We start from the raw sequence: 113713 nt of genomic DNA, 5'->3' as shown, positions 1-113713 counted from the left end.
CAAGGACAAAAAACCAAACACCGCATGTTCTCACTCATAGGTGGGAATTGAACAATGAGAACTCATGGACACAGGAAGGGGAACATCACACTCCGGGGACTGTTGTGGGGTGGGGGGAGGGGGGAGGGACAGCATTAGGAGATACACCTAATGCTAAATGACGAGTTAATGGGTGCAGGAAATCAACATGGCACATGGATACATATGTAACAAACCTGCACATTGTGCACATGTACCCTAAAACCCTAAAGTATAATAAAAACAAAGACAAAAACAAAAACAAAAACAAAATAAAAAAATAAAAAACAAACAAAAAAAAAAATTAGCTGGACGTGGTTGCATGCGCTTGTGGTCCCAGCTCCAGAGGCAAAGGTGGGAGGATCACTTGAGCCTGGGAGGCAGAGGTTGCAGTGAGCCAAGATCATGCCACTGAACCCCAGCCTTGATGACAAAATGAGACCCTGTCTCAAAAAAAGTTAAAAAGAAAAATACATCTTTTTAAAGGAGAGGTTTTAGATTCTAATCTAGTAGCGATGAGAAATTGTGTCAATGTATGTAAGATATCAATAGACCATTAGGAGACTCAGAAAAGTTATTTCTCTCTCTCCAACGCACACATACACACACACACACACACAGCCCTCCCACTCATCCTGGACTTTTTATGTCCGGGAAATTTATATTTAAATATCCGCAATATAACATTAAAAGTGATCAATTAAGTACCTTGTGAGGCATAGATTTAATGCAAAGGGATTTCAGAGAAGGGAGAAAGAATGGAATGAGAGAGGATTCAGGAAGACAGTAGTACGTGAGTTGGGTGTTAAAGAATCTGGATATAGGGAGATGGAGCAAACAACATTTAGGTAAAAGGAATAAACAGAACAAGCAACAGCCAAAAAGAAGAGAATAATACATCAACCTGAAGGAACTGTGAAGGGGGGTGGGTATGTAATTTAAAAGTACAGAAGCACTCAGATCATGGAGGGTCTCAAAAGGCAAACGAAGGGGCTGCACCTGTAACCACAGAAGCAGGGTAAAAATCTAGCATAGGGGCAAATGAAAATTCCCAGGGGGCCAGGCACAGTGGCTCATGCCTGTAATCCCTGCACTTTGGGAGGCTGAGGCAGACTGATCACCTGAGGTCAGGAGTTCAAGACCAGCCTGGCCAACATGGTGAAACCCCATCTCTACTAAAAATACAAAAATTAGCCAGGAGTGGTGACACATACCTGTAATCCCAGCTACTTGGGAGGCTGAGGGACAAGAAACATTTGAACCCGGGAGGCAGAGGTTGCAGTGAGCCAAGATGATGCCACTGCACTCCAGCCTGGGCGACAGAGTGAGACTCATGTCTCAAAAAAAAAAGAAAAAGAAAAAGAAAATGCCCAGAACTAAGCTAGTACAGAAATCAGAGAAGTGGGCAGGTACAGACAGAGGTGGGGGCTGTGGGAAACAGCAGTGCAAGCCTCCAGCTCCAGCTGATTCTTGCCACACAGAAGTGCAGGGTCAATATTGCCAGCTCTTACAATTTTCCAAGAAAAACAAAAGACTGTTTGTATGTGAAATAACATGATTGATTCAATTTTTTTATACAGTGACAGTCAAACAAAATTTGTACACAGGTGCAGGGTAACCTGTGGGACCCAATTTGTGCCTCTACAAAACTGACATGATATGTAAATGGCAACGTCACAATCTTTCTACTTCTACATTTTGGTGTCTATTTCTTAGAAGCCTGCTTTCCCAATCATGCTTCTTATCCACCCTTTTCCAGAGAGTCGCTTGTGTTATCTCTAAAGGGTGCTTTATTTGTGCACTTCCTGTAAATAAACTTGATTTCACATATCCTGATCCTCCTGATGGTAGCGCACAGTTTTTTTTTGTACATTGGGGCATGTTCAATGGTGTAACAAACCCAGTGCAGTGGCGTAACACAATAGAGGTTGACTTCTTTTGCATATATTAGTCAGTTTGGCTGTCCTAGTTGGTTGGCTTTCCTGACAGCCTTTTTACAGATTCCTCCCATCTCATGTCTCTGCCTTCTCTGGGTCCTGGAGTCCTTTTGTTTAGCTGTAAACAAAGAATGGAGGTCTCATATGGGAGAGTTTTATGAGCCAGACCTGCAGTGGGTATGGGTTACTTCAACCCACATTCCACTGGCCATAATTCCACCATGAATAAACCAACCTTCAAGAGAGGCTGCAAATTCAAGACCAGCAAAAAATGTATTCTTCCTCGCTGCTCTCCTTTCCTTCTGAAACATGTGAGAAATCCCTCCTCCAAAATTCAACAATGCAAACTTGTTTTTATTTATTTATTTTTTTTTTTTTTGAGACAGAGTCTCACTCTGTCACCCAGGCTGGAGTGCAGTGGCACCATCTTGGCTCACTGCAACCTCCACCTCCCCGGTTCAAGCAATTCTCCTGCCTCAGCCTCCCAAGTGGCTAGGACTACAGGTGTGAGCCACCATGCTCGGCTAATTTTTGTACTTTTTAATAGAGACAGGGTTTTGCCACGTTGGCCAGGCTGGTCTCAAACTCCTGACCTCAGGTGATTTCCACTCAACTCAGCCTCCTAAAGTGATGGGATTACAGGCATGAGCCACCGCTCCCAGCCAATACAAACTTGTAATTCCCCTTTTATTCCAGGAGTGGTTCTATCCACTCTTATAATGACATATTTCATTTAAAGAGCACTCAATATTCTGCACTTGTATCATTTAAAAGGGTGAAAAACATGCTTGAATGTCATTAGGATTGTATTTCATACCAGACTCATCAAATATTCTTATGGGGTAACACCTTTGATCAAGACAAAGTTTAATTAAACAAATGACTAGCACTGGCACTTGATCAAAACATAAATGTTACAGCAATGATTATTCTTCCCTCTTCTATATATTGAGTGAATTAGACCACTGTATGATCTCATCTGATTCTAACATTCCATCCATTCCAAAGAGCAAGTCCAAGAGCCTTGTCAGTGACACAGCCAGGACCAGCATGAAGGTCCTCAACTCCTACTCCACTTTGACTCTCTAAACATAAATATGATACTCAGTAACATGGTTCAGAACATCACAACCAGTGTATTATGGACCACTTGTTTGCTCTGAGAGACTGATAGTTGAAAATCATGTATAGAGATAAAAAAATCAAATCATTATTTTTATTGATCCAAAAGTTCACAAGAGTTGAAATAATATTTAAGTAGTATTTGGATGGCTGTCTCAGAAAGATTCCTAAATTCAGTAATTATGTATTTTGGCTCAAAATATTTTGAATATAAAAGGCACTGATAGCCAGGCAAGATGGCTCACGCCTGTAATCCCAGAACTTTTTGGGAGGCTGAAGCAGGAGGATCACTTAAGCCCAGAAGTTTGAGACCAGCCTGGGCAACATAGTGAGACCCTTTCTCTACAATAGTTTTTTTTTTTTTAAATTAGCCAAGTGTGGTGGCACACACCTGTAGCCCCAGCTACTCAGGAGGTTGAGGTGAGACGATTGCTTGAGCCCAGGAGATCCAGGTTGCAGTGTGCTGCTATCGTGCTACTGCACTCCAGCCTGGGTGACAGAGTGAGACCCCATCCCATTTCAAGAAAAAAAAAAAAAAAAGCACTGGCAGAAAGCAGAGAGGACTTGAATAAAAGTCTCTGCACATGAAGCACTTTCTAAAATTATCAGCTGGTTTAATTTTATTAATACTCCATGATTTATTATTCTTGAGGGTATCTCTTTGTAAATGATTTAAATTTTCTTCCAAATTAATTTGCTCTATGCTCTTATATTTTTAATAAATGTTCAACTAATAAAGTATGTACAAATTGTTTTATTATTGCTATTATCATGAGATTAGGTGTTTCAAGTAGAACCAGTAATTGATTTTATTCATTGTTTTCTATTAACGTGCCTTGTTTTATTCATTTATTTATCCATCGTTTTGGTATTGGCTTTGAATATTATAATTAGTCATAGTCTAATGCTTGATAAAATCTCATTAAAAAGTTCTTTCCAGAAATAAAAAGATGCTCATTTCTAAAAACAGAAAAACATAATTAAACCAATTCATTATAGAGGACAGATTATCAGAAATATATTTAATCCTACATAAGTAAAGATACTTATATTTTCATACTTTTTTGAAATTTATTTTATTAAATAATTAATATTTCAATGTTTTCAATTTTACTGCATTCATTTTCAAAATTATATTTTTATTGCACTTTAATTTTTCCATTTATTTTGCATACTAAAAAATGCAAATGACCTAAATTATTTTCTGAACTTAATTTCTGACTACAAATGTGTGTAATTCCCTTAGTTCTTTATTCTTTGCATTTCTACAGTCCTAAGTTTTACAGATATTTTCCACCATAATAAAAAAATTTTATTAAAACTGGAGGCTTCCCAAATTCAACAGATCCCTCCACAAAAAAAAATAGTTTTAAAAAAGTTTAAGTCACTACTGATGCAGTATGAGGACTATCTCACATGTGGAACCAAGTTCTTCATAATTCTTTTTTTTTTTTTTTGATACGGAGTTTTGCTCTTGTTGCCCAGGCTGGAGTGCAATGGCACGATCTCGGCTCACTGCAATCTCTGCCTCCCAGGCTCAAGCAATTCTCCTGCCTCAGCCTCCCAAGTAGCTGGGATTATAGGTGCCCGCTGCCACATCTGGCTAATTTCTGTATTTTTTTTTTTTTTTTTTTTAGTACAGACAGGGTTTTACCATGTTAGCCAGGCTGGTCTCGAACTGCTGACCTTGTGATCCACCTGCCTCGGCCTCCCAAAATGCTGGGATTATAGGTGTGAGCCACCGCGCCCAGCCCATAATTTTCCCTTTTCTTCAGCCTAAATGTCTTCTTCTTTTCAAAATGTTATCAAGTAAAGCAATAGTATCAAGTAAATTATACTGGCATCTTTCTACTAAGCAGGCATTTTACACACAAGATTAAATAAAAATTTAAACAAGGGCAAGTATAATATAAGAAACAAAGTTTCCTAGAAGTTACAGCAGGCTGGGTGTGGTGGCTGACGCCTATAATCCCAACAATTTGGGAGGCTCAGGTAGGGGGATTACTTGAGCCCAGGAGTTCAAGACCAGCCTGGGCAACATAGTAATAACTCATCTCTAATTTTTAATGTTTTAAAAAATGTTGTAACAATATCAAGTATATCTCATAAAGCTGGTTATGAAGTCAGCTAACAATAGCAAAAGCTCATGTAACTCACACAATTGCAGAACTGCTCATTTTACCAATCTGTGTGGAAATTCTCAACATTTTCCAAAGGAAAGAGAAAAAGTGCCACTTTTGAATAATATTATCACTGGATAGAGAACATGCAAAGACACGAAAATAATTCTAATCCAGAATGGTTACGTTGTAAATAGATCATCTCAGGTTAATTGATCCTTGTTAGTTAGTAACTGTGAAACCCTGAAGAGAAATGCTTAAAACATTATTTATTCTGTAAAGCTGCAAAACAAACTAGTAAGCAAAATAGTAAACGAACACTTTAAATAAGTTAAATATAATGGAAACACTGCATAAGTTATGTGATAGCACAGATGCAAGGAAAAAAATGCTGAGATTCAGTTAATACGTGAGCTTATTCATGAAGAATTTATCGAAAGTTCTTGCGTAGGGCTGAATTCCACATTAAATGGTTCTATCAGAAGGTAAGTCTAATAAAGCCTGAGAAGGTCAGGCACGGTGGCTCATGCCTGTAATCCCAATACTTTGGGAGGCCAAGGTGGGAGGATTGCTTGAGCCCAGGAGTTGGAGATCAGCCTGGGAACTCAGGGAGAACGCCCCTCTCTCCCCGCTTCTCTAAAGAAAGTTTAAAAATTAGCCAGGCATGGCAGTGCATGCCTGTAGTCTCAGCTATTTGGGAGGCTGTGGTGAGAGGATCCCTTAAGCCCAGGAGTTCAAGGTTGAAGTGAGCCATGATCATGCCACTGCTCGCCAGCCTGGTCAACAGAGCCAGACCTTGACTCAAAAAAAAAAAAAAAAAAAAAAAAAAAGGGCGGCCCTAGATGTTACAGACCTTTCTGTTTTTAGCAATATGTGACAAAATAGATTATTTCTGCTTAATACCAAAGTACATGGTCTACTGGTAAACTTTTATCAAGAGTTTGTCAAGAGTTAAAATAAGAATTGAAAAAAAAAATTAATGGTCTTCCTTGCAGATTATTGGAGAATATTTATTGGCTTGCTTTAGTCATATTCCCCAGCATCTGAATGAACTTAATCAAAAATTTTCAGGGACCATTGTGAATAAGTACATTATCAGGTAAAATTTACCAATAAAATGTATTGATTATAACTTAGAAAGGTGAAATTAAACAGTTCACCAATGATGTTTCATAGGTATTATAATATGAATTCTAAAGAAGATGCTGGCTGGGCACAGTGGCTCATGCCTGTAATCCCAGCATTTTGGGAGGTTGAGGTGGGCAGATCATTTGAGGTCAGGAGTTCAAGACCAGTCTGGCCAACATGGTGAAACCCCGGTTCTACTAAAAATACAAAAATTAGCCAGGCATGTGGTGCACACCTGTAATCCCAGCAACTCAGGAGACTGAGACACAAGAATCTCTTGAACCCAGGGGCGGAGGTTGCAGTGAGCCGAGATCGCGCCACTGTACTCCAGCGTGGGCAACAGAGTGAGACTCTGTCTCAAAAAAGATTAGAACAATACATTTGACCAAAGCTTTATCATTATTTTAGGAGGTTTGATATGGAAAAAAACAGTTTGAATCAAAAATCCATTTGCTTTATCACAAGAACTGTCAACTTTACATTTGTTAATGAAAGAAAAGGAGCTGTCACTAGGTTTAAAAAATGATCACATCATTAATTACATGTAAAGAGATCAGATTACCAAAATGTAGGTGAATGATGAGAAAAGTTAGTAGGAGCCAAAGCGATAAATACTCTTCTCCCATTTGCTAACACTTACTTTTGAAGTTGCTTCTTGAAGCGGTGGCCTGCCCCTCCACACCTGTGGGTATTTCTAGTCGGGTGGGATGAGAGACTGAGAAAAGAAATAAGACACAGAGACAAAGTACAGAGAAACAACAGTGGGCCCAGGGGACCAGCACTCAGCACACCAAGGACCTGCACCGGCACCGGTCTCTGAGTTCCCTCAGTTTTTATTGATTATTATTTTCATTATTTCAGCAAAAAGGAATGTAGTAGGAGAGCAGGGTGATAATAAGGAGAAGGTCAGCAAAAAACATGTGAGCAAAAGAATCTATGTCATAATTAAGTTCAAGGGAAAGTACTATGACTGGACGTGCACGTAGGCCAGATTTATGTTTCTCTCCACCCAAACATCTCAGCAGAGTAAAGAATAACAAGGCAGCATTGCTGCAAACATGTCTCGCCTCCCACCATAGGGCGGTTTTTCTCCTATCTCAGAATTGAACAAATGTACAATCGGGTTTTATACCGAGACATTCGGCTCCCAGGGGCAGGCAGGAGACAGTGGCCTTCCTCTATCTCAAGTGCAAGAGGCTTTCCTCTTTTGCTAATCCACCTCAGCACAGACCCTTTACGGGTGTCAGGCTGGGGGATGGTCAGGTCTTTCTCATCCCACGAGGCCATATTTCAGACTATCACATGGGGAGAAACCTTGGACAATACCCCGCTTTCAAGGGCAGAGGTCCCTGCGGCTTTCCACAGTGCATTGTTCCCCTGGTTTATTGAGACTAGAGAATGGCGATGACTTTTACCAGGTATACTGCTTGTAAACATTTTGTTAACAAGGCACGTCCTGCACAGCCCTAGATCCCTTAAACCTTGATTTTATACAACACATGTTTTTATGAGCTCCAGGTTGGGTCAAAGTGGTTGGGTCAAAGTGGCTGGGGCAAAGCTACAAATTAACAACATCTCAGCAAAGCAATTGTTTAAAGTACAGGTCTTTTTCAAAATGGAGTCTCTTATGTCTTCCCTTTCTACATAGACACAGTAACAGTCTGATCTGTCTTTCTTTTCCCTACACTTCTTGTTGGTAGGTACCAAGAAATTAAAGAGGTCATATTAAAGAGACATCACCAGGAATTATGAGTAGCAATTTCAAACATAAAATCTGACTTAAAAAAAGTGTATTCATGAAAACACACCAAGTTCCTCATTAAAAAATGTTAAAACATTTTATTTTGAAAGTTTTATAGAAATTTAACATTTATTGTCTTTCCTTTCCCTTGGTAGTTTGATGGTAATTACATAATATAAAGAAAACACAGTGACTATTTTAGCCTAGGCCCATGTGAGATGTCCCTAAAATCCTTCAAATTTACCCTTTATCCCACTGCGCCATATAGATATGTTTACTTTCTTTCGTTCTTTTTTTTTTTTAGACAGTCTCACTCTGTCACCCAGGCTGGAGTGCAGTGGCGCGACCTCAGCTCACTGCAACCTCTGCCTCCCAGGTTCAAGCGATTCTCCTGCCTCAGCCTCCTAAGTAGCTGGCACTACAAGCATGCGCCACAACACTTGGCTAATTTTTGAATTTTTAGTAGAGACAGGGTTTCACCTTGTTGGCCAGGCTGGTCTCGAACTCCTGACCTCAGGTGATCTGCTGCCTTGACCTCCCAAAGTGCTGGGATTACAGGCGTGAGCCACCTCGCCTGAATGAGATATATTTACTTTCTATGTGTGACATTGATATGAAGTCTGAGAAGCCCTGTCCATAGCTAGAGTGTCTAATATGGAATTATCCAGAACATGTGTAGTATATTTGAATGAGGTTCAAGAGATATCTTTATCCAAATATGGTGACAAATTTCAAAAGAACTGGAAAAACTGTGATGGATTTACATGAGGTCCATCTTTACAAAATTGTATTGAAAAAATAAAGAATTCGGCCAGATGCAGTGGCTCATGCCTGTAATCCCAGCACTTCAGAAGGCCAAGGCGGGCAGATCACCTGTGGTTGGGAGTCCAAGACCAGCCTGACCAACATGGAGAAATCCCAACTCTACTAAAAATACAAAATTAGCCAGGCGTAGTGGCGCATGCCTATAATCCCAGCTACTCGGGAGGCTGAGGCAGGAGAATCGTTGGAACCCAGGAGACAGAGGCTGCAGTGACCTGAGATGACATCATTGCACTCTGGCCTGGGTGACAAGAAGCGAGGAAAGAAAGAAAGAAAAGAAAAGAAAGAAAGAGAGAGAGAGAGGAAAGAAAGAAAGAAAAAGAAAGAAAGAAAGAGAAAGAAAGAGAAAGAGAGAGAGAGAAAGAGAGAAAGAGAGAGAGAGAAAGAAAGAGGGAAGGAAGGAAGGAGGGAAGGAAGGAAAAATTCTACCACATTAAAAAGTTAAACCACAAAACTGAAGATTAGCTAAACACAGTGATCAATCATACATGACAAACTTCAAGCTGATGCCATAACTGTAATTACATGGTAACTTGAAGAAATATTGGATAGTAAAACGCTAATGATTATTTTATATGCTAATCTGAGTTATTTCCTTTGAATAATGGTTATATTGAGGAATTGGTGAATTTTTCCCTTTGTTCTTCTGCTTGCTTTGCTGTTTTCCCTAAATATATCTTGAGATGAACTAAAGAGAATATTTTTCCATCGGGTTTTCTAAAAATCTACCAGATGGGATTTCCTGAAGAATCCAACAGGAAACGCAATCTTCTAGGAAATCACTGGAGGTCCCAAACCACTCTAATATGAATGATACCAGACCTCAAAGCTGACATTGAAAATGCACAGGTAAAACATCAAATAGCAGGCAGCAAGACAGAATACTACAAGCTTTTACTTTTTCTTTCTTTTTTTTTTTTCTTGAGACGGAGTCTTGCTCTGTCGCCCGCCTGGAGTGCACTGGTGTGATCTTGGCTCACTGCAACCTCTGCCTCCTGGGTTCAAGCCATTCTCCTGCCTCATCCCCCTGAGTAGCTGGGATTACAGGCACCTGCCACCAAGCCTGGCTAATTTTTTTGTTTGTTTGAGAAGTCTCGCTCTGTCGCCCAGGCTGGAGGGCAGTGGCATAATCTCGGCTCACTCCAACTTCTGCCTCCCAGGTTCAAGCGATTCTCCTGCCTCAGCCTTTGAAGTAGCTGGGACTACAGGCATGCACCACCACACCAGGCTAATTTTTGTATTTTTAGTAGAGATGGGGTTTCACCCTGTTGGCCAGGATGGTCTCGATCTCTTGACCTTGTGATCCGCCCACCTCTGCCTTCCAAAGTGCTGGGATTACAGGCATGAGCCACCGCGCCAGCCTAATTTTTGTATTTTTAGTAGAGATGGGGTTATATCATATTGGCCAGGCTGCTCTCGAACTCCTGACCTCAAGTGATCCGCCTGCCTCGGCCTCCCAAAGTGCTGGGATTACAGGTATGAGCCACCGCACCCGGCCTACAGACTATTTCCCTGTAATAATGTATGATCACTGTTAGGATCTGGTTATACAGAATTTTCATTCCAGGAAGCACAAATGTGATATATTTACAGTAATAATGGTCAGCAGCAAATCTTTTCTTTGGGGAGGAAAGGGCGAGAAAAGAAAAAAGGAGGAAAGGAATCTACCATATAGGCTGTGATAATCTTAAATGCTCTAAGTAAGCCATGTAATAAGTCTTCAAATGCATTAGAGATACATTAAAACATATTTGAAATGAAATTTCCAGCATCTAAGAGTGCTTGGAACATGAATTTAAAAAAATAGTAGCAATAATTATTATTGCTATTGTTATTAATTCTTATCATACTGTTTTAGAATAATAAAGGAAGTCATAGATGCTGTATCTCTAGGTATCTATAAACCTTAATAAATATATAGTTTGTAGAAAACCTTATTGGAATGTCCCTTATATTCAATTAAAAGATAAATTAAAATCTCAGTCAAGATAGCAGCTTCTAAGGCATCAAAAACACGTATTAAGTTCTATACTCTTTGGTTATTTTCTTAATCTCAATTCTGAAAAAAAAAATGAATTCAGCACATAAAAATCAGACACTTTGTATGTGAATTGCAGTTACAGTACTATTAAGTGTATGAAAAATGTCTAGCATTACATATAAACTCTGCACTATTAACATAATTTTGAATTATTATACAATTTAAAAAACTAAACATTTAGAAAAAGTATTAATGACATCATATATACTTTACATTCATAATCATGGATTATTACAATATTGTGTCAAATGCAAAAAAAATTGCAGCTAATTTATCTAAACTAGCTTAAAAACATAACATGGAGTTAATACATTACAAATATTGTCTGTTGGGTTAGGTGGTAGTTACTTTAAACATTTAGAGCTACAAGTACCCTGTACAGTATAATACAGACACATAGTTTTTTTTCTTTGTTTTTTTAAATAATACAGACACATAGTAATTATAAATATGTTAAACAACTTTAACTTTGTTAGTTAACAAAGAATCCCTTTAAATTATTTTTGGCATGGTGCCTGAGGCTCCATCAAAAAACCGGATGGGAGGCGTTGCTTATTTACAGCTTCATAACATGTAGTGCTGGAGTCTTCAAGTAGATTTCCACTTAAAATGTAGGCTTGTTCATGTATTCTTCCATTGTCTGAAAGCGAACAATAAATTAGAACAATTTTCCCTTTAAGTCACATCCTTCCGCAGACTGTGAAATCTTCTGCATTCTTTTATTTATTTGCCATTGTTGAAAACAAGTTGTCAAAAGGATACATGGATATAAAATCTTTGCATTCTAATCAAAGTTTGAGTATAATTTGTATACACATCCATATGGGGCTGGAATTAAGTAACTTTCAACTGAGAAAAAGTTAAGCTTGATCATAAAGTGAATGTCTGATAAGAGAAATGCTTGGCCAGTGTGGTGCTCACGCCTGTAATACCAGCACTTTGGGAGGCTGAGGTGGGCAGATCACCTGAGGTCAGCCTGGCCAACGTGACAAAACCCTATCTCTATGAAAAATACAAAAATTAGCCGAGTGTGGTAGCATGCATCTGTATTCCCAGCTACTCGGGAAGCTGAGGCAGGAGAATTGCTTGAACCGGGAGGCGGAGGTTGAAGTGAGCCAAGATTGCACCACTGCACTCCAGCCTGGGTGACAGAGTGAGACTCCTCTCAAAAAAAAAAAAGAGAGAGAGAAATGCTAAAGCAAAGTTGCCAAGATATCACTGTTGACTTAAGATAAACACATTTGCTAAAATGATCAGGAGGACCACATCTAGGTACATGTATTAGAGAATGCTGAATTATGTCTGTATAACATATGTATCGTTACCTATATTGTGCAGAGCATCTTTATTATACATGTTGTCAAGACAAAAAAAATAAACAGACCAAAATTCTTAAGAATTTCTTTACTTCTCTACCAAGTTCACAGGAAAAAAGGTATCGTTTCTGCCATATGTTTTCAAAGGTTTCCTCCCAAAGTATACAAATTATGTTTTTTAACTTTTAAGTTCAGAGGTACATGTGCAGGTTCGTTATATAGGTAAATGTGTGTCATGGGGATTTGTTATACAAATGATTTAGTCATCCAAGTATTAAGCCTAGGACCCATTAGTTATTTTTCCTGATCCTCTCCCTCCACCCTCTGAAAGGCTCCAGTGTGTGTTCCCTTCTATGTGTCCATGTGTTCTCATCATTTAGCTCCCACTTTTAAGTGAGAACATGCAGCACTTGGTTTTCTGTCCCTGCACTACTTTGCTCAGAATAATGGCCTCCAGCTCCATCCATGTCCCTGCAAAGGACATGATCTCATTCTTCTCATACTGCCCATCAGTTACTAAGTTTGCTAACGTGCCCCAAAGCCATATATTTTTTTTCAGCATTTAAAAAAAAAAATGTTTGAACAGACTCACAATTACAGGTAGAGTTCAAAGTTAACAGTGATGTTGCAGGTTCTATACCATGCAAGAAAGATGGGCTTTCTCTTGCACGCTCTCCTACTTTAAACATATATATTTGTGTCACACCAGGGCCCCAAGTTGAATCAATAAGAAAGCTCGAGAAGACAAAAAGTCAACCTGCCTCTTTCATTTGAGTCACTATCTGCTCATTTAGCAATCCAAATTCAACTTGTTCTTAAGTTTAAACCCCAGGGTATATGATTCACATGAACCTGCCGGGAAATACGCTGACATGGGCTGAAGAGATCAAGGCCTACTGGCCGAGCAAGATTGCTCAGGAGATACCAGGGCTAGAAATCTGCCCTTACCTTCAAAAGAGGTTTTCTAACTGGTTTTCACCAACTCTGTCTAGAATTCCATAGTTCCTCTGCCGAAAATCATTCGTGTTCAGTCATCCACATTTACTCAACAAAGCTCTCACCTCCTAAATGGGCACTGGCCGAGACAGCCGCGTACCCCTCTACCCCTCTACAGATGCTGCCCATGGGGTCTTTTAACTTAGCAGAGGGATCATACAGGACATTGGGCCATGCTGGTTTTGTGGAATCTAGAGTTTATACCATTTAAATGGGAATACAAAGTTACAAATACAAAATCAGGTACAAAGTGTAGTTGGAATAAGAAAAGAAATGACCTCAGATTATGAACTTTGAAGATGACAAATATCACAAAATAAAAAATGGTTGCATGTTATTTTCATTAATTAATTGCTTGACACTCCTCTATCATATATTATATTGTATGGCTATGTACTTTTTGCAGTTAAAATATCTTATTTTTGCAAAGTGCACAAAAACCCATGACCGGATGAGGGCATTGCTAGGCCCTGCCTGTAGCCTCGAGAGGGGCCTGGAGTTGACACTTTCCTATCTTTGTGGTTCAGTGGCCACTAGTCATTGGCACTGCTCACATCACCAGATGACTCAGTCTGCTAAACACCACACCGGCTGCCCTGTCTGAGGCGAGCCAGGCTGTTACTCAAGCTATGTAAACCAATAAAGTAAAGGTTGGTATTTTCTTGAGATTGCCACTTTAAAGGTTTGGGGCAGACTTTTAGAGCTGGCAGAACCTTAGTTGCCCTTACCTTCACAAGACAGGAGCTGGAGTGTATCTTGGGGTGTCCTCTGGATACATCTAGCTCTGTGGTGTTTCTTATGCATATAGCACAGTGTATGTTACGACTTCCTACTGCATTGTGGTTTGGCTTAGCTGTTAACATGGTTTACGCTTTTAAGGGTGACAGTGTTGGGGTGCACCTAGCAGTTTCGCCTGCATCCACACGAGGGCACATAGTATCCTATTGCTCATGAGATACAATCTGACCCTCCCCTTCTTTTTTTCGAGACAGGGTCTCACTCTGTCATCCAGGCTGGAGTGCAGTGGTGCGATTACCGCTCACTGCAGCGCGACCTCTCAGGCTCAAGTGATCTTTTCACCTTAGCCTTCCAAGTAGCTGGAATGACAGGTGCACACCACCACACCTGGCTAATTTTATCATTTTTTTTGTAGAGACAAGGTTCTCACTATGTTGCCTAGGCTGATCTCAAACTCTTGACTTAAGCAGTCTTCCTGCCTGGGACTCCCAAGGTGCTGGGAATACAGGCATGAGCCATCGCACCTGGCCTTGAGCCTCCTGTTAGTCGGCGTAAAATATCTACTGTTTGTCGCTCCCATGTATTGCAAGTCCTGTGGTTAATGACCAACTATTGCCTTTGAGAGTTTCATTTTCTTTTCTTTCTTTTTTTTTTTTTAAAGACAGAGTCTCACTCTGTTGCCCAGGCTTGAGTGCAGTGGCATGATCTTGGCTCACTGCAACCTCTGCCCCCTGGGTTCAAGCGATTCTCCTGCCTCAGCCTCCTGAGTAGCTGGGATTACAGGCGCCCACCACCACGCCTGGCTAATTTTTGTATTTTTAGTAGAGATGGGGTTTCATCATCTTGGCCAGGCTGGTCTTGAACTCCTGACCTTGTGATCCACCCGCCTCGGCCCAAAGTGCTGCGATTACAGGCATGAGCCACTATGCCCAGCATTTTTTTTTTTTTTTTTTTTTTTTTTTGAGATGGAGTCTTGCTCTGTCATCCAGACTGGAGTACAGGGGCAGAATCTTGGCTCACTGCAACCTCTGCCTTCTGGGTTGAAGCGATTCTCCTGCCTCAGCCTCCCAAGTAGCCGAGGTTACAAATGTGCACCACGACGCCTGGCTAATTTTTGTATTTTTAGTAGGGACAGGGTTTTGCCATGTTGGCTAGGCTGGCCTCGAACTCCTGACCTCAAGTGATCTGCCCGCCTCGGCCTCCCAAAGTGTTGGGCTTACAGACGTGAGCCACCACGCCCGGACAGAGGGTTTAATTTTCCTTCTAATAACTTTGTGCCATTGCCAACATTGTTGTTACCCCCAAATAAGTATCCCCAACCAAGTAAACAGTTCCTTTCTTTTCCTCTTATCAACATCTAGCCACCACACACTCAGAATAAGCTTTGAGCATTTGGAGATTTGAGACGATGTGTCTTCTTACTAAATCTGCAGGCAGGTGTAGCTTTTTAAAAGTTATTATTCTAAGTAGGAGTTAAAGAAAAGTCTTAGGGCTACTCAAGATTGACAGCTGTTCTCACAGCTAAAGCAATGTCACAAAGGCCTCCCTTAATCTTCAGTAACTACAAATACATGACTGGGTCCAAAGGACAGGAAAAAAAAAAGCAGTAATTGTTTTCCTTTATGCAAGTATATTACTGGCTCCTATCCAGTTTAAACTTCTTAAGAAGGCAAGATATACAAAGTCAATTTTTCAACAAGCTCCCCAAAATATTCACTGACTTCACTGAATACCAGAGCCCAAGAGAACGCTAATAACACTCTCTGTACTTGGCAAGTGTTGTTAGTGCAACAGGAGAGACTGAGAGGGTGGCCATGACATTGCCTGCTCACAATAGGGACACCAGGGCTAAATGCAAGGTCCCCTGAGACCTACCCATCAAGCCCCTCCACTCAATCACCAGGAACGTGAACTACCAATTAGCATTTAATTGTGAAAGAGCTCACTCTTGAAATACCTACTTCCTAGATTTAAATGGAACTAGCCACACTAGATTTATGACAACCTTTTTAAAACTGTTTCCTAATTTGAGAGGATTTCAAATTAACCCAGTAGTGTGTCTTGGCCCCCAATTCAGCTTTAATTACTGAAGTGCCAAAGACTCCGTTAGAAAGTCTGTTTCTCCTGTAAGGAGATTCCACAGTCAGGACCCTGAGGTCCTGAAGTTAAAAAAAAACTCCACCCCCTCTGCCTGCCCCCAACTCCCAGCGTATTTTATGAAACACTGTTTTGTGAAATTTCCAAACCACTGATTTCTCAAATACCTTGTAAAGTTTTCCTCTCTGTGGCATTTGGAGACAGTCAAATCAACATCAGACAGTTTAGATGCACTTTTTGAGGTGAGACACCTCTGGTAATGAATGCATTGGCCTTCTAATAGGCACACGCAGCTGCTTACAGCACCCACTCAAATAGATGTTTTCCTCCACATCCATTCACCAGAGGACTGATTCTCTGGCTGGGCGGGAGCAAGTAATCAGCCTAAAGATGCACCAAAATAGTTGCTGGGAATACACACCTAATGGTGTTTTGTTAATTTAATCACCCTCTTCAAAACAGCAGAAAAAAGTAGCTTTAATACCAGTTTTACTTATTTATTTATTTTGAGATGGAGTCTCGCTCTATCACCCAGGTGGTGCAGCGGTGCTATCTCAGCTCGCTGCAACCACCGCCTCCCGGGTTCCAGTGGTTCTACTGCCTCACCCTCCCAAGTAGCTGGGATTACAGGCACACATCACCATGCCCGGCTAATTTTTGTGTTGTTAGTAGAGATGGGGTTTCACCATGTTGGCCAGGCTGGTCTTGAACTCCTAGCCTCAAGTCATCTGCCTGCCTCGGCCTCCCAAAGTGCTGGGATTACAGGAGTGAGCCACCGCATCAGGCCAAATGCCAATTTTAAAAAGGTGCTTTACAATGCTCTGGATCCTCTTGACCTACTTATTTGAAAATAGGAAGATGGGAAGACCCACTGAGGCTGTGGGAAGAAGAATCTAGAGGTGGCAGGGATGGGATGGAACCCAGCCCCTCAGAGCATCTCATTTGGGAGGGCAGAGGTCAGTGGGGTGAAGTGCTCTTCCTCACTGCGTCCTGGGAGGAATGGAGGGGCTGATGTAGGTAAGTTCCCTGAGGAGGTATGATGCAAATCTGTGCTGCCTCTAAAAGAACATTCCCACTTTATTTCATATAGAAATCCCAGAGTCCAGGGCAGTACCAAATGGATGCTTCCGGGCCCATTTATACTTTGGCAAGCAAACCACAGTGTTCCCAATTTCTTTATGCAAACAGGAGCACACATACAGCCTTCCCAAAAGGTGTAAGAAATTTTAATTAAAATGATAAATGCCATGCTCAATAATAGAGCTTTAATATCCCTGGCAAACAAAATAACAAGGTACTGCTATTCTCCTTTCCCAGGGCAGCATAGGTATTTTAATGAAAGTCTTTTTATACATCTCATAAAATTATTCTTGAAAAGAATATCACTAAGTATTTGATACCTTTTTGGCAGTGAAGGACTCTTGCACTCCAAAGCTCAGCCAAATGTGAAGAGCAAAGACTCTAAAGCCCAATTGCCTGGGTTCAAATCTCTATTCCACACTTCCTAGTTGTGTGAAATTGAGCAGGTCATTTAACCTCTTGGTGTCTCAGTTTACTCATCTGTAAAGTGGGAGTAACAGTATCACCTACCTTTTTGAGTTGATGTGAGGATTAAATAAGCTAATACATATAAATAGTTTAGCAACTGTACCCAGCACAGAGTAAGTACTCAGTAAGTCTTGGCTAATATTATATTAACACTATCATCATCATCATCATCATCATCATCATCATCTTTCTCCCATGGTTTGGGAAACCGTACTGACCTCCTGTAACATATCAGAGTCTTCAATGGCTTTGACAGCAATTTTCTTGGATGTTTCCTGAATTTCTCCACCTATTATAAACTCGTCCAGGATGAAATAAGCCTTTTCAAAATTGAAGATAATATCCAGCTCGCAGACCTGGTGGGACAAAAACAAATGTTTTGATCAACTTGCAGTTGTATCAGGGGAAACATCTGCCCGAATCTCGAGCTTTTTCAGTTTGCACTCATGTGGCGTACCAAAAATAAAAATATCAGATGCCATTTTAAGGACAGAAAAAAAGAACAGGGAATGCCAGGCCTTTAATAAATGGAATGCTACATTCTATTAAAGCAAAGCACGTCCTTAGATAATAATGTTTTGTGTTGCAACAGGAAACTGGAGGCTCAGTAAGGGAATGAGGCCACTCGGCTCCTCTTTCTAACTGCACCAAGAAAACTGAGCCCCAGCTGCATTGCAGGCAGGAGGGCAGAGCTTTATTTCTCCTGCTCTCTGCTCTGTGAATCTTGGCTTCTAGCTTTAGAACTCTCTCAGAAACTAACTCTTCAGAGGAAAATCAGCTCAACTGTGTTAATTTTTCTCAAAATTATGTCACAGCCAGTGGTTCTCAAACTCATTCCACAGGCTCATTAAAACACACTGGTGCTACGGCCCACCCCCAGAGTTTATGACTCAGGAGGTCTAGATAAGAACTGACAATCTGCACTTTTCACAGGTTCCCAGGTGACGCTGAGGCCGCTGGACTGGGGGATTTCACATCCAGAACCCCTGGCACGGACCAAAGCAGAGTCTGATAGATTTTGGTGTTTATTTAAGTGTAGCAAGTATGGCAAGATCGCTCCCATTATCCAAATAAGACTCATTTCCCGTACGCACACACCATCCTTGCTGTCTTACTCCCCACTTATTCCTCTACTCACTGACACCTTCTCTTTCCGTACCATACCCCACCCATCCAACTGAAGCTATTCTCTTGAAACTCTGCTCATTGAGTCTCCAGACTGCATAAATGTCTTCTTTTGAGAAGTGTCTGTTCATATCCTTCACCCACTTTTTGATGGGGCTGTTTTTTCTCTTGTACATTTGTTTAAGTTCTTTGTAGATTCTGGACATTAGCCCTTTGTCAGATGGATAGATTGCAAAAGTTTTCTCCCATTCTGTAGGTTGCCTGTTCACTCTGATGATAGTTTCTTTTGCTGTGTAGAAGCTCTTTAATTGGATCCCATTTGTCTATTTTAGCTTTTGTCACTAGTCATTAGAAAAATGCAAATCAAAACTACAATGAGATACTATCTCACGCCAGTTAGAATGGCGATAATTAAAAAGTCAGGAAACAACAGATGCTAGAGAGGATGTGGAAAATGGGAATGCTTTTACACTGTTGGCAGGAGTGTAAATTAGTTCAACCATTGTGGAAGACAGTGTGGCAATTCCTCAAGGATCTAGAACCAGAAATACCATTTGACTCAGCAATCCCATTACTGGGTATATACCCAAAGGATTATAAATCATTCTACTATAAAGACACATGCACACGTATGTTTATTGCAGCACTGTTCACAATAGCAAAGACTTGGAACCAACCCAAATGCCCATCAATGATAGACTGGATAAAGAAAATGTGGCACATATACACCATGGAATACTATGCAGCCATAAAAAAGGATGAGTTCATGTCCTTTGCAAGGACGTAGATGAAGCTGGAAACCATCATTCTCGCAAACTAACAGAAGAACAGAAAACCAAACACTGCATGTTCTCACTCATAAGTGGGAGTTGAACAATGAGAACACATGGACACAGGGAGGGAAACATCACACACCAGAGCCTGCCCCGGGGTTGGGGGCTAGGGGAGAGATAGCATTAGGAGAAATACCTAATGTAGATGACAGGTTGATGGGTGCAGCAAACCACCATGGCACATATATATCTATGTAACAAACCTGCACGTTCTGTGCATGTATCCCAGAACTTAAAGTGTAATTTTTTTTAAAAAGGGAGGAGAAAAAAAAAGAAAGGAAGTCTCCAGACCTCCCCAACATTTACCTCTCAGCTGCATGTGGTACTCTTCACCAATCTCTGTTCCTTGAAAATCTCTTCTCCTTTGCTCCCCTGATTTTGGCAATACCGCTTAATGCCTGTTTTTCTTGTCTATCTCTGATAATTCCTTCTCAGACTAATTGGATAATTTATCTCCCTCCTACCCTGCATTTGTTTAAGAAGTATTTAAGGTGTGCCTAGCACATATCAGTCAACAGAACAGACAAACATCTCTGCTGCATGTTGCTTATATTCTAGCCATCCATCTTCTGCTTGAATATTCATATTCCTCAAGGGAGCCTCTTCTCTTTGCAAAATGCATATTCTCTTGGACAATCTTGCTGACTCTCTACAGCTGTGTCTAGCATGCAGGTAGCTCAACAAACCTAGAAGACTAGCCCTGATCTCCCTCTGGGCCACTAGTCCAATATTTTCACCCACTAACTAGACATCTTTACCTGCCTATTCCTCAATCCATGTCACCATGTCCCAAACTGATATCAAGATTATTCTTTTTCCTTTATTCCCTATTTTGCTTAGTAGTTGCAACCTCTTTCTAATTGCTCCATCTAATTCATTCTAGAGTTCAACCAACATACTTCCCCTTCCCCACTCATTCCTCTCCCTCCCTTGATCTCATCTCTCTGGATTTGGTCATCAGTTTCTACTGATTCTATTGTCTAAATAAGTCCCTACCCTTCCTCTCTTCTCTGCCTTCACAGCTGCTGCTCAGGCCTACAGCACTTCTCCATCAGGCCACTGCGATGACCTTCCAGGTGGCAGTTGTGCCTGCTCAAGGCCATTGACCACGAATGCTTTGCTAAAATGCTGATCTTGTGCCTCTCCTGTGCAAGGTCTTCAGGACAAAGGCATATAGGAATCTTTACCAGCCTGGGCCCTGCTGTCTGATTTCCTGTGCCAGTGCTCATCCATGCATCTGACATGCATGCCACAAACTCACAATGTCACGGTGCTTTTTTGTGCCTTTGCCTTCTGCACATTCCAACAATTCTTGGATTGTGTCCCCAAATGTCCTTTTCTTTATTCTCCTGCTGGCAAAACCAAGCTCATTTTTTCAAGGCCAAATTCAAAAGTCAGGCACATGGCGATTCCCCACATCCCCTTTTCCCCATTCAGATTTCACATCACTTCCTGTGGGTTCTCACCTACATCTTCTGTGCACTAGTTTACGCTTATTGATTACTAATCACTCCCCTGTACTGTGAGTTCAGGGCAGAAACTTTGTCTTCATCATCTTTATATCCCTGGTTTCTGGCACATTGTTAGACACAAAAAATGCTTGTAAGATAAATGAATGAGCAAGTTTAAGTAGAGGCCTTGTCTGGGCATGGTGGCTCATGCCTGTAATCCCAGCACTTTGGGAGGCTGAGGCAGGCAGATCACTTGAGGTCAAGAGTTCAAGACCAGCCTGGCCAACATGGTGAAACCTTGTCTTTACTAAAAATATAAAAATTAGCCAGGCATGGTGGTGCTCGACTGTAATCCCAGCTACTCAGGAGGCTGAGGCAGAAGAATCACTTGAACCCAGGAGGCAGAGGTTGCAGTGAGCCAAGATCATGCCACTGCACTCCAGCCTGGGTGACAGAGCAAGACTCCTTCTCAAAAAATAAAAATAAATAAATACAGGCCTTGTTTCTAATATGCTAGAGACTAATGGCATCCCTGATACAATTCTATGGTTGTACTGAATGCTATAACTTTGCATGAAATAGATGTCAATATTTTAGCAAATTCCTCCATATATTTACAAGTTAGGTCAATAAACTAGCAAACTCCACAAGGAACATGGTTTAAGTTGACAGATCCAAATGAATCCAACTTCTATACAGAATTACCATGGCATACTGGGGATATAGCATAGTTTATTTAAGCAGTTCCTTTATGGATATGGGCAGACTTTGGGCTGTTTCCAGTTTTTATTCTAAATGATGCTGCCACAATTTTTGTTGTGTATTGTACGCTAATTTGAGTATAGCGTAGGAATAAATTCCTTGGGAAATTGTTCGGTCAAAGGATTTGTTTACTTAAAATTGATAAATACTAAAATGTGCTCCTCCAAAGTAGTCTATAAAACTTAAAAGTTTCACTAACAGTAGGAGTGATTACCTATTTATGCCATCTCCAGCAATGGATAGTCTCTAAATTTTCAGATGAACATTAATTAAATTTGCATTTCCCTGCTTATTAGTGAGACTGTACATCTTATTAGATATGCACTGGCCCTTTCCATTTCTTGCTTTGTCTACAAATTACTTCTTAAAGACTTTTTTTCTATTGCAATATTTGTCTTAGAAATTTGAATGATTCGGTGTCACAGACACTGTCTCCTTTCCCTGCTGTTGTATATGTTGCAAGCATTTTCTATGTCGAAGCTGAAAAGAATAAGGTAGATTTACATGCACAAATACAGCAAGAGCTCTAAGATAGACTTGTAAGGGGAAAAAAAAGAAAGTTGTAGAATAATATGCAGAATGCAATCCCATTTTTAAAAACCGTACATGTTTAAAGGGATATGTAAAAATATGCATCATTTTTGCAGTTTTAAACAATAGAAAGAAACAAAAAGAAATCACAATAGATTAGACATCCATGTACATGAAAGAAGGTATGAGAAGGAAGCAGTTACCAGAGGTCAGAAAAGGCAGAAGTCAGGAGTTCTAGTAGCAAGCTGAGGAACCTCGGAGTTCAAGGCAGGCGTAGACCAGGAATCCAAGACAGACAGGAGCCTCATTAGGAGAAACCAGCAATTAAAATCCTGCAAAGTGAACCTGACAGATACTAATGAAAATTCTCTAGGAACTTTTTATACCCCACTTTGACGCGTCCCCAGGTCTGGGTCCTCCAGCAGCCATGGGGCAATTAATTTACTGTACTAGTTTCAAGGGATAAGGGTAAGGTAAGGTGGTATGCAGAGTTAGAGAGACAATACACACACACACACACACACACACACACACACACACACCTTGATATACAGTTACTATCTTTAGCTCTGAAGAGAAATGAATATGCAAGTTCCATAGGCATTATAGAGAATGTTACAACTGAGCAACTATTTCACATACAGCAACTCAAAAGTGCTACCCTATAGTTATTATTTGAGTCTACTGCCATCTGAGAATGAAAGAAAATATCCAGGAAGACCCTTAGACAAGCTCATTTTTTTTTTTTTTTTGGAGACAGTCTTACTCCATCACCCAGGCTGGAGTGCAGTGGAGTCATCTCAGCTTGCTGCAACTCCTGCCTCCTGGGTTCAAACTATACTTCCACCTCAGCCGCCCGAGTAGCTGCGATTACAGGCATATGCCACCATGCTTGGCTAATTTTCTTGTTTTTATTTTTAGTAGAGACAGGGTTTCACCATGTTGGCCAGGCTGGTCTTGAACTCCTGACCTTAGGTGATCCCCCCCACCTTGGCCTCCCAAAGTGCTGGGATTACAGGCATGAGCCACCATTCCCAGTCCCAATTCAGGTTTCTGAAGCTACTGCCTAATTACTCATGCCTGTAATCCCAGCACTTTGGGGGGGCTGAGGCAGGCTGATCATTTGAGGTCAAGAGTTCGAGACCAGACTGGGCAACATGGTGAGACCCTGTCTCTACTAAACATACAAAAAATTAGCCAGGCATGGTGGCACATGCCTGTAATCCCAGCCACTCGGGAGGCTGAGGCAGGAGAATCGCTTGAACCTAGGAAGCAGAGGTTGCAGTGAGCCAAGATTGCGCCACTGCACCCCAACCTGGGCAACAGAGTAAGACTCTGTCTCAGGAAAAAGAAACAAAATAAAATAAAATAATAAATTCCACCTTGAGGTTGTCCCAATACAACAAAAATATATCCTTGATGCTCAAGTGACTACAGTCCTTCTAATTATGCAAATACCCCTGGCTTCTTCCTCCCTCACCATGTTAATAAACACATGAGCCTCTTTATTTTCTCGTGTATCTAGATTCTGAATAAAGCTTTAAAAAGATAGAAACTATCATTTAACTTTATCTTCAATGTCCTAGCCTTGTGCTCTACTGTAATTTGGCTTGAGGTTCTTTTCTTACAGCAGAATTCATGGTGCAGTGAGATTATTTCTGGCATTTCACCAACCGAATCCTTTTGGACAGAATCTAAGAAGCACATGTACTTATTAAATTATGCTCTAAAGTAAATACAAAAAGTTTCAAGTTACATGCAGCAAATGCTTCAAATAATAGTAAACTATATAAGTACCATAAAGCTAAATATAAAATAAGAACAGGCCGGGCGCAGTGGCTCACGCCTGTAATCCCAGCACTTTGGGAGGCCGAGGTGGGTGGATCACCTGAGGCCAGGAGTTTGAGACCAGCCTGGCCAACATGGGAAAACCCCATCTCTACTAAAAATACAAAAATTAGCCAGGTGTGGTGGCACGTGCCTGTAATCCCAGCTACTAGGGAGGCTGAGGCAGGAGAATCGCTTGAACCCAGGAGGCAGAAGTTGCAGTGAGCCGAGACCGCGCCACTGCACTCCAGCCTGGGCAACAAGAGCGAGACTCCATCTCAAAAATAAATAAATAAATAAATAAAATAAAACAAGAATAATGTAATGTACAACTATATAGAAATGAATAGTTTATTAAGTATTGCTATCACACCATCTCTTTGCCCCTCCCAGCAGCCCTATAAGGTCAGCAAAGTAAACACTTCTCTTAACCTTTTTGAGGGTCATTTTTCTCATCTGCAAAACAGAGATACATGACAGGCCCCAAATCCTTGAATTGGTGAGTGAGTGAGCCTACACCAGCATCCGGGGACTCATAGTGCTCTTCCCCTGACAGCAAAAAACAAACAAAAAACTCCCTACATCAAGTTCAAAAGCTCTCTGGGACATCAACATCCTCACACACTGAGGCACCAGTAAAAATTCACACTATAGTCTGTAATGCAGAAATATGGCAGGTATCTAAATCCTCAGACTCTTATCTGGCATGAGACTTTGAGGCATTTCCTCTGAGCCTCTATAAATTGGGGTTAATGCTACTTACTGAAGATTGGAAGATTAACTAGCTAATCCTTGTAAATCTCCTTGGAATTGAAAAGTGCTAAAAAAATACATAACTTAAATTAGTAGCCAGAGATTTTGATCCATCTGTCTTCAGCAGATAATATTTTCCAGTGTTATAAGAGAAGCTCAATACCAAGTTTTCCCCTAGATAACATTATATAAGGGCAGAATTCAAGGAAAGCTTTAGTATTAATATGGGAGGAAAAGAAAACCAAAGAGAAATATTTTATTGCTGAAATTATGTCAATGAGAATCAGTACTGGAAGTCTTTGCTCATCACTGTTAATTAACAAGAACTGAACTTCTACTGGGCATATGGCCTTGAATTGCTCTTAGCTGCTCTTAGCTTAATGAAAGATTCATTGAATTTTTTAATAAATTAAATTTTGGTACATGACAAAGACAGAGCTTACAAAAGTATACCAAAATAGAATGGAAAATTAATGTTAGAGAAATGGGAATTCATTCTGACTCTCTTTGTACTTTAAGTGGGTTTAGCATTGGTGAAGGTCACTCAAGTTCTCTTGAGAAGCAGAATGCCCTGAGATATCTGGCTGAAATTTGGTCAGATAGATTGAGATCAAAATTCAGCCCCAATTCACGTTATCACAGTTGGTTTAATCTAGGAAAATGCAACAGGTCAAGCCAGAGTTTGGAAATGAGAAAGAGAAGGCAGGTTATGGGAATGCCCAGACCTCAGGGAAACTTCTTCAGGCTCTTGCAAAAGGCCAAGTCTGTAGTTTATTTCAAAGGAAAGTACAAAAATGTGAGAATTCATTTGAATAATAGTATTAAATTAAATAATATGTTTGAAAACATGTTATTATACATTTGCAAATTTCTCCTTTAAAAAATGAAAATAAACTTGGTATACCAAGACGAGAAAGAAAAGATGGTCTAGTTGTCTTATTACCATTATATACTGACCAACAACCTGAAATCCCTGAAGCAACATTTGAGTTCTTACAATATCATTTACAAGGGGGAAAAAAGGGAGGGAGGAAAAATTCTTTTAGAAATCTTTCCAGTGTTCATCCTTATGAAAAGTGTTGCAACAAATCTGATAAAATTTGTTCAATATTACAAATACTGCTCATTCATTAAAGAGAATAACAAAAAAACTCTTCTGGAAGTAAATTATCCCAACACTTGACAAAAATCTTCAGTGAGTAAGGGAATAGGGAAGAGGGTATTATGAGAAGAAAACAGTTTCCAAATCCAGTGATTTATTTCTTGAGACTGTTAACTGGATTAAATGTTTTGGAACATTTGCTATCAAATCTGGCCCACAGCTGTTACAATTAAGCGGTGAGGGGATAAAATGAGTCACAAAGCATGGTCTCAAGAGAATTGCAATTTGGTGGTCAAGCAAATCGGGTGCCAGTTAGGGACACTCCTAGTTCATTCCTCATTGCTGGAGAACTGTCAGGTATATAAAAAGGGAAATGTAGGCTAGAGGTGGTGGCTCACGCCTGTAATCCCAGCACATCGGGAAGCCAAGGCAGGCAGATCACCCGAGGTCAGGAGTTCAAGACTAGCCTGGCCAACATGGTGAAACCCCATCTCTAATGAAAATATAAAAATGAGCTGGGCATGGTGGCAGGGGCCTGTAATCCTAGCTACTCAGGAGGCTGAGGCAGGAGGATCGCTTGAACTTGGGAGGCAGAGGTTGCAGTGAGCAGAGATCATGCCATTGCACTCCAGCCTGGGCAACAACAGCAAAACTCTGTCTAAATAAATAAATAAATAAATAAATAAATAAATAAATAAATAAATAAGGGAAGTGCAACAAGGATGGAGGAGTGGTCAGGGATCCATGCTTTGAAAGGTTAAACAACAGGCTAGGGGGTTTGATTTTATTTATTGTATGTGATGGAAAGTGGCTGTGAAGGAATGCCACACCTATATCTGGGTTTTTTAAGGAAGATGGTAACTAATAAGGCAAGAGGGCGAACAGAGAAAAGCTCAGAGGCATAAAAAGCCAGGTAGGATGTTTAAGAGAAAAGCAAAATTGAAATCCCAAGTGAACCTATATTAGTGAGAGTGGAAAGAAGGAAATGAATGTCAGCCCAATTTGAACAGACAGAGGCAGATTCTGGTAAAGCATAGAAAAAGACAAAAGAAGCAGCGTCCTTTTGCACTGAAGGATCCTGGAACATGACAAATTCCAATCACAAGATGGAACAGATTTTCAGTAGATGAGTTTGGTTCTGGACCATGAGAAGCCCAGCGAAGACTGTCACCAACAAGGGGAAGGAAAGTCGCTTAGTAAGGGATTTCCAGGACAGAGAGTCAGTACACACAGAGTTAGGAAGAGATGAGGGCATTTAGGGATGGGCGGAGGAAGGGAGCTGAGTGGAAGAAACCAAGGAGGCGCCTTCAGAAATAACAGGACAAGAGTCAGCAGAAATCAATGTCATGGCAAAATCAAAAAGGGCAAATTTAAAGAAAGCGTCATGGTGAGCAAGGGTCCAGCGCTGCAGTGAGAAGCAGGTGAAAGCAGGTGAAGACTCAAGAGGAATCACTGGTGTCAACCCGCAGGAGGGTTCAATGGTAACTTGCTGATTTCCTTGCAGAGTAAAGATGGATCCATGCTGTAAGCACTGCCGAGTGAATGAGTTCTGAGGACTGGAGCACCTAGTATAGTATATCACTTGGCAGAAAATGCGAAAAGATTATTGAACAGCAATGTGAAGGAAAAGGATTTGGGTTTTTTGTTTGTTGCTATTTTTCTTATGCATAAATAATTAAGAATACTTACAGCTTAGAAAAAAAGCCAGAGAAAGGATAAAAAGTCAAAACAGAAGAGACGACAAAGCCAATGAAGAATAAAGAACAGAATATCAAGAAATGCTTCACAGTTAAATGGTGGTTCACTGAAATAAGGTCTCTGGTGTATTTGTGGTATGAAGATAAAGACACATCCACTTCTTGAAAGGTTTGGGTGGCCGGGCGTGGTAGCTCATGCCTATAATCCAAGCTCTTCGGGAAGCTGAGGTGGGAAAATTGCTTGAGGCCAAGAGTTCAAGACCAACCTGGGCAACATAGCGGGACCCTGTCTCTATTGAAAAAGAAAAAAGGAAAGCTTGGGGTCTTTCATTTACTAAGAATTACAGGTTGGGAGAAAAGTCTTGTATTCTAATCTTAGGGGGACTAAGGTAATCTTCGGTTCAAGTTCAATTCATATTTTAGATGTGACAGGGAGAAGGGATGTGATTAGAGATAGAACTGAAGTAAGAGCTGAGATGGGGACTGTAGCTAACCCTAACCGACAAGGACAACACTTACATTTCCAAAATATTTGTCCAGCAGCTCCACGTAACGATGCACAATTTCTAGCGTCAAGAGCTCATTGTCCTGATTTTCTATTGCACAGCAAAAATATAAACTAGCATACCTTGAAATGAAAAATAACAAAAGCAAAATATGACAATACATTAAGCAACCTGGAAACAGTTTTTCCCGTGAATATGCAAAGTCACCTCCTCCCTCGCCGAGCCTCTCCTCACCCAAGAATGAAATCATTATTCATCACCCCCAATAGCCTCCTGAAATATAAATCAGAATATATGAAAATTCTGTGGGGGTTGGATTACTTCCGTTAATTACGCATGAAAGGCTCTCAACAAAATTTTACCTTGAAGAGCTATTGTCAGAATAACAGTATCCTTTCGCCCCTGGTGATCAGGGTGTGTTCACACCCCTCTCCAGCTTGTCAATTGTTTTTTGTAAAATAGAAAGCCCTGACCACTGCTGTCAGGAGCCCACGCTCCCCACTCTCCCACTTCACAATGGGCTTCAGTCATTCTGTGTGAGCCTCCCTCCTCAATTTGTCAAATTCCAACCTTGGGCCCAGCAGAAGGAGCTTTGCAGGCACTTGCTGGTAATTTACTCCATTGAATATCAATCTGTGAACGTTACCTCCGTTTTTCCCAACGAGCTTTATAAACACCCTTTGCAAGACCATATCTAAGGAGCATAACTCCTTTCGAAGTTGCAGTAGGGTGTTGGATGCAGGGTCAAGTCAGCTGTGTTCTGTTCCTGGCTTAGGCATCGATTACCTGGGTCTCCAAGGGCAAAATTATGTTACCTCTCAGGCTTAGTTATCTCATCTATAAATTGAGGGTCCTTTCTAGTATGGTCTTGCCATGGCAAGCAGGTATGGTAAAAACAATATACAGGCTTTAAAGCCAAAAAGATCTAGATTTGAATCCTGGCTCTACCAATTAACACTCAATTACTGTGACTGGGAACTGACTACTTAAACTCTTCGTGTCCTCAATGTACTCACTACAAATTCAAGTAACAGGCATAATAAGAGCTGCCCCACTGAACACATCCCCATCTCTCTGTCATACTAACCTCCATTTTTTCCAAAGCACTTGTTACTAAGTGGAAATATTGTATTTGGTTACTTAATAAATATGTATACTACGTGAGAGCAGGAATGTCATCTGTCTTGTTCAATGATGTATCACAGCCATTAGAACAATGCCAGGAATGGCCGGATGTGATGGCTCACGCCTGTAATCCCAGCACTTTGGGAGCCGAGGCAGGTGGATCACCTGAGCACAGGAGTTTGAGACCAGCCTGGCCAACATGGTGAAACCCCATCTCTCTTAAAATATAAAAATTAGTCAGGCATAGTGGTAGATGCCTGCAATCCCAGCTACTCAGGAGGCTGAGGCAAGAGAATTGCTTGAATCCAGGAGGTGGAAGTTGCAGTGAGCCAAGATCACGCCATTGCGCTCCAGCCTGGGTGACAGAGCAAGATTCTGCCTCCAACAAATTAGAAAAGAACAATGCCAGGAATGCAACAGGTGTTCATACCACTTTTCTTGAATACATGCGTGCACTATCAAGGTATAGTTTATTTACCTAGAATCCATCCTGGCACCTAGAATTTCTTTCAATAAGATGAGAATTCTTTTCTAGTTAGTCTATTGGTACAAATATCTGAGCCCCAGCCTTCAAAGATTTCAGTAAATGATGGAATTGGTATAGCAATCTAAAATGTTCAGGATTAGAACAAACCAAAGCAAGACTGAGAAACTGAGCTCTCAAAAAGTTACTCACACCTTTTATAAACAAGTTTTAGCTCCTTCCAGTCAACAAAACTGCTTGTCCTGTGACCACGGGAGAGAATAATCTGAACAACTTCCCGGGTGATCTTTTTCCTTTCTTTGTCAGGGAGAGTGATGTACCATTTCTGTAGCCGTAATTTCCCTTGTCGGCTGAAGAGCAATATGAAATGTATCTAGAACAAACAAAGGACACAAAAAATAGAACCCGATCAACCAAGTCATTCTGCCGTTCTGCAAAGACACTGAAATTCAAAGATGGATTTACATAGAAGGATAATTCTGAACAGATGAAAAAATACTTACCAGCATGAAAACTATCTCATCTGACAAATTATATTTAACCCATCAGAGAAAAAAGAAATGTGTATATCACAAACATAGCTTAGTTTTATTATAGGAGAAAAGTAAGTTTTTTATTTTAATTCTTTCTTTTTTTTTTTTTTTTTTTTTGGGAAGGAGTCTCGCTCTGCTGCCCAGGCTGGAGTACAGTGGTGCGGTCTCAGCTCACTGCAACCTCCACCTCCTGGGTTCAAGCGATTCTCATGCAACAGCCTCCCAAGTAGCTGGAATTACAGGTGCCCACTTCCATGCCCGGCTAATTCTTATATTTTTAGTAGAGATGGGGTTTCACCATGTTGGCCAGGCTGCTCTCGAACTCCTGACCTCAGGTAATGGCCCCACCTCAGCCTCCTAAAGTGCTGGGATTACAGGCATGAGCCACCACACCTGGCTTTATTTTAATTCTTTTTAAGTGTTATAAACACACATAGGGAAAAATACATCAAGAAAGTAGTAGTACTTCTGTTTTTAAAACATGAATTTCTTCCTTTACAAGACAAAAAAAAAAGTGTTCAGAACAACAGAAGGATTTACTTTAAAAGTTTTATTCCAGCACCATATTTAACTATAGAAACATAATGATAATATAGAAATAAAGGGGAGAAGGAAAGGAAGTGAGGCTGAAGCAAGGGGAAAGAGAAAGTAAGAAGCTGTCTTAAACGTAAGCTTTTTTTGTTTTTGTTTTTGTTTTTGGAGACAGAGTCTTGCTTTCTCACTGAGGCTACAGTGCAGTGGCATGATCTCGGCTCACTGCAACCTCCCCCTCCCAGGTTCAAACGATTTTCATGCTTCAGCCTCCCAAGTAGCTGAGATTACACATGCACGCCACCATGCTCAGCTAATTTTTTTGTTTTTAGTAAAGACAGGGTTTCACCATGTTGGACAGGCTGGTCTAGAACTCCTGGTCTCAGGTGATCCGCCTACCTCAAAGCCTCCCAAAATGCTGGGATTGCCGGCATAAGCCATGACATCCAGTCTTAAATGTAAGCTCTTTTCTCCATTTTGCACGTTACTTGGCTGAGAGCTTTAGAATCAACCATCTCAAGTTATGATTGTCTTTGGCATCACCATAGACTCTTAACAATTTAGACAGTATATTGGCTACACTAGGAAACAACCTGATTGTATTTTCAAATAAGTTCTGAAATGTGTATTTGAAGTGATGGTAATGAATTTTAAAAGGTTTAAATAAGCAGAAGACATTAGAACATCTGGAAATTTACTTCAAAACCTTGGAAGGTACAGTACTTGGTGGCTCACACCTGTAATCCCAGCACTTTGGGAGGCCAAGGCGGGATAATCACTTGAGCCCAAGGGTTTGAGACAAGCCTGGGCAACATAGTGAGACCCCATCTCTAAATTTTTAAGGCTCTATTAGAATTTTTTTTAACAAGAAATTTTTAAAAACCTTGAAGGTATGGTATATTTAATTTTGGGGAATTGTCAGATGGCCTAGTATTTATTTTATGAGAATTAAGTTTTCTCAATCCACGGTATCAGAAGATCAGGTTTAGAATCATAATTTATTTTGTTAACAGTTTTGTTTTGTTTTTAAAAAATAAAGTGCATTGTTTCAGTTGTGTCATAAAGGAAATTATATATACTGGGAACAAAAAATTATTAGATTCTAAGAAAACGTTTTACAGATAAAAGATTCAACTTTAGGCCAGGTGCAGTGGCTCATGCCTGTAATCCCAGCACTTTGGGAGGCCGAGGTGGGTGGATCACCTGAGGTCAGGAGTTCAAGACCAGCCTGACCAATATGGAGAAACCCTGTCTCTACTAAAAATACAAAATTAGCCAGGTGTGGTGGCACACGCTTGTAGTCCCAGCTACTCGGGAGGCTGAGGCAGGAGAATCGCTTGAATCCAGGAGGCAGAGGTTGCAGTGAGCCAAGATCACACCATTGCACTCCAGCTTGGGCAACAAGAGTGAAACTCCATCTCAAAAAAAAAACAAAAAGATTCAACTCTGTTGAAAAGGCTGAGGCCTAAATGCCACGACATAAATCATTACAACCCACTAGGTGGCGATATCTGGGGGTCAAATGAAACCGTGCTTTGTACTCAGATCTTCCCCTAACCACCTCCCCCAGCTGCCCCACCACCACCCCCTGGCCCCAGCCTACAGAATCTGAGGTCTTCAAATCGGAGTACAGCAGCTTCAACCTCCCAGACTCAGGCGATCTTCCCACCTCAGCCTCCCCAGTAGCTGGAACCACAGGTGTGCACCTCCATGCCTGGTATATATATATATATATATTGTGTGTGTGTGTGTGCGCGCGCGCGTGTGTGTGTGTGTGTCTGTTTTCGTAGAGACGAGGCCTCCCTATGTTACCCAGACTGGTCTCAAACTCAAGCCTACAGAATATGAGGTCTTCTTTTGGAGGGCAGTGGCATAATCATAGCTCACTGCAGCCTCAACCTCCCAGGCTCAAGTGATTCCCCACGCCTTGGCCTCCCAAAGTTCTGGGACTACAGGTGTGTGCCACCATGCCCAGCTAACACTTTTTAAATTTTGTTGTAGAAACAAGGTCTCCCTATGTTGCCCAGACTGGTCTCGAACTCCTAGGCTCAAGCGATCCTCCCACCTCCATCTCACAGAGTGTTGTGATTACAGGCATGAACCACCATGCCCAGCTTGAGGTTCTTAATAGTTCATCTTTTTTGTTTTTCTGGTAACTACAAATTACTTTTTTAATAATTTCAATTTCTGTGTTAGATGCAGGGAGTATATGTGTGCTTTTGTTACATGGGTATATTGCATGATGCTGAGGTTTCGGGTACAACTGAACCTGTCAATCAGGCACTGAGTATAGTACTTAAGTTAGTTTCTCAGCCCTTGCCCCACTCCCTTTCTTCCCCTTCTAGTAGTCCCCAGTGTGTATTGCTGCCATCTTTATGTTCATAAGTATCTAGTGTTTAGACCCCTCTTGTGAGAACATGCAATATTTTATTTTCTGTTCCTGTGTTAATTCCCTTAGGATAATGGCCTCCAGCTGCATCCATGTTGCTGCAGAGGACATATTTGGTTCTTTTTTATGCTGTGTAGTATTCCATGGTATATATGTATATTACCATGTTTTCTTTATCCATTCCACCATTGATGGGCATGGAGGTTGATTCCATGTCTTTCTATTCACTTTCTATTGTGAATAGTGAATAGGTAATCTTCTTAGAAAAGAAACATCCGTTATAATAATGACACGAGGCCGAAGACATCACAGGTGATGAGAAACCAATTTAAGAACCCTCCTCATCAGCAGCTTTAAAAAAAATCACCTTCGGTCTGGAATTTTAACATAGCATTTTTTTTTTTTTTTTTTTTTAGTATCTGTGTCACTATAACACAGGTATAAACAATTCAATAATCTTGGCCAGGTGTGGTGGCTCATGCCTGTAATCCTGGCACTTTGGAAGGCTGAGGAAGGAGGATTGCTTGAGCCCAGGAGTTTGAGAGTAGCCTGGGAAACACAGCAAGACCCCATATCTATTTAAAATAATACTAAATAATAATAATAATAAAATCAATAATCAAACACTACCTTCTGAGAATTGTATTGAGAAGGGTATTTTTGCTTCCAAGAAGAGATCATAAAAGTGACTGACACTCTACGAGCATAAAATAGAATGGTTATAGGATCACAAAGAATAAGGCTCAGCATTGCATCATCACGGTGCGTAAGATTATTCCATCCAATGCCTAGTGAACGGTTCCATTTTTACTGGGAAAATGAAGTCCACACATTTGCCTGGTGTTCTCTTGCATTTCCTGCTAGAAATTTTTCTTCTTCCATCTAACCTAAATCTCTTGTTATAATTTAAACCAGATTTCCCTGATTTTATCCATAGATTATATAAAAAGAGAATGTATCAAGTATCTTTGGAAGAATAACTAACTTCACTGATTTGGAGACAGCCTTTAAGTCTTTTTTTTTTTTTTTTTTTTTGAGACAGAGTCTCACTCTGCCACCCAGGCTGAAGGGTAGTAGCATGATCTTGGCTCACTGCAACCTCCGCTTCCCAGGCTCAAGTGATTCTCCTGCCTCAGCCCCCCAGAGTAGCTGGGATTACAGGTGTCCATCACCACACCCGGCTAATTTTTGTATTTTTAGTAGAGACGGGGTTTCACTATGTTGGCCAGGCTGGTCTTGAACTCCTGACCTCACGTGATTGGCCCACCTCAGCCTCCCAAAAGTGCTAGGATTACAGGTGTGAGCCACTGTGCCTGGCCGCCTTTAAGTCTTCTTTTAGCCTTTTCCTTCCAGACAAAATAAACCCGGTTTTATGTCTTCTCTTTATTGGTTCCATTTTCAGATCTCATAATCATTATTGTTGAGCATCCTCTGGGAATTCTCCATAGACTAAACGTTACTTTTAATCGAGGGCACCTAGATCAACGTTGGAAGTTCTATTGAGAGGCGTAACTATTGCTGGGATTAATAGTGGATGCTTTTCTAGTTGGTCTGTAGGGCAAACTTACCTCAGGATCAGGTGCGTGCCTTCTTAAACAAGAATCAACAATGCAGAACAACAAACAAAGAGCAATGTTTCATTCTAACAACAAATTCAACGAGAAAAGATGATCAGGAAAAGAATACATCCATTAAGCCCATATGAAATGCAAATATGCATTCCAAACTCAAAAACAGCAACAAATAGATTCAAGCTTATCCAATAATTGCATTGCATGAGGCAGTGTTGGAAGATTTAGCCCCCTCACGTTCTGCTCTGCTTGAGAACTGGGCTTGTATTGTCATGTCTGTCACCTCTCCAGATTTAATGAGGTAGCTGGAACAAACTGGCAGAATGAATTGTAATGATTCACGAGAGTTCATCACCTCCAGCAATTAATTTTATCCAATTTATCAGTTTAGTCATTCAGGGCACATTTGAATAATACTCTTCAAGAGGTTAATTTAAAAAATACCATTTTTGATTAGTATTCGCTTGAGAGTAGAAAAAAAAGGCATGGGAAGACTTTTTCAATATTTGCCAAGAGCCAACTTAAATGCAAGTTGATGTCATAAACAAGTTCATCTGACTTCAGAAAACAACACTCTAGCATTCCCTTTCAATAATATTGTTGGGACAAAAGGAACAATGGAGGGACTCTCCCAAGAGACACCAACTTCGGCAACAGCTGTAACATCCAATGAGGCGTGGTGACTTCGTACACTTGGCCCAAATGCTTGGCACCAGGTGGGCACCTGGTTCCACCAAGACCTCCTTCCCCACCTCCAAAGGGGCAACTTCTGTCAGCCGCCATTTTGAGAGGTCTCACTTGTTAACAGATTATCCTTCAAACCCAAAGACATCAGGTGATTCCAGCTTTCTTTGTCCTCAGAGTGCCTACTAGAGCAGTCCTTGATCTAATTGGGCACAGTCCCAAATTCTCATTTAGACTCAGAACACAAACTTCTCTGGGCGTTTTCTAATCTCTTTCTGAAGCATGTTCTGGGGACACTGTTAGTCCTCTGAGGGCAGCACAAAGCCGAGCGGCACCAGTCTGCTGAGTCTGCGCCCTGGCCGGTGTCGGCATCTTCCTTCTAGGTGAAGAGGAACCCTGAAGGCTTCCAGTAGCAGCTTTGGTTCACATCTTCCTGCTCTTGACCTGGATCCATGAAAAGGACCCACAGCCAGCTTCCAAGAAGAGAGACATCCAGGACCCTCACCTGTCCCCAGCATTGTCACATTCCAAACACTAGCCTTTCGGGACTAGCTCGTATCTCAGGAACTGAGCTGCTCAGACAAATACTCAGGCTGTGATTGGCCCACGGTTGTGAAGCCTGTTACAGTATGTTTAGGGGCTATTACCACCTTATTTACAGCAATCTATGCTCTAACACAGGTTCAATCAACCTGACAGGCCCTCCTCCGGTGGCCCAGATGATGACACATCACTTAACGCCACTGCTGTGATCCTTACTTCCTCAGCCCTTTTTCCCACCTCTACAGCCACTCTGCAAATTCCCAAACCCGATCAGCCCATCTACTCTCATCTTTGCTTTTAGATGAAGGTCTCCAGGCACCCCTGAGAAAAATCAAAGAGGGCTTTGCAAATTGGTGCCACCGTTAAGGTCTGATGACCAAGCTCGGCTGAATCTCCAGTAGCACTTGGAGACCCTCCACGTACCTCTCAATGCAAAGGATTTCCAAGCATCTTTCCCTTTGATCCCCCGCGTGGGTCATTTCATATCACCACCATGCCCCCATACTCCCAGTCTCCATCCTCACTCCCTGACTCTGAGGAGAGGATAAAAGCCGTGCTGAGGACTCCCTTGGCTCCTCTCACACCTGCATACCTGTGTGCACAGACTTGTCACACCTATTCCCCAACACGATGTATTTTCTTCCTGCATCAGAGAGCAACAACGCTTCTCACGTCCTGGCTTTCAACCCTGGCCTACCTCTTTGAGAGCACGGCATCGTCACTCCCACACTGCCAGGCTGTGCCCCCTCTTCTGGGGCTCCTCGCCTGCAAATGCTGAATAACCCAAGTCTCTCTCATCTTTAAAAAAAACCACACCCCCAGACCTCCAACTCTCCTGAAAAGTGACTCAGTAGTAAGTGTCAAGAGTCCTATAAGTGCCCATATCTTTGGTTTCAGTAATTCTGCTTTAAAAATCTGTCTTTGACCAGGTGCGGTGGCTCAGGCTTGTAATCGCAACACTTTGTGAGGCCGAGGTGGGAAGATCACTTGAGCCCAGGAGTTCAAGACCAGCTTGGGCAACATAGGGAGACTGCATCTCTGCCAAAAAATAATGATAATAATTTAAAAATAGATAAAATATTTCTTAAGAATGTGCCCTAAAATGCAGACAAATATTGAGGCATTAGATGTTTACTACAGTTCTTTATATTAGCATACAAAAACAATAAAACTAACAATGCCTAAATATCCAATAATAGAGTTTAAATGATATTTACTAAATAATTTCAACGAAATAAGAATGCTTATGATACAATGTTGTTTAAAAAAGATGGCCGGGTGCAGTGGCTCACGCCTGTAATGCCAGCACTTTGGGAGGCCGAGGTGGGCAGATCACTTGAGGTCAGGAGTTCAAGACCAGCCTGGCCAACATGGCGAAACTCCATCTCTACTAAAAATACAAAAAATTAGCTGGGCGTGGTGGCAGACGTCTGTAATCCCAGCCACTCGGGAGGCTGAGACAGTAGAATTGCTTGAACCGGGAGGTGGAGGCTGCAGTGAGCCAAGATCACACCATTGCATTCCAGCCTGGGCAATAAGACCAAAACTCCATCTCAAAAAAAAAATAAAAATAAAAAGATTATATTGTGTGTGTAGTATAGCAAAAATGTAAAACTATTCTTGCAAAAAAAGATTACATGAAAGAAATACACTAAATTGTTGTAGTGGTTATCTTACAACAGTGGAATTATAAATGTTATTTTCTCCTTTGTACTTGTCTGGATTTTCCAAAATTCGTATGTATGATTCTATAATTAGAAAAAAATGCTTAATAAAAAGAATATCAGTGAGTTCAATAAAAATCAGTCAACATTCTATCTGAAGTTCTAATACTAAGTAAATGCCAAAGTCCTTTCAATAAATAACACTTTAGCTCAAAGAGATGGCACACTACTCAGGTGACCCTGTAGTAATGGCAAAAAGAACTGCAGGCTGTGTGGCTGCCAGTGGCTGTGGCAGTGTGTTGGGGAAGGATGAATAGGTAAAGGACAGAAGATTTTAGGGGAGTGCAAATAGTATAATACTATAATGGTGGATCCGTGTCATTATAAATTTGTCCAAACTGATAGAATGTCCAACACTAACAATGAACTGTACATGTAACAAACTCACACCTGTACTCCCTGAATCTAAAATATAGTTGAAATTACAAAACAAAAAATAAATTAATTACAGAGAGGAGTCAGTGTAGGCTCATCAGTTGCAGCAGGTGTACCACTCTGTTAGGGGACGTTGATAATGGGAGAGACTCCACATGTGTTGGGGCAGGAGATATATGAGATATCTCATACCTTCCACTCAATTTTGTTGTGAACTTAACACTGCTCTAAAAAAATTAAGTCTTAAGAAATGTACGAACTGTGTAACCAAAGTATCTCCTAGCTACACAACTAAGATGACAATTACATATGCATAGCGAAAACAATCATAGGTAAGGATCATTAAAAAATGAACATTGTTGCCTTGTTAAGATGGAGGAGCCCTAATAACTATTTTTCTCTAATTTCAAAGCAATGTCATTTCATTCTGGCAATAAACTGAAGAAAGTGAAAGGGCAAGAAAGTGCAAACCTACAGTTTAGGTTTCATTCACATTAACTAGAGCATTGTTTTTACAACAGGTGTGATCCAGTGGGTTATAAAACAAACTTAGTAGATCGTAATCAACATAATAAAACAATCCAGGGATGGTGACTCCTGCATGTAACCCTGGCACTTTGGGAAGCTGAGACAGGAAGATTGCTTGAGGCCAGGAATTCAAGACTAGACTGGGCAACATAGTGAGACCGTGTGTCTCTACAAAAAAAGTTATTAAATTTAAAAAAAAAAAGAAGAAGGCCAGCCGTGGTGGCTCACACCTGTAATCCTAGCGCTTTGGGAGGCCAAGGTGAGCAGATTGCTTGAGCTCAAGAGTTCAAAACCAGCCTGGGCAACATGGTGAAACCCCATAATCTCTACAAAAGATACAAAAATTAGCCAGGCATGGTGGTGCACACTTGTAGTCCCAACTACTTGGGGTACTAAGGCAGGAGGATCACTTGAACCCAGGAGGTGGAGGCTGCAGTGAGCTGAGATCATGCCACTGCCCTCCAGCCTGGGTGGCAAAGTGAGACCCTGTCAAAAAAAAAAAAAAAAAAAAAGAAGTGATATGGTTTGGATCTGTGTCCCCACTAAACTCATGTCGAATTGTAATCCCCAGTGTTGGAGATGGGGCCTAGTGGGAGGTGACCGGATCATGAGGGTCTGGAGTTCTCATGAATGGGTTAGCACCATTTCCTTGATGTTGTTCTCATGAGAGTCCGTGGGTGAGTTATTGTGAGATCTGGTTGTTTAAAAGTGTGTGGCAAATCTCCCCTCTCTTTTCTTGCTGCTCCAGCCATGTGAGGTGCTGCTTCCCCTTCACCTTCAACCATGATTGTAAGTTTCCTGAGGCCTCCCCAGAAGCAGAAGCCACTATGCTTTCTGTACAGCCTTCAGAACCGTGGGCCAATTAAACCTGTTTTCTTTATAAATTACCCAGTCTCGGGTATTTCTTTACAGCAATGCAAGAACGGACGAATACAAGAAGAAATATTTGTAGACATCTGCGACACTCCTGGGTCTTAACCCTTCAGAGTGTACAAAGCCATATGTCTTCATTTAAGAGAGAAAGGTGTTCCTGAGCTAAGAAGGTTGACAGAAATCTTCAACCAAACTTTGGAAGACAGAGACAGAAATGAGAAGAAAGATTTAGCAAAATAGGGGAAGTTGTCACTGAAAGGGTGAATTCCAAAGAGAAACCAGATATGGCTCCCCAGAGAACGCCTGAGAGCAACACTTGGGGGCACCATGTCCCTAGAAGACAAGGGATAAGGCAGAGTTCTAAAAGCAGGGTGAACGGCTGAAAGTCTCCCTATTGAGTGAACTGACCTGTGCCACATGCAGATTTCTAGAGACTACAGCTAAGTGAAAATGCACATGCATATGCGACACACACAAACACAAACTACACCATACAATAAGGTTCCAGTTGCTTTATCCAAGGGTACAGAAATTTAGGAACTCCATGCAGTTGGAGAACCTCTTAGAACAGCTTGCTCCAGCCCCCAGAGTCAGTAACCTCCCAAGCAGGGGCTGCTGACACTGTTCACACAAAGCAGGGTATTACCTAATCTGAGAAGCTCCAATGTAAATGCTATAGTTCTTTTTTTCGGGATGGAGTCTCACTCTGTCGCCCAGGCTGGAGCACAGTGGTATGATCTTGGCTCGCCCAGGTTCAAGTGATCCTCATGCTGTGCCTCAGCCTCCTGAGTAGCTGGGATTATAGACATGCCTGGCTCATTTTTGTATTTTTAATAGAGACAGGGTTTCACCATGTTGGCCAGGCTGGTCTCGAACTCCTGACCTCAAGTAATCCACCCACCTGGGCCTCCCAAAGTGCTGGGATTACAGGCATGAGCCACTGCGCCAGGCTGGACTGACACAGTTCTTATATACTTAAGGCTTACACCACCACTCAGAGGACTTACATCATCTTCACTCTTAAGAACAGATATTTGGCCGGGTGCAGTGGCTCACACCTGTAATCCCAGCACTTTGGGAGATCGAGGCGGGCAGATCACCTGAGGTCAGGAATTCAAGACCAGTCTGGCCAACATGGTGACACCCTGACTCTACTAAAAATACAAAAATTAGCTGGGCGTGGTGGTGCATGCCTGTAATCCCAGCTACTTGGGAGGCTGAGGCAGGAGAATTGCTTGAACCTGGGAGGCAGAGGTTGCAGTGAGCCAAGATTGTGCCACTGCACTGCAGCCTGGGCGACAGAGCAAGACTCTGTCTCAAAAAAAAAAAAAAAAAAAAAAGAGAGATATTTACAGAAGCCTGCAACCCTCCTGGATCCTAAACCTAATTCAGAGCCTGAAAAGCCATCTCTAGCTTTGCTGTACAGAAAAACCCATCTCTTAATTCAGGAGACTGAATGATTCTTCCCTGAAGACACTAAATGACAGAGAAAAGACCTTTAGGTACTAACAGTGAAGCCTCCAGTCAACCTGTCTATGCCCTCAGAACTGCCTGTCAGTATTTAAGCACCCTGCTTCTAAAAATGAGTAGAGGAAAAGAGTCCCAGGCATTTGAAAATAGCCTGTGACAAGAAAGAGACAGAAAAGAACAAATAGAAAAAAAACCAACCACCGGATACAGTAACAAATCACAGAGCTGAACAAATTGCTATACACACATACACTATACTCAGAGATGGTTGACAGATGAAGTTCTTATGTCAATGAAACAAATACAGAGTTTCCTTTTTAAAAAAGAGATAAGAAAAAGTTCTTAAAAGTTAAAAACTATGATAACCAAAATAAAGTCAAAGGAATCTCCAATAAACTGGACCCCCCCAAAAAAAATTGATGTAAGCTGGGCACAGTGGAATGCTTGTAGTCCCAGCTACTCCAGAGGCTGAAGCAGGAGGATCACTTGAGCCCAGGAGTTCAAGGCCAGCCTGGAAAATACAGTGAGATTCCATCCTTCAAAAATAATTTTTAATAGATGGGAAATTAATGGAAAATATAAAACTATGGGGGGGGTGCTGGGTATGGTGACTCATGCCTACAATCCTGGCACTTTGGGAGGCCAAGGTGGGTGGATCACTTGAGACCAGGAGTTCAAGGCCAGCCTGGGTCAACATGACAAAAACCTGTCCCAAAAAAAAAAAAAAAAAAGCTAGGCATGGTGGCACATGCCTATGGTCCCAGCTACTCAGGAGGCTGAGGTAGGAGGATCGCTTAAGCCCGGGAGGCAGAGGTTGCAGTGAGCCGAGATCATGCCACTCCACTCCAGCCTGGGTGATAGTACAAGACTCTATCTTAAAAAAAAAAAAAAAGGCAATCAAATGCAATCAAACAAGAAGGTGTAATGATATCAAGAAAGATGAAGCAGAGATAATGGAGAGGAAGAAAATATCAAAGAAAGAATTCAAAACTTTTTCAAGATCTAAGGAGATGAGACTTCAGATTTTAAAAAGCTCATCAAGTGTGCAGCACAATGAATTTTAGAAGCACATCAACACAAAACTTCAGAAGAACCACGACAAAGAGAGTAGCCTGAGATTCCAGGAAGACAGTTTACATGCAATGGATCAGAAACCAGAACCTGCAATACTAGATGATGAAAGACAAGATGTCTACATCCAGCCAAATTATCAATAAAGAGACATGACATTTTGACACATGCAAAAACTAAAAATACAAAGAAAAGCAATTGCCTCCAGTCTTTTTTTTTTTTTTTTTTTTTGAGACAGAGTCTTGCTCTGTCGCCCAGGCTGGAGTGCAGTGGCATGATCTCAGCTCACTTTAACCTCTGCTTCCCAGGTTCAAGCAATTCTCCTACCTTAGCCTCCTGAGTAGCTGGGATTACAGGCACCTGCCACCATGCCTGGCTAATTTTTTTGTATTTTTAGCAGAGATGGGGTTTCGCCATGTTAGCCAGGCTGGTCTCAAACTCCTGACCTCAAGTGATTCACCTGCCTCAGCTTCCCAAAGTGCTGAGATTACAGGCGTGAGCCACTGCACCCAGCAATCGTTTGATTTTACCTAATGTTTTTTTTCAACCTGTGCAGGTTCATAGAATAAGGATGTCATTAGTCTACTGGCCTGTAGGTGGAGCAATACACTTTAATATATGTCCTGAAAGATAGTATATATTTATGGTATAAAATGTGATTTTTATACATACACGTTATAAAGTGATTACCACAATCAAGCTAATTAGCATATCCATCACCTCACATAGTTAAAAATCTGTGTGTGTGTGTGTTGTGACATTTAAGATCTACTTTCAAGATTCAAATAATCACAATCAGAAATGATAAGAGGGATATCATCACTGACCCCACAGAAATACAACTAACCATCAGAGAATACGAAAACACCTCTATACATATAAACTAGAAAATCTAGAAAAGATGGATCTAGAAAAGATATTTATCCATCTTTTCTACATTTTCTAGTATACACACAAACTAGAAAAGCTAGAAAAGATGGATGATTCCTGGACACATACACCCTCCCAAGATTGAACAAGAAAGAAATTGGATCCCTGAATAGAACAATAGACCAATAACTTGTTGTGAAGTTGAGACAGTAACAAACAGCCTACCAACCAAGAAAAGCCCAGGATCAGATGGAGTCACAGCTGAATTCTACCAGAGGTACAAAGAAGAGCTGGGACCATTCCTACTGAAAATATTCCAAAACATTCCAAAAGGATTCCCTATTTAATAAATGGTGCTGGGAGAACTGACTAGCCATATGCAGAAGATTGAAACTGGGCTCCTTCCTTATACCATATAAAAAATCAACTCAAGATGGATTAAATACTTAAATGTAAAACCAAAACTATAGAAACCACAGAATAAAAGCTAGGGACTTCTCCGTAACTCATTCATGAGGCCAGCATCATCCTGATATCAAAACCTGGCAGAGATACAACAACAACAACAACAACAACAACAAAAACATCAGGACAATATCCTTGATGAACATCAATGCAAAAATCCTTAACAAAATACTGGCAAACCAAATCCAGCAGCACATCAAAAAGCTTATCCACCATGATCAAGTTGGCTTCATCCCCAGGATGCAAGGTTGGTTCAACATACACAGATCAATAAATGTGATTCATCACATAAACAGAAATGAAGGCAAAAACCACATGATCATCTCATTAGATGCAGAAAAGCCCTTCGATAAAATTCAACATCCCTTCATGTTAAAAACTCTCAATAAACTAGATATTGAAGGAACATACCTCAAAATAATAAGAGCCATTTGTGACAAAACCACAGCCAATATCATACTGAATGGGCAAAACCTGGAAGCATTCCTCTTGAAAACCAGCACAAGATACGGATGCCCTCTCTCACTAATCTTATTCCACATAGTATTGGAAGTTCTGGCCAGGGCAATCAAGCAAGAGAAAGAAATAAAAGAAATAAAAGTATTTAGATAGGAAGAGAGGAGGTCAAACTATCTGTTTGCAGATAACATGATCCTATATCTAGAAAATCTTATCATCTCAGTCCAAAAGCATCTTAAGCTAATAAGCAACTTCAGCAAAGTTTCAGGATACAAAATGAATGTGCAAAAATCACTAGCATTCTTACACACCAACAACAGGCAAGCCAAGGGCCAAATCATGAACCAATTCCCATTCACAATTGCCACAAAAGGAATAAAATACCTAGGAATAAGCTAACAAAAACCACTGCTCAAACAAATCAGAGATGACACAAACAAATGGTAAAACATTCCATTCTCATGGACAGAAAGAATCAATATCTGAAAACGACCATATTGCACAAAGCAATATACAGATTCAATGCTATTCCCGCTAAACTACCATTGACATTATTCACAGAATTAGAAAAAACTATTTTAAAATTCATATGGAACCAGGAAAGAGCCTGAATAGCCAAGACAATCCTAAGCAAAAAGAACAAAGCTGGAGGCATACGCTACCCAAACTATACTACAAGGCTACTACTTTGAGACTACTATACTACTTCAAACTATGCTACAAGGCTATAGTAACCAAAACAGCATGGTACTGGTACAAGAACAGACACGTTGACCAGGGAACAGAATAGAAAACTCAGAAATAAGACCACACACCTACAACCATCTGATCTTCAACAAACCTGACAAAAATAAGCAATTTTTTTGCTTATTTTATTAAATAAATAAAAATAGCCATTTATTAAAAGGATTCCCTATTTGATAAATGGTGCTAGGAGAACTGACTAGCCATATGCAGAAGATTGAAACTGGGCTCCTTCCTTATACCATATAAAAAATCAACTCAAGATGGATTAAATACTTAAATGTAAAACCAAAACTATAGAAACCACAGAAGAAAAGCTAGGCAATACCATTCAGGACATAGTCATGAGCAGATTTCATGACAAACATGCCAAAAGCAATTGCAACAAAAGCAAAAATTGACAAATGGGATCTACTTAAACTAAAGTTTCTGCAGAGCAAAAGAAACTGTCATCAGAGTAGACAGACATCCTACAGAATGAGAGAAAATTTCTGCAATCTAGTCATCTGACAAAGGTCTAATATCCAGCATCTATAAGGAACTTGAACAAATTTAGAAAAAAAAAAAACAAACCCATTAAAAAGTGGGCAAAGGACATGAACAGACACTTGTCAAAAGAAGACATACATGTAGCCAACAAACATGGGAAAAAAAGCTCAGCATCACTAATCATTAGAGAAAAGCAAATCAAAACCACAATGAGATACCATCTCACACCAGTCAGAATGGCCATTACTAAAAAGTCAAAAACCAACAGACGCTGATGAGGTTGTGAAGAAAAAGGAATGCTTTTACACTGTTGGTGGGAGTGTAAATTAGTTTAAACATTGTGGAAGACAGTGTTGCAATCCCTCAAAGACCTACAGGCAGAAATACCATTTGACCAAGCAACTCCATTACTGGGTATATACCCAAAGGAATATAAATCATTCTATTATAAGGATATATGTCTGTGTACATTCATTGCAGCACCATTCACCATAGCAAAGACATGGAATCAACCTAAATGCCCATCAATGATAGACTGGACTAAGAAAATGTGGTACATACACAATACGGGATACTATGCAGCCATAAAAAGGAATAAGATTATGTCATTTGCAGGGACACAGATGGAGCTGGAAGCCATTATGCTCAGCAAATGAATGCAGAAACAAAAAACCAAGTACTGCATGTTCTCACTTAGAAGTGGGAGCTGAATGATGAGAATACATGGACACATGGAGGGGGAACAATGGGGAGTGGAGGGTGGGAGGAGGGAGAGCATCAGGAAGAATAGCTAAGGAGGGAGAGCATCCAGAAGAATAGTAATGGATGCTGGGCTTAATACCTAGGTGATGGGATGATCTGTGCAGCATGCTCAAGTATATAATACATTATTATTAATATAGTCACCAAGATGTATATTAAATCCCCAGAACCTATTCAATCTAACTAAAACTTCGTACCCTTTGACCAACATCTCCCCTTTTCCCACCACCACCTAATACTTTTTTTTTTTTTTTTTGAGACGGTGTTTCACCATGTTGGCCAGGCTCATCTCGAACTCCTGACCTCAGGTGATCCTCCCACCTTGGCCTCCCAAAGTGCTGGTATTACAGGTGTGAGCCACTGTGCCCAGCCTACAATTTTTAAAGAGAAAGGATTGATAGTTTTTGCTGGTTCTGTGTTTATCCTTTGTGTTTTAGTAAGTTACTACATACGATCCTCAGGTATCACCTTTGGATTAAAGAGGTTTCACCTCTTCAGTTTTTTTTTCCTACCACAGGTTTCTTAATTCCCTTATCACTTTGCATTTTTCTTCCTGAATCATGTCTAACTCCATTTCTTGCTCAGAATGGGAACTCACATATTGGTGGAACTGTTAAATTTTGAGAAATAGCAACTAGCCCTCTATTAATATTCTGGGTGGAGAATTGCTTTGGCTTTTCTATAGGGGTTAGAGAACACTAACGCCTATAACTAACCCCTATGACACTAACACTCTTGCACCACTGCACTCCAGTCTGGGTGATGCAGAGAGACTCTGTGTCAAAAAAACAAAAATAAATAAAATATAAAATAAAATAAATTATCCAGGAGTCAGCCCCTCCTATGGTTTTCTTGAGAAAGCCCTCCTTTAAAAAGCCCAGGGTTTTACTGGGTATCAGCAACTTACAACTTGAGTTACTTTTCTCCAGATACAATAAACTCAACTAGCACTTGTGTTTGCCACATCTTCTGGCAGCTTATCCTGACAGGTTTAACAGTTCTCTGGTCAGAAGCATCTAATAGCATCTGCAAACCGAGAGACCCAGCTGCCCTCTTCTTTCCGCTAGATCAATTATAAAAATGTTACACACGACTCCTCTGAGCACTCATTCCTCCAGGGCTTCATGGTTTACCTTTCAATGTTGGGATGAGCCCTTAAAACAATTATCCTAATGTCCTTCCTTTAAGCACACTCTGAAAGCCACAAGACTATCTTTCCAAGGCTACTGCCTCTCAACGCCTCTCCTTTGCGTCTGAACCCCCATCAGAGGGGCTTTCTGAAAGTGGAAAGGAGGGACATTCACTGTTTCTTCAGCAGCATGGCATATTCACCTTCTCAAAGGACTCCAGCCAAATCCAGTTCCCTCTTCCAAAAGCCAAGTTGCCTTCTCCCTAAAAAGGCCATCTGCAGGCCAGGCGCAGTGGCTCAGGCCCGTAATCCCAACACTTCCAAGGTGGGCAGATCACCTGAGGTCAGGAGTTCGAGACCAGGCTGACCAATATGGAGAAACCCCATCTCTACTAAAAATAAAAATTAGCCAGGCGTGGTGGCGCATGCCTGTAATCCCAGCTACTCAGGAGGCTGAGGCAGGAGAATTGTTTGAACCCAGGAGGTGGAGGGTGTGATGAGCCGAGATTGTGGCAATGCACTCCCGCCTGGGCAACAAGAGAGAAACTCCGTCTCAAAAATTAAAAAAAAAATTTAAAAAATTTAAAAAGGCCATCTGCTGAAGCCTTTTGTGATGCATCCTTAGTATAGATTTTACCAGCATGCTCTGGGTAGAAATAAGGTTTGCCAGACGGAAGTTTCCCACACACTTTTTACACATGTTCTTAGGATGAAGATTCACTGACATCTGCCAGTCTTCTAATTTAGCGACCCTTTGAAACAAATTTGTTACATTCCACAAATCTAAATGTTAGCTTTTTCAAGCTTGTTGCATGCCATCCAGCCAAAACGGTGTAACTCAATCACTGTTTCGGATTTCGTCCAGGGCCCGCTGGGCATTTATCACTAGGCCAGGAAGAGGGTGCCGGGAGGCAATGGAATAGCTTGGTTGTTAAGTGGAAAACGTTGGTAATCAGTAGCTTGAGAGCTTGTATTTAAATCCTGGCTCTGTCATTTATGAGCTAAGTCGATGTGAAAAAGTTACCTGATCTTTCTAGTCTCCTTATCAACAAAATAGGAAAAACAATGGTAAGGACCTCAGTGATGCTGGGAGAACAAAATGGCATTACATATGTCAACCTCTATAGTGTAGAGTCCGGCAAAGAATGAGCATTCAGTAAATGTCTGTAATCATTAATAAATTACCCAGGCCGGTCACAGTGGCTCACGCCTGTAATCCCAGCACTTTGGGTGGCCGAGGTGGGCAGATCACCTGAGGTCAGGAGATCGAGACCAGCCTGGCCAACATGGCGAAAGCCCTTCTCTACTAAAAATACAAAAATTAGCCAGACATAGTGGCAGGCATCTGTAATCCCAGCTACTTGGGAGGCTGAGGCAGGGGAATCGCTTGAACCCGGGAGGTGGAGGATGCAGTGAGCCAAGATCGCATCATTGCACTCCAGCCTGGGCAACACAGAGAGACTCCATCTCAAAAAAAAAATTAATTAATATAAAATAAATTATCCAGGGGTCAGCCCCTCACATTTATATTCCCATTTACCTTCATCAAGGCAGGCAAAAACAATCTCTGCTTCCCCATTCAGAATCATCCCATTACTACCCCATTATTTATTTCACTAACGGTTTCCATGTTCTGATGGAAAGAGCCTCTGACAGCCATTTCACAGGTACCCAGAAGGACATTCTTGGGAAACAACAAACTATTTGCTGTCTAGCTGACTTACTTACCTTGTCTCCTTAATCGCCTGGTCTCATCAATCACCTTTCCATTATTATTATGTAAATAATAAGTTTATCCCAGAAACAGCAGGGATATACTTAGAGATGAGTAATCTGGAGTTCCTTTCTTTCTCTTGACCACTGACCAATGGTCTTCTGATCATGTATTTATTCAAGTTCCCTGTAAGGTGTTTACTTCAGGGTTCCCCATTCTTTCACTTAAGGGTGTGTATTCTTCTAGCATCCCTTTTTTTTTTCTCGAGATGGAATTTCATTCTTGTCACCTAGGCTAGAGTGCAGTGGTGCAATCTCAGCTCACTGCATCCTCCATGTCCTAGGTTCAAGCTATTCTCCCGCCTCAGCCTCCCAGGCAGCTGGGATTACAGGTGCCCACCACTGCGCCTGGCTAATTTTTGTAGTTTTAGTAGAGACTGGGCTTCACCACGTTGACCAGACTGATCTTGAACTCCTGACCTCAGGTGATCCACCCACCTCGGCCTCCCAAAGTGCTGGGATTACAGGCATGAGCCATGGCATCTGGCCCTCTCTAACGTCTTTTTCTATAATTGAATGGCAGCAGCAGAATTTTGAATTTTGAGTTTTCACCTTCCCTGCTGATTCCTTAATTGTACTGCATCACGCCTCTAAGGTGAATCACTTTCACTCTCTTCCCACCAGTTTCTATTCACAGACATAGCAACAGTTAGTGGGGATCAGAAGGCAGGTGTGGCCTGAACCAACTTCCCTCGTCTCTCTCTCCAGACCTCATATCTTCATCCAAGAAATAGGAGAGCCAAGTCACATATCCAAATGCCTTTCACAGGCTGGGCAGAGGCAGGTAACATATTAAATAAGGGTAAAGATCAGCATCATACAATAGGGGGTGGAGGAGAGAGCAGCAACTATGAATCACATGCTCCAACGAAAGCCGCAGCCACAACTCTGCCATATTCAAGTGTGGCCAAGAAAAACGTCAATCACTATTGCTAAGTCTTCAGAATTTTTTCCCAAAAGCCTAAAATCTGGATGATTAGGTGAAATATTGGGGTTGTCTTAACGTTGTCAATTAGTCATAATAAAACCTTGTTCAGGCTGGACACAGCTCACGCCTGTAATCCCAGCACTTTGGGAGGCTGAGGCAGGTGGATCACCTGAGGTCAGGAGTTTGAGACCAGCCTGGGCAACACGGCAAAATCCCGTTTCTACTAAAAATACAAAAATTAGCCAGCCATGGTTATAGGCAGGTGCCTACAATCTCAACTACCCGGGAGGCTGAAGCAGAAGAATCACTTGAACCCAGGGAGCAGGGGTTGCAGTGAGCCGAGATCGCACCTCTTCACTCCAGCCTGGGCCAAAGAGTGAAACTCCGTCTCAAAAAAAATAAATAAAATAAAATAATAAAACCTTGTTCAAGCTAAACAAAGCACACTGTGTGTGGATGTGGTCTGCAAGCTCTGTTTGGCTGCAGGCCTCATTTGAGGCTGCTGAATCAGATGATGCCTGGAGTCCCTCATCGCACTAACACTCTACAGCTTTGCTTGGCTCAAGAGATTTCTCCTTTCTGTGGCTTCTGAGACTACCTATTTGAGGAAGTGGTCCTCTGACCCAAGAACCTTGCTTCCATATCTCAGCCTAATATTACTGTCAAATCTCTTCGGAGGTCAAAGCCTCTCATTTACATATATACATCAAATGTCATAGGTTTTTTTCCCCTCAAGATTGCCAGCTCAGATTTCTATGATAAATGAGAGGAAAATTTATATAAAACATTTAAATCTACACAATCTCAGAATGTCATTTTTGGCCTGCTGCCAATCTCAGAATCTCAGGTAGGCCTGTCATGTCAGCCTTTTTCCTGAAGTAAAATGTTGAAAAGACATTGACCAACATATTTCAATTATTTTCCTAATCCTTGCACACCATCTGGTGGCAGAACTAGCTACTGTGAAATGTTCAGGCAAAGGCAAATTATGTGGATCTGAGGGAGCAGAACAGATCTAGGAAGAACAGGATAAGAGGAACAACAATAAGGGGAAAAAATGGAATGACACAGAAACAAACTGTTGGCATGTATTAAGTCTATGCCAGCTACAAGTAACCTGCAGAATAAAAGGTTAACTGCTATGAATTATTAAGTAGCCACTTATGTGAAATGTGAACGTTCTATCTATAAAGACAATTCCTCATAAAATTGTCTGTCTGTTATCCATCCACCTGTATGGCACAGTAAAATTTAATGGAAGAAAAGAAGGAAGGAAGGATAGACAGGTAGTTACACTGAAAGGACAGAATAATTCACTTGCTATGAATTGAATTGTGTCCCTTAAATTCATATGTTACAGTCCTAACCCCCCAGTACTTCAGAATTCAACCTTATTTGGACATAGATGTTGCAGCTGGGTGCAGTGGCTCATGCCTATAATCCTAGCACTTTGGGAGGCTAAGGTGGGCAGATCACCTGAGGTCAGGAGATTGAGACCAGCCTGGCCAACATGGTACAGCCCCATCTCTACTAAAAATACAAAAATTAGCTGGGTGTGGTGGCGGATACCTGTAATCTCACCTACTCAGGAGGCTGAGATAGGAGAATCACTTGAACCCAGGAGGCGGAGGTTGCATGGAGCAAGATTGTGCCACTGCACTCCAGCCTGGGCAACAAGAGTGAAACTCCATTTCAAAAAAAAAAAGAAAGAGAAAGAAGAAATAGACATTGCAGATGTAACTAGTTAAGATGAGGTCATACTAGAGTAGGGTGGGCCCCTAGATCATTGTCACTGGTGGACTCATAAAAAAGGGAAATTTGGGCCTAGACACACACACACACACACACCACCATGTGAAGGTGAAGGCAGAGATTGGGGTAGTACAACTGAAGCAAAGGTGCACCAAAGACTGCCCTTAAACCACCGGAAGCCAGGAGAAAGGCAAGCAACCCATTCTCTCTGAGAGTTCGTAGAAGAAACCATTCTTGCCGGGCTTCTAGCCTCCAGAACTATGAGACGATCAATGTCAGTTGTTTAGGCCACCCAGCTCATGGTACTTCCTTATGGCAGCTTAGCCAAGTAATCCACCATATATCTCTGGCTTTGAATTTTATGCCTTTTATTTTTAATCTCAAAAATCATCACTGTTGTTTTCTATCTCGTTACAATTCAATTTTATAAAACCAGATCATCTACATTCCAAAGATAAAGTCAGCAGATTCCATTCACCTTAGCAAATATTTATTTAGTATCTACCACAGTGAGGTATTTAAAATGAAATAATAACTCGTTCCTAGACTCACAAAATTCTAGCATTAGAAAGGACAATAAAGCTGATTTGGTACAACACTTCTCATCCTAAAACTGAAGAAATCTCATGAACATAAGTGAAAAAAATCTTCAACAAAATATTAACAATTCGAGTCCAACAATATATAAATAAAATTACACACTACAACCAAGTGGGATTTATCCCAGATGCAAAGCTAGATCAGCATTCAAAAATCAATTAATGTATGGCCAGGTGTGGTGGCTCACACCTGTAATCCCAGCACTTCCCGAAGTGGGGCAAGGAGGGCAGATCACTTGAGGTCAGGAGTTTGAGACCAGCCTGACCAATATGGTGAAACCCCATCTCTAGTATAAATATGAAAATTAGCCAGGCATGGTGGCACACACCTCTAATCACAGCTACTCGGGATGCTGAGACAGATGAATTGCTTGAACCCAGGAGGCGGAGGCTGCAGTGAGCTGAGATCATACCACTGCACTCCAGCCTGGGAAACAGAGTGAGATTCTGTCTAAAAAAAGAAAAAAATAAATTAATGTAGTCCAAGTATGATGGCTCATATCTGTAATCCCAGAGCTTCAGGAGGCTGAGGCAAGAGGATCACTTGAGGTCAGGAGTTTGAGACCAGCCTGAGCAACATATCGAGAACCCATCCCTACAGAAAATAAATAAATAGCCAGGCATGGTGACGCAAACTTGTAGTACTAGATACTCAGGAGGCTGAGGTGGGAGGATCACTTAAGCCTGAATTCAAGGCTGCAGTGAGCTATGATCAGGCCACTGCACTTCAGTCTGGTGACATAGCAAGACCCTGTCTTTAAAAAAAAAAAATCAATTAATATAATTTATCACACCAACAGGCTAAAAAAGAAAAATCACATGATTATATCAATAGATACAGAAAAAGCATTTGAGAAAATTGAACATCAATTCATTATAAAACTTCTTAGCAAACTAGGAATAGAGAGGAATGCCCCCAACTTGATAAAGAATATTTACAAAAAACTACAATTAACATTATACTTAATGGTGATACACTAGAAGCTTTCCCTTTCAGATCAGGAACAAAGCAGGGATGAACTCTCTCATTACTGCTTTTCAATATCATACTAGTCCTAGCTAATGCAATAAGACAAGAAAGGGAAATAAAAGTACACGAATAGGGAAGAAAGAAAACTGAAGAAATCAAGGCCCAGAGACCTGGTGATTGTACCTTCAGTGGTACAGTTTGAGGCAGAATTAAGATGATCTCCACATTCCCAGCCCAAGGTTATTTGCACTTAGCATCTGACACTTTTTCTCATCCACCAAAGCTAAAACCCCTACTGTTCATTTTTTCCAGTTATGCAAATAATTATAACCAGAGAAGTCTTTTGCTAATACCAGAGACCTATGTATAATAGTCGATGGTTGACATGTGTAGGGCCTGCATCAGACACCATGGAAGAAGCACATTACACGCAGTGCTTCATTTAATCTTCCTCATAACCATGAGAAGTAGATACTATTATTATTCCCACTTGATAAGGACTCTAGGGCTTAAAAAAGTTAAGTACCTTGTTCCAGATCAACGAGCTAGAAGGTTTCAGAGCTGGGCTTTGATTCCAGAGCCCATTCTCTAAACAGCAATGCAACATTGCCTCCTTGAGTAGAAAGCAAAGAGATATACACTGGCACCAATTAGACTGGCCTTGCCCACTTTTAAAGTCACTATGACATTGAACCATCCATATAATGAGAAGGTAACTCTCTTTTTTCTTTTTTTAAGACAGAGCCTTACTCTGTCGTCCAGGCTGGAGTGCAGTGGCACTGCAATCTCCACCTCCTGGGATCAAGCAATTCTCGTGCCTCAGCCTCCCATGTAGCTGGGATTACAGGCACCCACCACCAAGCCTGGCTAATTTTTGTATTTTTAGTAGAGATGGGTTTTACCATGTTGGCCAGGCTGGTCTCGAACTCCTGACCCCAAGTGATCTGCCAGCCTCGGCCTCCCAAAGTGCTGGGATTACAGGCGTGAGCCGCCGCACCCAGCCCATGAGAGAATAACACTTAAAGCTTCCTCTGCCCCATCTAATACTAACGGTTTCTGTGACCATCATAAAAACAAGCAGAGAAGCCAAAAGGCCTAGGCTTACAGAGATTAAGATAGAAGAAATGAAAATTCAACTGAAGACAATAATGACGCTAGTACTGAGTCATTCTGCATCACTAGTATTACATTTATCACAGACGTGACAATAAAATCGGTAGAAAAGGCTCTAAGCAAAGTTTTTGAACTGCCAACATTTTGCAAAAGATATCTGAGGCCATCTAACTAGTTTAGCTTATCAGACATGGGCCCTTATCTCTTCCTAGAGAGTGATGAGGAACTTAACTTAGAAAAGATTGTTTGGATATCTCTACTGAGGGTCTGAAACGTTATTGAGAGGAGGAGCCATTACTTCCTTTGAGATTTTAAGATAACTAAACAGACTTTGTATTAGCAGGGAAATCCCTGTTTCGAAGAGAAATGAGATGGGAGGATGGTAAGGAAGGAGGGGAGGAAGGTACAGTCACTGTCTGCTGGGCTTTCTTCCTTATTAAGAAAGCATCCAGTTTTACTTTTTTTTTTTTTTTTTTTTGGAGACAGAGTCTCACTGTATTGCCCAGGCTGGAGTGCAGTGGTGCGATCTTGGCTCACTGCAACATCTGCCTCCCTGGTTCTAGCGATTCTCCTGGTTCAAGCAATTCTCCTGCCTCAGCCTCCCGAGTAGTTGGGATTATAGGCACCTGCCAGCATACCCAGCTAATTTTTTTGTATTTTTAGTAGAGGCAGGGTTTCACCATGTTGGCCAGGCTGGTCTTGAACTCCTGACCTCAGGTGATCCGCCCACCTCAGCCTCCCAAAGTGCTGTGATTACAGGTGTGAGCCACCACGCCTGGCCAAGAGCTCCTAAACAACTTTAACAAATTACCACACAAATCCCAAATGCACAAAAGCCAAACTGTTTTAATAGTGTACTTCGCTTTCATTTACTCTGAAACATGTTGGATGACAGTGTGAAATAAATTGTTACCAGTTTCATCAGTGGTTTCAGGAAGGGGCATTTTCTCTGGAGTTTTGATTCTACCCCATGATTCACGGTTCTCAAAAACAATGTAACTTTCTGGAAACCAAACAATCTGGGAATATTTTTTGAACAACCAACCATTTTTTGTAGTGAAACTGCAGTAAATCTATATCCTGGGGTACATAAATCAATATATGCTAGAACCAAAGTAAGATGGTTTTTCCATTATTACAATTAGACTTAATTGTGTTAAAATCTGAACATTTCTAGCAATGAGAATTTCAATATGGTTGACAGTACAGACCAACCTTTTCCCATGACTGCTTGAACCCTGTTTAAAGTAATTTTAAATTTTTATGATGTTATCAAATGTAAACAAACATAAATATATCTACCAATTTTCTTCTTATAAATTACTTCTACTTAATGAAGGCAATCCACCCCAGCTCCAAGATCTTCCACATTCAAGCAGGTCATAAATTTACTTATAAATTCACTCTTTCAGAAAGTTAAAGCTTTATTCAAACTCAAATACAGCCAATTAATTTTTTAACTTACATGCAAGATGAGTCAAGAAGAGCTAAAATGGTATGCAAAATGCTATCAGTAAGGATTTTAATGTCCCAATTTCATGGCGCAATTTTACTGTTACTAAATGTTATTGGTCAAAATTCCATATGTAATTGCTTTTTACTTCATGCAACAAATCATTGGTTTTTTCCTAACAGCATGGCACTTAGGATGGTGGTAAAGGTGATGTATTCAGCGAAAATTGTTCTTAAAAGTGCCAGGATGGCTGGTCACGTAATGCCTTTGTGATGAAAATTGTATACCTGAGTTTAGAAAATAATGTAGGAAATTTGAAGTCACTAAAACAAGGCAGAGGAACTATAAAGATGGAAGTATCTTGGGAGGCCGAGGAGGGCGGATCATGAAGTCAGGAGATCTGGACCATCCTGGCGAACACTGTGAAACCCAGTCTCTACTAAAAAATAAAAAAAGTTAGCTGGGCATGGTGGCAGGAGCCTGTAGTCCCAGCTACTCGGGAGGCTAAGGCAGGAGAATGGCGTGAACCCGGGAGGCAGAGCTTGCAGTGAGCCGAGATCGCACCACTGCACTCCAGCCTGGGCGACAGAGCGAGACTCCATCCCAAAAAAAAAAAAAAAAAAAGATGAGAGTATCAATTCCAAAAGGTACTTAATAATGAGTGCAATTTTCCTGACCTTTGAAAGGTAAAGTGGACAGCACAAATGTAAAGTGCAAGGATGTCCTTATTCAAACTTAAGTAGAATGTTGAATTATACAATCCACCCTACCCTGCATCTCTGATTTCACAGGCTGAACAATGTGCCTTTTTCAAAGAAAAAAATGAGTGTGAATGAGAGTCAGGTAAAGCTACACATGTGAACCTCCCAATTGATAGCTAGTTTTGTGCTCTTAAATTTAGGTCCTACCCCTGGCTCCAGCAAGACAGAAGCCATCAGCCAAGCAGTGGCTGAGTACAGATCCCACACCCTCCAAATTAGCAGCTACAGATCTTTGCTGCCAACCTGGGGGTGTACCCACTAATTGACTTCAGAAGGCACCCTCAAGTAAGCACACTTGCTTTGCCAATGCCAGAATTTCCTTTCTTCTAGTTTTCAAGGTCATTGATTCTAATGACAGGAGGATAGAAAAGATGAGGATCAGCCCAGTATGGTGGCTCATGCCTGTAATCCCAGCACCTTGGGAGGTTGAGGTGGGAGGATCATTTGAACCCAGTTCAAGACCAACCTGGGCAATATAGTGAGACTCTATATCTACAAAAAAACTTTTTTAAATAAATTAGGCCAGGCATGGTGGCACATGCCTGTAGTCTCAGCTACCCAGGAGTCTAAGGTGGGAGGATGGCTTGATTTTAGGAGGCGGAGGTTATGGTGGCATGGAGGTTGCAGTGAGCCATGTTCATGCCACTGCACTCCAGCCTGAGTGACAGAGACTGTTTCGGAAAAAAAAAAAAAAAAGATTTCTAGAAATTACTAGAATCTTCTAGATCAAATGAAAGGAAGAAGAGTGTTTTTAGTAAGGACATTAATGGTAAAATCTGCAAATTATGTTTGGGCGTCCAGCTCAAATATCTACATTTAGGAAAAGACTGAATTTTGCAGCAGTGTTACAGGGAATTGGCAGATCTGGTTCTATTTAGTTGAAAAACACCTTAAACTAAGAATAGAAATGATTTAGGCTTAAAACTTACACAGATACAACCGTAAGTCAAATGAAAATAACCTGTAAGAAAATATTTATAGAGAAACAACAGCAGAAATGAAGTTGCCTCAGAATAGCACAGCAAAGAAAAAGACAGCATTAGGCAGAAGCCTTAAAAACTCATCAGCAGGCTTAGGAAGAATGAAATAGTGACCACTGCAGCTTTAACATGTTATGGGCCAGGCGCCAAGGCTCACACCTCTAATCCCAGCACTTTGAGGGGCTGAAGTAGGTGGATCACCTGAGGTCAGTAGTTTGAGAGCAGCCTGGCCAACCTGATGAAACCCCGTCTCTACTAAAAAAAGAGACAAAAATTAGCTGGGCATGGTGGCGCGTGCCTGTAATCGTGGCTACTTGGGAGGCAGAGGCAGGAAAATCGCTTGAGCCCAGGAGGCAGGGGTTGCAGTGAGCCAAGATCGCACCATTACACTCCAGCCCGGTGACAGGAGCGAAACTCCATCTCAAAAAAAAAAATTGTTACGTACAATTTCCCAAAATACTTCTGAAGATTATGTTTCCTGCCTTTCACTTATAACATACAGTGCTACACTTCTGATGTCAAGACAAAATTTAGTCTCAAAATTTATTCTGCTAAATCATCCACCAGGTACTTTATATATTTATCCAACGCCATTCTAATTTACTTTAACAAATATGTGCTAAAGCCTTATTATAGTTCAGAACTATGTCTAACTTCTTATACGTCTTAAACAATGTGTTTTGAAACAGCTGGCATTTCTTGAAGGCTGATCCTCAAACTGCTTTGCTTTGAAGTTTCAGTGAGTTCGGTTATTTTTTCATTTTGCTTTATTCTTTTTTACCCATGTATTATGTATAATTATAATTTTCTCAGGACTTTTACAAACAATTATTATTCTGAGGTTAAATTTGAATATGTTCTGTGCCTTCACTAGGCTGAGTATACCAGAAACCTCCATTCCTAACACTAATTGGCCAAGTGCAGAAGCAAAAATGTCACCAGAGTTGGCACTCTACTAAGAAAACGTTTTGCCAAATTACAAAGAGAAAGAGAACTAAAAAGAACATCGACTCTCAACTTCTAGAAAAATAAATATAATGCCAAACTTGGGTCAAACACTAGAAAAACAGCATACCTCTCTGGCAGGCAGCTTTGTCAAGTCAAAAAGAAACTAGACAAGTTCCAGTGCAGTAGATGACCACATTTTCACTGTTGAAAGCACCAAGCCCAAATAACACCTCCTGGTAATCACATCAGGAAATGCAAATGCATGCCATGTGAAAGGAATGGTCGCATTTCACTTTTTTTATATAAACAAAGGATTTTTTTTTTTTTTTTTTTTTTGAGACGGAGTCTCGCTCTGTCGCCCAGGCTGGAGTGCAGTGGCAGGATCTCAGCTCACTGCAAGCTCCGCCTCCCGGGTTCACTCTGTTCTCCTGCCTCAGCCTCCCCAGTAGCTGGGACTACAGGTGCTCGCCACCACGCCCGGCTAATTTTTTCATATTTTTAGTAGAGACAGGGTTTCACCATGTTAGCCAGGATGGTCTCGATCTCCTGGCCTTGTGATCTGCCCACCTCAGCCTCCCAAAGTGCTGGGATTACAGGCGTGAGCCACCGCGCCTGGCCAACAAAGGATTATTTTTGCGTCATTTTAGCTGTATATGACATAAATTAGATTGTCCTTTTATTTTCTTACAGTCAGAAGCTACCTTTATACTTTCAATATTTAGAATATGTATACATTCTTATAGATATAAACATATACGTGTGTGTGTGTGTGTGTGTGTGTGTGTGTATATGTATGTGAAATTGAGATCATAAACTTTCTTTTTGGGGTCCTAATTATTTCAGCTTTGTTCATATTTATCTTTATAACATCTTAAGAAGAAAATTAGTAGATAAACAACATTGCAATGGCTCTTCCAGAGCATAATTTCAGGTGGTTTTTTTCTACATTTCTGTTTTTTTCTAAATTTTCTACAATAATCATGCATTACTGTCATAATTTTTAAAAATTTAATTAAAGATTTCTAGAGAAATACAAAATAGGCTGGGCACAATAGCTCACCTCTGTAATTCCACCCTTTGGGAGGCCAAGGCGGGAGGATTGCTTGAGCCTAGGAGTTTGAGATCAGCCTGGGTAACATGGGGAAACCCCATCTCTACTAAAAATACAAAAATTTAGACAGGCGTGGTGGTGCACACCTGTAGTCCCAGCTACTCAGGAGGCTGAGGCAGGAAGACTGCTTGAGCCTGGGAGATAGAGGTTGCAGTCAGTCATGATCATGACACTGTACTCCAGCCTGGGTGACAGAGCAAGACCCTGTCTTAAAAAAGAGAGAGAGACAGAGAGAAAAATACAAAATACAATAGCTACTCCAATACAGGAAGAGAAGAACTGGGCTTTCTGGAATTCTGAACAGCTAGAAATAGATATTATTCAGGGACTCCGCCTCAACACACCCCACTCAATAAAACAGGGCTTTATTGATACTGGGTTTGGGTCAAGAAACAGCCCAGTATTTGTAAGCATTCTTTTCATCAGAGTGATAAGGTTTGGATCTGTGTCCCCACCCAAATCTCATGTTCAACTGAAATCCCCAGTGTTAGAGTGGCCTGGTAGGAGGTGACTGAATCATGGGGGCTGAATTCTCATAAATGAGTTAGCATCATCCTCCTGGTACTGTTCTTGTGATAGTGAGTGAGGAAGTTATCACGAGATCTGGTTGTTTTAAAAGTGTGTGGAACCTCCCCCCGCTCTCTCTCTTGTTCCTCCTCCCCCACATAAGATGTCTGGCTCTCCATTCACCTTATCATGATTTTAAGTTTCCTGAGACCTCCCTAGAAGTCAAGCATGCTTTCTGTACAGCCTGTGGAACTATGAGCCAATAAAACCTCTTTTATTTTAATGAATTACCTAGTCTTAGGCATTTATTTTTTTTTATTTATTTATTTTTTTTTTTGAGACAAGGTCTCACTCTGTCACCCAGGCAGTGACAGAGGTGTGATCATGCAGTGGTGCAATCTTGGCTCACTGCAACCTCCACCTCCCAGATTCAAGTGATCCTCCCACCTCAGCCTCCTCAGTAGCTGGGACTCCAGGCACAGACCACCACGCCCAGCTAATTTTTGTATTTTTTGTAGAGACAAGGTTTCACCATGTTGGTCAGGCTGTCAGGTATTTCTTTATAGCTGTACAAAAATGGATTTATACAAACAGTGAACAGAGCTGATATAAGTTCTTCCTAAATGGTGAAGTAAGGCCCCAGAGCAGGAGGAGGTGACATGGTCAGCACTGAGCTTCAAGGTTCAAGGAGAACCCCATCTTGCTCAACAACATCACTGGCAGACACGAGGCAACATTAACCCGGCAGGCCCAGGGAAGCTGGGCTGCAGAGAGCTGCCCCGCTCCTCTGGGAGGGTCCCTCCCTTCTGACAAGCTTAGAACTCTAGGCTAAGTAATGGGGATTGAATCCAATGCTACATATTAGGGTGGGGATGGTATTTTTTTGGTCAATCCATAAATTACCTGAAACACTGCAGAAGAAAGGACTCTTTCCAATCACTTTTATATTAGAAAGTTGCAGAATGTATCATTCCTAATTTTAAATGACCCATCTTATCATTAGGCAGACCTAAACAGACGCCTAATTTTTGATACTCTGTAGCATATTGACTAGAAAACACTAGACTAATGCACTAGAAAACAATCTGGCAACTAAATTTCCTTATAAATACTCAGTTTCCTTCAGAGTACTCAACACTTTGTTTTTCAATAAAATTTAACAGGCTTGGCTGGGCACAGTAGCTCACGCCTGTAATTCCAGCAATTTGAGAAGCTGAGGCAGGTGGATTGCTTGAGCCCAGGAGTTCAAGACCAGCCTGGGCAACATGGCGAAACCCCATCTCTACAGAATTCGCTGGGCATGGAGGAACATGCCTGCGGTCCCAGCTACTGGGATGCTGAGGCAGGAGGATCACTTGAACCCGGGAGGTTGAGGCTGCAGTGAGCTGTGTTTGTGCCACTCCACTACAGCCTGGATGACACAGGAAAACCCCGTCTAAAAAAAATAAAAATGGACTGGCTGGGGAAGTTTGAGGAGACCGCATTAAGAACATTATAACAATTTCTTCAACAATTGCTCCTTTACAATCTGTTGTTAATATAATAGCTAGATTTGTCTTTGGTCAGGGCAGGTCACTCCCCTGCTCAAAACCTCTCTCCAGGAAAGAGCCAAATCCTCACCATGGCCTGCAAGGCCATACTCAACATGCCCCCTCACGACTTCTGAAATCATCTACTCTTCCCTTCACTCACCAGACCACAGGGCCTTTGCACCAGCTATGCCTTCTGCTCAGAACACTTCCCCCAGATATCTCATGGGCCCCTCCCTTACCCCCATTGAATCTGTTCAAAACCCTGCTTCTGGCTGGTTATGGTGGCTCACACCTGTAATCCCAACACTTTGGGAGGCCAAGGTGGGCAGATCACTTGAGGTCAGGAGTTCGCGACCAGCCTGACCAATATGGTGAAACCCCAGCTCTACTATAAATACAAAAATTAGCCAGGCGTTTTGGCGGGTGCCCTGTAATCCCAGCTACTCAGGAGGCTGAGGCAGAGAATTGCTTGAACCCGGGAAGTGGAGGTTGCAGTGAGTCGAGATCGCGCCACTGCACTCCAGTCTAGGGGACAGAGTGAGACTCCGTTTCAAAAAAAAAAAAAAAAGCAAAAACCCCTTCTTACTTAGTAAGGCCTACCCTAACCACCCTATATAAAATGCACCATTTCACCTTTATTTTTTATTTATTTATTTTTTGAGACAGAGTCTTGCTCTGTTGCCCAGGCTGGAATGCAGTCACGCAATCTCAGCTCACTGCAACCTCCGCCTCCCAGGTTCAAGCGATTCTCCTGCCTCAGACACACGCCACCATGCCTAGCTAATTTTTGTATTTTTAGCAGAGACAGGGTTTCACCATATTGGTCAGGCTGGTCTCAAACTCCTGACCTCGTGATCCATCCGCCTCGGCCTCCCAAAGTGCTGGGATTACAGGTGTGAGCCACCATGCCCAGCCTATTTTACTTTTTATGTATTGCCATTATTCTACACTCTATAATATGAGCTCCATGGGGCAATGATGTTTGTCCCTCATAGTTCTGGGGAGAAGCCTCTACTCAAAGTTACGTGGCTTATTAAACTGTTCAGGACAAGAATCTGGGGATCCTGACCACAAATACAGTTGTCTTTTGACAAAAGCAAAACATGGCTGAGCCAGTGAAAATTTAGACTAAGTGGCTTAATATATGATGGGGGGGAAATAAAAAGACATCTGACCCCATGGCCACCCCTCTCTCTTTTGTAATTTTTTCTTTTTTTGAGACAGGGTCTCCATCTATCACCTGGGCTGGAGTGCAGTGGCACAGTCACCACTCACTATAGCCTCAACCTCCTGGGCTTGAGCAATCCTCCCACCTCAGCCTCCCAAGTAGCAGTAGCTGGGACTATAGTCATGCACCACCAGGCCAGGCTAATGTTTGTATTTTTTGTAGAGACAGGGTTTTGCCATGTTGCTCAGGCTGGTCTCACACTCCTGAACTCAAGCAATCCACCCACCTTGTCCTCCCAAGTGCTGGGATTACAGGCGTGAGCTTCAGTGCTCAGCCTTGTAATCTAATTTTCTAAATATATTACTCTTCAGTTTGCACCTGGCCCAGGGAAGCAGTACTATTTCCTGTCTAGAAACAACACACAAAAGTCTACATACCTAAATGCAAAGATGTGCTGTCCCACTTAAAAAAAAAAATACTATGCAGAAACTGTTCAACAAATACTTTGTGATGAATGGAAAACTCCTAATAAAGTAGGTAGTTATTATTTATATTATAATAAATCATTATGGTATTAAAAGATTCCTTTCTTACAGACTCATTTACTGTCTTAAGAAGTGCATCATGTTTTTATTATGGTTTAAATTTTGGCTCCATTTTTTTAATTTTCAAATTTTTAAAAATTTTTTGTGATAAAATATATATAACATGAAATTTCTCATCTTTTTTTATTTCAATAGTTTTTGAATTACAAGTGGTTTTGGTTACATGAATGAACTGTAGAGTGGTGAAGTCTGAGAAATTTACCATCTTAACCCTTTTTTTTTTTTTTTTTTTTTGAGACAGAGTCTTGCTCTGTTGCCCAGGCTGGAGTGCAGTGGCATTATCTCGGCTCACTGCAACCTCTGCCCCGAGGGTTCAAGCAATTCTCCTGCCTCAGCCTCCCAAGTAGCTGGAATTACAGGGGCCCACCACCATGCCCAGCTAATTTTTTTATTTTTAGTGAAATATCTGGCCAGGCACGGTAGCTCATGCCTGTAGTCCCAACAGTTTTGGAGGCCGAGGTGAGGTTGGGAGTTCAAGACCAGCCTGGCCAACATGGCAAAACCCCTTCTCTACTAAAAATACAAAAAATTCGTTGGGCGTGGTGGTGAGCACCTATCACCCCAGCTACTCAGGAGGCTGAGGCAGGAGAATCACTTGAACCCCGTGGGTGGAGGTTGAAGTGAGCAGAGATCGTGCCACTGCACTCCAGCCTGGGTGACAGAGCGAGACTCCATTTCAAAAAAAAAAGAAAAAGAAAAAAAAGAAATATCTATTAAGCCCTTTGCCCATTTTTTCATCAGGTTGTTTTGGGCCCCATTTTTAACATTTCCATCTAATACAACTGTCGATGCTGGGGGCATTCTGATTCAACAGCTATTTGAGAATTGGAGTTGTATTTATGTCTTGGGGACTCTTGGACACACACTGTAGAAAACAGAATATGTGATCTGGTAGGTTTTAGGTGTCCTATAATTGTCTTAAGGCCTGCTTATTCTCTGCCTGTTTACTACTGAGCTGATAAAATAACGGCCATAGGAAACAATCTGGCACAGTGGCATAAACTGGGGTCAGAAGCCCAGATTTTGCCAAGAACCAATTGTACATGTTTACGTTAAGTTGACCAGTATCTCCAGGAAGATGAACGTGAGATGATTCCCAATGTTCAACTTTAACTATCTGACGCTAGACCTTTATCCACAAGGCAATGATAACCATATATTCTTCAAAATACTGGAATTTAGAGAGGGATTCTCAGGTCAGTAGTCAGAAAGCATTTGTTTTACATACTTCTCAGAAGCCAAATATTATAGAATAACACAAATATCACATTTATTGACCCAGATCTTCTTCCATTTATGCATGCAGGCATGTAAACCTTTTTTTTTTTTTTTTTTTTTTTTGAGATGGAGTCTCACTCCATGGTGCAGGCTGGAGTGCAGTGGCGCAATCTCAGCTCACTGCAACCTCCACCTCCTGGGTTCAAGTGATTTTCCTGTCTCAGCCTCCCGAGTAGCTGGGATTACAGGCATGCGCCACCACACCTGGCTAATTTTTGTATTTTTAGTAGAGATGGGGTTTCGTCATGTTGGCCAGGCTGGTCTCGAACTCCTGACTTCAGGTGATCAGTCTGCCTCGACCTCCCAAAGTGCTAGGATTACAGGTGTGAGCTACCGCGCCCAGCCAGCGTGTGAGCCTTTATAAAACGTCAGAGCAGTAAATTTTGGTTCCCTTTCCAATTCCTTGCTCTTACAGAAGTGGCTTTTATGTTTTGGGGATTTTTTTCTAAACACGGAAACTCTAGTTCTGAAAAATAAAACTTAATTATGAAGAATAAAATGTAAAATTTGAGCTACTCTGGTTTAAGAGAGTTTGGAAGGTATTCGGGGATTCCATAAAGCCTGGCCTGAAAAACCACTGCCTTTGAGTGCCACATCTTCCTGTTCAGTAGTAGAGGGAGAGAGAAGGAGTAAATCAGCAATGTGCAGTGAAGTTACAAAAATGAGTAAGGAACTCAAAATTGCCAATAAAAACAATCAAAAATCACTTTTCTTCTATTATTGTTTCATGTAGGCCATTTTGTGTGGGTTTTTTTGTTTTGTTTTTTTTTTTAATTTGAGATAGAGTCCTGTTCTGTTGCCCAGGCTGGAGTGAGGTGGCATGATCTCAGCTCACTGCAGCCTCCACCTCCCAGACTCAAGTGATTCTCCTGCCTCAGCCTCCCAAGTAGTTAGGATTACAGGAGTGTGCCACCACGCCTAGCTTTTGTATTTTACAATAAAAATTTTTGTATTTTCAGTAAAGAAGAGTTGTTGCCATGTTGGCCAGGCTGGTCTCGAACTCCTGACCTCAAGTGATCTACCCCACTCAGCTTCCCAAAGTGCTGGGATTACAGGAGTGAGCCACCATGCCCAGCCCACATATGCCATTTTGAAACCTTAGTGAGCAATTTTCCTATGATTTTCAAAGTGTGCTTTTTGAAATTTATGCCTGGAGATGGTGTTCAGCTTCTCCGTGCCAAATAATATTAATTTACTGCTGTTGTACATTACTTGGAATATCATTTACTACATGTCACGTCTTGTGCTAAGTATTTTACCTCACTTAATCTCCACAGCAAACACATGAGGAGGATAACAATTATTTTCCATCTTTTAAAATGTGGTAACTGAGGATCAGAGAGGTTAAGTAATTTGCCCAAGGTCACACAGCTATAAGTGGTAGAACTGGGCTTAGAAGCCAGGCAGGCTGGCAGCAGATCCCCAACTCTGAATATTTTTACAAACTATAGCCCTGTTTGGAGAACATAGCTGAGCTAAATACACTCTGACACAGACCCTCTATCCCTTCATAAGACATTTTCTAAAAGTTGAACACCAATGTATGGGATAGCAAAGACAAACAAATCATCCTCAGAATAGAAGGTAGTTCCTTGAGTGAAAGGGGTAAGAAGGGAGGGGCAGCCCTCACATTCGCAAAGGGTCCTACGCTTAGAATCATGGCCTTATTTAGGCTGTCACAGAGAAACCCCAATGAGGCCAAAAGACAGAGACGTCCTTTATACATCAATAAGCACATGTCCTATTCCCAGCCCAAGCTCCTGGCATGCACAGTGAGTGGACCCATGCATCTTTACAAATCCTTAAAATATTCTGCAGAAGGCAAAATGAAAGTACCCAGTATTTTATAAATGACACATTCATTAACTTGTTAAACACAAGCCTTTAAAATGTGCCACCAGCTAGCGTCAGATGTGCCCCAATATTTATAACCTTGTTTCCACACTACCTTCATTTTTTCACATACCAGTGGCTTCAGAAAATGGAAGTGGCAGGAGCTTTCCAACCCTGAGTGGCCCTAACTTTCTGTGACTCTGGGACAAAGACTTCAAGAAGCAAGTAAGAGAAAAAACAGTGGGAAGAGGCCTCAGTGGATATGGCTGGCATCACTAGGTATCTCACACTCTGTTCTTTGTTTTCTGTGTTAACAGTGGGACGTGGCTGTTCTCTGCCTTTCACGTTCTGTTCTGCCCCATCTAGTTCATAGCCAGCAGTCTCAGCAAAGACCATGTCCACTATAAGAAGTTTAATAAAGTGGCAAAAATGACAAGCGGTTGGCCTTTCTGCTTCTCAGGCATCACCTAATTCTGAAATCAAATGTACTTGAAAGGTAACATTTAGACCATTCCTGGACCTCCAGGACAAAGTTGGGGCTAGTTTTCCAAAGACCCTAACAAACTTCACAAACGAAATTCTCACTGGTCACATGAACATCCACTATCGGCAAAACATTCTCATTTCAAATATAGAAACTACTTAGTTACACTTCAATCAAAATGAGGTTTGCACATTAAACTAAAAAATTCGACAGGAGTTCTAAGACTATACAGGAGATTTCAGGCTGACAATAAGAACTAAGACTCAATGTTTATTTATTTATTTTTTAATTTGAAACAGGGTCTTACTCTGTCACCCAGGCTGGTGTACAATGGCACGATCACAGCTCACTGCAGCCTCAACCTCCTGGGCTCAGGAGATCCTCCTGCCTTAGCCTCCCAAGTAGCTGGGACCACAGGTACATACTACTACTCCGGGCTAATTCTTTTATCTGTAGAAAGGGGTGTCTCACTATGTTGCCAGGCTGGTCTTGAACTCCTGGGCTCAAGCGATTTTCCTGCCTTGGTCTCCCAAAGTGCTGGGATTACAGGCATGAGCCAGTGCACCTGGCCCCAATCTTTATTTTAAATAAATGTGATTTAGTATTTGACTTAGACTTTCAATTCATTTTACCAATAGGGTGACAGAGTTAGCAAATCAATACCACTGATTCTGAAAATAAATGTCAATGTGCCATAAACCATGTCGGAAAAATCTTTGAGTACTTTTTGGTATCAAACTAAGAACATAGTAATCAGTTCTCCTTGCTTGGTAAATTTTAGTCTGGGCTGTAGTCTATGACACATCTTTGAGAGGCAGGCTTTGAAGGAGCTAATGCTGGCAGAAACCAACCAGGGTTGATTTTGGATGCAATCCAAGGAAAGCAGAAAGATCAGGTTAATTAATTCCAGTCAGCCCTAAGTAATGATTCTTTAGGGTCTGACCCAACTCTCAAAACAAAAATCACTTTCCCTCCCAAGTTTATGAGCCACCTTCAAATTCCTGAGGACTGTGGTACTAACCAATCTAAAATGAATGCATGCATAGGTTTGTAAAGCCAACCAAACTTGTGAATCCTGAAAAACTAAGGTAATCGGTCTTAGTTTCCTAATAAATATAAAAGTGTTTTAATTCCAGAGCAAATAATCCAAGCATATAAACTGTCCTTATGCATACAGTACTCTGTATTCCACAGAATATAATACAGTTTTTAAGTCCTCACTTAACTTCAGCAATAGATTCTTGAAAACTGCAACTTTAAGCAAAACAACATACTATGTAACAAAACTAATTTTGCCACAGGCTAATTGATAGAAACAAGAGTCAGGGACAGGCAGTGGCTCAGGTCTCTAAAACTAGCACTATGGGAGGCCAAGGCAGGAAGACAGCTTGAGCCCAGGAGTTCGAGACCAGCCTGGGCAACACAGTGAAACCACATCTGTACAAAAAATACAAAAATTATCTGGGTATGGTGGCATATGCCTGTGGTCCCAGCTACTCAGGAGGCTGAAGTGGGAGGATCATTTGAGCCTGGGAGGCCGAGGCTACAGTGAGCCGTGATCATGCCACTGCGCTCCAGCCTGGGCACTAAAGGAAGACCTCTTAAAAACAGAAAGTCAAGTTCCTTTTTTCAAGTTAAATGGCATACAACGTGTCATTTTGCTTAAAGACACAGTTTCTAAGAACCTATCAACAGCGTTAAGTGAGGACTTACTGTACTACTTTATCACCAGTTGGGTTAATTGGTGAAATAAGGAATGCAATATAATTTATTTGATGATAAACCTCTGTGACAGATAGTGGGCAATTATTCCTTCCTTCCTTCCCCATGCTTCTGAAGAAAACTACTTCAACTGGTCACTTGTCAAAAACAAACGAAGAGATCAAATGGTCTTTTTAAGCAAAGCCAGATTTCCAGGCCATGAACACGTAGCTTTGCTAAGAGAAGCATGAAATGTGAGTAGCCGCAAACCATAACAATCACGAGAACCAACAGCAAGGAACAGATAGCAAGTATTCACAGGAGACCATGGATAGGGTCCCATAATACATCTGTCAATGACTGAGCCCAAAGGCTAGTAAGTGGCAGGAGAGATTCTAATAAGATCAGTCTGACACTAAAGCCTGAGGTCGTCCCGGCATCCATGCCTCAATCCTCCCTACAATTAAATGCTGTTTTCACATATGTGCAGTGTCAGTGGGACTGCTGTTTACCAATATGAGGCTTTTGACTCCATGTTAAATAGATCCATAACACCAGAGTCAACATACTACAGACTGCTCATAAAGATGACCGACAATCCCCCATAACTTGCCAATTAAAATAAAATAGCCCGGTCTAGGTGCAGTGGCTCATTCCTGTAATCCCAGCACTTTGGGAGGCCAAGGCAAGTGGATCACTTGAGGTCAGGAGCTCGAGACCAGCCTACCCATATTGAAACCCTGTCTTTACTAAAAATACAAACATTAGCTGGGTGTGGTGATGCATGCCTGTAATCCCAGCTACGTGGGAGGCTAAGGCAGGAGAATCGCTTGAACCTGGGAGACGGAGATTGCAGTGAGCCAAGCTAGTGCCACTGTACTCCAGCCTCGACAACAGAGCGAGACAACTCTGTCTCAATAAAATAAAATAGCCTGTAGGCAATAAAAGTAGGCCTCTGTATGAGAGGTGATCCAGTCAACATGACCACAGCATAATGTTAGTAAGACATGGCTGGATGACAACCAAAAGTCAACCTGGCTCCAGGGTCTGCCTGAAGATGTGTTAACAGCAATGGTCTGCTTAGAGTCCTGGAAAAAGAAAACAATTTGGGGGCCGGGTGTGGTGGCTCACGCCTGTAATCCCAGCACTTTGGGAGGCCGAAGCAGGCAGATCACCTGAGGTCGGGAGTTCGAGACAAGCCTGACCAACATGGAGAAACCCCGTCTCTACTAAAATTACAAAATTAGCCAGGCATGGTGGCGCATGCCTGTAATCCAAACTACTTGGGAGGCTGAGGCAGGAGACTTGCTTGAACCCGGGAGGTGGAGGTTGCAGTGAGCCAAGATCGCACCATTGCACTCCAGCCTAGGTGACAGAGTGAGACTCCGTCTCAAAAAAAAGAAAAGAAAAGAAAACAATTTGGAAGAGTTTGGGACCACATCTCTGGGGAAAGCTGCCCTGTCTGGCTTCTCTGAGTATCTGCTGTTGATTTATTTAACTGGAATGGAGATAGACACAACAGCTATGAGCTGAAGAACATCAGAGACTATTGGGCCCACTAACTCTTACTACTCTGATTCTAAGCTCTCCCAAGAAATTTTCTGATCATCATCTAACTTCCCAGGAGACTTTTTTCCAAAAAAAGACAAACATGCTGACCAAATAATAAGAACATGGTATTCTACACGACAATTACATTCATCAATAAAAATGACCCACTGCATAGCAGGCATGATGCTGGGCACTTTTATATACATTATATTGTTTAACCCACAAATCTAGGCAATGCGTCATATTGAAGACAAAAAAGATTAAGTTGTTGACAGTTGGAAGACTTTCCCAGAATTATTAAAATATAGGTGGCAGGGTAGGTATCAAATGCAGCTTGGATTCTATACCTCTATAAAAAATGTCCAGCTGGGCACATTCATTCACTCCTGTAATCCCAGCACTTTTGGAGGCCAAAGTAGGTGGATCTCTTGAGCTTAAGAGTTTGAGACCAGCCTGGGCAATATGGCAAAACCCAGTCTCTACTAAAAATATAAAAATAAGCTGGGCATCATGATGTGCACCTGTAGTCCCAGCTACTTGGGAGGCTGAGGCAGGAGAATCACTTGAGTCCAGGAGGCAGAGGTTGCAGTAAGCCGAGATTGAGCCACTGCACTCCAGCCTGGGCAACAGAGGGAGAGTGAGACTCCATCTCAAAGAAAAAAAAAAAATGTCCAAGTTTCCAAGATAATCTGGAAGGAAAAGGATTGTCTGTAGGCATCCTGGAAGCATATGAAAAATTTTGCAATTATAAGCAATGCTCTTGGTAAAAGACCCAGAAATGTTAGCAAATTTTCTTTTCTTTTTTTTTTTTTTTTTTTGAGATGGCATCTTGCTCTGTCACCCAGGCAGGAGTGCAGTGATGCAATCTCAACTCATTGCAACCTCTGCCTCCTGGGTTCAAGCTATTCTCCTGCCTCAGCCTCCTGACTAGCTGGGATTATAGGCACACGCCACCACACCCAGATAATTTTTGTATTTTAAGTAGAGATGGGGTCTCACCGTGTTGGCCAGGCTGGTCTCAAACTCCTGACCTCAAGTGATCAGCCCACCTTGGCCTCCCAAAGCACTGGGATTACAGGCATGAGCCACTGCACCAGGCCAAATTTTCAAAGTTGTTCTTACACCAGAAATCCTTAAGGACCACTGGCTGCTTTAAAGATGACATCGCTTAATGATTATAGATTTAAGCTTCAGGCATGAGGAAATAATTTGATATTATACTAATTGCCAATAAAGTAACTGTAGGGCTAATTACCTGATAGTGAGCCAGGCTTCATCATCAAATCCCACTACATATTTTTTCAGGGCCTTTTTCTACACTTATAATGTGATGTGACTGAGGGTGCGTGTGAAATAAATATGGCATTTGTTCTCTACTTGGTGGCTTCCATCTCCCTACATGAAAGTAGTACACTCCCAGCCCTAGACTGTTTTGGTGTCATAGCAATCAGCTATGTGCAGAGAGATTTAACATCTTCGATTTCGAACACTTGCTTTTTGTTTATTTTTAATCATACCTGCCAAGTAGCTGAACTGCATAAAGCTTTTTTGAGGGAGAATGCAACAGATACTTTCAGGTCCTTTTGCTGGAAATAACCTTTCTTTACATCACTCATTGGAGAAAAAGCACACTCTGTTTGCTCACTTCCTCCACTTGCCAAATATTTTAATTCGTTCTTTTAAAATGCAGAAACCTAACCCAATTTTAGCAATGTGTAGCTAAAGAAATAAACTATAAAGTCATTGGCATCCATAAATAACTGGCAGTTGGCAATAAAATTGACATTTAATTATATATCTTTCAAGGGTGTTACAAAAATACTGCTTCAAGATGCCTTGTGTAAAAAAACAAAAATTAAAGTCCTACTATCTTTGTGATTATCTAATTTCACAGTTAACCAAAAAAAGAATTTTGCATCCTTTTTGGCCATTTTTGCTCAAGGTCCTAAATTCTTAGTTTCCATAGTCAAGACTCTAGTACAGAATATAATTCTAAATTAGTAGTATATTATAGAAGCACTCATGTTACAAACATTTGCTAGAAACACAGTGATTATTGCAAAGTTTGTTACCTTATATGTTCTGCTTTTTGAACTTTTACTGATAAAATACTATTATATTCACTGGTTATAAAAAATGAGTTCAGGAAAAATGGGATTTAAAAGCTAGTTATATTTAAAAAAAAAACCTTAATGTAACACTTGCTAGAAAGACTTAGTGTGGCCTTTAAAATATCAGTGTTTTGACCCTGAAAATGATTTATGCGTAAAAGAGATTGCAACAATGCAAACTTTATTGGCATAATGTTTGCTAAACTAATTGCTCCAGAATTCCTTTCTATCGTTATTTAAAGGCACTTTGATATCAATTTTACTAATAAATCAGACAAGTCTATTATTTCAAGGAAGCTCACTTTTAAAAGGTTTTTTTCTCAGACTGAAAGACATTTATCTTGCAATTGATGTAAGATAAAGGTCTTTCTCCCAGTGATTTACACAAGGGACCAGAGTTGAAGTTTTCGCATTTAGGTCCATTACGTTTTAATGTTTTATTCTTAAATATACTTAATGGTTTGGAACTTAATATGCATCGACTGACATATAGCTGTTCAATAAATATTTATTGCCTGAATATTTTTTTCAAAATGTCCAAGGCAAACATGAGTTCAACTTTTTCTGAGGCACGGGGTGTGCTTGTTTAACTCATCTTATATATAAGAAAATGAACATAAAACTTTAAACTTCACTTTAATACTTTAAATCAGTAACATCTATATGGGTACATACTATCCCTACCATCCAAAAAAAATCACAGAAAGGCAAGAATTTAAGTTTAAGTGTTTGTCCCAAGCAGCACCTATTACTTTACTCGTATTCTATATACCTAGGAAATGATGAGTCGGCGATTCCAAACTAGGAGAAAAGAAAAAAAAAAAAAGCCAGACCTTCCTGGACTGCCCTCCAGACAAATGTAAGGAGAAAATTTCCTTTGCAAATCAACATTCTCCACCAAATGACTCCACTTTTTCTCGGGGACTAGATTGCTGACGTTTTGAGGATATGTGTGTGTTTCCCAAACTCATTCCCATGGGCAGCCAAACCAATCTGCTTTGCAAACGCTGAAACACACCTTTCTGGAACCAGTCTCATTGCCCCAGCTCCTCCTTCCCCATCATGCCTGAAATACACTTCTCACTAACCTAAGTCTCTAACATACTTTCAGGGTGCTCTCAAAACACATACTTCCCTATACACAGTGAGCCTCCTGACCATACCTTCATCTTCCATGCTCTTGAGAGAAACTCTCTATTTAGAATGACATCCAAGCTGCTCTAGGTATGGATGCCTTCCCTCCCTGGAGCAGAAGCATAATCAGTTTTGCTAACTTTATTTATCTATCTATTTATACATCTATCTATCTATGGCAGAGTCTCACACTGTCGCCCAGGCTGCAGTGTGCAATGGCACCATCTCAGCTCACTGCAACCTCTACCTCCCGGATTCAAGTGATTTTCCTGCCTTAGCCTCCTGAATAGCTGGGATTACAGGCACCCGCCACCACACCCAGCTAATTATTTGTATTTTTAGTAGAGATGGACTTTCACTATGTTGGCCAGGCTGGTCTTGAACTCCTGACCTCATGATCCACCTGCCTCGGCCTCCCAAAGTGCTGGGATCACAGGCGTGAGCCACCACACCCAGCCAGTTTTGTTAACTTTTTCTCTCTTAATAATGTCCCAATTCTGGTAGGTATTCAATAAATATATGCCTAAAGCAAAATAGTAGTGCTGTGCTGCTTCTTCACTTGATCTCATTGAAGCCAAAACTGCGCTTACTATAGCAGCTAGACACACAGAGATTCGTGAGCAATGCAAGATTCGTGAGCAATGCAGCCACGTGCCCCCTATGTGCATGGCTGTTGGCCCCTCCAGCCAGCTGTGGACACGAAAACCCCCATCTTCCAGCCACACCTGGATGAGCCTGGCTTCTGGGCAACAGCAACACAAGGACATATGCTTAACAACTGAGCATCAGGTCAGCCTTGCTTTTGATTCTGACACACTTGGAAAATAACGTACATTATGTTAATAGAAGCATGTTATTATTTTCTTGTAGCTGATAACAGACTGAGAGCCAGAAAAGGTTTTTAAGATTGTATCTCAGGCCCAAGTTCTCATTTGACAACCAAAGACAGGCCCCAGAGAAGCTAGATATTGTGGGGAGGTCGCAGTTATCGGCACAGCTGAGTATAGAAATGAAGTCCCCTCATTGTCCAGTCCAGCAATCCTTCCAAGCAAGATGCTCTTCTGCCTTACTAATGGTGATTGTCTTAAGCTGCTATTAAAATCAACTCCTAGCCAGGCACAGTGGCTCACGCCTATAATCCCAGCACTTTGGGAGGCTGAGATTGGAGGATTGCTTGAGCCTAGGAGTTTGAGACCAGCCTGGGCAATACAGTGAGACCTTGTCTCTACAAAAAAATACAAAAAATGAGCTGGGCATGGTGTCACAACCTGTAGTCCCAGCTACTCGGGAGGCTGAGGCAAGAGGATTGCTTGAGCGCAGGTTGTGGTGAGCCATGATCATTCCACTGCACTCCAGCCTGAGTGACACAGTAAGATCCTGTCTTAAAAAAAATAAAAATAGGCCAGGCACAATGGCTAATGCCTGTAATCCCAGCACTTTGGGAGGCTGAGGCAGGTGGATCACGTGAGGTCAGGAGTTTGAGACCAACCTTACCAACATGGAGAAACCACATCTCTACTAAAAATACAAAATTAGCCAGGCAGGGTGGTGCATTCCTGTAATCCCAGCTACTCAGGAGGCTGAGGCAGGCGAATCGCTTTAACCTGGGAGGCGGAGGTTGCAGTGAGCCGAGATCGCGCCATTGCACTCCAGCCTGGGCAATAAGAGCAAAACTCCGTCTCAAAAAAATAAATAAATAAAATAAAAATAAAAGTAAAATAAAATAAACTCCTCTATTACATCAAACTAAAAAGCTTCTGCACAGCAGAGAAAACAACCAACAGAGTGAAGACACAACCTACGAAATGGGAGAAAATATTTGCAATTCATAAATCCAGTAAGAGGTAAGGTACAAAATACATAAGGAACTCAAACAACTCAACAGCAAAAAAAAAAAAAAAAACCCAACTGAAAAAAAATGGGCAAAGAACCTACATAGACATTTCTTGAAAAAAAGATATACAGATGGCCAACCAGTATATGGGGAAAAAAATGCTCAGCATCACTAATCATCTGGAAATGCAAATTAAGAGCCACAGTGAAATACCACCTCACACCTGTTAGAAAGGCTACTATCAAAAAGATGAAAGATAATAAGTGTTAGCAAGGTTGGAGAAAAGAGACCTTGGTACACTGTTGGTGGGAATGTAAATTAGTACAGCTATTATAGAAAAGTATCAAGGCCCTCCAAAAATATTAAAAATAGAACTCACATATGATCCAGCAATCCCACTACTGAGTATATACCCAAGGGATATGAAATCAGCATTTGGAGGAGATATCTGCAATCCTAGGTTCATTGCCGCACTCTTCACAATGGCCCAAGATATAGAATCAACCTAAATGTCCATCAGCGGATGGATACAGAAATTGTGGTATATATACACAATGGAATACTATTTGGCCTTTAGAAAGAAGAAAACCCTGTCATTTGTGAGAATATGGATGAACCTGAAAGACATTCTATTAAGTGAGACAAGCCAAACACAGAAAAAGTACCATATGATCACACTTAAATGTGAAATCAAAGAAAGGCGAAGTCATAGAAGCAGAGAGTAGAATGGTGGTTACCAGGGGCTGGGGGGACAGGGAGGAAATTGAGGAGATATTGGTTGAAGGATACAAACTTTCAGTTAGACAACAGGAGTAAATTCAAGAGGTCTATGGTACAACACGGTGACTATAGTTAATAACAATGTATTATATACTTGAAAATTACTGAGTATATTTTATGTGTTCTCATCACATACACATGATTATAAATATGTGAGGTAATACATACGCTAATTAGCTTGATTTAACCATTTTGCAATGTGTATACATATCAAAACAGCCTGTTGGACAGTGTAAATTTATACAATTTTTATGTGTCAATTTTTAAAAATAGATTTAAAAAATAAGCTTCCCTTCTCAAAGCACACATTAAAATGGCAGAGGAAGAGAGCCTGGGGGCAGACATATAGGGGTGTAGAGGGAGATAGTAGATGGTTTGCCGTTGTTTTTGTTTGTTTGTTTTTTGAAATGGGATCTTGCACTAGAGTGCAGTGGTGTGATCATGGCTCACCGCAGCCTCAATTTCCAGGGCTCAATTGATCTTCCCACCTGAGCCTCCTGAGGTGGGACTACAGGCATGCACCACCACACCCAGACACCCAGATAATTTTTGTATTTTTTTAGTAGAGACGGGGTTTTGCCATATTGCCCAGGTTGGTCTCGAACTTTTGGGCTCATGTAATCAGCCTGCTTCAGGCTCCCAAAGTGCAGGGATTACAGACGTGAGCCACCGGGCCCAGCTATAGATGGTTTTTTGAAGATATACAAAAATATCCAAAAAAGATACATGAGATAATCCACTCAGAGACAAAAGACATACACAGAGACTCCTAAATACACCTGCAATTTCAACAGCATTATACCTTGTGTGGAAGGTAAGGTAAGGTCATCCCCTAAGCCATGCAGTTGAGTGGCTGAGGCACCTCCTGACTTTGGATAACCCACAAGCTACTTTTGACTCATTTCTCCAAATGCAAAAGGCAGGTGGGGGTTTTTTTTGAGAATCTTGCTCTGTCGCCCAGGCTGAAGTGCAGTAGCGCGATCTCGGCTCACTGCAACCTCCCCCTCCCAGGTCCAAGTGATTCTCCTGCCTCAGCCTCCTGAGTGGCTGGGATTACAGGCACCTGCCATATGCACAGCTAATTTCTATATTTTCAGTAGAGATAGGGTTTCACCATTTGGCCAGGCTGGTCTCAACTCCTGACCTCAAATGATCCACCCCTCTCGGCCTCCCAAAGTGCTGGGATTGCAGGCGTAAGCCACCGCAACTGGCCTAAAAGGAAGGTATTAATATTTTTTAACTCTAACTTTTTTTTAGGTTTTTTAGTTATGTGAAAAATTCACACGTGAGAAATGTCACTCCAATAATACTGGATAAATAATTCGTTAGTGGGGTTAACCAGAGGGGCAGATCTGGGGAGAAAGGGTGGAGATGGGAGTGTCAATAAGAAAACAGTTCCTCATGGTTGACCTTCACCCAGTTCTCCTCCAGCATTTCTATTTCCTTAACAATTATTCCCTTTCTTTATTCTACTCACTGACCCCTTCCCTCTCACATGCATATCCAGACACTCATACACACACTGTTTTCTGAAGAGCTGAAGGCGGGGTCATCCCACCCTTCCAGGCTCAGCCCCAGGCCTGTCTCTCCCATCTCCTCCCCACTGAATTCCTGCAGTAATTATATAATTTAACAACATACTTCAGAGCTTAATTTTCCACTCTAGATTTGCTATGCATGTAAAAAATTTTGCCCAAAAACATGACAAGTATCTTGTAATCAAGAAACAGATCTTATATTTGTGGGGTTTTTTTCCTATGAATAATAACCACTGCAGTTAAGAACACAAAGATTGCTGGCCACGGTGGCTCAGGCCTGTCATCCCAGCACTTTGGGAGGCCAAGGTGGGTGGATCACCTGAGGTCAGGAGTTTGAGACCAGCCTGGCCAACATGGGGAAACACCATCTCTACTCAAAAGACAAAAATTAGCTGGGTGTGGTGGTGGGCACCTGTAATCCCAGCCACTTGGGAGGCTAAGGTGGGAGGATCACTTGAACCTGGGACCAGAGGTTGCAGTGAGCTGAGATTGTGCCACTGCACTCCAGCCTGGATGGCAGAGCAAGACTCTGTCTCAAAAAGAACACACAGATGAACAGGTGGGAAATACCCTGAAACAGTATTATTTTTCCATTCATCATTTTTCCCTGACAGAGTAATCAACTTTGAATATATCCACAACACCTGTCAGTTGTTTAATTTTTTCCTATAGTAAATATGCTGATTGAATTTCTCTTGGAGTCCTTTGAGAATCAGACTAGTCCTGTGTTGTGTTTCAAGTCACCCAAGGAGAAAAAAAGAACTGGAAATAGGGGGCAGAAATTCCAGAAAATTTTCAGTAAGACTCTGAAGTTGAATAAAACATTAATAACTTGCAGCTAGGTATGGTGGCTTATGCCTGTAATCTCAACACTTTGGGAGGCCAAGGCGGGCAGATCACTTGAGGTCAGGAGTTCGAGACCAGCCTGGTCAACATGGTGAAACCCCATCTCTACTAAAAATACAAAAATTAGCCGACCATAGTGGTGTGCGCCCGTAATCCCAGCTAATTGAGAGGCTGAGGCATGAGAATTGCTTGAACCCGGGAGGCAGGGGTTACAGTGAGCAGAGATTGCACCACTGCACTTCAGCGTGGGTGACAGAGAGAGACTCCGTCACAAAAACATAACAAAAAAAAAACAAAATTAATAACTTAGGACTCTATTCATATTTCATAGAGATGCTTTCTTGTTTTTTTAAGACAGGGTCTCACTCTGTCGCCCAGGCCGGAGTTCAGGGGCACAATCTCGGCTCACTGCAACCTCTGCCTTCCGGATTCAAGCAATCTTTCCACCTCAGTCTCCCAAGTAGCTGGGAATACAGGTGAGCACCACCACGCCCAGCTAATTTTGAGATGCTTTTTTTGAACTTTGCTCAAGAGGCTGTGCTTAACTATGCTAAACTCAACACCCTGCATGGTAATGACCACTTAATGGTTATTAAGAACTTTCATTTTCTTCCTACTCAACACTCATTAAAAATCTATCCCCAGGGCCTTTTATACCTTGACAAAGATGACTTCAGTTACAAGCAAAATTTTGTAAGAGGCAGGCAATGGTATATCCATCATACCCTTTCAAAGTTTACCACTAACAGACTTCAGGCATCCATCTGAGAGACAAATCTGCCTTATTGTATATTCAAGTCTTGCCCTCCCCCCATAGTTTTTGCAAAGATGGTTGATGTAGACTAGATTATCGTGAGACGGAGTGGACTTTGAAAGGCAGGACTCTCTTATGTAGTGGACTTAGAACTGAAGACATGACTTCTTAGTAATGAAACTGAAGGTAAGTACTCGTTTACACAACAAAATTTAAAAGTTCTATACAGATTTCTGAATCACACTTTAAAAAAAAATGTGAGATTACTGTAATCCTTACCTTCCCCCACCCCCCAATATCTGCAGTCCATAATTTTGTCTTGTTTTGAGATAGTCTCACTTTGTCGCCCAGGTTGGAGTGCAGTGGCATGATCTCAGCTCACTGCAACCTCCACCTCCTAGGTTCAAGCTATTCTCCTGCCTCAACCTCCGAAGTAGCTGGGATTACAGGGGTTTGACACCACACCCAGCTACATTTTTTTTTATTTTTAGTAGAAATGGGGCTTTACCATGTTGGCCTGGCTGGTCTCGAATTCCTGATCTCAAGTGATCTACCCACCTCAGCCTCCCAAAGTGCTGAGATTATAGGCATGAGCCACCATGCCCGGCTGATTTTGTTTATTTCATCAGTTTAAATAAATTTCTCAGAGGAAAAAAAAATTCTAAAGTATTTTCATTAGCTTTTCCCATTTCTCTTAGAAATAGCCCTGGCTAGGCTGGGTGCTGTAATCCCATCACTTTGGGAGGCCAAGGCGGGCTGATCACCTGAGGTCAGGAGTTCAAGACCAGCCTGGCCAACATGGTGAAACCGCGTCCTACTTAAAATACAAAAATTAGCCGGGCGTGGTAGCAGGTGCCTGTAATCCCAGCTACTCAGGAGGCTGAGGCAGGAGAATTGCTTGAACCCAGGAGGTGGAGGTTGCAGTGAGCCGAGATCGTGCCATTGCACTCCAGCCTGGGGTACAAGAGTGAGACTTCATCTAAAAAAAAAAAAAAAAAAAAAGAAGAAAAGAAAAAGAAATAGCCCTGGCTAGCATTTATGAAATGTGTTCCAGGTGCCAGGCCCTGTGCTGATTGAACCAAGCAGTCTTATTCCATGCTCAGGTGATCTCATGAAATGGGAGGAACCAAGTATCTAAGATCACAGTGCTCACACAGAGCCCTGGGGTCATCCCCCTCACCACACTCTCCTCTCTGTTTTTTTTTTTTTTTTTGAGACAGACTCTCACTCTGTTGCCCAGGCTGGAGTGCAGTGGCACAATCTCGGCTCACTGCAACCTCCGCCTCCCAGGTTCAAGCGATTCTCTTGCCTCAGCCTCCCGAGTAGCTGGGATTACAGGCGTGCATCACTATGCCCAGCTAATTTTTTGTCAAGGCCAACACTGCCCCTACCCCAAGTGCCACGTCTGGGTCCCCACATGGCCCACCTGCAACTTCCCAGGAAATAAAACTGAGATGACTCAAGAATGATTAATATTAAATTCTTCTCCTGTGTGATTGATTCAAAATGTTTACAGAGCTGAGAGAACTCCTCACCAAGAATGTGAGCTCTGTTCAAGCAGGTGGCTTCTGGCTTGTTCAACACAATCTCTGAGGCCCAGACCCAGGGCTGGTTTCTGTGGACACAAGGTCATTACATGGAGAAGCCCTGCATTCAAAAGGACCCAAAACTTGGTTTGAGGCTCTGCTGTCATTGTCTTGAAATTCCCAGTAAACTTTGAAAAAGGGATCCTGCATTTTATTTTTATTTTATTTTTTTGAGACTGAGTCTCACTCTGTCACCCAGGCTGGAGTGCAGTGGCGCGATCTCGGCTCACTGAAACCTCCACCCCCCGGGTTCAAGCGATTCTCAGCCTCCTGACTAGCTGGGATTACAGGCGCCGCCACTGCACCCAGATAGTTTTTGTATTTTTAGTAGAGACGGGGCTTCACCATCTTGGCCAAGCTGATCTTGAACTCCTGACCTGGTGATCCACCCGCCTTGGCCTCCCAAAGTGCTGGGATTACAGGCATAAGCCACTGCACCCAGCCAGAACCCAGCGTTTTCATTTTGCACTGGACACCGCAAATTACGTAGCCACTCCTGCCTGTCATGGGGCAGGCATCCAAATTATTTGTCCAATATACCTATGAATGAGTTAGTGGAAGCTGCCTTAGAAAATGGGTCAATAAGCCATGACTTACAGGCCAAATCTGGCCTTCTGCCTGCTGTTGTAAATAAAGTTTTATTAAAACACAGCTCCAGCCAGACATAGTGGCTCATGTCTATACTCCCAACACTTTGGGAGGCCAAGACGGGAGGATCACCTGAGGTGAGGAGTTCAAGACTAGCCTGGCCAACATGGCAAAACCCTGTCTCTACTAAAAATACAAAAATTAGCTTGGGAGGCTAAGGTGGGGGGGATCACTTGAGGTCAGGAGTTCGAGACCAGCCTGACCAACATGGAGAAACCTCGTCTCTACCAAAAATACAAAATTAGCCGGGCGTGGTGGCGCATTCCTGTAATCCCAGCTACTCGGGAGGCTGAGGCAGGAGAATCACTTGAACCTGGGAGGCGGAGGTTGTGATGAGCCAAGATCACACCATTGCACTCCAGCCTGGGCAACAAGAGCGAAACTCCATCTCAAAAAAAAGTTTAAAATTAGCTGGGTAAGGTGGCGGACACCTGTAATCCCAGCTACTTGGGAGACTGAGGCAGGAGTATCACTTGAACCCAGGAGGCAGAGGTTGCAGTGAGCTGAGATCACACCACTGTGCTCCAGCCTGGGCGACAGAGTGAGACTCCGTCTCAAAAAAAAACAAAACAAACAAACAAAAAAACAAAAAAAAAAAACCACAGCTCCATCCATTTGTGTCTTGTCCGCGGCATTTTCACTCTACAACAGAAGAGTTGAGGAATACTGAAAGACTGTAGGGTCCACAAAGCCTAAAATATTTACTATCCGGCCTTTTACGTAGAAAGTTCACTGTCCTCTGCTTTAGTAAATTGTCTCTCCAAATTTTCTATCCAAATAACTGTAACAGCAGGAAAGGCAGGTGGCCTCATGAGACCAGGAGGGTAGCCTAAGCTGCAAGCCATAAACTATATATGTCTTACGGTTTGTGTGTGTGAATTTTGCATCCGGGAGCCAAATATATTAGTGTGTTAATATAAAAATATTTTCTCGGCTGGGCACTGTGGATCACACCTATAATCCTAGCACTTTGGGAGGCCGAGGCAGGCAGATCACTTGAGGTCAGGAGTTTGAGACCAGCCTGGCCAACATGGTGAAACCCCACCTCTACCAAAAATACAAAAATTAGCCGGGCGTGTTGGCATGCACTTGTAGTCCCAGCTACTCAGGAGACTGAGGCAGGAGAACCGCTTGAACCTGGGAGGCAGAGGTTGCAGTGAGCCGAGATTACGCCACTGCACTCCAGCCTGGGTGACAGAGTGAGATTCCCTCTCCAAAAAAAAATTATCATTCTGAACAATGCTCCAGGGATGAGTCGTATTTATCCCTTGACAACTCCCGTCTACAAGGATGAGTACACAGAAGGTATGGGCACCCCAGTTTGCAAACCATGCCTTCATTCCTCATCTTTGATATACCCAGTGTGGAAGGAAGTCTCCTGTAGCATTTCAGTGTCCACTGAGCTTCGACCCACACCAATCATTTCTTACCAGCCCAGAAAATCCTGTTAGAGAAGATCCAACAAGGACATTAAATACAGAATCTCTTGTGCACTTATTCTTAACTGAATGTACTAGGTCCATGCCCCATCGCACTGAAAGACTAATGAGGGATCATATTTTGCCCCAGGCAGTTTCAGAAGCTACTGAGAGGCAGGAATTTCAGAGCCCAGAGATGCCTGTAAGAAAGTTTTTAGAAGAGGGATGTTGGCAGAGGCCAGTTTCCTCATGATGGTCGATAGCATTCTATTTCCAACTTGAATGATTTTCAGTATCCCTTTTTCACTGTTAAAATTTTTAATTTACCTTATTACTAGCAGTGGTACAAGAAATACATTTTTTTTTCTTTTTAACAGAGACTGAGTCTCACTGGTCTCAAACTCCTGGGCTCAAGCAATCCTCCCTCCTCAGCCTCCCAAAGTGCTGGCATGAGCCTCCAACCCTGGCCCCTTTCTCTTTGGAGATAGGATCTCACTCTGTCACCCAGGCTGGAGTGCAGTGGCACAATCACGGCTCACTGCAGCCTTGACTTCCTGGGCTCAGGTGATCCTCTCATCTCAGCCTCTCAAATAGCTGGGACTACATGGGTGCACTAACACGCCCGGCTAATACTTTTTGTATTTTTTGTAAAGATGGGGTTTCGCCATGTTGCCTGGGCTGGTCTCGAACTTCCAGACTTAAGCAATCCACACACCTTGGCCTCCCGAAGTGTTAAGATTACAGGTGTGAGCCACCGTGCCCGGTCAAGAAATGCATTTCCTTAGTCAGGGTGCTGGCTGGATAGTTTCATATGCCACTGAGAGAATTTAGGAGCATTTGCTTCTGACATTTGTGTACATTCTTTCATGTCATAGGTTATGGGGGAGCTTCACATGGTTTAAAGAGAGTTTTCCTGGATACTTCAGGTTAAACAGAGAAAGTATCAGGGAAAACAAGGTATACCACAAAGGGAGACTCTGAGAGAGAAAAAGACAGGCCCCAGGGAAGAAATGAACCACAGAACCACAGTGAAGTTTCAGGTGTCTGGGAGAAACACTGGCTATGGTAACAACAAAACAATATCAAAAGAACAATTCAGGAAGACATCAAGAAGTACTTGTTCTGTTGGCCAGGCACGGTGGCTCATGCCTGTAATCCCAGCACTTTGGGAGGCTGAGGCGGGCAGATCACTAGGTCAGGAGATCGAGACCATCCTGGCTAACATGGTGAAACCCCGTCTCCATTAAAAATACAAAAAAATTAGCTGGGCGTAGTGGGGGGTGCCTGTAGTCCCAGCTACTTGGGAGGCTGAGGCAGGAGAATGGTGTGAACCCAGGATGCAGAGCTTGCAGTGAGCAGAGATCACACCACTGCACTCCAGCCTGGGTGACAGAGTGAGACTCTGTCTCAAAAAAAAAAAAAAAAGTATTTATTCTGGGGATTATTAAAGGAGTTTTCTGTGTGTGTGTGTGTGTGTGTGTGTGTGTGTGTGTGTGTGTGTGTTGGAAAGGGGAGTAGTTTTATCATTATGTCTTAAAATGAAATAATTCATGGGACCCAAAAGGTCAGACATTGACAACACAGTTCAGCAAATACACAGTGTGCTGCTTCCTTACAGCTGTTGTTGGCAAAATGCCACACAAAAGTTATCAGCAGTTGACAGTACTCACCACAAAAAAAAAAACAAACAAACAAACAAAAAAAAAAACGAGTGATAGAAACTCAGAAGTAACAATCCTGGTGAGGAGTAAATACAAGTCTCACTGGTGTTTTTGGGAGACCTGTGGGAAGCGCCAGTGGAGGTGAGCTCTCTTGGGACAACTGAACACCACAAAGGGTCATTTCTCCCCGATTCCAAAGCCCTCGATATTACACTAACTGCTGGCCAGCAGCCTAGACCAAGTCTCCGAGGAGGAAAGCACTCATTAGTGTAATAGACCGCTTCACCCTCAAACTGGAACTTAAATTGCCAAAATCATTACATGCTTATTACAATAATTCAAACTTCAGACCATAAAATTGATACAGAAGGGGAAGGGGGCGTGGCAGGACCTACAGGTTCATAGTTCGGTTTTTCCACCCTCACCCTCCACAACTCCATGAGATTACAATGAACAAGGGAATTTTTTTTTCTTTTTTCTTTTTTTTTTTTTTTTTAGGAGAAGGGTGTACTCCTACTATTTCAAACTTAAATATATTCTGAATAAGAAATGGCTTTCCAGTTCTGTTTGGTAAGTTCTCTCAAGTCAGATTTTAAATCATACACCCCAAAAAAATCCTGGATTTTTTTTTAGCATAAGTCTATCCTACTTTACATAAATAACATACATTATGAGAACGGAATTTACAACACAAAAAGATGGTTATTCATGTTTCCAAAGGGATCACCATTTGAGTTTCTTTCAATGGGTGGCTCTACTGTTTTGTTCACAATGTGGTTTTGAGTCACCTCAACTTTTCAGAAGCACATAGACTACATACATCAAAGTCCACTTGTGCTTTTATTAAAAATACCCCAAAGCATTTCAAATGTCACCATATACATCCCCACAGCTATCTTGTTAAAGGCAAAATAAATAAATACATACACACATACATACATACATAAACAACATAATCCTCCTCCATCTGTCAACATTGCCAACCATTCAACAGTACATTCTGCCCCATAAGCCTTTTTAAGCACAGTGCGCTCAGCCCATGGGATTCCTGAAGCGCAATAGCCCTAACACTGTTTTCCAAGGTAGAGATTTCTAAAAGGTGAGATGGAGAAGTACACAGTTGCTTCAAACAGTGTGATCCAGATACAAACACAGTCCCAACACGCACCAGATATGAAATCTCTGTGCCAGAAACCAGGGTCACTGGCACCATGGAATCAAGAACCACTTCCTGTGTGTAAAGTACTAGGTGCCTAGATCTGCCAGTAAGTATCTATCAGTTTCCTAGCATAAGAGTCAGCAAAAGTCAGGAATGAAGCAGCAGGAAAGACAGGGAGTTACACAGTGAGCCTCAACAAAGATCTCAGAGCTGCTGGGCACTAGCGAGGGCCGCCGATTCTTTCTTACGACTTGAAGGTAATAACAGAGGAGAGGTGGTGGTTACTGAGCACTTAAGACAGCAAAGCTGCTTGAAGCACCTTCACACGCATTCACTCGTGGTACCTGTTAAACTCCAGGACGGTGATTATGAACCTTTTCGGATGCCTTTACCCTCTTTATTTATTTATTTATTTATTTATTTGAGATGGAGTTTTGTTCTTGTTGCCCAGGCTGGAGTGCAATGGCACGATCTTGGCTCACCACAACCTCCACCTCCCGGGTTCAAGCGAGATTCTCTTGCCTCAGCCTCCCAAGTAGCTGGGATTACAGGCATGCGCCACCACACCCAGCTAATTTTGTATTTTTAGTAGAGACACGGTTTCTCCATGTTGGTCAGGCTGGTCTCAAACTCCCGACTTTAGGTGATCTGCCTGCCAATCCCAAAGACCTTTTTGTTGATGTGGATTATATCTACTGATATTTATTGTATTTGAAATTAAAATAAAAAAATAGATATTAATATATTTTAAAACAATACAGCTTGGGCAACATAGGTAGGCTCCATTTCTACAAAAAGTAAAAAATTCCACTGGGCCCAGTTTTTCATGCCTATAATCTCAGCACTTTGGGGGGACAAGGTGGGAAGATTACATGAGTTCAGGAGTTCAAGACCAGCCTAGGCAACAAAGTAAGACCTCATTTATACAAAAATCAAAAAATTACCTGGGCATGATGGCACACACCTGTGGTCCCAGCTACATGGAAGGCTGAGGTAGGAGGATGCCTTGAGTCCAGTAGGTTGAGGCTGGAGTAACCCATGTTCATGCTACTGCACTCTACTCTGGGTGATAGAACAAGCCTTGTCTCAAAATAAATAAATAATTAGCTGGGCATGGTGGCACGTATCTACAGTCCCAGCTACTCAGGAAGCTGAGATAGGAGGGTTGCTGGAGCCCAGGAGGTTAAGGCTGATGTGAGCCATGATCACACCACTGCACTCAGCTTGGGCGACACAGAGACCCTGTCTCAAAAATAAATAAATACAAAGAAAAAACAATAGTAAACCTATTACACATTAAACATAAATAACATTTTTATGACCAATAACAATATTTTTCCAAAGCAAAAAAAAAATTAGTAAAAAGCATGGCATTGTTTTACAATTTTGCAATCTCCTTAATGTCTGGGCTTATCAAAGACAGTTGGACTTTCCTATCTGCATCTGTGTTCAACCTATTGTACTATCTCAGCTTATGTAGACATAAGAAAACTTCACTGTAGTCTTGTGAGAATGAGAATGAAATGGGAAAATTAAAATCTTAGTATTATTATGAAAATAGTTTTGACCTTGCAGACCTCCAGTAAAAGTCTTGGGGACTCCTGGGGGTACCCAGGCCACACTTTCAGAACCTCTGCCTTATAAGTTAGGAGATATTCTCTCCATTTTTCAAATGGGCAAATTGAGACAGAGAGATCAAGGAATTGTCCAAGGCCATACTGCTAGAATAGCTCAGAGTAGCTAAAATGCAATGAGCATAACAGATTTAACCTCCTTTGTTTGTTGCAAGGATTGAATGAGATCGTGAATATAAAGAGCGGGACATCCTGCTTGTCTTATCACAAATGCCCAATAACATTAATGTTTCCCTGCCAGGTGCGGTGGCTCATGCCTGTAATGCCAGCACTTTGGGAGGCCGACGCAGGTGGATCACGAGGTCAGGAGTTTGAGACCAGCCTGGCCAACATGGCAAAACCCCGTCTCTACTAAAAATACAAAAATTAGCTGGGCGTGGTGGCAGGCACCTGTAATCCCAGCTACTTAGGAGGCTGAGGCAGGAGAATTGCTTGAACTCGGGAGACGGAGGTTGCAGTGGGCCAAGATCACACCACTACACTCCAGCCTGGGTGACAGAGCAAGACTCTGTCTCGAAGAAAAAAAAAAAAAATTAATGTTTCCCATTTGGCAAAAGCTGGTAGAAAAGCTGGAGAAACTTCCCACATTTCTGATCAACTCATCACACGTATGACACCAGCAAGAAAAAATAAAACTCCACCACAGGTATTGTCCAGATGAGCAGCTTTTCCTCATAGACCAAACCTTGGTCCATTCCTCAGCACAAAAGCAGCCTTTGATGACTCAGAAACGCAGGGCCTTATTCCAGCCTCCGTTAGGCAAATTACATTGGTGGACTGGGCATCTGTCACATAGTTCCTTGGGAAACTTGAGCAAGACAAGAAACCTGCTCCATTATTTACAGCATTGTTTTTGCATCACGCTGTATTTACAAGGAACCCTCAACAGACAAAAATGACGCCGCTAGTGTGTGCAGCCAAACCTTTAACAGGAACCAGCATCTGCGGTCTTGCTGGCCAGGTGCTCAGCACTCCCGGGCTCTCTTTGTTGATCAACTTTCTTAGCCCACGTGGCCCACCCACTCCTGCCTCCAGTGGGCCCACAGAGTGCAGGTCACTTCCTTTCTGTGGATTTGGGAAGTGGTCACACACTTGGGGAAGTGGGACTAGTGACATTCAGACCACCACACTCTTAAAAGGCTGCCCCTAAACAGCAGGCAAGAGCAAGAGGAGCCTGAGCTATCGCTTCCACCCAAGTGCAGGTCACCAGATCTCTCACCAGCAGGGCTGCAGCCGGCCTCAGCTTCCAACCTGACCTCCTATCCCCTGCCCTTACACACCCCAGTCCATTCTCCAACCACAGCCAAAGGGATCTCTTAAAAGTGCACACCAGGCCGGGTGCAATGGCTCACCCCTGTAATCCCTACACTTTGGGAGGCCGAGGCAGGCGGATCACCTGAGGTCAGGAGTTCAAGACCAGCCTGGCCAATATGGTGAAACCCCGTCTCTACTAAAAATACAAAAATTAGCTGGGTGTGGTGGCACAGGCCTCTAATCCCCGTTACTCGGGAGGCTGAGGCAGGAGAATCGCTTGAACCCGGGAGGCAGAGCCGAGACCACACCACTGCACTTCAGCCTGGGCAACAGAGTGAGATCTGTCTCAAAAAAACAAAAGTGCACAAAGGGTAAGGTCAGTTTTCTTGCTAAAACGTCCCCAAGGTTTCCCCTACTCAGTTGGAACCAAAACCAAACTCCTTATTTTGGCCTATAAAAACCCGCCTCAACTGGCAGATGCCCACCTCTCCTGCCACAGACAAGGCCTTCTCCCCTCCGCTTTGCTCTCTCTAATCCACCTGTAGCGCCCCTCCAGGACCTCCAGCAGCTAGAATGTCATGTCCTTGAAGAGGCTTTGCCAAATGAAAAGTTGCCACTCCACCCGGTTGTATTTGAGACTTCAGAGCGCTTCTTACTCTAGAAGTTCTCTTCATTTTACTTGTATATTGCATGTTTCCCTCCCTCCGCTCCCCCTCCTAGAAGGTAAGCTTCCTGGAGAACAGGGGCTCCTCCTAGTCCCCCGCGACATCCCCAGCGCCCAGCACCGAGCCCGGCACAGGCTAAGCACTCGGCTAACGCGGATCGAATGAATGAATGGAGCCGCAGCGCCGAGTTGCCGCAGGAATCCCGGGCAAGCGATCCTGGCGCGTCCTCACCGTCCGGGGCGGTGGGGCCACAGGGACGCACGGTTCGGGTGGCCAGGCGGGACTCGGCCCGCACCCTCACCCGGCCGCGCGTCCGGCCCGGACGCCCCAGGTGCCTCCCCGGAGCGCGAGCGCCCCCACCGCCTAGCCGGGTGGCTGTTCTCCCGCACTCACCATCGTGGCTGGGCCGCCGCCGCCCCCGCCTTGCGAGCAAGGAGCGCTGGAGAAGCGAGGGCGAGAGGCGAGCGCAGGAGCCGGTGCGGCTGACAGGTGAGGCGCCCGGCTTAGACCATGGCTGCTTCCCACAATGCCCTCGCGCTGAAAGTTTGCAGACTCCTCCCAGCGCGGCTGCCTCCTCACTGCAGGCTCCTCCCCGCTGCCTTCTCCCCGCGTGCTCCTCCCCGCTCCCCCCCTCCTCGCCCTCCTGCTCTCCTTCTTTCTTCCTTTCCCCTTCCTCCTCCCTTCTCCTCCCCCTCCTCCTCCCTCCTTTCTGACTCTCCTCTGTACCCCCTTCCCGCCACCGCCTCGGCCGCAGCTGTTCCCGCCCCGCGCCGGCCGCACCTGGAGCGAATGCACCTGCGCGCGCGCGAGTGCGTCTGTACCCCGACATCCAGCAGCTCGGCGCGGGTGGGCAGGCGAGAGCGCGTGGCCCGCCAGGAACTCCCTGCGCCGGGAACTCCCTGCACGGAGAACACCAGGGACCTTTTGCGATTCTGCCGCGCGAGTGTGTCCTGTATTCTTTCCACAAGCGTTTATCAGACCTGGCAAAGATACTTCCACTCGCAGAAAGTGCCGGGGGCTGCCTTATCCTAAGCCTCCTAGTGAGGGAGCAGTTGGAAGAGAAAGAACTAGAAGCGATTTCTTATCCCCTTCTGCCCCATTTCACTTTTTAAAACGTAAACTCTGCAGTCTAAAGGCAAAGATCATTTTAAGCAGGCCCCCATTTATTTATTTATTTATTTAGAGACGGAGTGTCGCTCTGTCGCCCCGTCTAGAGTGCAGTGGGGCGATCTCGGCTCCCTGCAACCTCAGCCTCCTGCGTTCAGGGTGATCCACCCGCCTCGGCCTCCCAAGGTGCTGGGATTACAGGCATGAGCCACTGCGCCCGGCAGCACCCCCCCTTTTAAGAAGTCTCTCCTAAGAAGTTGTGATGTGGAAAGTTCGTTCTCCAATTTCTCTCCTCCCCTTGACTTTTCTTAAATCTAGGGCGTTGAGAGTCTCTAAACCCCCAAGCTGTAAGCAGAGTTTTTTCTTTTTTCTTTTAATTATATTTACCAGATAGACTAGATGTAAGCAGAGTTTTGAATGCATATTTATGTTTTTGAGAAAGGGAGTCCACTGGTTTTATCAAATAGCTAAAGAGATCCTAGACCCTGCAAAAGTTAAGAATCATTTCCTAGGCCAGGCGTGGTGGCTCACGCCTGTAATCCCAACACTTTGGGAGGCCGAGGTGGGCGGATCGCTTGAGACCAGAAATTCGAGACAAGCCTAGCTAACCTGGTGAAACGCCGTCTCTACTAAAAATACAAAAATTAGCTAGGCGTGGTGGCACACGCCTGTAGTCCCAGCTACTAGGGAGGCTGAGGCAGGAGAGAATCGCTTGAACCCAGGAGGCAAAGGTTGCAGTGAGCTGAGATCATCTAGCCTAGGTAACAGAGTGAGACTCAGTCTGAAAAAAAAAAAAAAAAAGTCATTTCCTGGGTGGTCCCTGGAACCCCAAATCAGTGAAAGTCCTTCCCAGGATGTGTTGTGTACCTTCTTAGGGATGTAGGCCCACCCAGGTGACTGAAAATAAGGGGAACTCCATCCACCCCCGCAATCATACTGCAAATATTCATCACTCTAGGCCAGGCCCTACAACAGGAGCCTGGGGGACCCAGCTGGTAACAAACAGGTGGTCTGTCTCCTGGAGCTTACAGTCTCTTGTGGGACAACACATAATAAACAAGTAAATAAAATATAAGAAATTAAGATGAGTGCTAAGAAGGAGATATTTGAGTTCCTGGGATGGGCACAGGGAAGCTACATTGATTTAGCTGAGTGGCCAGGTAAGTGCCCCCTGGGGAGGTGACAGAAGACTTGGATGTGAGAAGCCAGTGCTCTGAAGAAGAAGAAAAAAAAGTCTTTCAAAAAAGGCCTCTATGTGAGTTAAGTGCCAGGAGGCCCAGAGGTAAGCAGGGGCCAGAGGCAATGAGTGTTCTCTACATTAGGGCATCACTGCAAGCCCCCAGGAGAGCCACAGCCTCCAGCCTCGAAGCTCTCAAACCTGGACTTGTAGCATTCTGCCGGGGGCATTGGAAGAGGACTATTTGACAACAGTTAAACCCCAGGCGATGGGATGATTTTGCTTCCTGAAAGAAATGTGAATCTAGGACAGCTACTTTTTAACTCCTGTGTTCTTCCCCCAGGGTCTCTTCTTTCCCTATCTCAGGACATCGTGCTTTATCTAACTAGATAGAATCTAATCTTTGTGCTTCTCTTCCTTTCTAGGTAACTTCAGGGCAGGGCCCAGCTCTGTGCCACCATCCAGAGCCTTCTGCTGTTAAGGGTTTCTTTGCTAGTAGGAAAGAAATGGAATTACTACAGGTGAATTTCAAAGCTAAAGAAATCTCAGGCCGGGCGCCGTGGCTCATGCCTGTAACCCCAGGACTTTGGGAGACTGAGGCCGGGGGGGGGGATCACCTGACGTCAGGAGTTCAAGACCAGCCTGGCCAACTTGGTGAAACCCCTAATATAAAAATTAGCTGGGTGTGGTGGCAGGTGCCTGTAATCCCAGCTACTCAGGAGGCTGAGGCAGGAGAATCGCTTGAACCCTGGAGGCGGAGTTTGAAGTGAGCCGAGATCCCCACTGTACTCCAGCCTGGACAACACTACGAGATTCTCTCAAAAGAAAAAAGAAAAAAGAAAAAAAAGCTAAAGAAATCATCTCAGTGCTCTTGCCATGACAGTTAAGTCAAATATTAAAGCAGGAGAGGCCAGGAGTGATGGCTCATGCCTGTAATCCCAGCCCTTTGGGAGGCTGAGGCAGGTGGATCACCCGAGGTCAGGAGTTTGAGACCACCCTGACTAACATGGCGAAACCCTGTCTCTACTAAATACAAAAAATTAGCCAGGCATGGTGGCACATGCCTGTAATCCCAGCTACTTGGGACACTGAGACAAGAGAATGGCTTGAACCTGGGAGATGGAGGTTGCAGTGAGCCGAGATTGTGCCATTGCACTCCAGCCTGGGCAACAAGAGCTAAACTACATCTCAAAAAATAAAAATTAAAAAAATAAAGCAGGAGAAGATTCCCTTACTGTGTGGCTCATGGTTGGAGGGGGTGTAATTAAAGATGTAGAGATTGAGGGGGGCAGGTAACTTAAAAATTATTAGTATCCTTTGCCTTCCCTCCTGGCCTGGCTGAGATAGGCAGAGGATGTTCGCTGGGGCCTCTGCCACCCAGTGTTTTTCCCTCCAGATTCTCACACCATACACCAAATCACCAAAGAGGGAGGCCTGCAGTGAGCTGGACACTTCACAGGGTTATCTTGGCTGCCTCCAAAACAATCCATAAGAAAGGGAGCACTGTGGCCATGGTACAGATGAGAGCCTGAGGCTCAGAGACTCAACAGCAATAATAAGAGGCAGGCCGGGCACAGTGGCTCAGGCTTGTAATCCCAGCACTTTGGGAGGCCAAGGCAGGAGGATTGCTTAAGGTCGGGAGTTTGAGATCAGTCTGGGCAACATGGGAAGACCCCATCTCTATTTTTAAAATAATAATAATAAAATAAGTATAAAAAGAAGCTAATAAGAGGCAGGGATAAGCCTAGAATCAAGGCACTAAGATTCGAGTTGGTTCCCCCTAAAACCCTACCCCTGACAGACCTACTCAGAACACAACAGTGAGAGTTAAGCAGTGTTTATTTCATGACTCATTTGTCTCAGAAGAATAACATGCATTTTTAAGCTTTGACTTCTCCTTTAAAAAAAAAAAAATTCTGTAGAGATAGGATCTTACTATTGTTGCCCAGGTTGATCTTGAGAATCCCTGGCCTCAACGGATCCTCCTGTCTTGGCCTCCCAAGGTGCTGGGATTACAAGCATGGGCCACCACACCCAGCCTTAGTCTTGACTTCTGTATCCCATCTTCACTCCTGTTCAAACTCCTGACTCCACATCAGGCCCACCAATAGCAAAACCTCAGGGAGGACCCAGAGGCCCTATCACTCAAGATGTACCAGTCTAAAGAGGAGTTCCCTGGTCAGATCCTAAAGAGGCTTTTAGGTTCAAAATCTAATGTCCTAGAAGACAAGTACAGTGTATTACATGGTTCTGGTTAGGTTGTTTATGAGCTGGTGCATGTGATTTTGTGTGTGTACATTTACTCATAAAACAATGCCCTGGCATTTAGTCAACTTGATTTAGGAGTTTCACTTCTCAGATCATTCTGTATTTAAATATTAGCAGAAGATACAGAGAGAATGCAGTAAAAGCCACCATCAAGTCCACAGAGGGAGAAGAGCAAGTTAGGGACATGATAATAAAGTAAAATAATAATAATCTATAAACCAAAATACTAACTTCCTAGAAATTGAGATAGATCAAGCTGTGAGTTTAAGAAACTGAAAGAAGCAAAGGAGAGGCCAACTTCAAAGTCAGCTTATGCAGTGCCTTCACAGGCATTAATTGAAGCCTGGTCCTGCTGTTCTTTAATGCCCTCTTATTAATGTCTTAAGTAATCAACATCTCCAGTAATCCCTTCTGCAGCATTCAGGAATTCATCTTGTCATGGTGCAACTTTTAGTATGAGGCCTTATCCTCTTTAGAAACCCCCTTTACTTTTCAAAAGAGGGCCTATTATTCCAAATGGAAAAACTCTACTTAATATATTTCTAAAGAATATTTTCAGAAAATTTTTAATTATAAAATAATATAGGTTCATTGCAGATTTGGAAAACACAGAAAGGTGTTATTTTAAAACCTCACTCTAGGCTGGGCACAGTAGCTCACCCCTCTAATCCCAGCGCTTTGGGAGGCTGAGGCTGGCGGATCACCTAAGGTTAGGAGTTCAAGACTAGCCTGGCCAACATAGTGAAACCCCATCTCTACTAAAAATACAAACATTAGCCGGGCATGGTGGTGGATGCCTGTAATCACAGCTACTTGGGAGGCTGAGGCAAGAGAATCTCTTGAACCCAGGAAGCAAGGGTTGCAGTGAGCTGAGACCACGCCATTGCACTCCAGCCTGGGCAACAAGAACAAACCTCCATCTCAAAAAATAAAAATAAAATAAAACCTTACTCTATTTCTGCCAACAAGAGGCCAGGTGAGGTGGCTCATGCCTGTAATTCCAGCACTTTGGGAAGCTGAGGCGGGTGGATGCCTGAGGTCGGGAGTTCGAGACCAGCCTGGCCAACATGCTGAAACCCTGTCTCTACTAAAAATACAAAAATTAGCTGGGCATGGTGGTGCATGCTTGTAATCCCAGCTACTTAGGAGGCTGAAGCAAGAGAATTGCTTGAACCCGCGAGGCAGAGGTTGCAGTGAGCTGAGATTGCGCCATTGCACTCCAGTCTGGGCGACAGAGCAAGACTCTGTCTCAAAAAATATAATAATAATACTAATTCTACCAATAAGAAATAACTATTGTTATATTTGGTTTATTTTCTTGCATATTTGTATTCTACAGAGATAGAAAAGGATAGAAAGATTTTTTTTTTTTTTTGGACAGGGTCTCACTTTGTTGCCCAGGCTGGAGTGCACTAGCATGATCTCACCTCACTGTAGCCTTGACCTCCCTGGTTCAAGTGATCCTCCTGCCTCAGCCCCCCATGTAGCTGGGACTACAGGCATGCACCACCACACCCGACTAAATTTTGTATTTTTCTTAGAGACGGGGTTTTGCCATGTTGCCCAGGCTGGTGCCGAACTCCTGAGCTCAAGCAATCCACCTGCCTCAGCCTCCCAAAGGCTGGGATTATGGGCGTGAGCCACTGTGCCCAGCTGAAATTCTGTTTTTAAAACCAAAATTGAAATTCTACTGCTGTGGTTTGAATGAGAGTTCCCTCTAAATTTCACGTTGAAACTTAATCCCCACAGTGGTAGTTTTAAGAGGTGGGGCCTTTGCAGAAGTGATGATTAGTGGATTAATGGATTAGTACCTTACCAAAGGGCTGGAGGAAACTAGCTTAGTCCCTTTTTAGCCTTCCATCCCTTCCACCACGTGAGGACTCAACTTTCACCCCCCTGGAGGATGCAGCAACAAGGCACCATCGTGGAATAGAGACTGAGCCCTCACCAGACATTGAACCTGCTGATGCCTTGATCTTGGACTTCCAGCCTCCTCCAGAACTGTGAGAAATCAAATTTTTTTTTTTTTTTTTTTTTTTTTTGAGCAAGAGTCTCGCTCTGTCACCAGGCTGGTGTGCAGTGGTGCAATCTTGGCTCACTGCAACCTCTGCCTCCCGGGTTCAAGCGATTCCCCTGCCTCAACCTCCCAAGTAGCTAGGATTACAAATGCATGCCACTATGCCCAGCTAATTTTTGTATTTTTTTAGTAGAGACGGGGTTTCACCATGTTGGCCAGGATGGTCTTGATCTCCTGACCTCATGATCCGCCCACCTTGGCCTCCTAAATTGCTGAGATTACAGGCATGAGCCACCACACCTGGCAATAAATCAATTTCTATTCCTTATAAATTATCCAGTCTCAGGCATTTTGTTATAGCAGCATGAACGGACTGAGACACCTACTGTATGTACTCTTTTGCATCCTACTGAGTTTCTCATAGTAGCATAGTTATGGAACAAATATTGTTTGAACATCTACTCTGTGATAAGAACTGTGCTTGGCACTGGGCATAGAACAGTGAAGAGAGGAGTCGTGGTCCCTCTCAGGGTTAATGTACAGTGTTATGGGGGAAGACGAATATGAAATAAATAATAGCATACATAAATGTTTAATTATCATGAATGCTCTGAAAGGAAAGGATAAGATGCTAGCAAACATGCAACAAAGAAATTGCTGGTGGACATTTCCTGTTTGCCTCTCCAGAATCCATTCCCCTGCTTCCTGCAATTTTCACTTTGGGTTTGGGGACCCAACCCACACATAAACTCTTAACTTTAGGGGTGGCACATGATGCTCTCCTGGCCAATCAGAATATTGCTTTCCCACAGCAATAATGATTGGTTCTAAAATAAGCTTATTCCCAGAGTCAAATAATTCAAGCCAACAAGACTAAATTCTGGGCTGGGTGCGGTGGCTCACACCTGTCATTCCAGCACTTTGGGAGGCCGAGGCAGACGGATCACCTGAGGTCAGGAGTTCGAGACCTGCCTGACCAATATGGCAAAACCCCATCTCTACTAAAAACACAAAAATTAGCTGGGCGTGGTGGTGGGCACCTGTAATTCCAACTACACAGGAGGCTGAGGCAGGAGAATCACTTGAACCTGGGAGGCAGAAGTTGCAGTGAGCCGAGATTGCGCCATTGCACTTCAGCCTAAGCGACAGAGTGAGACTCCGTCTCAGAAAAAAAAAAAAAAAGACTAAATTCTGGGACATTTTGTGGAACCTTCTTGGAGTGCATCCACTCTTCCTATTAGGCTTGAATAAGAAGGAAGAAGCTACAGCAGCTGCAGCCAGTTTAGCATCATGAAGGCTGAGCTTCTCTATGGAGCCAACATCAAGGATTGGACTAAGAGGTGGAGAGATACACAGGTCCTAATGACACTTTTTGAGGCCTACATCAAACCTGATGCTAACCCTGGACTTTGCAGTTACCTGAACCAATTTAGGTTGTCACTTGTGACCAAGTTGATTCAGGACATAAAAGAGTCAGGGAACAGAAGTATAAACTTAGGCCTGAGGAATGAGCGAGAATTAAGCTGGCCTGGAGCAGAAATGAAACACAAAGAGCAGTTGAAGCAGAGAAGACAGCCTGGTCATGAGCAAGAGACCTGGAGCAGGAGTGGCCACAGAATATTGCAGCAAGAAAGCCCGAGTTCAGGAAGGGGGTGGATCATGCAGGTCCTTGGAGGTCTCATTAAGGATTCGGAATGGGAGACCAAGAAATGGAGATCATTTAAGGCTTACACAAACAGTGAAGTGGCAAGATCATGCTTTAGAGATGTTTATTAATAATTCCATAATCTGGCCAGATGCAATGGCTCACACCTATAATCCCAGCACTTTGGGAGGCCAAGGCGGGTGGATCACTTGAGGTCAGGAGTTCAAGACCAGCCTGGCCCACATGGTGAAACCCCGTCTCTACTAAAAATACAAAAATTAGCCAGGCATGATGGCGCATGCCTGTAATCCCAGCTACTCAGGAGGCTGAGGCGGGAGAATAGGTTGAACCCAGGAGGCAGAGGTTGCAGTGAGCCAAGATCACGCCATTGCACTCCAGCCTGGACAACAGAGCGAGATTTTGTCTAAAATAATAATAGTAATAATAATAAATAATTCTGTAATCCTATTTGCTGCAGTGTCGAGAATAGAACCGTGGCAGAAGAGAGAGGATGCAAGGAGACTTGTTAAGAGGTGTAACATTTCAAGTGAGAGATGATATGGTGGCTTCAACCAGGATAGTCATAGTGGACTTTTCACTTATTATACATGAGAATCTCCCAATATCAATTTCTAGCTTTTTTTTTTTTTTTCAGACAGAGTTGCATTCTGTCACCCAGGCTGGAGTGCAGTGGTGCAATCTTGGCTCTCTGCAACCTCCGTCTCCCCGGGTTCAAGCGATTCTCCTGCCTCAGCGTCTCGAGTCACTGGGACTACAGGTGCGTGCCACCACACCCAGCTAATTTTTTGTATTTTTCGTAGAGATGGGGGGTTTTGCTATGTTGGCTAGGCTGGTCTCTAACTCCCCACCTCAAGTGATCCACCCACCTCAGTTTCCTAAAGTGCTGGGATTACAGGCGTGAGCCACCGCACCCGCCAATTTCTAACTTAAAAAAAAAAAAAAAATCCATGATACTTAAAAGACATTTAATAGGCCATTTTGGACTACTCATTTTCTATTTCCTTACAATTGGATAAGTAATATAATTCCTGGAGTCTATGTTCTTAAAACAAAATACAGAGATTTTTTCCAGTTGTTATTTTACAAATACTACAACAGAAGTCCTGTGCATAAAATTTGTGTCCAAGCTTCTGGTTATATCAGGATAAATTCATAAAGGGTTTTGTGTGTGTGTTTGTTTTTGTTGTTGTTGTTTAGGGTTTGTTTTTTTTTTTAAACAGGGTCTTGCTTTGTTGCCCAGGATGAAGTGCAATCACACAGAATCACAGCTCATTGCATCAGTATCTATCTATTCATCAAGAAAGATTGTACCGGGTTTCCACTGGTATATGAGAGTCTCTGTTTCACCAATTCCTATCAGTAATGACAACTCCTGTGATTCTTGAGTTAAGAATAAATTCCTGCTGGGTGTGGTATGATCTCATTCCACATTCTTTCAATCCACTCTCATTAGGCTTCTGCCCTCACACTCCACCAAGCTACTTTTATAAGATTACCAATGAGATCACCATGAGCTTGTACTGTCTGATCCAATGGGCAACACTCAGCCTTCATCTCATTTCACACATCAGCAGCATTTGACCACACTGCTCCTGACCCTCTCCAGGAAGAAACACTGCTTTCTTGGCCTCTACAGCACCCGTCTCTGGGCTCTCCTTCTCCTTCACTGGCCATGTCCCTTTGTTATCGTTGAATCCCCCTCATCTCCCAAACCTCTCTCTACATGTTGTCATACCCAAGTCTAGTCTTTGGACAGCTCTCGTCTTCACACTCACACCCTGGTTTAGCTGAAACATGGAGAAAGTTAGGGAAGTGGATGTTTTAAAGCTGCTAGTGTAGGTTGAGACCAATACTTTGAAGACAACTTATGCCAAATAATTTAGACAAGGAAGATTTGTCACAGGGTTTTGAGTCGTGTCGATGAAAAGAGTCAAACTCTGTAAAATATTATAAAATATTTATTCTGAGCCAAATATGAGAGACCATGGCCCATGGACACAGTCCTTAGGAGGTCCTGAGAACATGTGCCCAAGGTGGTCGGGGTCGGGGCACAGCTTGCTTTTATACATTTAGAGAGGCATGAGACATCAATCAAATACATTTAAGAAATACATTGGTTAGGTCCAGAAAGGCAGGACAACTTAAAGGCGGGCGGGGTAGGAGGGAACTTCCAACATTTTCTGGTTGACGGTTGAGTTTTCTAAAGACCTGGGATGGATAGAAAGGAAGTGCTCAGGTTAAGATAAAAGATTGTGGAGAACAAGGTTCTTTTTGAAGTGGCTGCCCTTAAAGACAACAGATGACACATTTCCTATTCAGATCTTTAAAAGGTGCTAGACTTTTAGTTAATATCTTTACTATTGCAGGGGGTGGCGCGGGGGGACCCGGAAGAAAAAGATCTAGCTATGTTAATGGAGATTCTTCGCAGATGCAAATTTTCCCCCACAAAGGACAACTTTGCAGGGCCATTTCAAGATATGGCCAAGAAACATGTTTTGGGGTAAAATATTTTTATTTTCTTCCTTGTCTTGTAATGTTATGCCAGAGTCAGGTTGGAAAGTAACTCATGATATGTAGGGCTAAATAAAACCCATCTGATGAGAATTTATAGTTTGTAGGGCATGACCCTCCAGACTCCTTAGATAGGAATTTGGGCAAGATAAAAAAAAATCAGAGCTTAGTTCTCAGTCAGGATGAGGACGACGAGGGCAGAGTACAGGGCAAGCGGTTAATGTGTGGCTGGAACAAGGCTGTGCCTGGGGGGAGATCAACTTGAGAAAGCATTAGGCTGCAGGGCATAGGGACATAATGCTGGAAGAAACTGTTCAAACAGCTGTGTGCCCAATTGGGTGAGACTTTAATTGTATTTTTTTTTCAGATTTGAGAAGAAGCTGGTCATCTGGCCATGAAATTCAAAGTCTGTATATAACTTAATTCATAGACATGTGCACATGTACACACACACATGCCCCCATAGAAAGGACTCTTTGAATTCCTCAAACATTCAGTTCTTTTAGGTTGTGGCTCTTATTGCCAATTGAAATTAATCACCAAGGAAGGCCAGTATACAAATTCTTGAGTATTTCCATTTTTACATGAGCATGTTTACAACATGCTTTCCATGCAGTCAGGATTTATGAAAAGAGGGGTACGAGTCCAGAGCCAGAACCATGGTGGGTGCCAGACAGATCACTAAGGAAAGTGCAAAAGCCAGCAAGCCAGATGCCACAGATTTACAGTCACCAGGGATGTGCTCCACAGTGGATGCCTTGAGTAGGTCCCTCACTCTTCAGGAAAAGGCTTGGACTGCCAGGCCCCAGGTCCATCCATAAATTACTTTTGTCCATTATATCTAAAGACCACAAATTCATTAAAATGAAACAAAACATAGCTACATACATATCACCAAGGGTTGGTCTGCCTTATCATTTGTTTATGACATCTTAGGATTTGTGTAGACATAGCACAATGTGAAACTGTGAGAATGTAAAATTATTAAAGAATGAGGCAAATATACCTAGAGTCACTTTCATCTTCTGCACTAGGGGTTTAATGGTATCTTAATCCAGATAGCCTATCATATTAGTCCATTTTCACATTGCTGATAAAGACATACCCAAGACTGGGCAATTTACAAAAGAAAGAGGTTTAATGGACTTACAGTTCCATGTGGCCGGGAAGTCCTCACAATCATGGTGGAAGGCAAAAGCCATGTTTCACATGGCGGCAGACAAGAGAAGAGAGTTTGTGCAGGGAAACATCCCTTTTGAAGCCATCAGCTCTTGTGAGACTCATTCACTATCACAAGAACACTGCAGGAAAGACCCGCCCCCATAATTCAATCACCTCCCAGTGGGTTCCTCCCACAACGTGTGGGAATTGTGAGAATTACAATTCAAGATGAGATTTGGGTGGGGACACAGCAAAACCATATCACCTATATCTACTAATTAATACTATTCAAATGTTATCACACTATAAATATTATATGGTTTGCCTGTGTCCCCACCTAAATCTCATCCTGAATTGTAACTCCCATAATTCCCATGTGTCATAGAAAGGACCCAGTGGAAGATAATTGAATCATGGGGGTGGTTACCCCATACTGTTCTCCTTGGAGTGAGTAAGTCCATGAGATCTGATGTTTTTATAAGGGATTTCCCCTTTCACTTGGCTCTCATTCTCCCTTGCCTGCTGCCATGCAAGACTTGACTTTGCTCCTCCTTTGCCTTCCACCATGATAGTGAGGCCTCACCAGCCACGTGGAACTGTGAGTCAATTAAACCTCTTTCCTTATAAATTATGCAGTCTCAGGTATGTCTTTATTAGCAATGTGAGAACAGACTAATACAGTAAATTGGTACTGATAGAGTGGGGCGCTGCTATAAAGATAACCGAAAATGTGGAAGCGACTTTGGAACTGGGTAAAAGGCAGAGGTTGGAAGAGTTTGGAGGGCTCAGAAGAAGACAGGAAAATGTGGGAAAGTTTAGAACTCTCTCGAGAACTGTTGAATGGCTTTGACAAAAATGCTGATAGTGATATGGACAATGAAGTCCATATCTGAGGTGGTCTCAGATGGAGATGAGAAACTTGTTGGAAACTGGAGTAAAGGTGACTCTTGCTATGTTTTAGCAAAAAGACTGGTGGCATTTTGCCCCTGCCCTAGGTCTGTGGAACTTTGAACTTGAGGAAGATGATTTAGGGTATCTGACAGAAAAAAATTTCTAAGCAGCAAAGCATTCAAGAGGTGACTTAGGTGCTATTAAAAGCATTCAGTTTTAAAAGGGAAACAGAGAATAAAAGTTTGGAAAATTTGCAGCCTGATGATGCCATGTGATAGAAAAGAAAATCCAATTTTCCAAGGAGAAATTCAAGCCAGCTGCAGAAATTTGCATAAGTAATGAGGAGCTAAATGTTAATTGACAAGATAATAGGGAAAATGTCTCCAGGGCATGTCAGAGACATTTGAGGCAGCCCCTCCTATCATAGGCCCTCAGGCCTAGAAGGAAAAAATGGTTTCCTGGCCATGTCCAGGCACCCCCTGCTATGTGCAGCCTAAGGTCTTGGTGCCCTGTGTCCCAGCCACTTCAGCCATGGCTAAAAGGGGCCAAGATACAGCTCAGGCCGTGGCTTCAGAGGGTGCAAGCCCCAAGCCTTGGCAGCTTCCACATGGTGTTCAGCCTGTGGGTGCACAGAAGTCAAGAACTGAGTTTTGGGAACCTCTGCCTAGATTTCAGAGGATGTATGGAAATGTCTGGATGTCCAGGCAAAAGCTTGCTGCAGGGGTGGGGCCCTCATGGAGAACCTCTGCTAGAGCAATGAGGAAGGAAAATGTGGGGTAGAAGTCCCGACAAAAAGTCCCCATTGGGGCACTGCCTAGTGGAGCTGTGAGAAGAGGGCCACCAGCCTCCAGACCCCAGAATGAAAGATCCACTGACAGCTTGCGCTGTGTGCCTGGAAAAGCCACAGACACTCAATGCCAGCCTGTGAAAGCAGCTGGGAGGGAGGCTGTACCCTACAAAGCCACAGGCGTGGAGCTGCCCAAGACCATGGGAACCTACCTCTTGCATCAGTGTGACCTGGATGTGAGACATGGAGTCAAAGGAGATCATTTTGGAGCTTTAAGATTTGACTGCCCTGCTGCATTTTGGATTTACATGGGGGCTTTAGCCTCTTCATTTTGGCCAATTTCTCCCATTTGGAATGGGTGTATTTACCCAATACCTGTACCCCCATTGTATCTAGGAAGTAACTAATTTGCTTTTGATTTTACAGGCTCATAGGTGGAAGGAACTTCCCTTATCTCAGATGAGACTTTGGACTGTGGACTTTTGAGTTAATGCTGAAATGAGTTAAGACTTTGGGAGACTATTGGGAAGGCATGATTGGTTTTGAAATGTGAAGACATGAGCTTTGGCAGGGGCTGGGGTGGAATGATACGGTTTGGCTAAGTCCCCACCCAAATCTCATCTTGAATTGTGGCTCCCATAATTCCTATGTGTTGTGGGAGGGACCCAGTGGGAGATAATTGAATCATGGGGGAGGCTCCCCCATGCTGTTCACATGGTAGTGAATACATCTCTCAAGATCTGTTGTTTTTATAAGGGGCTCCCCCTTTCATTTGGCTCTCATTCTCTCTTGCTTGCTGCCATGCAAGACATGACTTTGCTCCTCCCTTGTCTTCCACCATGAATGTGAGGCCTCCCCAGCCATGTGGAACTGTGAGTCGATTAAACTTCCTTCCTTTATAAAATACCCAGTCTTGGGTATGTGTTTATTAGCAGCATGAGAACAGACTAATATAAAATGCTAGATTGTCTTTACAAAAAAAAAAAGACTGTATATTCAAAGGAAAAGAGGATTTTTTGGGGGGGGCAGAGGGGTGGAATGGACTCTGGCTCTGTTGCCCAGGCTGGAGTACAGTGGTGCAGTCTCAGCTCACTGCAGCCTCTGCCTCTCATGTTCAAGTGATTCTCATGCCTCAGCCTCCTAAGTAGCAGGGGCCACACCACATGATTCACCACATCCTGCTAGTTTTTTTGTATTTTTAGTAGAGATGGAGTTTTACCATGTTGCTCAGGCTGGTCTCAAACTCCTGACCTCAGGTGGTCCGCCCACCTCGGCCTCCCAAAGTACTGAGATTACAGGTGTGAGCCCCCATGCCCAGCAAAAGAGGACATTTTTGTCTATGTGATTATGCAAAGCCTGCCCTAATAGCTATGGAATTATTTTATTTTCTTTTTTTGAGACAGTGTCTTACTCTGTCATCCAGGCTGGGGTACAGTGATGCAATCTTGGTTCACTGCGGCCTCGACCTCCTGGGCTCAGGTAATCCTCTGACCTCAGCCTCCTGAGTAGCTGGTACCACAGGCACCCACCACCACACCTGGCTAATTTTTTTTTTTTTTTTTTTTTTTTAGAGGTGGTGTTTCACCATGTTGCCCAGGCTGGTCTCAATTCCCAGGAATTTGCCCATCATGGACTCTCAAAGTGCTGGGATTACAGGCATGAGCCACTGCACCCAGCCTGAATTCTTAGCAATAATCTTTGAAATCTGCAAATAGACATGACTTACTTGGCATCATCAAACAAGATTTATCAGGTCTTTCTTTCAGAACAGAGCCCAGTCATAATGGCAATCTGATTAAAGGCTAACTCAACTAAAGATAAGTGCCCCTGGGAGGAGCAGCAACTGAGTTTCTCATTGGCTCAGAGAGGAACAGCTCCTGAGTTTCTTATCTGGTAAGTCCTGCTGAATATGAAGTACTTGAGCAAAGCATGCTGATGGTTATCACGGCTACATCAAAAAGGAAAAGGTATGGCATGCAAATGTACCTTAGATATGGGCTGGCAGTTATAGTCACAGTCAAAAATGGAGTAATGGGTGCTAAGACTTAAAGCCATTAGAGCACCCAGAATGTGTTCCCATGTAAAGACCAGCTTTTGAGTTGATCCTACAGTCAGTGTTGGTTGACTTGCCTTCCCCACTCAGGGTCTTGGTTTAAAAGAATGGGCATCATTCCTGACTGCTGCCTCCCACTCTTATCTGAGTTCTGCTACCATTTACTCACCATCCACATGCATCCTACTTTGGAAATCTGAATGCTCAAATAATTGCCACACTATAAAAAGTGCTTAGGCCAAGCCCAGTGGCTCACACCTGTAATCCCAGCACTTTGGGAGGCCAAGACAGGTGGATCACTTGAGGTCAGGAGTTTGAGACCAGCCTGCCCAGACCAACATGGTGAAACCCCGTCTCTACCAAAAAATACAAAAATTAGCCAGGAGTATTGGCATGCACCTGTAGTTCCAGCTACTCAGGAGGCTGGGGCATGAGAATTGCTTGAACTCAGGAGGTGGAAGTTTCAGTGAGCCGAGATCATGCCACTGCACTCTAGCCTTGGGCTACACAGTGAGACTCCATCTCAAAAAAAAAAAAAAAAGAAAAAGAAAAGAAAAGAAAAAGGAAAAAGGTGCTTATGGCTATTTCACATATCCAGTGGCCTAGAACTCCAGGAGAAGGTGTGGATAATTGCTCAATACAACAAAGTGATGTTTGGGGCCATGTTTAGAGCTGTGTAGAACAGAGCTTCATACATGAAAGGTCTTTGTTTGGTCTGAAGCTTAATGGTATCACACATTGCCAACCCCCTATCCAAAATACTGAACTCCATAGTTGGTGTTAAATGTCAACATCAGCCAGAGAATCGTTAGTTAGCCCTGGTGCTCCTGATGAGTAATCTTTGGTTTTGTAGCTTTTAGGTGAACTCCCTGTGTAATCCTATGACCATGTGTAGGTTCAGCATAAGTGCAGTCACTAGATAAATGTATATATTGGGCAAGGGACTGAACAAACCTCAAGGACGGTGATTCAAAATCCATAGCATGGTTGGGGGCTTGGAGGGTTGGGGAGGATGGAGAACAATCAGTTACCTAGCCCTCAAGTGAGTTGGAAAGGGAAACGTTTGAGAGCTAAGCCCTACCCAGGGTATTGCGGATTCATAGTCCTGTGCTGAGCCCTGGATTTTCTTACAGAAGGAGAGAAGCATCTGCAGCCAGAAGCCTTGAGCACTGGTCCAGCTTCTTCTCCTACCAGCCAAGTGACTTTGGGCAAGATACTTCACTTCATTGTGCCTCAGTTTCCTAATCTGTAAAATGAAGATAATAATTTCTATGCCTGCTGGTAGGATTAGTCAGTACTCAATAAGTATAGCTATTATTACTACTAGTATCAGAGGTGTTTTTTTGTTGTTTTTTGTTTGTTTGTTTTTTAAGACAGAGTCTCACTCTGTTGCCCAGGCTGGAGTGCAGTGACACAATCTCGGCTCACTGCAACCTCCGCCTCCTGAGTTCAACTGATTCTCCCTGCCTAAGCCTCCCAAGTAGCTGGGATTACAGACACACGCCACCGTGCTCTGCTAATTTTTGTATTTTTAGTAGAGACGGGGTTTCGCCATGTTGGCCAGTCTAGTCTCGAACTCCTGACCTCAGGTGATTCACCTGCCTTGGCCTCCCAAAATGCTGGGATTACAGGTGTGAGCCACCATGCCCATCCATCAGAGGTGTTTGAACCCAAGTGACTCCATCTCAAATAGGGGCTAGGAAAATAAGGCTGAGACCTCCTGGGCTGCATTCCCAGAAGGTTAGACATTCTTAGTCTCAGGATAACATAAGAGGTTGGCATGTGATACAGGTCACAAAGACCCTGCTGATTAAACAGGATGCAATAAGGAAGCTGGCCAAAACCAACCCAAACCAAGATGGTGATGAAAGTGACCTCTTGTCGTCCTTACTGCTCATTACATCCCAAATACATTAACATGCTAAAAAACTCCCACCAGTGCCATGACAGTTTACAAGTACCATGGCATTTGTAAAGTTACCCTATATAGAAGTTATCCTATGTAGTCTAAAAGACTGTAGGCTATATACTCTAAAAGACCCTATATAGAAGTTACCCTATATAGGTCTGTTCCCTCAGTTCTGGGAAATCTCTGCCCTTTTCCCAGAAAATTCACGAATAATCGACCCCTTGTTTAGCACATAATCAAGAAATAACTATAAGTATACTCAGTTAAGCAGCCCATACTGCTGCTTCGTCTATGAAGTAGCCATTCTTTTGTTTCTCTACTTCTCTAATTAACTTGCTTTCACTTTTACTCAATGGACTTGCCCTGAATTCTTTCCCACGTATGGTTCAAGAATCCTCTCTTGGGGTCTGGATAGGGACCCCTTTCTGGTCACACTAGTGGTAAATGTTAACTATTGTTAATTAAAATTATAAAATTCAGCATGAAAAAGCTGCCTTGCATACTCACTGCTCAAAATAACTTTTTCCAAAGCAGGTGAAGATGGTGCAGTCTTACAAGCATGTTTGAAAGCAATGGTGGGCCAGGCATGGTGGCTCATGCCTGTAATCCCAACATGTTGGGAGGCCGAGGTGGGCAGATCACTTCAGGCCAGGAGTTTGAGACCAGCCTGGCCAACATGGCGAAACCCTGTCTCTACTAAAAATACAAAAAAAATTAGCCGGGTGTGGTGGTGGGCACCTGTAATCCCAGTACTCAGGAGGCTGAGGCTCGAGTATAATTTGAATCCAGGAGGTAGAGGTTGCAGTGAGCCGAGATTGCACCACTGCAGTCCAGCCTGGGCGATAGAGCAAGAATCTGTCTCAAATAAATAAATAAATAAATAAAAGCAATGATGAGAGCTGAGTGAGATGCCTTGGGATATCACCAGCAGTGCGAGCCCCACTCGAATTTCACATGAAACTCAACAAACAAGCAGAACAGTCATCGCACACAGAAGCAGGCTTTGCGTGGTCACATGCATAGGATTCTGCAGGGTAAGGAATATAAAAGCATACTGGTACTTGGTGGATCTGTAAAGGGGAGATTGTTACGTGAAAAAATGTCAGTAGGCTGCCTCCCACACTCAGAAATTTATGTGAGAAAATACTTTACCTTCTTCTATTTAAAACAATCAGGGCTACTGCAGTGGCTCATGCCTGTAATTCCAACACTTTGGGATGCCAAGTCAGGAGGGTTGCTTGAGTCCAGGAGTTCAAGACCAGCCTGGCCAAGACCTGGCTGTTTAAAAAATAATAGTAAAATAAATAAGGCAATCAAGTACTTTACTTTCTAATTTCTGTCCTTATGATATTATGCCACCTTAAGAATGTAGTTACATGTTGGCTTTTTCTGATGTGGGTCTAAAAACAGTGTTAAATTAGTAATAGGTCCTGGCTGTTCATCTTATCTTTAAGTCAAACATTCTGCCCCTTTGACCTAGAGTTGTTAGGCATGGGTGAAGCAATCAATTGCCAGGAATTCTTTCAGCATGCAGGAATTCTCTGCAAACTCATCCTCCTTTTATCTATTTTCTTAAAACAGATTCTTGTCCTTGACACTTGTTTCCTCTTTCCTAACATATTTTAGAAAGCAGTGAGATAGTTCCAGGTCTTCTGTGTAGGTTATTATCCCTCTTTTATCAGCAAGAAAACATACTCAGAATAAGTAACTTGTTAAGATCATCTCTCATCTGACAAAGGGCTAATATCCAGAATCTACAATGAACTCAAACAAACTTACAAGAAAAAAACAAACAACCCCATCAAAAAGTGGGCAAAGGACATGAACAGACACTTCTCAAAAGAAGACATTTATGCAGCCAAAAAACACATGAAGAAACGCTCATCATCACTGGCCATCAGAGAAATGCAAATCAAAACCACAGTGAGATACCATCTCACACCAGTTAGAATGGCCATCATTAAAAAAGCAGGAAACAACAGGTGCTGGAGAGGATGTGGAGAAATAGGAACACTTTTACACTGTTGGTGGGACTGTAAACTAGTTCAACCATTGTGGAAGTCAGTGTGGCGATTCCTCAGGGATCTAGAACTAGAAATACCATTTGACCCAGCCATCCCATTACTGGGTATATATCCAAAGGACTATAAATCATGCTGCTATAAAGACACATGCACACGTATGTTTATTGCGGCACTATTCACAATAGCAAAGAGTTGGAACCAACCCAAATGTCCAATAACGATATACTGGATTAAGAAAATGTGGCACATATACACCATGGAATACTATGCAGCCATAAAAAATGATGAGTTCATGTCCTTTGTAGGGACACGGATGAAACTGGAAAACATCATTCTCAGTAAACTATCGCAAGGACAAAAAACCAAACACCGCCTGTTCTCACTCACAGGTGGGAATTGAACAATGAGAACTCATGGACACAGGAAGGGGAACATCACACTCCGGGGACTGTTGTGGGGTTGGGGGAGGGGGGAGGGACAGCATTAGGAGATATACCTAATGCTAAATGATGAGTTAATGGGTGCAGGAAATCAACATGGCACATGGATACATATGTAACAAACCTGCACATTGTGCACATGTACCCTAAAACCTAAAGTATAATTAAAAAAAACTATGAAAAAAAAGAAAAGATCATCTCACTAGCAAAGCACTGGCATTCCAATTTGGGTTATCTTGGCTCTCAAGCCCATGGTCTTTCCACTGCCCTTATCCTTGCAGCCTCCAGTTTGTATCTGGACTTAGAGCTTTCCTTTATGCCTGTCCTTCATTCTCCACTCATTCAGCTGTATTTATTCTACCCAAACCTTGGATGTTTGTGGGCAAAATTCTGAAGAGTGCCCCCTGTCCTGCACACCACGTTCACATCTCTTCATCCAGCCTGAGGTGTGGAGTTGCCACCCTGGACGTGGGCCAAGGTTCCACGGATTCAAAGACAGAACTCAGACACCCGTGGGCCAAGTCCTGCTGAGGCCTCAGGGAAGCCATGGAAACTCTTCATCCAGAGAAGTGGCCTTAGGCTTGGTGTGCAAAGAGTCACTGAAGCAACACACTAAAACCACAGCAAGCTTGGACTAATTACAGCACCTCTCCGTGCTTCAGTTTCCTCATCAGTAAATGGAAATAATATTAGTACCCAACTCATAGTTTTCTTGTGAGAATTAACCACAATAATTACCTGAAAAGTGTTTAGCATGACGCCTGGTACCTAGCAAGTGCTTGATAAAAGTTAATGTTCTAGCCAGGCGCAGTGGCTCATGCCTGTAGTCCCAGCACTTTGGATAGCTGAGGTGGGTGGATTGCTTGAGCTCAAGAGTTCAAGACCAGCCTGCACAACATGACAAAACCCCATCTCTACTAAAAATTAAAATTAAAAAAAATTAGCTCGGCGTGGTGGCACATGCCTGCAGTCCCAGCTACTGGGGAGGCTGAGGTGAGAGGATCACTTGAGCCCGGGAAGTTGAGGCTGCAGTAAGCCAAGATAAAGCCAATGTGCTCCAGCCTGGACAACAGAGTGAGACCTTGTCTCTCTTTTTTTTTTGAGATGGAGTCTCACTCTGTTGCCAGGCTGGAGTGCAGTGGCATGGTCTCGGCTCACTGCAATCTCCACCTCCTGGGTTCAAGCGATTCCCCTGCCTCAGCCTCCTGAGTAGCTGGGACTACAGGCACGCACCACCATGCCCGGCTAATTTTTTGTATATTAGTTGAGATGGGATTTCACCATGTTGGCCGGGATGGTCTCGATCTCCTGACCTTGTGATCCACCTGCCTCGTCCTCCCAAAGTGCAGGGATTACTGGTGTGAGCCACCACGCCCAGCCATGAGACCCTGTCTCAAAACAAAAATTTTGTTTTCATCTTGTTGTTTCAATCTCCTCTCTCCTCCTTCAGGGTGCATAGCCCGTCTATTATAAATAAATACATAAAAGTTAACTGTTCTTGTTGATACCAAAATTTGTGACCCACTGTCCTAGGCAAACACAAAGAACTTACTTGGATCGCATCTGCCCCAAGACCAGTAGAGGCGTTAGAGTTCCGACTCTCTGCCCATGACAAACACATTCCACAGGCTTCAGAGTGAATTATTTTTCTGTTCTCTTCAGCCCCAAACTCTCAATGACTTGCTTCATACCCAGTTCCCCCATCACAAGTGAAGCCTTGAAGGCTGTCTAGGTAGAGAATACCAGATCTAAAGCAGATAATATACCTCGCTTTTTAACATAAATGACTGGGGAATTGCATTAATTGTCTATTAATTTATTAATAATCATTAAATGATTAGAGGCTCCTAGTGCCACTTTCCTTATTCACAAGCACCTCATTCACCCACCATTAGTTATTTCCTTATTAAGCTCGATTCAGCCATTCTACATTAAGTACCTACTATGTGCTAGGTGCTGTGCTAGGTACACATTGTTAAAGCAAACTAAATATGGCCTGAGAAGGACTCCGTACTTCTATATTTGAATCCTTGTAGATAAACTGTAACCTAGCTTAATAGGCAGGCAAGATTGAAAACCTCACTTGGGAGCACACGCCTTTAACAACACCTGAGTCAATCCCAGTGGCCATACTTCAACCACTCATAGACTGCTGAGTATTCAAACTGTGTTCAAATACGGCAAATGCCAACCTGTAACCAATCCAGCTGTTTCTGTACCTCACTGCCAATTTCTGTTCATCGCTTCCCTTTTTTTGTCTATAAATTTGTTCTGACCATGAGGCATCCCTGGAGTCTCCGTGAATCGGCTGTGATTCTGGGGTCTGCCCGATTCGCGAATCGTTCATTGCTCAATTAAACTCCTTTAAATTTAATTCAGCTGAAGTTTTCCCTTTAACAGTATGCACCAGTGAATGAAACAGATGGTACTCCTGCCCTACATGAGTTTATACAAAACTTAACCGGGCATGGTGGCATGCACCTGTAATCCCAGCTATTCGGGAGGCTGAGACAGGAGAATTGCTTGAACCGGGAGGCGGAGGTTGCAGTGAGCCGAGATCGCACCATTGCACTCCAGGCTGGGCGACAAGAGCAAGACTCCATCTCAAAAAATAAAATAAAAAAATAAGAAATAAAAAAAATAAAATAATAAAATAGTTCTCTGATGGATAAAACCAGGGGCCGGTGACAGAGAATAATGGGGAAATCTACTGAGATGGGGGAATTCTGGGAGAGACTCTCTGAGGAAGAAACCTTTAACCTGAAGCCTGAAAGGAGACCAGCCAGATGAAGGGTGTGGGAGAGACAGAGAGTGCCTGAAACTGAATGGAGGCAGGAACAGGTGAGAGGAGATCCAGGGGAGGCAGGCCTACTGGGCTTTGATGTAGAGATGGAATTTTATTAGAAAACAACCTCTTTCTTTTAGCTTATTGTCCAGAATGGCACCCAAACCTCATTAGCCCTCATCAATAAAGAACTCGTGAACAGAGCCCTGTTCCTTCCTCGCTCTCTCTCTCTCTGTCTCTCTCTCTTTTAAGACAGGTTCTCACTCTGTCACCCAGGCTGGAGTGCAGTGGTGCAATTATATAGCTCATGGCAGCCTCAACTTCCTGCACTGAAAGCGTCCTCCCAACTCACCCCCCAAGTAGCTGAAACCACAGGCGTACACCACCACGCCCAGCTAAGTTTTCTATTTTTTTGTAAAGACAGAGCCTCACCATGTTGCCCAGGCTGGTCTCAAATTCCTGGGCTCAAGTGATCTTCCTGCCTCGGCCTCTCCAAGTGCGGGAATTACAGGCATAAGCCGCCACACCCAGTCTCATTCTTTTCTCTTTGAATCCTTTCTCAAATGATGTCCCCCCTCCCAGGCCATGGCAGTAGGGTGCTTGCTTACCCGAGCCTCCCTGTGCAACACAGGAAATCATTTTCCTTGGGAGGTGGCTGGGAATGTCTTACATTTTCCATTTCTCCTATTTAGTCATCACTGAACATTTGCCTAGATGGTTCTCTGGCATAAAACCTACACTTTCTTTTTTTTTTTTTTTTTTTTTGAGACGGAGTCTCGCTCTCTCACCCAGGCTGGAGTGCAGTGGCGCGATCTCGGCTCACTGCAAGGCGCCCCCCCGCCTCCCGGGTTCACGCCACTCCTCCCTGCTGCCCCAGCCTTTCTCGAGTAGCTGGGACCTCTACAGGCGCCCGCCACCACGCCCAGCTAATTTTTTTGGATTTTAGTAGAGACGGGGTTTCACCGTGGTCTCGATCTCCTGACCTCGTGATCCACCTGCCTCGGCCTCCCAAAGTGCTAGGATTACAAGCGTGAGCCACCGCGCCCAGCCAAAACCTACACTTTCAGGCAAAATGAGAGTCTGAATGCTCAGAGTTGGATATCTGGTCAAAACCAATCGCCCAGAGCAGCACATAAATGTTTCTTTTTCTTTTTTTTCTTTGTTTTTTTTTTTCTGAGACGGAGTTTCACTCTTGTTGCCCAGGCTGGGAGTGCAAAGGCGTGATCTTGGCTCACCGCAACCTCCGCCTCCCGGGTTCAAGCAATTCTCCTGCCTCAGCCTCCCAAGTAGCTGGGATTACAGGCAAGCACCACTACGTCCAGCTAATTTTGTATTTTTAGTAGAGATGGGGTTTCGCCATGTTGGTCAGGCTGGTCTCAAACTCCTGACCTCATGTGATTTGCCCACCTCAGCCTCCCAAAGTGCTGGGATTACAGGTGTGTGCCACCGCGCCCGGCCCACAGAAACATTTTCTATTTTTGTTCTGGACCTCAAAGACTAAGTTAACAGCCTTATGAGAGGCAGATGCAGATGACTTCCAAGGAAAACCAAGGCCATTTTAGGCCAAGGCATGGCAGTGGAGACCTCCTGTGTTCACTGTGAGTAATAGCTACCAGTAAGAGCCTTTCCCCACCCTCTGACCTAGAGAAAATTGAAGGCATTATGTGGGAAAATGTTCTTTATGCACCAGGGTTAAGTATATTTTGTTGATGCTTTTCCAAATATTTCTTTTTTTTTTTTTTTTTTTTTGAGACACAGTCTCACTCTGCCCCGCCTCTACTAAAAATACAAAATACCTGTAGTCCCAGCTACTCGGGA

General features: G+C 42.7%; 1 protein-coding gene across 1 annotated transcript; it reads right to left on the bottom strand.

The window, feature by feature from the left end:
• Positions 1-8112: 8112 nt before the first annotated feature.
• Positions 8113-89627, bottom strand: AP1S3 (adaptor related protein complex 1 subunit sigma 3). The gene is made up of 5 exons (XM_032754349.2): positions 89493-89627; positions 30015-30193; positions 28225-28333; positions 17843-17980; positions 8113-11569 (listed from the first exon to the last, which is right to left on the bottom strand). Exons 1-5 carry the CDS (start codon positions 89493-89495, stop codon positions 11534-11536), a joined length of 465 nt encoding a protein of 154 aa, XP_032610240.1. The 5' UTR covers positions 89496-89627; the 3' UTR covers positions 8113-11533.
• Positions 89628-113713: the final 24086 nt, after the last annotated feature.

This window comes from Hylobates moloch, unplaced genomic scaffold, assembly GCF_009828535.3.
Source record: "Hylobates moloch isolate HMO894 unplaced genomic scaffold, HMol_V3 SCAFFOLD_1, whole genome shotgun sequence".
Classification (NCBI taxonomy): domain Eukaryota; kingdom Metazoa; phylum Chordata; class Mammalia; order Primates; family Hylobatidae; genus Hylobates; species Hylobates moloch.
This window is presented reverse-complemented; position numbering and strand designations above follow the sequence as displayed.

Excerpts from the sequence above, each read along its gene's own strand:
- AP1S3 (XM_032754349.2), bottom strand. Across the intron at positions 28,334-30,014 it reads CTAAAACTTGTTTATAAAAG|GTATGCTAGTTTATATTTTT; the intron begins GTGTGAGTAACT and ends TTTCATTTCAAG. Across the intron at positions 11,570-17,842 it reads ACTCTGATATGTTACAGGAG|ACAATGGAAGAATACATGAA; the intron begins GTCAGTACGGTT and ends GTTCGCTTTCAG.